The sequence below is a fragment of the Lissotriton vulgaris genome, chromosome 1_1 (genome assembly GCF_964263255.1).
Source record: "Lissotriton vulgaris chromosome 1_1, aLisVul1.2, whole genome shotgun sequence".
Lineage (NCBI taxonomy): Eukaryota > Metazoa > Chordata > Amphibia > Caudata > Salamandridae > Lissotriton > Lissotriton vulgaris.
In genome coordinates this window covers 1,083,913,597-1,084,057,775 of record NC_141685.1, presented here as the reverse complement: position 1 = coordinate 1,084,057,775, position 144,179 = coordinate 1,083,913,597, and the positions used below count along the sequence as shown (strand labels likewise).

The following is a 144,179-nucleotide window of genomic DNA, read 5'->3' as shown; positions in this document are numbered from 1 at the left end:
ACCGAAGCACCCACCACACAGCTCCACCGATGCACCCAACACACAGCTCCACCGATGCACCCACCACACAGCTCCACAGATGCACCCACCACACAGCTCCACCGATGCACCCACCACACAGCTCCACAGATGCACCCACCACACAGCTCCACAGATGCACCCACCACACAGGTCCACCGATGCACCCACCACACAGCTCCACCGATGCACCCACCACACAGCTCCACCGATGCACCCACCACACAGCTCCAACGATGCAGCCACTACACAGCTCCACCGAGGCACCCACCACACAGCTCCACCGATGCACCCACCACACAGCTCCACCGAGGCTCCCACCACACAGCTCCACCGATGCACCCACCACACAGCTCCACCGATGCACCCACCACACAGCTCCACCGATGCACCCACCACACAGCTCCACCGATGCACCCACCACACAGCTTCACCGACACAGCTCCACCGATGCACCCACCACACAGCTCCACCGATGCAACCACCACACAGCTCCACCGAGGCACCCACCACACAGCTCCACCAAGGCACCCACCACACAGCTCCACCGATGAACCCACCACACAGCTCCACCGATGCACCCACCACACAGCTCCACTGACACAGCTCCACCGATGCACCTACCACACAGCTCCACTGACACAGCTCCACCGATGCACCCACCACCCAGCTCCACCGATGCACCCACTACACAGCTCCACCGAGGCATCCACCACACAGCTCCACCGAGGCACCCACCACACAGCTCCACCGAGGCACCCACCACACAGCTCCACCGAGGCACCCACCACACAGCTCCACAGATGCACCCACCACACAGCTCCACCGATGCACCCACCACAAAGGTCCACCGATGCACCCACCACACAGCTCCGCCGATGCACCCACCACACAGCTCCACCGATGCACCCACCACACAGCTCCACCGATGCACCTACCACACAGCTCCACCGATGCACCCACCACACAGCTTCACCGACACAGCTCCACCGATGCACCCACCACACAGCTCCACCGATGCACCCACCACACAGCTCCACCGATGCACCCACCACACAGCTCCACCGAGGCACCCACCACACAGCTCCACCGATGCACCCACCACACAGCTCCACCGAGGCACCCACCACACAGCTCCACCGATGCACCCACCACACAGCTTCACCGACACAGCTCCACCGATGCACCCACCACACAGCTCCACAGATGCACCCACCATACAGCTCCACAGATGCACCCACCACACAGCTCCACCGATGCACCCACCACACAGCTCCAACGATGCAGCAACCACACAGCTCCAGCACACAGCTCCACCGAGGCACCCACCACACAGCTCCACCGAGGCACCCACCACACAGCTCCACCGATGCACCCACCACACAGCTCCACCGATGCAGCCACCACACAGCTTCACCGACACACCCACCACACAGCTCCACCGATGCAACCACCACACAGCTCCACCGAGGCACCCACCACACAGCTCCACAGATGCACCCACCACACAGCTCCACAGATGCTCCCACCACACAGCTCCACAGATGCTCCCACCACACAGCTCCACAGATGCACCCACCACACAGCTCCACCGATGCACCCACCACACAGCTCCAACGATGCAGCCACCACACAGCTCCACCGAGGCACCCACCACACAGCTCCACCGATGCACCCACCACACAGCTCCACCGAGGCACCCACCACACAGCTCCACCGATGCACCCACCACACAGCTCCACCGATGGACCCACCACACAGCTCCACCGATGCACCCACCACACAGCTCCACCGATGCACCCACCACACAGCTTCACCGACACAGCTCCACCGATGCACCCACCACACAGCTCCACCGATGCAACCACCACACAGCTCCACCGAGGCACCCACCACACAGCTCCACCAAGGCACCCACCACACAGCTCCACCGATGCACCCACCACACTGCTCCACCGATGCACCCACCACACAGCTCCACCGATGCACCCACCACACAGCTCCACCGATGCACCCACCACACAGCTCCACCGATGCACCCACCACACAGCTCCACCGAGGCACCTGTTGGACAGGCCACATGACGGGCCGCTCTCCCCCGGCTCGACCAAGCCCGAGCCAGTCATACAAGCACCACACACCACCATTGCACGTCCTACGTCCCCTCAGGGACACCTGCCCTCGAGCATGATAACCTCGTGGGTCCGATCCACGGCCGACCCACGCGCCCAGCCCGGGCCGCCATCTTGGACACTTCGCCACGAGGCCGCCTGGCCCCCGATCGACCTCAACCCTGGGCCTAGCCCGGCCTCAGACATTCCGGCACCACCCTCCACCCAGGAGGCGAGCGAGCTACTTGGCCAGTCAATGGGAGAAAGAGGTGTCGATGGTTCTCCCCCGGCCAGTGCCGCTCGCCCATCGCCTCCCTGGGCGCTGGCTCCACCCCCCTGCTGGGTGTCTGGACTCCCTCATCCCGGACCTCCCGACCTCCAAGTGCGAGGGTCCGGACATCAAAGCACGCCAGCCCTATAACTGGGGCAGCTCCAGAACAGGAAGGCAGTTGTATCTTGGAGTCGAGAGACGAAAGAAGAACTCATCCTGGACGAACTACTGGCGCTGCCGTAGCTCTGTCCTGTGCACCATCATCCTGCCTGTTGGCGCTGCCACAGCCGTCGTAACCTTCATCCTTCACCGTCGTCCGGATCTGCTGGCGAGGCCGCGGGCCGTTGTAACTGTCATCTGCATCGGGACCTGCTTGGCTTCTCCACGGCCCGTCGACCATCCTTCATCCATATCGGGACCTGCTTGGCTTCTCCACGGCCCGCCGACCACCCTTCATCCATCTCGGGACCTGCTTGGCTCCTCCACGGCCCGATCAGCAACCACGCCGAGCTCGAGGATTGAGAGCTATTGAACTCATTGGTAACTAAGACTGTCCCGCTACCCTTTTCCTCAACTAGAGATCAGAACCGAGGGGACCCCTGAGTCCAGACCTCCTTGTATTATATCAACGTAACCTAAGAAGTGCATATAAAGTCTCGTTAACCTTCAATCTTGTGTGGTGTCCGTCTGTGGGGGGGAAGTTACTTATCTGTACAGTCGTTGGAGACGGCTCTCCCTGGAGACCTCTCCCCGTAATCTCGGCCGACCCTCCCGGTCCGTCTAACATTGGTGGCCAGCGGCGCGATCCGAATCACCGCATAACGTACAGAGAGTAGCTCACCCCACAACGAACAACAATGTCGACTAAAGAGAGCGGATCAACTGAGAAGTTCCAAATGGAAAAGCTAGAGGAATACAGCCATCGTGAACTAAAACAGTTCTGCATCGAACTAGGTATCGCTACCACCGGACTAAGTACCAAGGACGATTTTAAGCATGCCCTAGAATCTTGGGCAGAGACCGGGGATGTCGAAGCCCCGGAGCAAAGCACCGCGAAAAAGACCAACACGGCCCCTGAAGAGCAAAGAACGGGTCTCTCGCAAGACGAGATCCAAGAAAGAGAAAAAGCCCGACTACACGAACTTGAAATGGCCCGACTCAAGATGGACATAGAACTCAAATTGGCCGAGCAAAAAATAAACTTAGAGCACCTTCGCCTCCGAGAAGAAAGAGAGGAGAAACAGAGGCAAAGGGAGCTCGAGGAAAAAAGACTAACGTACGAGCACGAGCGGAACCTAGCCGAGATCAACCTGCGCAAACAGAATAAAGAATTAGGGGTGCCCGACAGACCGTCCACCCCCGGGACCACGGACAAAAAAGTGCACATCCCCAAGGATGTGGTCCGAGAATATTTTCGAGAAGACGACATCCAGCAATGGTTTAAGGCATATGAAATCGCGATGACTGCGCACCGGATCGATAGAGCCGACTGGGGAGCCGGCCTATGGGGCAAATTCCTCAATGAGGGCCGCGATACTCTGTTACAGCTCCCAGACCACCAGATGACCTCCTACGACCATATGAAAGCGGCCCTCCTCACTCGCTATGGCCTCACGCCCGAGATGTACCGTCAGAGGTTCCGAGACTGCACACGCATTCCAGGTACAACTTGGGTGGACTATGTAACGTACTTCAGCCGAGCCTTCGAAGGCTGGATCAGAGGGAACAACGTCACGACCTACGAGCAGTTGTTCAATCTGATGGTATGGGAGCATCTGTCCAACAACTGCTTCATTGAACTACGCCAACACCTCCTCGACAGCAAGTTAACCGATCCCCGGCAGCTCGCAGCCGAAGCTGACCGGTGGGAGATCACCCGAGTGGGCCGGAATGGGTCCTACGAGCAGAACAGGAACAACAATGGTCACCACCGATCCAGAGGAGGAGGAGGGGGCCAAGGACGAGGAAGAGACAACACTCCGGCCGCCCCCACTACCAGCACCACCCCCCCGGCCAACCGGGGCAGCACCCCGGCGCGACCGGGATACAGAGCCAATGTTACATGTCACCGATGCCAACGAGTAGGCCACTATGCAAATGACCCAAGCTGCCCGCAGTATCCGAGCCCAAGACCCCGCCAGGTGGCCGCCGCGGCACTAGGGGAAGAACAGATCTCCGAGGAACCAGAAACAGACGAGCAAGAGTATCAAGGGTGGGAGCCAGCCGCCATGACTCTCGCGTGCTTAGGGGGAAGAGACATGGTCCCGCGGGTCCCCCTACCCGCTAACACCCAGAAGTACAGCCAATGGGTGAGCATCAATGGACAACGGGCCGAAGCCCTTCGAGACACCGGGGCCAGTGTGACAGCCGTCCGCTGTCATCTGGTGACCCCAGAACAATATCTACCGAACATTCTCTGCCCTGTACGATCAGCCGACAACTCGGAGAGTCTGTGTCGGATGGCCTGCGTCCCCTTTGAGTGGGGAGGGGTCTCCGGCATGTTGAAAGTAACGGTCCGAGACGACGCCCCCGTGGACTGCCTCCTCGGAAATGACCTGGAAAGCTCCCCGTGGGCAGCCGTGGAGCGAAAAGAACACTTAGGGATGTTGGGCGTCCCAGACTGGGCGTGCGTCACCACCCGGTCTATGGCCGCCCGTGCCAACCATCACCCGGAAGAACCAGAATGGCCGGCGCCTCCGCCTCCGGTCGCCCCCGCCGAGACCCCCGACCAGGGCATCCCCCTCGAACCTGCTCAACCTTCCGACCTTGCTAATCTCGACCAGTGGGCTCAAGAAGGGGGGCCCACACAAGAACAATTTCGTCAGGAGCAGAAGACCTGTCCCTCCCTTGAGGGACTCCGACAACAAGCGCTCGCCCAAAGCGCAGGGGATACCTCCGGAACTCATTGGGTCTACTGGGACAATGACCTACTGTACAGCGAGCAACGAATCGCCGAGCTGGGGGCCAACCGAGTACTAGTGGTGCCACTCCGCTTTAGAGACTTCCTGCTAAATCTGGCCCACGATGTCCCCCTGGCAGGGCACCTGGGACAAGATAAAACCTACAGCCGCCTAGTGACCCACTTCTTCTGGCCAAAAATGAGAAACGATGTGCACCAGCATTGCCGATCTTGCCCCACGTGCCAAGCCAGTGGGAAGAGCGGCCGCAAATTAAAGGCCCCCCTGCAACCCTTTCCCGTAGTCACGACCCCATTTGAGAGGGTCGGAATAGACATTGTGGGACCCCTAGACCCACGTACAAGACAAGGCCATCGCTTCATCCTAGTACTAGTGGACCACGCCACCCGCTACCCTGAGGCTATTCCTCTCCGGACCGTCACAGCCCCAGTGGTCGGCAGGGCCCTGATGGGGATCTTCTCCCGTGTGGGGTTCCCCCGAGAAGTCGTCAGTGACAGAGGCACGAACTTTATTTCCAAATACATGAAGTCCCTCTGGCAACAGTGTGGGGTCACCTACCGCTTCACGACCCCCTATCACCCCCAAGGAAACGGACTTGTTGAGCGGTTCAATCGCACTCTAAAAGGGATGATCGGGGGATTGGAAGAACCCCTCCGTCGCCAGTGGGACGTGCTGCTGCCGTGCCTCCTCTTCGCCTACCGGGAGGTCCCACAGAAGTCCCTAGGCTTCAGCCCATTCGAGCTGCTCTATGGGCACCCAGTACGGGGGCCACTCAGCCTGATCAAAGAAGGCTGGGAGTTGCCTCCGGCCAAGAGTCCTCCAGATGTCTTCCGGTACCTCCTCACCCTCCGCAACCAGTCCCAGCGGTTCAGAGACCTAGCGAAAGCCAACCTAGAGGCCAGTCAAGAGGACATGAAGAGATGGTATGACCAGAACGCCTCATCTATTGAATTCGAGCCGGGGCAACAGGTCTGGGTAATGTCCCCCACAGAACCGTGCGCTCTCCAAGACAAATGGACGGGACCCTTTAAAGTAATCGAGCGCAAGGGACCCGCCACCTATCTGATCGATATGGAGTCCGCCCGGAATCCGCTCCGAGTCCTCCACACCAACAGACTGAAACCCCACTTTGCACGAACAGAACTCAGCCTCTTGATGGCCACAGACAACGGGGTTGAGGACGACTCCGAGCCTCTCCCTGACCTCTTGCGGACCCAGGAGCAAGACGGCTCCGTGGAGGGGGTCCGACTCTCGGAGACCCTCTCCCAGGAACAACGCCAAGAGTGCCAAGCCCTCCTATCACGGTTTGCCAGCCTGTTCTCCCTCACCCCAGGTGTCACTTCCTGGTGTGTGCACGATGTGGACACCGGAGACAGCCCTCCTATCCGCCACCGGGCCTACCGCGTACCTGATCGGGTACGGGCCTGCATCCAGGCGGAAGTAACTAAGATGCTCACGCTCGGGGTCATCGAGCCCTCCGACAGTCCATGGGCCAGCCCGGTCGTACTGGTCCCCAAAGCAGCCGCCCCCGGAACCACACCCGAACTCCGGTTCTGTGTCGACTACCGGGGCCTGAATGAAGTCACCAGAACGGACGCACACCCCATCCCCCGGGCAGATGAACTGGTCGACCGAATGGGCGCTGCCCGCTACCTCAGCATCTTCGATCTAACGGCAGGATATTGGCAGATCGGCCTCACACCCCGAGCACAAGAACGTTCTGCCTTCTCCACCCCCGATGGCCACTATCACTTCACGGTCATGCCCTTCGGCATGAAAAATGCCCCAGCGACGTTCCAACGGCTCGTCAATCAGGTCCTGGCGGGGCTCGAAGAGTTCAGCGCCGCCTACCTGGACGACATCGCTGTGTACAGCCACCACTGGACCGAGCACCTCCACCACCTCCAAGCAGTGTTGCAAGCCCTTCAGCGAGCTGGCCTCACGATCAAGGCCAGCAAATGTCAAATTGGACAAGGGTCAGTGACCTACCTCGGACACCAAGTGGGAAGCGGTCTAGTGGCCCCTCTTCAACTGAAAATTGCCGCCATACAGAACTGGCAACCCCCTAACACTCAAACTGAGGTGCGAGCCTTCCTGGGCCTCACGGGCTACTACCGAAGGTTCGTGAAAGACTATGGTACCATCGTGGGGCCTCTCACCGAACTCACGTCGAAAAATCAGCCCAAGAAGGTGAACTGGACCCCAGAGTGTCAAGCGGCCTTCGAACAGCTAAAGGCCGCCATGTGTTCCGCTCCTGTACTCCAGGCCCCAGACTACAGCCGGGAGTTCGTCGTCCAGACGGATGCCTCCGACCAGGGCATTGGGGCGGTCCTGTCCCAGGTGAACACCGAAGGCCTTGATCAACCGGTGGCCTTCATCAGCCGGAGACTCCTACCACGGGAGCAACGCTGGAGCACCATAGAGAGGGAAGCCTTCGCTGTGGTATGGGCCCTCAAGAAGCTCCGACCCTACCTTTTTGGCACCCACTTCCGGGTGCAGACTGACCACCGACCCCTGCAGTGGTTGATGCATATGCGGGGGGAAAACCCAAAACTGCTACGCTGGTCCATCTCCTTGCAAGGTATGGACTTTACCGTTGAACACCGGCCTGGGTCTGACCACGCCAACGCGGATGGCCTGTCCCGGTTTTTCCGCCTCGACGAAGAGAGTCCCCAAGAGGATGGGTAACTCTCCCCGCCTTCAGCTGGGGGGGACGCATGTTGGACAGGCCACATGACGGGCCGCTCTCCCCCGGCTCGACCAAGCCCGAGCCAGTCATACAAGCACCACACACCACCATTGCACGTCCTACGTCCCCTCAGGGACACCTGCCCTCGAGCATGATAACCTCGTGGGTCCGATCCACGGCCGACCCACGCGCCCAGCCCGGGCCGCCATCTTGGACACTTCGCCACGAGGCCGCCTGGCCCCCGATCGACCTCAACCCTGGGCCTAGCCCGGCCTCAGACATTCCGGCACCACCCTCCACCCAGGAGGCGAGCGAGCTACTTGGCCAGTCAATGGGAGAAAGAGGTGTCGATGGTTCTCCCCCGGCCAGTGCCGCTCGCCCATCGCCTCCCTGGGCGCTGGCTCCACCCCCCTGCTGGGTGTCTGGACTCCCTCATCCCGGACCTCCCGACCTCCAAGTGCGAGGGTCCGGACATCAAAGCACGCCAGCCCTATAACTGGGGCAGCTCCAGAACAGGAAGGCAGTTGTATCTTGGAGTCGAGAGACGAAAGAAGAACTCATCCTGGACGAACTACTGGCGCTGCCGTAGCTCTGTCCTGTGCACCATCATCCTGCCTGTTGGCGCTGCCACAGCCGTCGTAACCTTCATCCTTCACCGTCGTCCGGATCTGCTGGCGAGGCCGCGGGCCGTTGTAACTGTCATCTGCATCGGGACCTGCTTGGCTTCTCCACGGCCCGTCGACCATCCTTCATCCATATCGGGACCTGCTTGGCTTCTCCACGGCCCGCCGACCACCCTTCATCCATCTCGGGACCTGCTTGGCTCCTCCACGGCCCGATCAGCAACCACGCCGAGCTCGAGGATTGAGAGCTATTGAACTCATTGGTAACTAAGACTGTCCCGCTACCCTTTTCCTCAACTAGAGATCAGAACCGAGGGGACCCCTGAGTCCAGACCTCCTTGTATTATATCAACGTAACCTAAGAAGTGCATATAAAGTCTCGTTAACCTTCAATCTTGTGTGGTGTCCGTCTGTGGGGGGGAAGTTACTTATCTGTACAGTCGTTGGAGACGGCTCTCCCTGGAGACCTCTCCCCGTAATCTCGGCCGACCCTCCCGGTCCGTCTAACAGCACCCACCCCACAGCTCCACCGAGGCACCCACCACACAGCTCCACCGAGGCACCCACCACACAGCTCCACCGAGGCACCCACCACACAGCTCCACCGATGCACCCACCACACAGCTCCACCGAGGCACCCACCACACAGCTCCACAGATGCACCCACCACACAGCTCCACAGATGCACCCACCACACAGCTCCACAGATGCTCCCACCACACAGCTCCACAGATGCACCCACCACACAGTTCCACCGATGCACCCACCACACAGCTCCAACGATGCAGCCACCACACAGCTCCACCGAGGCACCCACCACACAGCTCCACCGAGGCACCCACCACACAGCTCCACCGAGGCACCCACCACACAGCTCCACCGATGCACCCACCACACAGCTCCACCGATGCAGCCACCACACAGCTTCACCGACACACCCACCACACAGCTCCACCGATGCACCCACCACACAGCTCCACCGAGGCACCCACCACACAGCTCCACCGATGCACCCACCACACAGCTCCACCGATGCACCCACCACACAGCTCCACCGATTCACCCACCACACAGCTTCACCGACACAGCTCCACGGATGCACCCACCACACAGCTCCACCGATGCACCCACCACACAGCTCCACCGATGCACCCACCACACAGCTCCACCGATGCACCCACCACACAGCTCCACCGAGGCACCCACCACACAGCTCCACCAAGGCACCCACCACACAGCTCCACCGATGCACCCACCACACAGCTCCACCGATGCACCCACCACACAGCTCCACTGACACAGCTCCACCGATGCACCCACCACACAGTTCCACTGACACAGCTCCACCGATGCACCCACCACCCAGCTCCACCGATGCACCCACTACACAGCTCCACCGAGGCACCCACCACACAGCTCCACCGAGGCACCCACCACACAGCTCCAACGATGCAGCCACCACACAGCTCCACCGAGGCACCCACCACACAGCTCCACCGATGCACCCACCACACAGCTCCACCGAGGCACCCACCACACAGCTCCACCGATGCACCCACCACACAGCTCCACCGATGGACCCACCACACAGCTCCACCGATGCACCCACCACACAGCTCCACCGATGCACCCACCACACAGCTTCACCGACACAGCTCCACCGATGCACCCACCACACAGCTCCACCGATGCAACCACCACACAGCTCCACCGAGGCACCCACCACACAGCTCCACCAAGGCACCCACCACACAGCTCCACCGATGCACCCACCACACTGCTCCACCGATGCACCCACCACACAGCTCCACCGATGCACCCACCACACAGCTCCACCGATGCACCCACCACACAGCTCCACCGATGCACCCACCACACAGCTCCACCGAGGCACCCACCCCACAGCTCCACCGAGGCACCCACCACACAGCTCCACCGAGGCACCCACCACACAGCTCCACCGGGGCACCCACCACACAGCTCCACCGATGCACCCACCACACAGCTCCACCGAGGCACCCACCACACAGCTCCACAGATGCACCCACCACACAGCTCCACAGATGCACCCACCACACAGCTCCACAGATGCTCCCACCACACAGCTCCACAGATGCACCCACCACACAGTTCCACCGATGCACCCACCACACAGCTCCAACGATGCAGCCACCACACAGCTCCACCGAGGCACCCACCACACAGCTCCACCGAGGCACCCACCACACAGCTCCACCGAGGCACCCACCACACAGCTCCACCGATGCACCCACCACACAGCTCCACCGATGCAGCCACCACACAGCTTCACCGACACACCCACCACACAGCTCCACCGATGCACCCACCACACAGCTCCACCGAGGCACCCACCACACAGCTCCACCGATGCACCCACCACACAGCTCCACCGATGCACCCACCACACAGCTCCACCGATTCACCCACCACACAGCTTCACCGACACAGCTCCACGGATGCACCCACCACACAGCTCCACCGATGCACCCACCACACAGCTCCACCGATGCACCCACCACACAGCTCCACCGATGCACCCACCACACAGCTCCACCGAGGCACCCACCACACAGCTCCACCAAGGCACCCACCACACAGCTCCACCGATGCACCCACCACACAGCTCCACCGATGCACCCACCACACAGCTCCACTGACACAGCTCCACCGATGCACCCACCACACAGTTCCACTGACACAGCTCCACCGATGCACCCACCACCCAGCTCCACCGATGCACCCACTACACAGCTCCACCGAGGCACCCACCACACAGCTCCACCGAGGCACCCACCACACAGCTCCACCGAGGCACCCACCACACAGCTCCACCGAGGCACCCACCACACAGCTCCACAGATGCACCCACCACACAGCTCCACAGATGCACCCACCACACAGCTCCACAGATGCACCCACCACACAGCTCCACCGAGGCACCCATCACACAGCTCCACCGAGGCACCCACCACACAGCTCCACAGATGCTCCCACCACACAGCTCCACCGAGGCACCCACCACACAGCTCCACCGAGGCACCCACCACACAGCTCCAACGATGCAGCCACCACACAGCTCCACCGAGGCACCCACCACACAGCTCCACCGATGCACCCACCACACAGCTCCACCGAGGCACCCACCACACAGCTCCACCGATGCACCCACCACACAGCTCCACCGATGGACCCACCACACAGCTCCACCGATGCACCCACCACACAGCTCCACCGATGCACCCACCACACAGCTTCACCGACACAGCTCCACCGATGCACCCACCACACAGCTCCACCGATGCAACCACCACACAGCTCCACCGAGGCACCCACCACACAGCTCCACCAAGGCACCCACCACACAGCTCCACCGATGCACCCACCACACTGCTCCACCGATGCACCCACCACACAGCTCCACCGATGCACCCACCACACAGCTCCACCGATGCACCCACCACACAGCTCCACCGATGCACCCACCACACAGCTCCACCGAGGCACCCACCCCACAGCTCCACCGAGGCACCCACCACACAGCTCCACCGAGGCACCCACCACACAGCTCCACCGATGCACCCACCACACAGCTCCACCGAGGCACCCACCACACAGCTCCACAGATGCACCCACCACACAGCTCCACAGATGCACCCACCACACAGCTCCACAGATGCTCCCACCACACAGCTCCACAGATGCACCCACCACACAGTTCCACCGATGCACCCACCACACAGCTCCAACGATGCAGCCACCACACAGCTCCACCGAGGCACCCACCACACAGCTCCACCGAGGCACCCACCACACAGCTCCACCGAGGCACCCACCACACAGCTCCACCGATGCACCCACCACACAGCTCCACCGATGCAGCCACCACACAGCTTCACCGACACACCCACCACACAGCTCCACCGACGCACCCACCACACAGCTCCACCGAGGCACCCACCACACAGCTCCACCGATGCACCCACCACACAGCTCCACCGATGCACCCACCACACAGCTCCACCGATTCACCCACCACACAGCTTCACCGACACAGCTCCACGGATGCACCCACCACACAGCTCCACCGATGCACCCACCACACAGCTCCACCGATGCACCCACCACACAGCTCCACCGATGCACCCACCACACAGCTCCACCGAGGCACCCACCACACAGCTCCACCAAGGCACCCACCACACAGCTCCACCGATGCACCCACCACACAGCTCCACCGATGCACCCACCACACAGCTCCACTGACACAGCTCCACCGATGCACCCACCACACAGTTCCACTGACACAGCTCCACCGATGCACCCACCACCCAGCTCCACCGATGCACCCACTACACAGCTCCACCGAGGCACCCACCACACAGCTCCACCGAGGCACCCACCACACAGCTCCACCGATGCACCCACCACACAGCTCCACCGAGGCACCCACCACACAGCTCCACAGATGCACCCACCACACAGCTCCACAGATGCACCCACCACACAGCTCCACCGAGGCACCCATCACACAGCTCCACCGAGGCACCCACCACACAGCTCCACCGAGGCACCCACCACACAGCTCCACCGAGGCACCCACCACACAGCTCCACAGATGCACCCACCACACAGCTCCACAGATGCACCCACCACACAGCTCCACAGATGCACCCACCACACAGCTCCACCGATGCACCCACCACACAGCTCCGACGATGCAGCGACCACACAGCTCCAGCACACAGCTCCACCGAGGCACCCACCACACAGCTCCACTGAGGCACCCACCACACAGCTCCACCGATGCACCCATCACACAGCTCCACCGATGCAGCCACCACACAGCTTCACCGATGCACCCACCACACAGCTCCACCGATGCACCCACCACACAGCTCCACCGAGGCACCCACCACACAGCTCCACCGATGCACCCACCACACAGCTCCACCGATGCACCCACCACACAGCTCCACCGATGCACCCACCACACAGCTCTACCGATGCACCCACCACACAGCTCCACCGATGCACCCACCACACAGCTCCACCGATGCACCCACTACACAGCTCCACCGATGCACCCACCACACAGCTCCACCGAGGCACCCACCACACAGCCCTACCGAGGCACCCACCACACAGCTCCACCGAAGCACCCACCACACAGCTCCACCGATGCACCCACCACACAGCTCCACCGATGCACCCACCACACAGCTCCACAGATGCACCCACCACACAGCTCCACCGATGCACCCACCACACAGCTCCACAGATGCACCCACCACACAGCTCCACAGATGCACCCACCACACAGGTCCACCGATGCACCCACCACACAGCTCCACCGATGCACCCACCACACAGCTCCACCGATGCACCCACCACACAGCTCCAACGATGCAGCCACTACACAGCTTCACCGAGGCACCCACCACACAGCTCCACCGATGCACCCACCACACAGCTCCCCCGAGGCACCCACCACACAGCTCCACCGATGCACCCACCACACAGCTCCACCGATGCACCCACCACACAGCTCCACCGATGCACCCACCACACAGCTCCACCGATGCACCCACCACACAGCTTCACCGACACAGCTCCACCGATGCACCCACCACACAGCTCCACCGATGCAACCACCACACAGCTCCACCGAGGCACCCACCACACAGCTCCACCAAGGCACCCACCACACAGCTCCACCGATGAACCCACCACACAGCTCCACCGATGAACCCACCACACAGCTCCACCGATGCACCCACCACACAGCTCCACTGACACAGCTCCACCGATGCACCCACCACACAGCTCCACAGATGCACCCACCACACAGCTCCACAGATGCACCCACCACACAGCTCCACAGATGCACCCACCACACAGCTCCACCGATGCACCCACCACACAGCTCCGACGATGCAGCGACCACACAGCTCCAGCACACAGCTCCACCGAGGCACCCACCACACAGCTCCACTGAGGCACCCACCACACAGCTCCACCGATGCACCCATCACACAGCTCCACCGATGCAGCCACCACACAGCTTCACCGATGCACCCACCACACAGCTCCACCGATGCACCCACCACACAGCTCCACCGAGGCACCCACCACACAGCTCCACCGATGCACCCACCACACAGCTCCACCGATGCACCCACCACACAGCTCCACCGATGCACCCACCACACAGCTCCACCGATGCACCCACCACACAGCTCCACCGATGCACCCACTACACAGCTCCACCGATGCACCCACCACACAGCTCCACCGAGGCACCCACCACACAGCCCTACCGAGGCACCCACCACACAGCTCCACCGAAGCACCCACCACAAAGCTCCACCGATGCACCCACCACACAGCTCCACCGATGCACCCACCACACAGCTCCACAGATGCACCCACCACACAGCTCCACCGATGCACCCACCACACAGCTCCACAGATGCACCCACCACACAGCTCCACAGATGCACCCACCACACAGGTCCACCGATGCACCCACCACACAGCTCCACCGATGCACCCACCACACAGCTCCACCGATGCACCCACCACACAGCTCCAACGATGCAGCCACTACACAGCTTCACCGAGGCACCCACCACGTAGCTCCACCGATGCACCCACCACACAGCTCCACCGAGGCACCCACCACACAGCTCCACCGATGCACCCACCACACAGCTCCACCGATGCACCCACCACACAGCTCCACCGATGCACCCACCACACAGCTCCACCGATGCACCCACCACACAGCTTCACCGACACAGCTCCACCGATGCACCCACCACACAGCTCCACCGATGCAACCACCACACAGCTCCACCGAGGCACCCACCACACAGCTCCACCAAGGCACCCACCACACAGCTCCACCGATGAACCCACCACACAGCTCCACCGATGCACCCACCACACAGCTCCACTGACACAGCTCCACCGATGCACCTACCACACAGCTCCACTGACACAGCTCCACCGATGCACCCACCACCCAGCTCCACCGATGCACCCACTACACAGCTCCACCGAGGTATCCACCACAAAGCTCCACCGAGGCACCCACCACACAGCTCCACCGAGGCACCCACCACACAGCTCCACCGAGGCACCCACCACACAGCTCCACAGATGCACCCACCACACAGCTCCACCGATGCACCCACCACAAAGGTCCACCGATGCACCCACCACACAGCTCCGCCGATGCACCCACCACACAGCTCCACCGATGCACCCACCACACAGCTCCACCGATGCACCTACCACACAGCTCCACCGATGCACCCACCACAACGCTTCACCGACACAGCTCCACCGATGCACCCACCACACAGCTCCACCGATGCACCCACCACACAGCTCCACCGATGCACCCACCACACAGCTCCACCGAGGCACCCACCACACAGCTCCACCGATGCACCCACCACACAGCTCCACCGAGGCACCCACCACACAGCTCCACAGAGGCACCCACCACACAGCTCCACCGATGCACCCACCACACAGCTCCACCGATGCACCCACCACACAGCTCCACCGATGCACCCACCACACAGCTCCACCGATGCACCCACCACACAGCTCCACAGATGCACCCACCACACAGCTCCACCGATGCACCCACCACACAGCTCCACAGATGCACCCACCACACAGCTCCACAGATGCACCCACCACACAGGTCCACCGATGCACCCACCACACAGCTCCACCGATGCACCCACCACACAGCTCCACCGATGCACCCACCACACAGCTCCAACGATGCAGCCACTACACAGCTCCACCGAGGCACCCACCACACAGCTCCACCGATGCACCCACCACACAGCTCCACCGAGGCACCCACCACACAGCTCCACCGATGCACCCACCACACAGCTCCACCGATGCACCCACCACACAGCTCCACCGATGCACCCACCACACAGCTCCACCGATGCACCCACCACACAGCTTCCCCGACACAGCTCCACCGATGCACCCACCACACAGCTCCACCGATGCAACCACCACACAGCTCCACCGAGGCACCCACCACACAGCTCCACCAAGGCACCCACCACACAGCTCCACCGATGAACCCACCACACAGCTCCACCGATGCACCCACCACACAGCTCCACTGACACAGCTCCACCGATGCACCTACCACACAGCTCCACTGACACAGCTCCACCGATGCACCCACCACCCAGCTCCACCGATGCACCCACTACACAGCTCCACCGAGGCATCCACCACACAGCTCCACCGAGGCACCCACCACACAGCTCCACCGAGGCACCCACCACACAGCTCCACCGAGGCACCCACCACACAGCTCCACAGATGCACCCACCACACAGGTCCACCGATGCACCCACCACAAAGGTCCACCGATGCACCCACCACACAGCTCCGCCGATGCACCCACCACACAGCTCCACCGATGCACCCACCACACAGCTCCACCGATGCACCTACCACACAGCTCCACCGATGCACCCACCACACAGCTTCACCGACACAGCTCCACCGATGCACCCACCACACAGCTCCACCGATGCACCCACCACACAGCTCCACCGATGCACCCACCACACAGCTCCACCGAGGCACCCACCACACAGCTCCACCGATGCACCCACCACACAGCTCCACCGAGGCACCCACCACACATCTCCACCGAGGCACCCACCACACAGCTCCACCGATGCACCCACCACACAGCTCCACCGATGCACCCACCACAAAGGTCCACCGATGCACCTACCACACAGCTCCACCGATGCACCCACCACACAGCTTCACCGACACAGCCACCCACCACACAGCTCCACCGATGCACCTACCACACAGCTCCACCGATGCACCCACCACACAGCTTCACCGACACAGCTCCACCGATGCACCCACCACACAGCTCCACCGATGCACCCACCACACAGCTCCACCGATGCACCCACCACACAGCTCCACCGAGGCACCCACCACACAGCTCCACCGATGCACCCACCACACAGCTCCACCGATGCACCCACCACACAGCTCCACCGATGCACCTACCACACAGCTCCACCGATGCACCCACCACACAGCTTCACCGACACAGCTCCACCGATGCACCCACCACACAGCTCCACCGATGCACCCACCACACAGCTCCACCGATGCACCCACCACACAGCTCCACCGAGGCACCCACCACACAGCTCCACCGATGCACCCACCACACAGCTCCACCGATGCACCCACCACACAGCTCCACTGACACAGCTCCACTGATGCACCCACCATACAGCTCCACTGACACAGCTCCACCGATGCACCCACCACCCAGCTCAACCGATGCACCCACTACACAGCTCCACCGAGGCACCCACCACACAGCTCCACCGAGGCACCCACCACACAGCTCAACCGAGGCACCCACCACACAGCTCCACCGAGGCATCCACCACACAGCTCCACAGATGCACCCACCACACAGCTCCACCGATGCACCCACCACACAGCTCCACCGATGCACCCACCACACAGCTCCACCGAGGCACCCACCACACAGCTCCACCGAGGCACCCACCACACAGCTCCACCGAGGCACCCACCACACAGCTCCACAGATGCACCCACCACACAGCTCCACCGATGCACCCACCACAAAGCTCCACCGATGCACCCACCACACAGCTCCGCCGATGCACCCACCACACAGCTCCACCGATGCACCCACCACACAGCTCCACCGATGCACCTACCACACAGCTCCACCGAGGCACCCACCACACAGCTTCACCGACACAGCTCCACCGATGCACCCACCACACAGCTCCACCGATGCACCCACCACACAGCTCCACCGACACAGCTCCACGGATGCACCCACCACACAGCTCCACCGATGCACCCACCACACAGCTCCACCGATGCACCCACCACACAGCTCCACCGAGGCACCCACCACACAGCTCCACCGAGGCACCCACCACACAGCCCCACCGATGCACCCACCACACAGCTCCACCGATGCACCCACCACACAGCTCCACTGACAGCTCCACCGATGCACCCACCACACAGGTCCACTGACACAGCTCCACCGATGCACCCACCACCCAGCTCCACCGATGCACCCACTACACAGCTCCACCGAGGCACCCACCACACAGCTCCACCGAGGCACCCACCACACAGCTCACCCGATTCACCCACCACACAGCTTCACCGACACAGCTCCACGGATGCACCCACCACACAGCTCCACCGATGCACCCACCACACAGCTCCACCGATGCACCCACCACACAGCTCCACCGAGGCACCCACCACACAGCTCCACCGATGCACCCACCACACAGCTCCACCGATGCACCCACCACACAGCTCCACTGACACAGCTCCACCGATGCACCCACCACACAGTTCCACTGACACAGCTCCACCGATGCACCCACCACCCAGCTCCACCGATGCACCCACTACACAGCTCCACCGAGGCACCCACCACACAGCTCCACCGAGGCACCCACCACACAGCTCCACCGATGCACCCACCACACAGCTCCACCGAGGCACCCACCACACAGCTCCACAGATGCACCCACCACACAGCTCCACAGATGCACCCACCACACAGCTCCACAGATGCACCCACCACACAGCTCCACCGAGGCACCCACCACACAGCTCCACCGAGGCACCCATCACACAGCTCCACCGAGGCACCCACCACACAGCTCCACCGAGGCACCCACCACACAGCTCCACCGAGGCACCCACCACACAGCTCCACAGATGCACCCACCACACAGCTCCACAGATGCACCCACCACACAGCTCCACAGATGCACCCACCACACAGCTCCACCGATGCACCCACCACACAGCTCCGACGATGCAGCGACCACACAGCTCCAGCACACAGCTCCACCGAGGCACCCACCACACAGCTCCACTGAGGCACCCACCACACAGCTCCACCGATGCACCCATCACCAGCTCCACCGATGCAGCCACCACACAGCTTCACCGATGCACCCACCACACAGCTCCACCGATGCACCCACCACACAGCTCCACCGAGGCACCCACCACACAGCTCCACCGATGCACCCACCACACAGCTCCACCGATGCACCCACCACACAGCTCCACCGATGCACCCACCACACAGCTCCACCGATGCACCCACCACACAGCTCCACCGATGCACCCACCACACATCTCCACCGATGCACCCACTACACAGCTCCACCGATGCACCCACCACACAGCTCCACCGAGGCACCCACCACACAGCCCTACCGAGGCACCCACCACACAGCTCCACCGAAGCACCCACCACACAGCTCCACCGATGCACCCACCACACAGCTCCACCGATGCACCCACCACACAGCTCCACAGATGCACCCACCACACAGCTCCACCGATGCACCCACCACACAGCTCCACAGATGCACCCACCACACAGCTCCACAGATGCACCCACTACACAGCTCCACCGAGGCACCCACCACACAGCTCCACCGATGCACCCACCACACAGCTCCACCGAGGCACCCACCACACAGCTCCACCGATGCACCCACCACACAGCTCCACCGATGCACCCACCACACAGCTCCACCGATGCACCCACCACACAGCTCCACCGATGCACCCACCACACAGCTTCACCGACACAGCTCCACCGATGCACCCACCACACAGCTCCACCGATGCAACCACCACACAGCTCCACCGAGGCACCCACCACACAGCTCCACCAAGGCACCCACCACACAGCTCCACCGATGAACCCACCACACAGCTCCACCGATGCACCCACCACACAGCTCCACTGACACAGCTCCACCGATGCACCTACCACACAGCTCCACTGACACAGCTCCACCGATGCACCCACCACCCAGCTCCACCGATGCACCCACTACACAGCTCCACCGAGGCATCCACCACACAGCTCCACCGAGGCACCCACCACACAGCTCCACCGAGGCACCCACCACACAGCTCCACCGAGGCACCCACCACACAGCTCCACCGAGGCACCCACCACACAGCTCCACCGATGCACCCACCACAAAGGTCCACCGATGCACCCACCACACAGCTCCGCCGATGCACCCACCACACAGCTCCACCGATGCACCCACCACACAGCTCCACCGATGCACCTACCACACAGCTCCACCGATGCACCCACCACACAGCTTTACCGACACAGCTCCACCGATGCACCCACCACACAGCTCCACCGATGCACCCACCACACAGCTCCACCGATGCACCCACCACACAGCTCCACCGAGGCACCCACCACACAGCTCCACCGATGCACCCACCACACAGCTCCACCGAGGCACCCACCACACATCTCCACCGAGGCACCCACCACACAGCTCCACCGATGCACCCAGCACACAGCTCCACCGATGCACCCACCACACAGCTCCACCGATGCACCTACCACACAGCTCCACCGATGCACCCACCACACAGCTTCACCGACACAGCCACCCACCACACAGCTCCACCGATGCACCTACCACACAGCTCCACCGATGCACCCACCACACAGCTTCACCGACACAGCTCCACCGATGCACCCACCACACAGCTCCACCGATGCACCCACCACACAGCTCCACCGATGCACCCACCACACAGCTCCACCGAGGCACCCACCACACAGCTCCACCGATGCACCCACCACACAGCTCCACCGATGCACCCATCACACAGCTCCACCAATGCACCTACCACACAGCTCCACCGATGCACCCACCACACAGCTTCACCGACACAGCTCCACCGATGCACCCACCACACAGCTCCACCGATGCACCCACCACACAGCTCCACCGATGCACCCACCACACAGCTCCACCGAGGCACCCACCACACAGCTCCACCGATGCACCCACCACACAGCTCCACCGATGCACCCACCACACAGCTCCACTGACACAGCTCCACTGATGCACCCACCATACAGCTCCACTGACACAGCTCCACCGATGCACCCACCACCCAGCTCAACCGATGCACCCACTACACAGCTCCACCGAGGCACCCACCACACAGCTCCACCGAGGCACCCACCACACAGCTCAACCGAGGCACCCACCACACAGCTCCACCGAGGCATCCACCACACAGCTCCACAGATGCACCCACCACACAGCTCCACCGATGCACCCACCACACAGCTCCACCGATGCACCCACCACACAGCTCCACCGAGGCACCCACCACACAGCTCCACCGAGGCACCCACCACACAGCTCCACCGAGGCACCCACCACACAGCTCCACAGATGCACCCACCACACAGCTCCACCGATGCACCCACCACAAAGCTCCACCGATGCACCCACCACACAGCTCCGCCGATGCACCCACCACACAGCTCCACCGATGCACCCACCACACAGCTCCACCGATGCACCTACCACACAGCTCCACCGAGGCACCCACCACACAGCTTCACCGACACAGCTCCACCGATGCACCCACCACACAGCTCCACCGATGCACCCACCACACAGCTCCACCGACACAGCTCCACGGATGCACCCACCACACAGCTCCACCGATGCACCCACCACACAGCTCCACCGATGCACCCACCACACAGCTCCACCGAGGCACCCACCACACAGCTCCACCGAGGCACCCACCACACAGCTCCACCGATGCACCCACCACACAGCTCCACTGACAGCTCCACCGATGCACCCACCACAGAGGTCCACTGACACAGCTCCACCGATGCACCCACCACCCAGCTCCACCGATGCACCCACTACACAGCTCCACCGAGGCACCCATCACACAGCTCCACCGAGGCACCCACCACACAGCTCACCCGATTCACCCACCACACAGCTTCACCGACACAGCTCCACGGATGCACCCACCACACAGCTCCACCGATGCACCCACCACACAGCTCCACCGATGCACCCACCACACAGCTCCACCGATGCACCCACCACACAGTTCCACCGAGGCACCCACCACACAGCTCCACCAAGGCACCCACCACACAGCTCCACCGATGCACCCACCACACAGCTCCACCGATGCACCCACCACACAGCTCCACTGACACAGCTCCACCGATGCACCCACCACACAGTTCCACTGACACAGCTCCACCGATGCACCCACCACCCAGCTCCACCGATGCACCCACTACACAGCTCCACCGAGGCACCCACCACACAGCTCCACCGAGGCACCCACCACACAGCTCCACCGATGCACCCACCACACAGCTCCACCGAGGCACCCACCACACAGCTCCACAGATGCACCCACCACACAGCTCCACAGATGCACCCACCACACAGCTCCACAGATGCACCCACCACACAGCTCCACCGAGGCACCCATCACACAGCTCCACCGAGGCACCCACCACACAGCTCCACCGAGGCACCCACCACACAGCTCCACCGAGGCACCCACCACACAGCTCCACAGATGCACCCACCACACAGCTCCACAGATGCACCCACCACACAGCTCCACAGATGCACCCACCACACAGCTCCACCGATGCACCCACCACACAGCTCCGACGATGCAGCGACCACACAGCTCCAGCACACAGCTCCACCGAGGCACCCACCACACAGCTCCACTGAGGCACCCACCACACAGCTCCACCGATGCACCCATCACACAGCTCCACCGATGCAGCCACCACACAGCTTCACCGATGCACCCACCACACAGCTCCACCGATGCACCCACCACACAGCTCCACCGAGGCACCCACCACACAGCTCCACCGATGCACCCACCACACAGCTCCACCGATGCACCCACCACACAGCTCCACCGATGCACCCACCACACAGCTCCACCGATGCACCCACCACACAGCTCCACCGATGCACCCACCACACAGCTCCACCGATGCACCCACCACACAGCTCCACCGATGCACCCACCACACAGCTCCACCGAGGCACCCACCACACAGCCCTACCGAGGCACCCACCACACAGCTCCACCGAAGCACCCACCACACAGCTCCACCGATGCACCCACCACACAGCTCCACCGATGCACCCACCACACAGCTCCACAGATGCACCCACCACACAGCTCCACCGATGCACCCACCACACAGCTCCACAGATGCACCCACCACACAGCTCCACAGATGCACCCACCACACAGGTCCACCGATGCACCCACCACACAGCTCCACCGATGCACCCACCACACAGCTCCACCGATGCACCCACCACACAGCTCCAACGATGCAGCCACTACACAGCTCCACCGAGGCACCCACCACACAGCTCCACCGATGCACCCACCACACAGCTCCACCGAGGCACCCACCACACAGCTCCACCGATGCACCCACCACACAACTCCACCGATGCACCCACCACACAGCTCCACCGATGCACCCACCACACAGCTCCACCGATGCACCCACCACACAGCTTCACCGACACAGCTCCACCGATGCACCCACCACACAGCTCCACCGATGCAACCACCACACAGCTCCACCGAGGCACCCACCACACAGCTCCACCAAGGCACCCACCACACAGCTCCACCGATGAACCCACCACACAGCTCCACCGATGCACCCACCACACAGCTCCACTGACACAGCTCCACCGATGCACCTACCACACAGCTCCACTGACACAGCTCCACCGATGCACCCACCACCCAGCTCCACCGATGCACCCACTACACAGCTCCACCGAGGCATCCACCACACAGCTCCACCGAGGCACCCACCACACAGCTCCACCGAGGCACCCACCACACAGCTCCACCGAGGCACCCACCACACAGCTCCACAGATGCACCCACCACACAGCTCCACCGATGCACCCACCACAAAGGTCCACCGATGCACCCACCACACAGCTCCGCCGATGCACCCACCACACAGCTCCACCGATGCACCCACCACACAGCTCCACCGATGCACCTACCACACAGCTCCACCGATGCACCCACCACACAGCTTCACCGACACAGCTCCACCGATGCACCCACCACACAGCTCCACCGATGCACCCACCACACAGCTCCACCGATGCACCCACCACACAGCTCCACCGAGGCACCCACCACACAGCTCCACCGATGCACCCACCACACAGCTCCACCGAGGCACCCACCACACAGCTCCACCGAGGCACCCACCACACAGCTCCACCGATGCACCCACCACACAGCTCCACCGATGCACCCACCACACAGCTCCACCGATGCACCCACCACACAGCTCCACAGATGCACCCACCACACAGCTCCACCGATGCACCCACCACACAGCTCCACAGATGCACCCACCACACAGCTCCACAGATGCACCCACCACACAGGTCCACCGATGCACCCACCATACAGCTCCACCGATGCACCCACCACACAGCTCCACCGATGCACCCACCACACAGCTCCAACGATGCAGCCACTACACAGCTCCACCGAGGCACCCACCACACAGCTCCACCGATGCACCCACCACACAGCTCCACCGAGGCACCCACCACACATCTCCACCGATGCACCCACCACACAGCTCCACCGATGCACCCACCACACAGCTCCACCGATGCACCCACCACACAGCTTCCCCGACACAGCTCCACCGATGCACCCACCACACAGCTCCACCGATGCAACCACCACACAGCTCCACCGAGGCACCCACCACACAGCTCCACCAAGGCACCCACCACACAGCTCCACCGATGAACCCACCACACAGCTCCACCGATGCACCCACCACACAGCTCCACTGACACAGCTCCACCGATGCACCTACCACACAGCTCCACTGACACAGCTCCACCGATGCACCCACCACCCAGCTCCACCGATGCACCCACTACACAGCTCCACCGAGGCATCCACCACACAGCTCCACCGAGGCACCCACCACACAGCTCCACCGAGGCACCCACCACACAGCTCCACCGAGGCACCCACCACACAGCTCCACAGATGCACCCACCACACAGCTCCACCGATGCACCCACCACAAAGGTCCACCGATGCACCCACCACACAGCTCCGCCGATGCACCCACCACACAGCTCCACCGATGCACCCACCACACAGCTCCACCGATGCACCTACCACACAGCTCCACCGATGCACCCACCACACAGCTTCACCGACACAGCTCCACCGATGCACCCACAACACAGCTCCACCGATGCACCCACCACACAGCTCCACCGATGCACCCACCACACAGCTCCACCGAGGCACCCACCACACAGCTCCACCGATGCACCCACCACACAGCTCCACCGAGGCACCCACCACACATCTCCACCGAGGCACCCACCACACAGCTCCACCGATGCACCCACCACACAGCTCCACCGATGCACCCACCACACAGCTCCACCGATGCACCTACCACACAGCTCCACCGATGCACCCACCACACAGCTTCACCGCCACAGCCACCCACCACACAGCTCCACCGATGCACCTACCACACAGCTCCACCGATGCACCCACCACACAGCTTCACCGACACAGCTCCACCGATGCACCCACCACACAGCTCCACCGATGCACCCACCACACAGCTCCACCGATGCACCCACCACACAGCTCCACCGAGGCACCCACCACACAGCTCCACCGATGCACCCACCACACAGCTCCACCGATGCACCCACCACACAGCTCCACCGATGCACCTACCACACAGCTACACCGATGCACCCACCACACAGCTTCACCGACACAGCTCCACCGATGCACCCACCACACAGCTCCACCGATGCACCCACCACACAGCTCCACCGAGGCACCCACCACACAGCTCCACCGATGCACCCACCACACAGCTCCACCGATGCACCCACCACACAGCTCCACTGACACAGCTCCACTGATGCACCCACCATACAGCTCCACTGACACAGCTCCACCGATGCACCCACCACCCAGCTCAACCGATGCACCCACTACACAGCTCCACCGAGGCACCCACCACACAGCTCCACCGAGGCACCCACCACACAGCTCAACCGAGGCACCCACCACACAGCTCCACCGAGGCATCCACCACACAGCTCCACAGATGCACCCACCACACAGCTCCACCGATGCACCCACCACACAGCTCCACCGATGCACCCACCACACAGCTCCACCGAGGCACCCACCACACAGCTCCACCGAGGCACCCACCACACAGCTCCACCGAGGCACCCACCACACAGCTCCACAGATGCACCCACCACACAGCTCCACCGATGCACCCACCACAAAGCTCCACCGATGCACCCACCACACAGCTCCGCCGATGCACCCACCACACAGCTCCACCGATGCACCCACCACACAGCTCCACCGATGCACCTACCACACAGCTCCACCGAGGCACCCACCACACAGCTTCACCGACACAGCTCCACCGATGCACCCACCACACAGCTCCACCGATGCACCCACCACACAGCTCCACCGACACAGCTCCACGGATGCACCCACCACACAGCTCCACCGATGCACCCACCACACAGCTCCACCGATGCACCCACCACACAGCTCCACCGAGGCACCCACCACACAGCTCCACCGAGGCACCCACCACACAGCTCCACCGATGCACCCACCACACAGCTCCACCGATGCACCCACCACACAGCTCCACTGACAGCTCCACCGATGCACCCACCACACAGGTCCACTGACACAGCTCCACCGATGCACCCACCACCCAGCTCCACCGATGCACCCACTACACAGCTCCACCGAGGCACCCACCACACAGCTCCACCGAGGCACCCACCACACAGCTCACCCGAGGCGCCCACCACACAGCTCCACCGAGGCATCCACCACACAGCTCCACAGATGCACCACCCACCACACAGCTCCACCGATGCACCCACCACACAGCTCCACCGATGCACCCACCACACAGCTCCACCGATGCACCCACCACACAGCTCCGCCGAGGCACCCACCACACAGCTCCACCGATGCACCCACCACACAGCTCCACCGATGCTCCAACTAAGCTCCACTGATGCACACACCACTCAGCGCCACCACAGCATCACTCAGCGCCACCACAGCATCACTCAGCGCCACCACAGCATCACTCAGCGCCACCACAGCATCACTCAGCGCAACCACAGCATCACTCAGCGCAACCACAGCATCACTCAGCGTAACCACAGCATCACTCAGCGCAACCACAGCATCTCTCAGCACAACCACAGCATCACTCAGCGTAACCACAGCATCACTAGTTCAAATATGTTCTTTCAATGTTTCAAGCTGTTTTCAAGCTTTCACGCTTTATTACAAATCACAAATAGATGTTAATATTTCACTTCTGTTCCTGGATTTTCGTCACAATAAAAAACACTGAACATAATCTTCAGAAAAGTTATTTACAAAAGTTTAAGCTATTGCCATTACAAATTAAATAAATATTTAAGTATTAATTATTTTAAAAAATTAAAGCCATTGTTATTTGTAATATCAATACATCTAAGTCACATAAATACAAAACATGTTGCATTACAAGTGCTATAGGTGTCAAATTTGCGAAAGTTATAACTATTGGCATTGTAAATGACAAAGCTATTAATTTAGCCATTTCAAAAAATAACACATAAATAAAAAAAAATCATTTATAAGACCAATAGCTCAAACTTTCCTAATGCGAGCCCTATTGCATTTTCAATGCTTGTTTAACAAAGGCCACCATTTATTTGTAGATAACTTCTATACTGGTGTTCGGTTGTTCAGGGAATTGGCCAAAGTGGACACTGTTGCTTGTGGCACAATCCGCTCTAACCGTAAAGGTTTCCCAACTTGTTTGTCAAAAGCTTGTGCAGGGACAGTGCAGTGTGTTGCGTTGCAAGGAGCTTCTAGCTGTGAAGTTTTCAGACAAGGTAGATGTCTACATGCTGACTACCATCCATGATGAAAGCACTGCACCTGTGACTATTTGGGGTCAGGTTGCTGAAGCGCGCAAACCAGTGTCCATTTTGGACTATATTAGGCACATGGGTGATGTTGACAGAGTAGAGCAGAGGTTGGAACCTTACACTGCTCTTCGTAAGGCTTACATTTGGTACAAGAAGTTGGCTATCCATTTTTTCCACTTGGCAACCTTTAATGCTTTTGTTGTGTTCCAAGATTATTGTCCTGAGTCAAAGATGACTTTTGCTAAGTTTCAGGAGTCAGTAATAGGCAGCCTTGTTTTAGTGGAACAGGCTAGTATTCCTAGAGTTGGAGTGGTGGAGGATGTTGCTAGATTGAAAATCGTCACTTTCCTGATCACATTCCTCCCAAACCCTCAAAAGACTTTCCCAGTAAGAGATGTAGAGTCTGTTGGCGAAGAGGTATGCAGAAGGAGGGTTCGTATGTACTGCTCCGAGTGTCCTTCTAACCCTGGGCTGTGTGTGCCTGCTTGTTTTAGACTGTACCACACGCAAAATAATTTTTGGGAGCATCCATGAGTGGTAAAGTGAACTGCCTGGCCTCTATTGTTTAATTTTTTTTTGTTCAGTTTCAAGGTTGGCATTTGTGTAGTGTATTTAGTTTCTCTAAGAAAAACAACAATTCCCTTTTCTTAAATGTTATAGGGGTATAAGCCCCTCTCAAAGCTTTTTACCACCCATATCAAGGATGAACCGTATGTTGTAAACAGAATTGCATCAAGATCGACAAATTTACAAATCCAACCGTTTTGTGTGGAAAATTATAATTTAGAAAAAAACAACAAAAGGTTTTTCCTTATCTATGTCCCCTCAGACCTAGACGGTATAGCAGAGTATATTCATAATTTTACACACCACTACACTAATGGCAATATGCATATGCATGTACACAGGAGAGTTTTGTTTAAAACAATTTCTTTATTTGATCAAAGTACTGACCATATGGATTTTAAAAACAAAGTCTATCACATTTATGCAAACATCATAATTACAATTTTAAAAGATACAAAAACCATGAAAAAGTGTCGACGCGGCGTTTCGGTGATGTGGTTTTTCACCTTCTTCAGGACAAAGATTAAAATCACTACTTGGTAGTTCAGTAAATCGCTTTTGTCAATGGGCGATATCCGTAATTCTTAGATATAAATTCTGGTTTCTTATTGTTATATCTTTCAAGCAGGGTAGCGTTTATGTTTATTGTACCCCTTCAGCAAATCATGTTCTGGATCTCTTGTTAGTGATCCTGGAATGGACGATCGTTATAATTTCCTGCCCAGCCGTGTTGTTATAAAATACTCGTGTAAGTTTTTGGGTCTCTTTTCCTTATGCTCGCGCTGTTCATTTGAAAGGCGGCTTTTTCCAGCGCGGAAGGACGGTCGTTGCAGGTGCCCACCCGAGACGCAAGGAAAATCGCCACAAAACTCAAGAGCGTTCCAATATTAAAGAAAAAGCCGCCTTTCAAATGAACAGCGCGAGCATAAGGAAAAGAGACCCAAAAACTTACACGAGTATTTTATAACAACACGGCTGGGCAGGAAATTATAACGATCGTCCATTCCAGGATCACTAACAAGAGATCCAGAACATGATTTGCTGAAGGGGTACAATAAACATAAACGCTACCCTGCTTGAAAGATATAACAATAAGAAACCAGAATTTATATCTAAGAATTACGGATATCGCCCATTGACAAAAGCGATTTACTGAACTACCAAGTAGTGATTTTAATCTTTGTCCTGAAGAAGGTGAAAAACCACATCACCGAAACGCCGCGTCGACACTTTTTCATGGTTTTTGTATCTTTTAAAATTGTAATTATGATGTTTGCATAAATGTGATAGACTTTGTTTTTAAAATCCATATGGTCAGTACTTTGATCAAATAAAGAAATTGTTTTTAACAAAACTCTCCTGTGTACATGCATATGCATATTGCCATTAGTGTAGTGGTGTGTAAAATTATGAATATACTCTGCTATACCGTCTAGGTCTGAGGGGACATAAATAAGGAAAAACCTTTTGTTGTTTTTTTCTAAATTATAATTTTCCACACAAAACGGTTGGATTTGTAAATTTGTCGATCTTGATGCAATTCTGTTTACAACATACGGTTCATCCTTGATATGGGTGGTAAAAAGCTTTGAGAGGGGCTTATACCCCTATAACATTTAAGAAAAGGGAATTGTTGTTTTTCTTAGAGTGCCTAATAACCCTATCCCTTTTCTCTGAAAGGGTTTCTCCTTTATATTTTTACAAGTGTATTTAGTTTCAGCATTTGAGTTAGTAGATTTTTATCTATTTGCAATTTTTTTGTGTTTTCTTATTTATATAAAAAAATCCTAAATGTTATGGCGGTGTGCGTGGAGTGGCGCTTGTCTGGCGTGTGCGTGGTCCGGCACTCAGCTGGCGTTGTGTGAGTAGTGACTTGCTGCTGGTCACCACACACTGCTAGCTGAGCGCCAGTCCATGCTTGGGCCTCCCACACAAGTGAGAGACCATTTTCTTCGGGAGACCTGGGGGAAAGCTGGGTGGTAGGAAATTTGTTTGAGCCCGGTGATGCCACACTTTCCCACACAAAAAATGTGTGAGAAAAGTGGAGCGGGGTCTTGATGCTCTTGACGTCGATCGCTCACGCCGTGAGGGGCTCGACTGTGAACCTCGACGTCGAGTCGGTGACTTCGACGACGATCTTCCTCGACGTCGATCAGATGGAGAGCCTCCATGATATTGTGTCGACGACGACCCTCGACATCGTGTTGACGATGACCTTCTTCGACGTCGTGTCGACGGCGACCTTTCCTGGCGTCGCCTCGACGTCGACCTCCTTGACGTTGAATGGTGGGATCTTGAAGACCCTCGTGACGGCGGCCCGCCAGCCGGCGTTGACCTGGAAGCTGTCTTAGCTCTCGACGCTGACCCCCTCGGGGGCGGCGGAGAGTGTCTCGACGTCGACGGAAGCCTCGACGTCGACGGAGACTTAGAGATGGTAGCAGACACAGACTTCAAGCCCAAAGTGTGGCGTCTCGACGCCGACTTACTTAACTGCGGCGGAGATCTTCGACGTCGCAATGGTGATCTGGGCCTCTTCGACAGCGACCTCGACATCGACGGAGATCTTCGACCTTCCTTCCTCTTCCTGAGGGCAGGAGAAGCAGAACGACGCCGTTTTTGGCCATGCTTGCTTGCAGAAGAAGCCCTGGGGACTGCAAGAGCACCCACCTGGTGACTTTTGTCTTTCTCCAGCATGGTATGAAGTTGAATTCTCTCCCTGTCACGAAGAGTCCGTCTAGAGAATTTTTGACAGTGGTGGCACTGGTCAGGGTTCTGTGCAGATGGAAGGCACACAATACACACTGCGTGTGGGTCAGCCAGAGCCATCTTCTTGTCACAAGAAGGACATTTACGGAACAAAGCAGGCATTCTAACAGGAAATTCTTGTGGGTTACCACAAAAAAACAATTTAGAAGCCTTAATAAGCCAGAAGATGTCGAATTGTCTGAGAAAAATCTCTCAAAATCACAATTTCAGTTAAAAACTGAAGAGCTCAAGCTCCAGGATCCTCACAGAAGGAGCCGGAAAAAAGAACTGACCCAACTGCCACCTGTGGTGCACCATGGGAGCAGGGGGTCGCCTTCAGGTCTTAAAGGCACGGTACCCCTACTTTAATGCCTTAAAGGCAAGGTGTCAGTTTTCTTTTTTGCTTTATACTCTACTGCAGCCTACTGGAAAATGCCTGCAATTACAGGTTTTTCCCATGGCAATAAAGCACTGTTGTATGCAAATGTTTACTGCTCTCTCTTTCTTCCTTAGGGGTTGGGAGAGTACTACTGTGTGAATGCTAATTTTATGTAATTTTGCGGCAATTTTGCCAGTTGGGAAATGTTTTAGGCTGCAAATATATGTTTTCACATAAATATATACATATATATTTATATGTATTTTCTATATGCTCCGGGATCCCGCACATAGGCGGGGATTATTCATAGATTATGACTTTGATGAGTAGACCCCTGGATGAGAACTAGGATTACAGGTAAGTAACTAATCCTTTTCCACTGCAAAATTGAGGTGTGACCATGTTGCATGTCGCAGGCACTAGGCCGACCCACACAACTGAGGTACAATTTTTCTCGTAAGACTTTGGGGAACTCTGGATGGGTGGAAAGTTGTGGATCCCCACAGATTCCAGAACTTTCCACCACAGAAATGTGGGGAAAATGTGTTTTCTTGGACAATTCTTTAGGTTTGCAAGGGATTCTGGGTAACAGAACCTGGAGGGAGGTAGTCAAGTCACCCCATCCTGGATTCCCCTGGGTGTCTTGTTTTCAAAAATATATAGGTTTGCTAGTTTTCCCTAGATGCCGGGCAGAACTAGGCTTCAATAACTACAGCTAGGCACTTTGCAAAAAAAGGGTAATTTTTCACTGCGAAATTGAGGCGTGATCACGTTGCGTTTTGCGCCGTTTCCTGCTGTGGGCATTAGGCCGACCCACACAAATTAGGTATCGTTTTTCTCGTAAGGCTTTGAGGAACGCGGAGTGGGTAGAATGTTGTGGATCCACGCAGATTCCAGAACTTTCCACCACAGACATATGGGGAAAATGTGGCTTTTTTGACAATTCTTTAGGTTTGCAAGGGATTCTGGGTAACAAAACCTGGTGAGAGGCAGTCAAGTCACCCCATCCTTTATTCCCCTGGGTGTCTAGTGTTCAAAAATGCATAGGTTTGCTAGGTTTCCCTGGGTGCCGGAGAGCTAGGGTTTAAAAACGACAGCCACACACTTCGCTAAAAAAGAGTACATTTTCATTGTGAAAATGTGGTGTGTTCACGTTGGGTTTTGAGCCCTTTCCGGTCGTGGGCACTATGCCTACCCACACAAGTGAGGTACCATTTTTATCGGGAGACTTAGAGTAATTCAGATTTGTAAAGCAACTGTTATTACCTATTGATTTTTGATGCATTTCTGCCTTCCAAATGAAAAACATTGTGTAAAAAATAAGTCATTTTGAAAAATGATCAATAATTCTCATGCTACTATCAGTATTCCCAATTTTGAAAATGTGCGAATATGTACTGTTTCTAAACTCTATAATTTGTTCCCATTTCAGAAATAAATGTGTCTTTCATACCGATTTTTCCATGTATACATTTTCACACAGTAATTGCTTTATACCCGGTACATAATACAAAGCCATTGCAAATTGCTACTCAGTTTTTGACTCTGGGTTTGTCTGGTTCTTGGTGAACCTACAAGTCCTATATATCCCCACAACCAGGAAGGTCCTGCGGATGTAACAGTATATTGCTTTCAAAGAGCTGTCATAATTGCAAGAAGTTACAGGTGAAAACGTTGACACAAACAGCTAATTTTCAATTTTCCAATATTTAACTGTTAGTTTCTATAAAGAAACCTTGATTGATCTCCACAAATGACCCCTTGCTGAATTCAGAATGTTGTCTATGTTTCTAAAATATAAAGCTTTCCACGATCGATTATTGCTTTCACACTCATTTTTACCATTAACTGGAAGGAGGTTGAAAGCACAAAAAAAAGAATCGCTAAAATAGGCTATGATCCAGAAAAATGCCAAAACTGTGTACAAAATGTTGGTTTTCTGACAAAAGTCTGTCATTCCCTAAAAGCTGGGAAAATGGTGATTTCAGCCCCACAAACCCTTTTTGATAACATACGCTGGGAAAAACCCAGACGCTTTTATTTGTAGTCCGTCTTTATGAAAAAAAAACATTTTGCTGTATTTTGGCTAATTTCTGGGACCCCTCCAAGGGAATCCACAAACCATGGCTACATTTAGAATCCCCATGATGTTGGAAGAAAAGGACGCAAAATTTGCATGGATACCTTATGTGGTCAAAACGTTACAGGGGCCTAAGCGCGCACCACCCCAAATAGCCAAAAAAAGGCTTAGGGGTGGGGGGGTGGAAGGCCTAGCAGGGAAGGGGTTAATAAAGGTAACCAAGATTGAAATTTGGTGCTACTGACAAATAACTTTTTCTTCTCCATCATAGGCTCTTTAATAATATTCATAAATATTAGAAATTCTCGATGCATATGAATGATCCCAGGGGTTCCGCCCCATGCAGATATTCAACTGATTATATATTCAGAGAGATCTAATATAACAGATAAGAAGCCTTTCTTTACATAGTGTGATGGGTTTCCTTTCCATGTGCTGTGTTGCAGCTTCTACCTTGTTGTTGGGCCACTGTCCATATTAGAAACATATGAATTCTATTTCAGGACAGGAGCCGAGGATTATGCTTAATTCTCTCTTCTCTTTAATCAGTAACACATAACAGCAGCCCCTTAAAGCCATAAACTACTTTTCCCAGAAAACCTAGGGGAACAAAACTACACAAGAAGATCCATAGTCCTTACACAGTGTTCTTGATCATGCCACGAAGTCCTCTGTCACAGTCTGCTCCTCCCCTTTCTTCGCTGCTCAACAGCCAGTTAAGTGGCTCTTCCTTCCTCCTTGGTTATACAGTCCAATTACTGTGGTTTTGCTATGCGATCTCGAAAGTTTATGGTGCTTTGTCTCATGTAGCACAGATCCACGCATTGTTCCTTTCTTTTCAGATCCCTACTGTGCTTGATTTTGTTGGTGGCAGGACTGCTAGTAAACTCCTGATGTGACTTCGTCCCTCAACACAGCCACTGTGTGGCCCACTCATAGAGAATGGTGCAGGGGGGCGCCGAGGCATTTTGGCCCATGGTGCGCGTCTCCCACATCAGGATTTCAAACGCGCACCACAAAGGCCTGACATTGTTTGCAGTTGACGCTCAGCATGAGGGTTGAGTCAGTATCGTTTCGGAGTAGCACTGCAGGGCCAGTAGTGGTGAGGGCACTCCCGTGCCCTCACAAATATGGCAAAAAACGTTTTGAATTTCTGCCTGGACAATCAGGTATCGGTAATGGCCGAGTATATTCTGGGTCAGGAGAATCAGGTGGCCTACTGGCGCACTCGGCACCTGCGGAACTCCAGCATTTGTGAGCTGGACCCTCAAATATTTCTGCAGTTGTTCAACAGGTGGAGTCGGTTCTTACTGGATCTGTTTGTGTGCTGCCTCAACTACCAACTGAATGTTTCTTCAGCTGGGGGTCAGACCCCCTGGCAAAGGCCGCGTTTCTTCAGAATTGAAGTCAGGAGGAGAGTTATGGCCCCCCCTCCCTTCTCGATGATCACCAGGGGAGCTGCTCAGGTCCGCAGGCAAAAGGCGGACTTAGTCCTGGTAATGTCTGTCTGGAGGTCTCAAGTATGGTTTCCAGTTCTTCTGGAACTTTCTTGGGCTTCTCCAATCCGACTCCCCCACTTTCCTCACATTCTGAGGAATCCGGACAACAAATCACAATCGGCTAGTGTCAGATGGTTCATTACATCTCATGGCATGGCAGATTACAGGCAAAGATGGACGCTCCCAGGCCTTTCGAGCCACACTGAATTCCTCTTAGCCAGAGCATGAGCAGACAGCATAACAAAGCGTTACAGTTCATCCTGGTCGAGATGGGTATGTTGGTGTCTGCAAAGAGAAGTGGATCCTGTGGGATCCAAGGTATCCAAATCCTCAATTTCCATTCAAGCTTCACGGAAGAAGGGCTGGCATACCGGTCAATCCATGCCATTAGTTCTGACATGTCTGTGGGCCATGCCCCTATTTTAAGGAAAGCCTGTCGACAAACACCAGTATATCTACAGGTTGCTAAGGAGAATTTGGTTATCCCTCCCCCTGAATCCCGATGTGAAGCACTCTGGCATGTTAGTTTGGTTTTGAACCTCTTTTTGTCATGGCAACCGAGCAAATCCTTGTCTCGGAAGGAGATTTCTGCTAAATTAGCAATGTTGCTGTGCCTTGTATCGTGCTGAAGGGTCTCTTATGTGCGGGCTTTGAACATAAAGGCCAGGGTTTTTTCCCCCGGAGGGTGACTTTTACCCTGAGTAGGCTCTCCAAATCAAACACTTGCACAATTTCTTATCCTGCTTTCACGGACTCTCCCAAATTATGTGGTCAAATGCCTTAAAGTATACGAGGAGATAACTGAGGAGGTCCACCTTCTGGGCAAAAGACAGGTCCTTATTGCTCTCAGGAAACCGTATGGGGCAGTTACCTCTCCCACAGTAGCCTGCTGGGTTAGATGGGTGGTGAAGGAGGTGGGTATCGATACAAAGGTTTTTGGAGCAAATTCGGCTAGAGGGACAATGACCTCGAAAGCTTATAGCCTGGGGGCACATCTGGAGAACCTTATGCGTGCAGTAGATTGGTCGCTGGACTCGACATAAGAGGTTTTACTTCACCTGTGGTGAACGTGGATCAAGTGGTGGTAAGTAAGCTTTGAAATAGCATAATCCTTGCCTCCGGTCCTGATATAGAAAGAAAATTTGCCTAGCTTAAGTGAAGGTAAGTTTCAATTCTATTAAGGACATGGAGGCGAGGATTATTCCACCCAGCACTCTAATCAGACGCAGACCCACCCGTACTGGTGTGAGTAGTCGGTTTTACGTTTCACATGCATGGTTATGATATGCTGTTATTTGATCTTGTCTTATCTGCTTAAACAATTAGTCTATTCTGATTGTCTAATTAGGTCTGTTATCCAGAGGTAGGGTAGGTTTGTTATTGATGTGATGTGTCTTTACATGATATGATGGGTCGAAACAAGACTCATGAAGAAACCTGTGGGCATGATTCACCCGAAGTAAGAGAAGACAGTGACAGAGGACTTTGTGGAGCCTGATCAAGAACACTGTGAAAGGACTATGGATTTTCTTATTTAGTGTTTTTCCCTTAAGTGTACTGGGAAATGTAGTTTTTGGCTTTAATGGGCTGCTGTTGTGTTACCGATTAAGGCGAAGAGAGAATTAAGCATAATCCTCGCCTCCGTATCCTTAATAGAATTGAAACTTACCTTCACTTAAGCTAGGCAAATTTACATTCTGTTTCAGTCTGAAGGGGTATAAAGATTATATAAAGATCCATTCAGCTGGCAAGACATTTCTTAGCCCATGAAAGTGAGATCTTTACTCTTTATTTATCTCAACCCACTCTGGAAATGGGTAAATAGTGGTAGACAAAAGAATACAACAGGTTTATATAGGTACATTTAGCTTTTATTTTTATCCCTGTACATGTAACACACAGTGGGGTCATGAGTCATGCGAACAAGCACATAAAATGGGCACCTGTGGCAGAGACAAGATAGAGCGAAGCAGAATACAGAGTCAAATGTACATAGGCTGTACTCCCTGAGTGAGGTGCTTGCTCTGTGTGAGGAGGCAGGGAGGGGACACCCCAGCTCTCTGACGAAATACTGAGCTTATGAGATGCAAGAGATTTCACTTAAGCTACCTGTGAAACGGACTGTTGATATCTCAAAGTGCCACATTCCAAAAGCCGAGGATAGAAGGCAGCGCTACTCAAAAGACTCCATTTTCTGATTGGATTGGGTACGAGTACCTTGTTACTGCACCCTGGTTTACACAAACTAGTCATCAATACACAATGCGCTATCCCTGCCCTCCGATCAGCAGCCATACTGACATTCTACAGACTGTAAACAAAAGCAGAGAAAATAGTTCTTTATTCTTGCTCTATATTTAGCTGTAATTAAATTATTCAGACTCCATAACCTGAAACAGGTTATGCATAAACAGCATAGGGCCCGTACGTAAACTGCATAGGGCCCTTACTAAGTGACTGTGCAAAAACTGCATAAAACCATTGCCATTTCTCAACTGGATGAGCAGTACCTGTGTCAAGTGGCTGCATATGAAATGCACAGGTTATTGTTATGGTTAGGTAACTTCCAATTTTAGAGCCCTGAAGAAGTCTCTGTCCAACAAGAGAATGGCACCCATGCTAGACAACTGTTAAAGATTAGACTGCCATTTAAGGACACAGATGGTGATCAACTTTTGTTCTATGGAAGTAAATTCTCCATATAACTATACCTACCCATAATAAAGAAACATTATTAAAGGCAAATACATTAATCAACACTGTGGGGTTGTTTGGATTTCTGTCCACCATGTACCTCAGTGGGTGCGAGGAAATGTATAGAACAGGCCAATTGACGCTCTCTCCTGGGTTAAGCTGTCCCTTGATATCCCAGTCTTAACGGTTGGAGCATAAACTGACATAATGACTGGCTATTTTCAATATACAATCTTCACTTGGTACAGAGGCCCAACACCAGACTGAAGCTTTCACTAAAGACCTGAGACTTGCTAGAGGCCCTGAACTTTGACAATCATCTTCACATACAGCGGAACCACAATGATATTTTCAATTAAACTTCTTGGGCAAATATCGACCATGACCTCCAGGGCTACTGCCCAAATTGAATAGCCACACAAAGGCCTCCTGTGACAACTACTTCTGGTATGCCTTTGCTGGAATATTGAAGCTTCTCAAAGTGTCACCTCAAGCTCCAAATGCATAGGCTGCATTTTTTTTAAGGTATTGCCTTTAGAGGTCTAATGTCTAAAGATATATTGTGTACTATACCAATACTAACAGTTGGCTTTGAGCCAACCCATCGCTTATCATGTGTGGCCTTTCTGTTCAATCTCATTTGCTTGCTTTTTAATCAATACCTTTCTTACTGTTTGTGATTGTCCATCCGCTCAAGTATAGCTTTTTTACCATCCTTTTGATAGACCAACTTTGTATCCCCCCCTTGAATATTAGCAAGGTATTTCTGTACCAGCTAACTTTGTGTGCAGTTCTTCCTGCTGCAACTACTCTGTGAAGTTTTCTGTTCCTAATGACTTGTAAATTGTTTTCCGTAGGATCTCCCAAGCTCAGTGCCCTAAAACTAATGTGTTTAAAAAAAGTTTAAAAAACTAGCACACTTTAAATCTTTTTGGATTTGCATTTGCGCCAGTACACGGCGGGTCATGCTGGGTATCTAGTTCCTCAACAGTATCAGCAACAAAAAAAAAAACGCATTATCAAAGCCACAAGGCTGCACTTCTGGCCTTGCCAATGCGTTTTTTTGTTGTTTTGTTTTATATAGCACAAACTCAACCCAAAGGTATCAGAGAGCTTTAAATGAGCTCCAGTTGTGTTACAGACGGACACATTAATTTTTTTAGGCACAGGGAGATTATGATTTGCCCAGAATCACAGGATGTTGAACGCCCCTGCTGTGACTCGAACCCGGTTCCCGAGCTTAGAGATCAACTGCTCTAGCTGTTAGGCCACATTCTCGCCCCAGATGATAATAGTCTATAACTCACTTAATGTACAGACTCCTCCGGAAAGCAAGACCAGTCCAAAAGCTGGGCAGGCAAGCACTGTGCATCGGTAGTTCGAATTCGAATTGAATAAAAATACATTTATTTTGTTAAAGGAACAGAAATTAAAGAGCAGTAATCTGACACTAAAAAAACAATAAAATAATTGTCCAGACTTGACCGAACACTGCTAGAGATAAGTCTATGAATGGAAAAAAGTCAAAGAACAGGCAGTCTAAATAATCATGTTGAACTAGAAAAAGGCACTCCTACTTTAAAACGATTAGAACACAATGAAAAAAGGCAGAACCCACTTTGTGTGCCAGAAAATATCCAAACGGGGTGGGATATGGTGTAATTGACAAAATATTTAAGTTACTGGAGGTCACGTCTTTGGGTGCAGAGGAAACCAAAGGAGAAAAATCCGTTCACTTCTCATGAACAATATTGCGTTCTGGAGCACACATTTTCAAGGACAGGGGTGAGGAAACAGTTGAGGTATGCAGGAACGGGGGGGCGGGGGGGTCTGGCAGGATTACCATGCGCAGTCAGATCACTGTATAATAAGTCAAAAATAATAATGTTGAAAATGGATGAGGCTGGCTTTCAGCATTATAGTTCGAGGATTACTGAAATGAGAGTCACATCAGTGACAAGTTTGTGAAACTGCACCAAGGAACATTCCTTACACGGTCAATGCTCACTCATGGCTGCTAATGTTTTGTGCTGGCGTCCTGATTAAATGAGTTCTAAATCAGCAGCCTTCGATTTTGTGGACTACACCATCACCTTTGACCTCAATGCTCTTAGAGATGATAGACAGCAACCACCCCAACTTTGCTCATGGCGAGCCATGCTGTTATCTCTTGTGTAGAAGCCCAGAGGACACCTTCTTGTTAAAATTTTGTAAACAAAAAACAAACACTGCCCAAGTCTTCTTCCATTAGTTGGACTCTACGTCCACAAGTACATCAACAAGACATGGACATCATGGATGTAACAGATTTTCTTCAGCATCTAAGTTCATGCATCCTGTACTTGAGGTCCGCAAGTAGGTATACAAAAGCAGACTAAAGCTTAACTTCAACTAAATGCTTTCTGGCTTCAAACCACTGTCCACTGGGGTGCCAAAATGACAAACAACAACACTTGTTTGAGAGAATCAATAATTGTTTTGTTCATAGTAGGTTTTATCTTCTCAGAAAGAGACTTTTAATGCAGTCCTTTCTCATCTGCCCACAATAAACGGTGACTTTACTGCTTGGACTAGACAAGATCATCATCCTTTAACTTGACGTGCTTGTTTACCTTCTACAGTGCCTGCAGCATGGGCCGGTTGAAACCACCACCCTGAATACGATTTATGTAGCTTAAGATTAAACACTGTGGCAGAGGTTTTCCAGCCTTCCACGGGAATATCCTACATATTTAATTCAAAACAATATATATATATATATTCCCACGTTGTGCCCTGAAATTGAAGATGCACGCATTGTGGATAGTTCAGCAGAACTTTTAATGTCCAAAATCGGCATTACCTTTCCAGATAAATAAACCACCTGACGCGTTTCAGAGCAACATGCTCCTTTCTCAAAGGCTTTGCTGGCAGTTCACAAATAATTACACCTCCTCTCCTCTCACCTGCATGCTTTTATAATGATTGCCCTCCAGTGGGCCTCTCAGTGAGTGACGAAGAAATGTTCGTGCATGCTGGGAGTTGAAGTAAGTGCAATTCCGATTCTCTCCCTTCAGTGGGTTCCGTGAATAATGCCACCAATAAAACATTTTGTTTGACCCTCCAGAGGGCCCCAGAAAGCAAATCCGGTTTATATTTTCAGAAAGAAGTCAAATCCACTGTGCTGTGTAATTGCTCAAAATGGTTCGAAGCAACAGCCCCAGATTCATTTTGCCTGGTGGTGTAGTCTTCCACTGCCGTGTGTTTATGTTCCCATGTTGTGCCCTGAAATTGAAGACGCACGCACTGTGGATAGTTCAGCAGAACTTTTAATTTCCAAAATCGGCATTTCCTTTCTAGATAAATAAACCACCTGACGTGTTTCAGAGCAACATGCTCCTTTCTCAAAGGCTTTGCTGGCAGTTCACGAATAATGACACCTCTTTTCTCACCTGCATGCTTTTATGATTGCCCTCCAGTTGGCCTCTCAGTGAGTGACAAAGAAATGTTGATGCATGCTGGGAGTTGAAGTAAGTGCAATTCCGATTCTCTCCCTTCAGTGGGTTCCGTGAATAATGCCACCAATAAAACATTTTGTTTGACCCTCCAGAGGGCCCCAGAAAGCAAATCCGGTTTATATTTTCAGAAAGAAGTCAAATCCACTGTGCTGTGTAATTGCTCAAAATGGTTCGAAGCAACAGCCCCAGATTCATTTTGCCTGGTGGTGTAGTCTTCCACTGCCGTGTGTTTATGTTCCCATGTTGTGCCCTGAAATTGAAGACGCACGCACTGTGGATAGTTCAGCAGAACTTTTAATTTCCAAAATCGGCATTTCCTTTCTAGATAAATAAACCACCTGACGTGTTTCAGAGCAACATGCTCCTTTCTCAAAGGCTTTGCTGGCAGTTCACGAATAATGACACCTCTTTTCTCACCTGCATGCTTTTATGATTGCCCTCCAGTTGGCCTCTCAGTGAGTGACAAAGAAATGTTGGTGCATGCTGGGAGTTGAAGTAAGTGCAATTCCGATTCTCTCCCTTCAGTGGGTTCCGTGAATAATGCCAGCAATAAAAATAGTTGGGGGTCTGCTGTGCCTGGAATTATGCTGGGTGGTGATAGCGGCATGATGGAAGCTCGATTGAATTCGGATGAAACTCCGAGGCCCACTGGAGGGTTTTAAAACATTGTGAAATGAACTGCAGAGGTGACAGTTTCCACTAGAGGAATTTCCGGTACAAGTTGTACTACTAGCCCCATAATGCTTTATTTTGGACAAATACTCACCTGAGAGGGAATACATCTTTAATTGAACGGCATATAATGGGGGGTAGTATCACTGAGACTGCACAGCACAGCCTTTGAGGAAGAGATGTGACGTCCCGAAACACGTCAGGCAGATTTTACTTGGAGTGCCATGCCGAGTTCTTGCAATTTGCAATAAATGGTTTTGTAACCATCCACCAGGAAGTGCGTCTTCAATTCCAGGGCAAAGGTAGTGAAGATAAAATATATATGTATATATTTATATATAATTTATTTATTTATTAAAACGAGAGGGATTGACTTTTAGGGCAAAAATGGTGTAACTAGGCTCTTCTATCAGTAGATCCCTTGTTGTTGCTTGCTCAGTTGGTCCCTGGATAACAGCACCACAAAATCCACCTAAACAATTGTGAATTTTTAAACAAAAACCAAACAACAAGCACCATTGAGTGTGATGAAGGGATAAGAGAACGATGCCTTGGAGCAGAGTACAGGTTGTTTCTTCTTAATAAACCATATGGCATTCGTTAGGCAGTGTGGAGAAAGCAAAGGAAGGCATGGGGGACAGCAAGGTCTGGCTAGACAATAGGCCAAATACCTATCCTGTATGCAGGAAGATAAAGTGGCGTGGTAAGAAACAAAACACAACAGTAAAATATTTTTTGGGTTTCTTTGGTAGGGAAAGGCTAGCATGCCTAAATGGGACTGTACCAGGGAAACACTGCGTGGATGTGCTGTTGCAATAACACTCCAGTAGTCCTCTAGTTCTTCTATTCTGTATTTCTCTCTAGTCCTACAGGAGTAATGAATGGTAAGAAAGTCTAAGTAGAGAAAACAACTGGCATCAAGATAGACCACAAACACACAGCTATATAAGCTCAGAGAAGCCTCAAGGTTGAGTAAAGAAATGTGTTGATGACTGGAAAGAAATAGGTTTACCTTTAACCCATAACATACAAATGAATCAAACAGACATGGGATTAAGTGGCTAAACTAGAGGGCCCTACTCCACAGCTGGAAGACTGGCAGACAACAAAACCCACTGTTCGTCTGAAAACAAATACTCAAAGAAGAGTCACTCCATGTAGGTTCAAAAGTTCATTTTCAGCAGAATAATCAAGGCTCTGCCATAGATAGGGTAAAAATTCATGTAGACTGTCCAACTGATATACGGATTCTCCCACCACATTCTTTGGAGAAGCAAATATCTGGCCTTTCAACAAACAAGATACTCTGTATGTTCTAAAGACAGCAGAAGGGCCACATCTCATGCAACCACACACTTCAGGCAACTGCTAATCATGGGTCAGTTCTTAGCAACACCTCTGGTTCGGATAGGGCGCAGTAGAGGGTATAGCCCAGCTCATCCACCTCTGCAGCAGACAACTCTGAGAGCAGGTTTATTTGTGGCTCCAGCACAGAGGACAACACACCTCGCTCCAAGCAATCAACCATATGTCGCAGCACCTGCAGGAAGCGGTCTGCCAAGGCTTCCTGGGCCCAGCTAGGCTCTGGTTCACCTGGTTGCAAGATCACATTGATAAGCTGCGAAGCAGTTAGCCTAGAGAGTATTGGGTGGTGTTTGCAAGCAGCTTTGAGGATCTTGAGACAAATACATCGGCAGCCTGCATCCTGCTGATCCAAGGCCCGCAGTCGTGCTGTCTCTGCTGATCGCAAGCTTAGCCGCCACATGGAGTCATATTGTGGGAAGCGATGGGGCTGAGCCACCAGCAGTCGATCCCCTAGGGCCACGCAGGGCAAGAAATCAATGATGAGGCAGCGGTTTTCTTCATATTGCACCTCTAAGGACAGGGTCTCTGAAGGCACAACAGGCCGTATGACATAGTCCAAGACACTGCCAATAGCTGGCCAGTTAATAGACCCTGCCACCAGCTTCTCAAAGTTTTCCACCACCACCTTCGGTGATAAGTAGCCACCAATCACACAGCGATCCCAGTAGCTGCTCCCTCGAGGGAAATACTCGAGATTCTCCCGCCGAACCAAGCAGAAGCCTGGCAAATTCAAGATCGTCTCCTCACCGAGAACACAGGACCATAAGTTTCGCTCCACCACCAAGGGAACCATGAGCTGAATGTGGTCAGCAGTCACCACCTACAGAAGAGGGAAAAGAGGGTTACTGGGAGTACTGGCAATATAGTGTTCACGATTTATTATACAATATGAAAGACAAAGCAGTGATCACTCCAGGCACAAACTGTCAGAACACATCTGCAAATCTTGACCAATAACTTTGCTGCCTAACACCATTTCTGTGACCTAAGGAGTTGCTCTGCCAGGGCCTTAACTTGTAGGATCTGTGCAGTCTGCACTGACCAAGACCTGCCCCGTAAAGTCCTTTTAAACTGAGGGAGTATCTCTGCTGATGCTGGACACTCTTAATACCTCAGTAATCCAAGGGACAGCTTCAAGCCCTTCACAAGTATGCTATATGTCCATTAAGGGATAGGTTTTGTATACAAGGCCGGATGTCTAGAAGCCAAGGGATCATTGTGCTCACTGAAGCCTGTGAGGTGTGTAATCTGAGGGACGGGTTCTGCTGCCTGAGGATCTGGACTGTTACTGGGGGAATAGTCTTTCTCGCCAGGGCCTACACCTGTGAGATTGGTAGAACTGGACTGATAGCTCTGCTGTTTGAAGGCCGAGTTTATAATATCTGTGTCACCTGAGCAATAGCTCAAAGGCTTCAGCTGTGATGACTAGTGGCTCAGCCCTAAAGATTTTTTATCTGAGAAATCGATCTCATATTAGTGCCTGGCAACCTGTGGAAGTACAGGAAAAATTATGTTGCCCGAGCCATTTGACAGCTCTGAAGCCAGATGGATTGCACCACCATAGGCAACTGAGCCTTTAAGAGATTTGTAGAATCAATGTGGTGTCTGAAGCCCGAGCCTTTAAGAACTGGATTACTTGAGAAATATCTGTGCAGTCTGAATCATTCTCATACAAGACATATTTGATGGCTTCTAATCCATATCTGCACGAGTTCTGTAACCCCTAAAATGGTTCTATGGTCTGCAGCACAAGCCTACAGATACTGTTTAAATTGAAGGACGGAGCTGCTGTAGGTCGGTTTGGCTAATGAAACCTGTGTAATTAGTCAGATAAAGAAAGCCACTGGCATATCTTAAGACCCAGCAGCCTCACTGAAGTCCCACAATTGTTTACTCACAAAACTGGCCTGAACTTAAGACACTTTTAATGCAAACTCTATGACACTAAAATACCAAATTGCTGGGAAATACTACAGAGTGCGGTTGCAGTTCCTATGACATCACATTAAATACTAAAGATTGCAGACACAATGACCATATCCCTGACTTAGTATTCGAATTGTGAATCAACTTTAGGGATACACTGTACTTGGTGATCTTATGGCCTCATCTACCTTGGAAAAAGCAATACAAAAATAAAAATACAAATAGGGTAACACTGAAGCAGAATACAATGTAAAGTAGCTAATGCTCTCGTCACACATTACATCAACTAGGCCACAACGAGACCGACATTAAATGGCGAATAGCGGAAACCATGACAACACCCTTACGTGGAATAGACCTATGTGCCATCCTCAATCGTCATGAGTGAAACATGGATAAAGTGATGCAGTTCCACCGCCAATGGGCTCAACAGTCTAGAGGAGTGGAACAAAGTCATTAACATACATCGTAATTGTTTTCCTTAAAATAGGGAATTTTCAACCACTTCACAATGTGTCAACAGATACTGCATTTCCATAAATAATGAGTTTAATGCTTGGTATCAAATTAACTCTTTCTGACGTCTGCCATTATACAAAGGTGACCTAAACATTTTGTGGACATTATCACCAACTCTAGCAATTGATTTTAAATATGCATACTAACTGTTATACAGCAGAACTAATGTTTGCTTGATACATAAACTTGTTGTTACATGCATCTATTAAAGATTTACAAGTATAGTATGCCTTTCTAGAAACATACCATGTCAAACCATATAGTACAGGTTTAAAGGTCTGTCTGAGTCTACAAAAGAAACAATTTTTTCAAGAATGTTCTCCTTTTAGGGACAAATAATTTTCTATTTCCAACTTTGGTACCCCAGTGTTGAAAGTTTTTTTTCTTAATTATCCATTTTTTATTGCTAGGAGAGCACATGCATATACACATTCTCATGCCACATACACAAGTTGGCAGCCTTCATTTTATTTAACTCTCCATCTCTTCTACTTCACCATAGTGAGTTTGTGCTGCCCTGCCTCTTGATTGTCAAGCCCACCCCCCAAACAGTCACTAGTCCTTACGCACTGAATTTTGTGAAAAGTTAAATAGTATTTTTTATTGAATTCCTGCTATAGAGGATATCACTTAGAATCTTCCTGCACTATTTAACACCCATAATGGTGTTTTTGACCAAATACATGTACATCCTTGATGTATAAATTAATTTTGGGAAAGCAATTACCACTCCTAGGTACTCTCTGAACTGAAAGTTATCAAATCTCTACCGATAAGCTTAACAATTACATAGGTAACCTTGTGCCAGTGTAGAACTGCTTCTTTCCACCTCCAGAAGTGATGCACTCGTGCTCAACTGAGGGTAGTTAATAATTCCATACTTTTCAACAGAATTGTTCTTAGACCTTTTTGGCCACTAGTTGAAAAAGTATATCTTTTTTTTGTTGAATTTCTTTATTGGGTTAACAGTTTGCAAAACATTACAGTCATCAAACCCCCCCTCCCGCCAGTCTGACTTTGGTCACATTTCTAGTATGGACAATTACGTGACTATTCCCTCTCCGGTGTATACACAGCCATTTAGCCAACAACCCATAGCTGGGCAGGCGGCAATCTTAAAATATACATTAATGTGGGCACCAACTAATTAAACCACTCTCCTTGCTCAGTAAGTGGGCTTGTCAAATGGTGCAGAAGTGATTTCAGCCCTTGGCGCCTCAGTGGTGCTTCCATCCACCCTGAAGCCATCTAGTGCTCCTGTACCTCCTCAGTGGTGAAAGGGTCTCCTTTGTTGGTCAGGTATGTCTGGTATAGCCCCAGAAGTTCTTTGGTCTACTAGTGGGGGGGCAGTAGCTCACTGTAGTTCTCAGACTGTGTGCAGCAATACAACATATCCTGCGCCCAGCATTCAGTTGTGGGGATGGGGCCTCTCATCCAACAGCATGCCACAACCCTCCGGGCCATGAGCAGTCCCATGTCCACCAACCGCCGCGCTGCCCTGGGAAGTTTTTTCGTGTACCCCAGAAGAGCCAGCATGGGATCAGGCGTGAGGTCAATTTCTGCTATATAGCTAATGTCAGCGAAGACCTTGTCCCAGAAATCCCATACGCCAGGGCATTGCTATGCAAGGTGTAGGAAGACTGCATCGGGGGCATGACATCTCTAACAGTTCGCAGTATCTCAAAGGCCATACCTGCATAGTCTAGCCGGTGTGTAGTACACCCTGTTAAGAAACTTGAAGTGTACCAGCCTGTGTCTGCCTTTGAGGGAAAGCTTCCTGGAGTTAATACAGCAGTATCGCCACATGTCGTCGATAACAATCTGCAGGTCAGTCTGCCACGCCAGCCGCGCTTTTGTGTACGTGTGCTCTCTGTGCGCTTGGGACAATTTATATAGATAATAGAGTTCCAGGTCCGGGGCTCCAAGCCCACCCATGGTGTAGGGCAGCGTGAGTAGTGTCCATTTGGCCTGAGGCTGTCCTCCCGCCCAGGCTAGTTTAACCAGGAGTTGCTGTAGTCGCTGGAAAAAGGATTTGGGGAGGACTATCGGGATAGTCACAAATAAGAATAGTAATCTAGGCAGCACGACCATTTTCATTATGGATATCCGTCCCAGAAGGGAGAGTGGGAGCCTGCACCAGGCCTCAACGTCATCCTCCAGTCTGCTAAAGGCTGTGCCGTAGTTTGCTCTAAATAGGACCTCTGCGTCAGTGTGTAGGTGCACCCCCAGGTACCTGACCGTGTCAGTAGTCCACTGCAATGGGTACTCAATTTTGATGTTCTGTGTGATAGGGGTTAGGGGACCCGATAGGGCACCGAAGCGGACCACCTCTCTAAGCACCGAAGTGAGATTGTTATCCGGGTCGCGGACATATAGCAGGGTGTCATCTGCATACATTGATACCACAATCTTGTACATGGGGAAGCCTATGCCTTCATTACCATGGTATTCTCGAAGGGCACAGGCTTGTGGTTCTGCTACCAGGGCATACAGAAGGGTCGAGAGTGGGCACCCTTGGCTGGTGCCCCTGCTGATGGGAAAGGAGTCAGTGACCAGGTTGCCCATCCGGAGCCTAGCCCACGGTTGGTTATATAGTGCTCCTACCATCTGGAGGAATGGCTGTCCTAGGCCCATTCGTTGCAGCACTAAGCGCATAAAAGGCCATTCTACCGAATCGAAGGCCTGTTCCATGTCGAGGAACACTGCTAGTGCCTACCTGTCCTGCCGCACATGTTGTATCGTGCCCAGTACCGTCCGGATGTTGTATACCAAGATCCTGCTGGGGATAAAGCCGGCCTGTTCAGGCGCCACCAGTTGTGGCGCAAGGAGTGCCAGGCGGTTAGCCAACACTTTAGTGTCGACGTTTAGCTTAGAGAGGGGCCTGGACGAGCTACACTCGTTGCGGGGCTTGCCTGGTTTCAGTATCGTGACCAGTAGCGCCTCCCTCATGGATTGTGGCATACTGCCCTCCAAGCAAATGTCGTCAAAGAGAGCAGATAGGTGCGGAAGCAGTTGGTCCTTGAAAGTTTTGGAGAACCCCGCTGTGAGGCCGTCTGCGCCCGGTGCGCTGCCAGATCTCATACTGGACAGAGCATCTAATATTTCGTATTTTTCTATGGGGAGCATCAGGAATTCGCTATGTGTATTCGTCAATGTGGGTATGTCAATGTGATTAAGATAGTCTGTAATATCGTCCTCAAGGTCTCCACTTTTGGACGTGTATAGCTCAGCATAGTAGGCCTTGAAGACATCTGCTATGTCGGCTTCTTCTGTAAGCACCTCCCATCTGCAGACTTTACCTCAGAGATGTGTTGTCGCCCCCTCTTCCCACCCAAAATCCTGGCCAGTACTGCACTGGGTCTTTCCCCTTCTCCATATGTCCTAGCTGTTGCGTATTTCCCCATACGTTTTACTTCCCTGTCTGCTTCGTCATGATATTCAGCGAGTAGTGTCTTAATCTCCTCGCCTATCGTGCTGTTTGCTTGCCTACTCTGTCTCCCCTCTAGGTCAGCCAGTCTCTGTCTGATGGATTTGAGTACTCCAGAGTGTTTAGACATTGCTACACCCCTTATATATATTTTAAATGCTTCCCAGACCACTTGAAAACTGTCAACGGAGCCCACGTTGATCTCAAAGTATACGTCAATGGCTTCTAGGAGTTCTCCTCTGAACACAGGCTCCAGAAGGGAATAAGGTGGGAATCTCCACATGACTAGGGCGAAATGGTCTTTCCTGGGATGTGCATCTCCAAGAGCACCGGCAAGTGGTCAGACAAGGTTCTAGGTAATACCTTGCAGTCCCTAATCTGTCCTAGTCTGAAAGTGGGTGCCAGCCAGTAATCTATCCGTGTGTGTTTGTCGTGGTAAGCGGAGTAGTGTGTGAATCCCCCCTGCTCCGGATTTCCCGAATCTCCATATATCTTCCAGACCCAGACTTGTTATTACACTCCTCAGCTCCAAGGCAGCTGCCGAGGGTCTGCGAGGAGGGCCATCCGACCTGTCCAACGCAGGATCCAAAGTCAGGTTGAGGTCTCCACCCCATAGGCGGCGGTCAACGTCATATTGCTTGGCCATGGCTGCCAGGGCCGGAAAGAATTTGGGAGAGTCATAGTTGCGGCCATATGTATTAATAATCAAAACTCCAAACCAGGTCCGTTACACTTGGATATGATAAATCTGCCCTCAGTGTCTACTCTTAGAATTTGTGAAGTGAGTTTCGATTTTGGGTTCACCCAGGTTAGCACGCCCCTGGCGAGTGGCGTGAAACCTGCCGCTGCTATATTACCCTCTAGTCCCCTGCTGCGGAGCATATTACTGGTCATTGGGAGATGGGTCTCCTGAAGTACGGCTATATCTATGTGTTGTCGCTGCAAATAGCTGATGACCTTCCTGACTTTCCGGTGGTCGTTCAGGCCACGTACGTTCCTTGTGAGGGCCCTGAGCTTGGGAGCATGCGCAATGTTGTCCTCGGTAGTCGTGTCAGCCATTAAGAGAAATCTCGTGAGCCCTAAGAGTGAATGCCATGTTTGCGTCCAAGACCTGTATAATGTCGAAAGCCAGATACAACACCCCCCCATCGTCTACTGAACATTCCCTCCCCAAAAACCCCTCAACCCCCCTTCCACAGCAGACCAACCCCAACAAGGCCTTGCATGTACGAACCCCTACCTCCCCCCTCCAAACTTTATTCCAAAACGTTGAATCCCCCATCGGGCATTCAGGGTGCTGGTAGCGCGGGGGCCGAGGTTGCCAGGCAATCAACAAGTAAACTGGTTACAGTGCTAGCTTATACCCCACCCCAATTCCTGCTGCCCCATATCGTTACTTCGGCTAATAGGAACATTTTAGCGTTAATTATCAGAAGTTCTGTACTGGCCAGGAGTATATATCATAAGCAGCTTCTCCCGCCTATCCTTCGACTCCAATCACAGTTTCGGCCAGCATTCTATTAACAATCCCACTGGGTTAGCATAGTACATGACACATGCATCAGAGTTATCTCACCCACAGACAGTTCCATCTGGTCATCAGTCCTCCGTCGGAAAAGCTCTGCCAGTCCCCAACCCGGGAGCAAAGTGGGTGCTGACCTCAATTTCAGTCCAGGACGTGGCACAGTCTGCGTGGCCGATGTACACCTGCGCGCACTTGAACACAACTTGCCGGCTGTAGGGCCATTTCAATCTTGCTCTTCCAGTTGGCTCCGATTTTCTTCTCCTTCCGTCTGGCTGTTGGTGTCCCTGCGGTGTTATCTGGACCATCCCTTCAGAGCCTGCTGCAGCACTTTAGGGTCCATGAAAATATGGGAATGCCCCTGCCGATTGACTTAATTTTGCGGGGTAAAACATGGCATAATCTAGTCCAAGTTCCCAGAGCTGACTCTTAAATGGGGCAAAATGCCTGCGCGCCTCCTGTACTTTCGCCATAAAATCCGGATATAGGGAGATTTTAGAGCCCTCGAACTGCAACTTCTTCTTGTCCCTAGCCAGTCGGGGGGCCACATCCCTGTCTCTATAATTTAGGAGCTTGGCGATGATGGGTCGTGGCGGGGCTCCCGGGCGAGGGCCGAGCGAGCGGTGTGCGCGCTCCACTATTAACATTTGTGAAAAGACGTTTTCTCCCAGCAACGTGACAAGGAGTTTCACGACAAACTTTTCCATGGTGCCAGTTTGTGTCGTCTCCGGAACCCCCGTGATGCGTATGTTGGAGCGTCGCAAGCGGGCCCCCAAATCTTCAGTCTTCTTGTGGAGCGTTTGCATAAGTTTCCCTATTTTCTTGTGATCGACATCCAGTTCAGTTTGAGCCTCCTCGACCTCTGTGAGGCGTCATTCAGACATGTCCAAGTGCTCCTCGTGCTTGTCTACGCGCTCCGCCATGCGATCCATTCGATAAGTGAGGGCGTCTATTTTAGTGCCAATCGAGGCCATGCTGTCTTGTAGGCCTTTCTCCATCGCAAGGAGCATGGTTTTGATGTCAGAGAAGTCAGCATTCCCCGCGCCACTCGCCGAGTTGGCATGGTCCGCCTCCTGAGTTTCAGGGAGTTTGTTTCGACGGTTCTCGAAAGGGAGTTTACTCTGAGTCTTGTCCCCCTTCCCCATGATGGTGTCTAGTCGTGTAGTCCTCCCGGGATGGTCGGATGGTCGCCGTTAAATTTGGCGCCTATCAGGTTTGGCTTTCCATGGGGGACACCGCTATATAATCCACCAGATAGCATGTTGCAAGCTCGTTGCCAGTTAACTCCTAGGCCCGCCAGGTAGATGAAGCTTCCTCGCACAATGGCTGGTAGCAGGGCCCGCCCCGGGAGTCAGGGCCACAATGGCTTCTCTGTCGTCTCAGCACTCCGGTGGCGTACTCCCTAACCAGGCCGTCCCAAGGATCAACCCAGCAAGATCAGCCCCTAGGGCTCTCCGGTGAATAGCTGGGGGCTGATTGTCTACTTGAATGAGCGTTGTGCGCCAGTTCGGACTCTCAGTTTTGCTCTGGCCCGTCAAGTGCGCCAAGTGGGGGCACCAGGTCTCCGCAACTCGCTGTGCGTAGTGAAGATAGTGGCTAACTGCCCAGGAATAGAGTCAAGGTGGGCCAGTCTCTATTGCGGCGCAGGTATCAGCTTCATTTTACTGCATGCCCCCCTTTTCTGAGTCTTTCTGGCTAGACAGCGCCGCGTATGGCCGAGCACCAAGTGTCCGTACGGCCTCCCCCCTACTACCGAGTAGGTGGCTGCGTGTAGAGGCCTCCGTGGGCCTTCCGCTCTCCAGGTGCGATGTTATATAGGGGGAGGGGTGTTCCAGGTGGCATATGCTTCCCCCCCGCAGTTTCTGACTCACACACTTCCGAGCGCCAGGGACGCGACGCTTACCGGGCCCAGTCGGCTCTCCAGCCCGCACGCAGTAGCACGTCACACGGCGCCGGGTTCACACGAGGTCGCGGTCTCGCTCGCGGCCAGGTTCGTCTTTGCCGCCGGCTAGCGTAGCTGATCTTTAGTGCTCCGAGCCGGCTCCTCCTCCACACCGGAGCGTAGTAGGTACCTGCTAGTGCTCTTTGTGCTATTTAGATTACAGCCGATGTAGGATCTTGATGAATAATGTTAGGCAGCGGCGCGGAGCTCAGGGATCACGCGTCCGCCATCGTTGCCGGCAAGCTCCGCCCCCCAGTTGAAAAAGTATTTACAGCATGTGTGGCTGTAGATACACATGCTTTGCATACTCCTGCCACCTAGCCTTGAGCTTGAACTTTACAAGTTGTTTTTCTTCGATGAAGCTTCAATTCACAGCTTTGGTGCGACTCCACCCTTTGTCCACATGCACAGGGGCAGTGACTCCACCATAGATTGTTTTTTCCTCCATCAGACAAGGATACGTTTCTTGGAGCTAATTTAGGTCCAGCTACAACTCTTCAACTCTGGCAATAGGAAACAATCACTGTGCCTGTTCCTCAAAACGGTGTACCATTACTTCTAGTGCAATCAATCAACTCTATGACAGTCACACATTGCTAGGTCTTTAATGACCCTAGCTCTTTTCGGCTATGGAGGTTTTCTTCTTGGAGAAAGTCAGGAGATGGGGAACAAAAAAAAAACACCTTTCTATTTCTGTCCACAGTGTAATTGTGTTATCCCTGAGCCAACCACCACAAGATTAGTAACCTGTCTCTTCCCAGATCACGAGAAGTTGACATGTAACTTCTGCCTCACCTGTTGAGATATTGGAGAGAAAGAGGTGCTGGGCACACTTGCAAATGCAGTACCGGTTGTTATCGGACATCTTCAGCGAGATTGAAATTGAAGAGGAGGCAGCGGCCCAATCTGGAAGCCTGGCAGCCCAACCCACGCCCAGCCAGAGACGTTCTCTTCTGACCACCTCTGAGTGAGAAAAGTAAACTCCTGGCATCAAAGTGACTATGCAGCAAGATGACCTCGAGGGCTGCAAGTACCACCTTGAGGCATGGCCTTACACCGAGGCTGACCACCTTTACTGTGCAAGTTAGGCATCGTGCCTACAGTGGGCCAAGAAAAAGGCTTCAACCTGTGGCCTACACCCACCCTCAGGCGCCAGTCAACATTTAGACAAGGCTTCAGAGCTGAGCCACAATCCTGCACAAGGAGGTACAGTTACATCCACCCTCAAAGCACTCTTGCTCAAAAGGCACAGACCTCCACCTTCAGAGTCCAAATCAGCACTGGGAACACCTCTGAATCAGAACACCTTCCACTCTGATCTCAACTGAACCCATCCAACACATTGGCTTAGATTCCAACAAAGACTAACTTTTGCGATGCAGCTGGGTTCCAAGGTACCCTGATACCCAGTGCTCAAAAAGCGCAAGGACTAGACAACCAATCCCCCTTCACAATCTTTCACACCCAAGCATACACCACCTGCCTCACCGCTGTGTCACACTCCCTAGCACGGTCAGTCTCACCACCTCCACCTCATTCCCCAGAAGGGTAATAACATTTTCTTTCGGGCCCAGGCAGTCTGTACAGGGAGGGAGACTGATAGGACTGGCCTTGTGCTTATTGGGGTGGAGAGGTGGGGACCTATGCTCAAGTCCACTCCAGAGAATTAAAAAAAATCCTATTATGACAAACATCGCCACGCCATAAGTAGAAAACTAGTACTAGGCTTCTCTTAATGACCCTGTCTACATTAGAGGTCAGGACACACTCCCAGATTACACAGTGGAACACACCGCAAAAAGGGGACCTCAGCTGGGGCGAGGAAGTAGAAGTCAGCGCAACCACCCAAAGGTACATTGCTAATTCAGTGGGGTTGCCGTCGAGGAATGAAAGGTTTCACTGAGAGGAGATGGAGAAACATCTACAACACCTCCAGGATAAGACCGAGGTTATGACCGATGGAAAACTCTCTCCAGAATGGTCGACTAACTGGTGGCCGGAAAAGCTCGGCCACCCACCTGTCCCAGTGGAAAAAGCCAGAAACCTGGGAGTCATTTTTGACAGCAAGATGGTCTTCGACCTGCATACAAACAAGGTTGTGTCGTCTTCATTCTTTATCCTGAAAAAGATAAAGAAGCTGCTGCCTTATCTCCCTCCCTCAGCTGGGAAGACTTTGGTTTCTACCTTAGTCTTCTCCAAAATGGATTACGGAAACGCTCTCCTTCTCCACACCCAGAAGCGAGTCATAACAAAGCTGCAATCCATTCAGAATGCGGCAGCCAGGATTCTCCTGAGCATTCCTTGCCGCAATTCTACCACTCTTGGCATTCGTCAACTCCACTGGCTGAGAGTTGAGAGCCGCATCAAATTCAAGGCCCTCTGTATTGCATATAAGGCAGTACACAACATAGGACCCAGGTTCCTGACGGAAGCCTTTCAGCCATATATTCCTAGACGGCAATTAAGATCGGCCAATACCAACCTCCTCACTGTGCCACGTACAAGAACCGCCACCTGGGGAGATAGACGTTTCTTGGTGGCCACCCCAAAACTCTGGAATCTTTTGCCACAGTCCATCAAATCTGCCCCTAACCTGATGAGCTTCCGCAGGCTCCTAAAAACGTGGTTATTTAACCAGTAAAAGGATCACTGACCCCAGTAGCTCCACAGCGCCGAGACACCCCAGGGTATTTGTTGCGCTATAAAAATTACGAAAATAAATAAATAAATAAATAAACTGGTTGCAAAGGGGAAAATTATCTCCAGTGCAAACATCAACTGTGTCCTGAATGCCGAAGACACTGCCTCAGGCAGCATAAATACTAGTATCCTGCTTCACAGACACACATGCCTTCATATCTTAGGCTTTAAACCCAAGGGCCAGCTACACCTCCTCAGCATCTAATTTGAAGGAGAACAATTTTTGGACCATAAGTGGATGGGCTGTCAGAGAAAATGTAAAAAGTGCCAGATTGCAAAGTCCATAGTTGTCCTCCTATCTATCACTTTAAGGCGCACTTCTCATAGGCAACAATCAGGGGATGGGGCAAGGCCACACAAGTTAGTCAACCCCAAATTTACCAGCGACGGAGGAGGGAATTTTATCTCTCTGAGGCAACTAGTGGTAGCTAGTATAAAGGGGCCACTGCTTAGATATCTACACCACTCCACCCAACATACCACCACACCAGTGGACGTTCAGTTATTATCATACTCTCTTTCAAGATCACGTACTAGTGATCCTTCAAAAGGGACCATCCAGCCAGTGGCACTACACTAACAGGGAACGGGTGTTTACTCAATGTACTTCCTTATCCCAAAGAAGGATGGTACCTTTTGTGGATTTAAGGCCACCCAATTGGTATATCCTGCTGGACAATTTCCACACAATAACCTTGACACTTGTTGCTCCGACAGAGGGATTATGGCATGTGCTGCTCAAGCGGGGCGGGGGCTTCATACCTCAAGGATATATACTTACACACTGATGCACTCCCCCATCTCCAGAGCCTGTGGTAAGTGGAGGCCACTACCAAATCAAAGTGCTACCCTTCAGAGTCACCATGGTTCCAAGGGTCTTTATCAACTATCTAGCAGTGGTGGCTGCTCATCTTTGCAGTGTGGGCATACACGCCTCTCACATCTTGACGACAGACTAAATGCCCAGCAATTTTTTCGACACACCAGGAAAAGCAAAAAGCTAAATTCTCTAAGCTTTACCTCCAGGTACCCACAGTAAGTAAGTAAGTATATATATATATATATTGCATTCTTGGTGAATCAGTCAAAAACCTATGCCTACGCTTTTCTGCCTTTTACACTTATCCAATACGTAGTGAAAGCAGCAGGTCTCCATGAACCTCGTCCTTGAGACACCAACATTGGCCAGACTTCCCTGGTACTCGGTTTCTGGAAATGTCCATCAGCCCACAGAAGAAGCTTCCCATCATGCCATACATTCTCACAACACAGACTACTATGACCCAAATAGCTCAAGTAAGCAATATCCCACCTGAGCTCTTATAAGTTCGGGGACCCTTGTCTCCCAGGTGTGTATGGCGATCCTGCGAGAGACTCCTAGAACTACTGCTTGCACATTCTATGCTGCCAAGTTGGAAGGATTTGTCCACTCCTGCATCTCCAAGCAGTTATATACTTTTAAATTTGAGGTGCAGGACAACATTCCCTATGTTTTACATTTTAGGAAGATAGGTCTAGCATATACAGCTACACACCTCTATTTAGCAGACATAGCAGCATACATGTGTTTATGCAGTCTCAAAATGGCAATACCCCTTAGACCACCACCAGCACATGTCTGGAACCTTAATGTGGTTCTCACAAGGATTAGGAGTCCACCTTTTGAGCCACTCTACTCGTACAGTTTACAGTTCCTTTTCTGGAAGGTGGCCTTTATAATAGCTATAATATTCACTCAGGCGAGTCAGTGAGTCAGCCTGAGTCTTACTGTTCAAGAACCATTCATTTAATACACAAGGACATTAGTTCTAAAACCAATCTCAAGTTCTTACCTAAGGTAGTCTCATCTTTCTACATTAGACTATTGAGCAGCTTCTGTAGTGCAAAAAGTGTTACGCATTTTAAATGTTAAAAGGGCACATGAACTTTACAGATATAAGCCTTTTGTGTAAGACTAGCTACCTTATTGTTGCTTTTAATTAACAATACAGGGGTCACACAATTTCTAAAGCAGGCACCCCAAGGTGTAATGTCAAATGCATCAAAAACTTGCTATGCTAAGACTAAAAATATACTCCCAGCACCTCTTAGAGCATACACTACCCTTAAAAAGGAGACCCATGGCTTTCGTAGGTAACCTCCTGTTAACTGATCTCTACAAAGCAGCTACTACTTGGTCAATACCACACATGTTCAGAAAGGACTACTGTGTGATATACTAGCTAATCAAGCAGCTATGGTTGGCTAGACTTTATCAAGGACTTTTTTTTAACATCTGTATCACATGCCCGCTAGCTGACGGGAGAAAACTCAAAGCATGTGTATTTACTGCCACTCATGCTACGAACGGAAAATATTACACGAGATAGCAGGAGTATGTAAAGAATATAATCTACAGCAGTACACACGAAAAACAAATATGTACATGGTAACATTTTCCTTTTTTCAGTCCTGACCAGAGGTGTATACTTCATTCGTTTCTACCTAGGCCTCCATATTTTCTTTCTTTTACAGTTCCAGTGTCAATTGCGTAGATTATATAGTCCTGATAATTTTGCTAACATTAATCACCGGGGTGAAAAGTCAACAGTTATTGCCAGACTGCTGCTGTTTAATTAAAAAGAAATATAATTTTCTGATTAACAAAGACCTGGAAAAGCTGGACCTAAAAAATCTTAGTTAGGTGTTGAAATGAGAACTAATTTTTAAACTTTTTTTTAAAAAACGCACAAATTCACCACTGACAGTTTACTGCACTCGCTATAAATTGTGCCTCTGCCATGCACTGCTTATGACCTCACATTACATCACTCATGACATCACTTATGACACTATGGTTCAATAATGCATCGAGTGTACATGTCTGGGTGCAATGCATGGAAACAGCGTAAGTCCTGGAGGCAAGTGTGGTTCTACATGTTGAAGGCAGTATAGCGCACAGTTTACAAATCATTAACGTTGGGGGACAAACTATTACTCAATGTTAAACCGGGTAAAGGCTGAGCACATCTGACATGGATTGCAGAAGTATGTTTTTAAGTAGGTTGTGGCTTAAAGCCAATGTTTGTTTAAAAAACAGTCTGTGGGAAAGGCCCGAGCTTCTATTGACAGATTATCCACCAGTAGTTTTAAAAGTAGGCAAATTCTATGTAGCAAGGACATTTGTAAATTGTGGATATTTTCAGAACTTCGCTGAAGATTGATCCATGGCAGATTGTTGTACAGAATGTAGATGTGTCTCCCTTACAGATGGTTTATCATACACCGGCATTGTAAACATGGCTCTAACACTGTACACCATTGTGCTCCTCAGGAATATATGCAGTGAATTTTACCAAACTACAGAGGATTGTCCAAAGGGCCATTTCAGTGGCAAATACACACCTGTCAACTGCTTCACTTACAATTGCAGGACATGTGAAGTCTGTAAGAGGGTAATGAGGGAGAGGTGTGGCGCAGCAGCCAGAGCAGATGACTCCAGAGCACGGGCCCACACTTCCATCCTCGGCGCCAGCTCTGCATCATGTGACTCTGGGCAATAGCTTACTTAATCTCCCCAATGGCCCCCAGCGCCTTGAAACCTTTAGGGGTGATATGTTCGCGCTTCACAAATATGGATTATTATTTTATATGTTAAGTTGAATGGAGTACAAACTCTTTTTGGAGAAGGTCAAGGGTTAAATAGTGGAGATCCCATTAAAATGTTTGTTAGATAGGTGATTGGCAGATGGTTAAGCCCATTATCAAATAACTGGTAAAGAGAAAATTGGCCACAGGTGTAGCGTACTCAAGTTCTTCGAGTCAATAAATCCTATTGGAAGCCATCACAATGACTGAATAAGGTATTCAGTGATGTGATCAACGCCATTTCAGATGTGATCACGGATGGTGGCTCAGTGGATTAATACATCCACTGCAGGGGTCTTTGTTCGACCTATTGATCACGGGTTAAAATCCCGGCAGGCCCTCTCAGCCTTTCATCCTTTCGGAGATCGATAAAATGAGTACCATTGAGTTGGGTAACAATAAACATCTGTTATTCAGCGACAAGATGCCCCTTTGGGGGTGAAAGTACGCTTTACAAATACACATGTTATGTCATTTAACATGTAATGAGTGAGGCAATGTGAGACTGTAAGCTGTGCATGGCAGGGGCGCAAGTCATAGTTAGCTCCATATACTAAAACTGATGCTTTCAGTGTTTTCTTAATCTTTAAATGCTTCATTTTATCTCACCCATTTATGTCACTTTAATCTTGGGTATTTTCAGTGAGTTTTTTTTTTTTATAAAGCAAGCCCAGATTTTAGAACAGAGGTCTTCAAACTTTAGTCAGCCGAGCCCCGCCCATCTAAACCTTTTTACACGTCGAGCCCCCCCCACCGCCACTACCACCTGACAAAAAAGATCTGGAAGCTGGCACTCTGCATCATTGATGGCCATTCCCTCCTGCGGAGCCCAGGTTGTATCGGCCAAATAATATTAAATAAAGTAGGAGCGTTTAGTAAACTGAAGTTTTTGTAGTGCATGTGCTTATTCTAAAGTTCAAATGAAAAGTCTCTAAGAAAAAATGAGCACAAAAAATCACACTGGTGATTTATTTTTCACATAAAACACAAAATGTAGGATAGATTAGCAAAAACACTCATACAACACAGGTGTGGGAGTGCATGTTATTCTCCACAGAGACAATGTGTGGATGGATTCTTGCTTCTGCCATCCTTAGGTTGTGCTCCACTTCCAGTCTTGTGCAGTGCCTGGAAACAGGGAGTGCTCACAATATTTTGCAATATATTTGTTGTAGTTTTATATAGGGCGAACATGACCTAAAGGTATTGAAGCACTTTACAGGAGCATCTTTAACATTACACAAGCACACATTCATTTTTTGTAAGCACAGGGAGATTCAGTGATTTGCCCAGAATCACAGGATGTTGAGCAGACATCAAGAATTGAACCTGGGTTCCAAGCTCTACAGTCATCAGCTCCGGCTGTTGTGCCACATCCTTGCCCCTAAACAAGATATCAGAAAAAGAAGTTCCACAAATCATGCTTTCTGACACAATTGAAAAATCCATGATTATGTGGAGTATGGTGGCCAGGTGTTGCCATGTCAGCAGGAGGCCAGCCGCAGTTTTCCAAGAAGGCCTAGGGGACATTTACATCATACACATTTGATAAGTGATTAAAGAGGATATATACATCTGTATTCTCTAGCAGCATCAAGAGTCAATTTGTTAGCATAGTTGGCTTATAAAGAAGATCGCCTTCCAAAGCTTCAGAAATAACTGCACAAGAGAACATTTAAATTTGGTCTACGAAAGAAGCGAGGACAGATGGTAAACACACATCACAATATTTTTTATATTTGACTTGTGGACTCAGCTCTAGGGATTGGAACATGTTAAACAAGCACCCGAGACTTTAATCAAGGTCAAATTCATTTTTTATATGTCACTGGTAATTAAGTGATTTTACCCAGGATCACACGATGTTGAGCCGAACCCACGACTCGAACTGGGTCCCCCCAGAACCAAAGGCAGCACCTATCGCATTAATGCCAAATCCACTCCTCCTTGGAATATCCAACGTTCGTACTAGTATTGGGACGAAGGGGAAAGGAGCGAGGCTTTAAAAAAATAATACAAAAGGCTCTTCACTCTTACCTGCCAGAGAATGGAATCTTTAGGAAGGATGTAACCGCTGTAAACTCCTTGCAGTGAAAACGTGAAAAGAAAAAACGTGGGAAGCAACATGTGGCGCAACTAGACAGAACTTGGGTGGGGGTTGACCAAGATTCCCAGGCAGGGCTGGCCCTAACACTGATCGCACACGTGAGAGGGACAGGTGAGTGAAGTGTCGCATGAGCAGGGTGAGTAGTGTGCTTGTGTGACTGCAGGGTGAGGTACAGGGTGAACTCGTGTGACTGCAGGGTAAGGTACAGGGGAAACAGCGCAAGAGTATTTTGAGTGCAGAGTGATCACTGTGAGTGCAGAGTGTGCGGTGTGCTCATGTGACCGCAGGGTAAGTGGAGGGAGAACGGTGTAAGTTCATGGTGAGTGGCATAAGTGCAGTGTGGTCACTGTGAGTACAGGATGAGAGGGTGGGTTGAGTGCATAGTGATCAGTGCGAGTACATTGTGATCCCTGTGAGTGCAGGGTGAGTGTGAAAGTGAAAGACGAGAATGAGGAGTGAGTTGTCTGAATGCAGGGTGCATTCCCAGACACAGTTGAAGTTACTCAGCATGTTATTGAGGTTTGGCATAGGGTTTCAGGTATAAGTTAAACTATTGCTTTTATGGCATTATTCAAGGTCCAGGGATCGAGGGTGGAGGAAATAAATATTGTGCTCATCCTGCAATAAACTTCCAGTCTTGCGATTAGGGTTGCCAGCTCAATATATTGATGTCCCAGAAGGTACAAAAGTAAGTAGTCCCCTAAAGCCTATTTTCAGCACTGATCTGTGCACACTTGGAACAGCAAAAATACATAGAAAGCATTTTTAATTGTGTTCTAAGGCTGCCTGAATGATCTATGACTTATAATTAAAGGGAAAAAAGATTGAAACGTCACATCAGAAAGGAATACATACTATTTTATTTATAACCCTATTTAGTGTCAAGACAAGGCCTTTGCAGGCTCTTGAAACAGCACATGGCTGGCATTTTTATTTTGGTAACCCTACTTTATATTCCTTTTCATGAAATGCATTCTCACATTAAGGCAGTAAAATGTAAGGAATAGGCAGAGCGGGGGCACAGGGGGTACTAGAACAAGAAAACAAGCTGTCTCTTTAATAAGTTTATAAAGGTATGTAAATATGCACATGGGGCAGATTTACAAGCCCCTTGCGCCACTTTTGTGTCACTTTTTCCATGTTAAAAGTGACGCAAAAGTGGAGCATGTAATTTCCTTATCTCAGATGGTGTGTCTCTGACATCCCAATATGCCTATCGTGGGTGAAGGGGTTACATTAATTTCTAATATGGCGTTTGTCCTGCTGAAGATATCAGACCAGTATTTCATTATGCGTGGGCAATAACAAGCCATATGCAGAAATGTCGCAGTGTCAGCCTTGCATCTCCAACATTTGTCATCGGGTCGTAGCCCCATGCGATGCAGCTGGATCAGTGTCCTGTAAAAATCTATGTAAAATTTAAATGAATTAATCTCAGTTTGTAATTGGGGGATAATAATTGCACCTGTTCACAACAGAATGCCCATTATTCCTCTGTGAGCAGAGGGTGTAGCTCCATGTTCCAGTCGATCATCACCTTTGGATTCATTATTGGTGCTGAGAACTGCGTAATGTTATATAGTCTAGTGATTAGTTTGCATGGGGATGGGTTCGTTATGGAGTGTTCGAAGGCCTGTAGTGTGGGTGGAGGGCCAGGGAAGGTGTCATGTAATGGTCGGCATGCGGCTCCGATGCGATAGTATGTTAACAATTCGGAAAATTCCTAGTCATTCCTTCAGGTGAAGCTATAAAATTGTCTTCCGGGTACTGGTCTGCAAATGTAACAATGCTCATCTGTCTCAACAGCTCCACCACCCCTTTGTCATCCAGCATGGGTATCTGCGGAATACATGCTAATGGCATCGAGGAGGCGTATAGGGTCTTCAGTTTCCCCATTTTGGTCAACCCCTTCCAAGCCCAGTGTACTGTTTCATTAGTGTTTATTCCCACTATGGGACACTTATGAGGCTGGTATAGAGCCGCAGAGAGAGGGGATGGTGACGCTTGAACCCACGTCACCGCCACGTGAGGTTGAAACTGTGTAGGGTGCAGTCAGTAATGAGCAAATTGAGCTCGAGTGCAATAAGCGTATAGAGTGATATCAGGAGCACCCAGACCCTCCCTGGACTTGCAGGAGCGTCAGTAGTTCCCAAGCCACACAAGGCTGTCTCCCCGCCCTCACCGAGATCATGAGCGATAGCATTGGTTTGAAAAACACTCGTGTGAGGGGCAAAGGTATATTGATAAACATATATAAAAAGGTTGGTAATACTATAATTTTAGCTATGGCAATTCTGCCTGCAAGATAAAGAGGGAGTTTAGCCCACAGTCCTATTTTCTCTTCCAACCACTCCACCACTTTTCCATAATTCATCCTCCAAATCTCCTGTATGTTACTGCTTAGCCAGATCCCCAGGTAGCATACCGGCACATCTGCCCATTTGAGGGGGAACTCTATAGCGAATGTTAACGTGTGCTCAGTGTGGGGGGGGGGGGGGAGGGGGGGGTGTCGGGTGTTATCTCTGACTTAGTCCAGTTGATATGTACTCCAGACAGCCCCCCAAACATTTGTATCTAGCGTAATATTGGGTGTAAAGAGTAGAGGCGAGAGGGGGCAGTCCTGTCGCGTGCCTCTCCTGATCCAAAAAGGGGAAGAAGTTTGTCAATTTAACTGGATCCTGGCTGTTGGTTCTGCGTACAAAACTTGGATTTGTTCAATAAAAGTCTGACTTAGTCCCAGTCTGGCTAATATTAGTAAATAAATATGACCACTCTAAAGAGTCAAAAGCCTTGGTTGCATCTAGGAACACCGCACCTGCTTGTGTTTGTGGGTTCAAATAATATAATACAGCACAGAATGTTCTTCGATTGTGTGCAGTAGATATAACAGGGATACATCCCGACTGATTCAGGTGTGCAATTAACAGGAGCAGAAGCTGTAGTCGATTAGCTAATAATTAGACATCGATTTTTGGGTCTAAATTTATTAGCGATAGGGGCCTGTAAGAGTCTCTCTCATTAGAGGGCTTGTTTAGTTTTAATAAGGATGGTATAGTTGCCTCCCGCATAGTTGGAGGTAGTGACCCGGTCTAGAGCCCTCTTGTAGACCGTTAATAGGTGGGGGGGGGGGGGGCAATATATCAGCGCAACATTTATAGAAGGCTGCGGGGGGGGGGGAGGGGGGTCGGGTGTTATCTCTGACTTAGTCCAGTTGATATGTACTCCAGACAGCCCCCCAAACATTTGTATCTAGCGTAATATTGGGTGTAAATTGCTTACTGGTTTCTTTTATACAATATGTAATCTGCATAAAGCGAGATGATCAGTCCTCTTGTGGAAAATCCTACATGATGTTTTCTGATTCTAACTGCTAGTGGCTTCATTGCAATAGCAAAGAGTAGACGCGAGAGGGGGCAGTCCTGTCGCGTGCCTCTCCTGATCCGAAAAGGGGAAGAAGTTTGTCAATTTAACTGGATCCTGGCTGTTGGTTCTGCGTACAAAACTTGGATTTGTTTAATAAAAGTCTGACTTAGTCCCAGTCTGGCTAATATTAGTAAATAAATATGACCACTCTAAAGAGTCAAAAGCCTTGGTTGCATCTAGGAACACCGCACCTGCTTGTGTTTGTGGGTTCAAATAATATAATACAGCACAGAATGTTCTTCGATTGTGTGCAGTAGATATAACAGGGATACATCCCGACTGATCCAGGTGTGCAATTAACAGGAGCAGAAGCTGTAGTCGATTAGCTAATAATTAGACATCGATTTTTGGGTCTAAATTTATTAGCGATAGGGGCCTGTAAGAGTCTCTCTCATTAGAGGGCTTGTTTAGTTTTAATAAGGATGGTATAGTTGCCTCCCGCATAGTTGGAGGTAGTGACCCGGTCTAGAGCCCTCTTGTAGACCGTTAATAGGTGGGGGGGGGGGCAATATATCAGCGCAACATTTATAGAAGGCTGCTGACGGGCCATCCGTACTAGGTGCTTTATCAGCCGGCAGACTGTTTATTACCTGAACAATGTCAGCCAACGTAAAGGGTAGGTTTAAAAATTCTCTGTGGGCTTTGCGCAGCCATAGTAATTCAATAGAGTCAAGGCTGGCCTGTAGGTCCTCTCGCGCCGAGAGTGAGAGGAGGATTATAGAATTGAATAAAACTGGAGGAATGAGTCCTTTATATTTTGCGGGTTGTGTCCATCATCTAGGAGTTCAGTGACGTATGTGGTACTATGGGCCGTGCGAAGTGTATTCGCCAACATCCTTCCTGGCCCGTCTCCCTCCCCATATCTCCTAGCCTGCGCGTATTTGCCAAGAAATTTCACTTCCCCCAGTGCCTCTTCTTCATACTCAACTACCTTTTCCATCATCGTTGCAAGCAGGGTCTCTCTTTCTGAGGCATACTACTGATGTTCGAGGTCTCCTATTTCGGTTTCGAGCTTGGCTAGGGATTGTTGTATGGATTTTAGAACTCCCGCCTGCCTGGCTATACATTTCCCTCTGATAACTACTTTGAACGCCTCCCAGAGTGATGCATATGAGGATACCAAGCCCAGATTTATTTCAAAGTATTCCTCAATGTCCTTCCTAATCTCTTCCCTGAAAACTGCATCCAACAAAGCGTTTAGGACAAGATTCCAACTAAATATCAGTTTTTGCTCACCCTGGACCTCTATTTGTACGTAGCAAGGTGCATGACCAGATAGCGTTCGTGGGCGAGGTTGCAAGTTCCTCCGAGACTAGCCAGTAATATAACCTGGACCAGGCACTGTGCTGCGTTGTGATGCACGTTCCTTCAAGAGTCTCGGCTATCTAGCCAGCCAAATGTCTATCAGTTTCCCCTCTGCAATTATACTGTTCAGGGAAGCTCCAGATTTAGGGTGCAGTCTCCGAGAGGCTTCCAATCTGTCCATGTCATTGTTACGGATGACATTGAAGTCCCCTCCCCATATTACTGTGTCTACTCCCAAAGTAATGATATTAGCCTAGATATTTTGAAAAAAGTTGGGGCAATCTACATTGGGTCCATATATTGCAGCCATTGCTATGCACAGTTGGCCCAACACGCCCAACAGGATGACGTATCTACCTTCTGAATCTGTGTGAGAGTGATATGGTCAATTTCAAACCACTGCGAATCAGGATAGAAACCCACAAGCATTGTTGGAGAAGATACAGGAATATATGTTACCCCATCTTTTGTGTTGCAATTTAAGTGTGGAAGAACTGTGCATGTGCGCTCCCTGTACCAAACATGGTGGACAGGTCAGCTCCAAAAAGTTCTTGTAACAGCTCTTCCACATATGTCTCCATTTTTAGGTCTCGCCTGGGAGTGGCAGGGCAGAGCCCTGCCCTGCCTCTGTGAGAGATCTTGTAAATACAAGATTTGTATTGGGTAGCTGACTTCCCAATGGAAAGGAGTGTTTTGGGTGCCATCCTGTCCGTTTTTTGGACAGCCCCTCCAGACACCATGGCCTGGTTTGCGGCTGTCGTGAAGACTTCTCTTATCGGCTTGTTTATTTTAACAAGCAGATAAGAAAATTCTTCAGTACAGCCCTGAAGTAGGCACGGAGCTGAGAGGCGCACAGGGTCACATGAAGGACAGTTGATCCCGGCACACTGTGTGTTTTCCTACCGAGGCACATTTAACAAACCCCGCACATCCTCAGTAGCCAGCTTGTTAAGTTACAGCCAGGACGGTTATTTTTAAAAACTAGGTGTTTTACAAAATCGTTCTAGAATTGGAAAATGATCCTGCTCTTGCATCTTAAAAAGGCATAATGCACAAAGAATTTCAAAAGACATGTAAAACCAGCCTCCTTTATCGAGCCCCCTGAAGCTTTTCTTCAAGCCGTTAGCTCTGGGAATTGTGTGCGTGTGTGTGTGTGCGTGAATGCGTTCTACAGCAGCCAGTGTTTTTGACCTCTGTAAGACGCAGGTTGGGAAAAGAAAGACAGCTGCATGCGCCATCTCGCTCTTTGTAGCTCCCGCTCATGAGTTGGATTTTCCAGCATTTGACCCCTGCTCTGCACGGGCTGCTGTCCAGAAAGGTCCCGCCTCAATGTGGAGTGTTGCGCCTACCACCCGCTGTAAACTGCCCAGGAAGAGAAGAGGCTGGTCCCAAAATTGCATCCTACCAAAGGGTGCTTGGGCTGAATGGAACTGCCCAGCACACCGAGTAAACATACACCAGAGAGAACCCCGTCCCCTCAAGTGCCAGTACTGTAAGCTTTTCATTACATGCTCAAGGAAACTTATCTCACTCTTACTGGGGCAGGCTCTGCTATGAAACCGGCTGTGCACGGGCACAGCATGGAAGACATGCCTATTGTCCCTTGTGACTTTCCCACACGGCTCACTGAGGACGTCTCTTGGGCTTTTCTCTGCAGAGTTCATCACAAGATCTGACAGTGTGGGGCCAAGAGGAAACGATTCCATATCTAATCCTGCCTCAATTAGCTGGCCTCCTTGAAGGATTGTCGCGGCAGTCGATTGTCCCCTGGAGGGTCAGCCTTGCTGATGTTACAGGGAGTATTGTGTGTACCTTTTATTACTGGTATACCTTTTAACATTGTAGCTTGTTTAGTCAATTAGCAGTTTGAGGAAGGCAAGCTCATGTTCAGCTATAAGGTTGCACCCTACAGAAGCCGCTCTCTGCAATATCCGCGCGCTCACGCCCCCCTGCTCTCTTGCGCCACGCAGACCACCATACCACAAGTTGCCTTCTCTCCCCTTCTTACAGCATCGTGCACCACACAACCCAGTGTTTCCCCACATTGCCGAACTGGTACCTCTAACCCCGCCCGTGTGCAAATCACTCTTGCCCTTCATCTGTGGCCGTCACGCCCCACAGTGCCCCGCCCCGCAACTCTATCCCCCACCCCCATGCCTAGGAACGCCCAGTGCACTCCAACCTACTCGACCCTCTTCACTCTTATCTGCAGAAAACCTCATCCTGGTCAGCTTGGCACCCGCCCGAACATTGCAACCACATTGCAACCAGACCCTTTGCTGCTTTTACCTAAGCCACCAAAACAGCAGCCTCCATGCCCCTCCCTTCTCGCTGCACCACCACTCAAGCGCCCAGTCTACCTCTACCCGCCTCCAACATTAACGCGTCCTTTAAACCCCCCCCCCCCCCCCCCGGTTCCGTCCCCCCATTCCTCTTTCTAAGTACTCCGAGACTAATCATCAGGCAGGATCACAAAATGTTGAACCACGCCGAGATCAAAACTTCACCGACCCAAATTTATACCCGGATGTCCCCCCACTCCAGCTCTTCGTGGGCACCCAACCTCTTGCATGCAACCATCCATAGCACCTTAATCTCGGCTGTGCCATCCCCAGGTGTCTTCGCACACCCCCCATCCCCCCGCCTTGCCAACGCCAAACAAACCACACAGCAACCCGCCTGCACCTATCCTCTGGAACCAACATCACCATGCCCACACCAATCCCCTCGTATGCTCAACCAAGCTCCAAGCTGTGGCAAGCCCCACAACTCGTCCCCCACCCCATAACGAGGTCTTCCCCACACAGATATCCTGTAATCCTGTCCGCCCTCCAAGAAATAAACTCAATAAGCTATTGGTATTATAAATGACAACGTGCTTTTTTTCTTTCTAAAACATAAGTAAAAGGCATTGTCATTTACAATGCGAGAGTTTAAGCTATTGGCATTGTAAATGACAATGCCATTTATTTATCGGTTTTCAAAACCCACACATAGCTAAAAAGTGTGTCATTTACAATGCCAAAAGCTCAAACTTTTGCATATGCGAGACCTATTGCATTGCAAATGCTGGTTATTGCAGTGGTCTTAGGTATGCTCGTGATACGGAGGTTATTGCGGCGTGACCGGGCTTCAAGGTCATCATTTTTTGCTCTGATGATAGTTAGTACTTTGTCCATTTGTAGTTCTCCGACGTGCGTTCTCAAGCTGGTCTAGTCTCATGGACGTCGACTTTCCTTTTTTACCAGGTCTAGCTGGGAGGTAAGTTTGTCTAACTTATTGTCTATCGTTTTGAGACTTGATTTTATCTCTAGCAGTAGGGCCCTTAGATCTTCATTCTGACCTTCTGCCTCTTCACTACATGCCTGCTCCATCTCTGGGTCATTCACGGCGTCCTTTACCCTGGTGGCGCGTTTGCTGTCAAACGTTAATCTGGGTTGTTTGGTATTGTGTTTTCCCATGTTGATTAGTATGATCTGCCCGGCTTAGTTGAGGCACCTTAAGATCTTGATCCCCTCACTGTATTTCTGCTGATGGGAGGGTGTTGATCTTCCAAATTGATGGAGTGCAATACTGATAGCCGTTTTTTGTGGCCCCTTGGATGGTTATTTCTTTTGCATGATGATCAAGGACTGTCTCTGGCTGCGAATTATGGACCCTCGATACCCTGCAGCTCGATAGCCAAGCTTCACTTGTGAGGGGCTTTCTATTTCCCCTCTGTCGTCTAAATGACCACAAGTTTACCTCTGGGAGGGCTTGTTTCGCGCCTGTGTACCGCAGTTAGGCTTCCCAGTTTCAAATTGATGCTTTTGGGGCCCTATTGACGCAGCACGCCCCACATGCCCTCAGTCAGGCCAGTTTCCGTGCCAGGGTGGTCTACTGCATGTCTACTGTTGCCGCCGGGAAAGGGGGGGGGCTCTAGATCATGGCAAGGGCTTCAGAGCGGGTCACGTTTCATCTTCGCTTCAGCACTTTATTTTGGCTTGCCTCACCGCTTTCCAGGGGTCCCTCCGTGTTTCTGCTTAGCCACCACTGACCCGTCTTTCCTTTATCAGCACTGGGCGGAGGGCTTATTGCAGTGGTCGATAAGGCGAGCAGCAGCGGTGTAGGTCTCCTTATCCTCGGGGGCAGTGCAGGAGGTTTCTCCACATGCCAAGCCAGGCGTGTGGATAGGCTGCAGTCCGCGGGGCTCTCGTGCCACAGGTCGGGCCCCCAGCGCCCACACAGTGCTCCCTCTCAGCCACCGCGTTAACCCTTGAGTCTAATGCGCTGGGTTGCAGGTGAATTAATGCATTCCATGGGGTGTGCGGCAGCAGCGTAGGTCCCGAAATCCACTGGGGGGGTGGGGCAGCGCAGGATGTGCCACCACGTACCTTGGCGTGAAGATGCATTGAAGGCCACGGGACTCACACCACAGGTCGGGCTCAGAGTGCTCCTCTCTTAGCAAACGCCGCTCAGTCTACCCTTAACTCCACTGCTCTGGGCCGCAGGACGCGGCAGACAAGGTGAGCTGGGCAAGCGCAGGCCCCAAGGTCTTCTGAGTGGGGCAGCGCTGAATGTGTCCACATACCACGGCGGGCAGACGTAGGCCTCAGGGTCTCACTCGCCACAGGCCGGGGCCCAGGCCGCGTGCCTGCCCACAGGCCCTAAACAGGAATCGCTTATGGTTGGCACGTGCGGTTATCACCGCGGGGGTATGAATGCACTCTTCTGCCCCCACAATCGGCAAGGTGTTCTTTGCCCTAGCACCGCCATGGGGCCACAGCATGGGTCCCCAGTGGCTCACCAGGCTCCACACAGCACCATACGTTGCCACTGTGTCACTAGGCCTCGCTATGTCCGCTGGCAGACATGGTGCAATGCGATATCACAGATGCCCCATTTTGGTTACATCTGGGTCCCCCCATCCGTCCCCAAACTTGTGCTGCCGTTTTATGTTGCAGATAGCTTCTCCAAGCACAGGATTATGATTGGATAGTGGCATGGCCGGTAGAGCCCTCTCACAGGGCGGCCATCTTACAGCTCGGCCACGCCTCTGAGTTACTTTAACCACAAAAATGCCCAAGGGTCAGGGTGTTCCCACCCGGGCCCCCTTAAGCCCTTTTTTAAAAAACGTTTTTTGGATACAGGAAAGAGTCCAGAAGTCCTGTAATGGCAGCAGCATGATTTTCTTCATAATTGCGCCAACCCACTCAGATCGCCAAGTACCATGGCCGACAGGAGAAAGAGCACCCGTAGCTAATTAGGAGGCCCCATTTTTATTTATTTATGGTACTGCAGGGCTCTCACTGGTCCCCGCAGATATAATTAATCGCCAATTGCTTAAAAATGAATTTACACCAAAAAACAAAAATCGGGCTTAGCGAGTATAATTCAAACTTTGAGCAAAAGTTGGTGTAATTTTGTTCATACTTTTTCTGTATTGGAGAGCAAGTTTCCTATGGGAACTAAAATGGATAAATCAATGTTTTGAGACCCCACCCCTTTTTCTTGGCGCCCCGCCTGACACATTAGCTCAGCTTAGACGCAGCCATATGCACATCAGCCTTGACCCTGCTCCAGTAGGAAGAGTGCAACCAGAGCCGCAAAGCCAGATCATCTCTTAACCAGAACCCAAGCAACCCAAGACCAGTTTTGGCCTAGTTGGACCTCTTCGGTTAGGTGCAGCTTGGATCCCAGTATCACTGTGAGCATGGGACCCACATCTGGGGACATGATTGGCCACTTAGGGCTTTACATCACACAGAAAAGATGATGGGAGAAATGCTTGCAAATAGCAGTTCAGGCTGAACTGTTACTGTTGGACCAGGATCAAAGCTGATTTGTACATGGCTGGGTCTAATCTGAGATGGCAAAATGGTAAGAAAAACGATGGACTGCGATGTGGCCCAGAGTAATTACCCGTGGCTAAGACTAATTTAACCATTCCATCCACGTTTTTTGTATTCCTTGTAACTATTACCAATTCAATTTTAGTTTTCTTCTTGAAGAACAAGGAATATGAGTAGTCACTCGCTGAGTAAAGCCAAATATTTAAGATCCTTCAAGAATAGCTTGTACTAGTTTGTATTTTTAATGACACCTTACAGAGCCACTGTCCTTGACATGAAACATCCAAACAGAGAAATGGCTTTACAGTTGGCAGTGATGTGGTCTCACCTGTAGGTCGTCGTACAGGCTGCCGCTTAGGTACATGTCCCGCAGCGGCATATCAGGAAGCTTGGCATGGATGAAAGTGCGCAGCTCGGCACAGATGTCCACAGCAGCTTGCTTGGCAAGGGCCTGCTCACCCGCTGGGATGGCCACATGCTGGCGGTAGTAGGCAAAGAGCTTCTCCTGCATGGACAGACGCAGACGAGCCTTTTTCATATCTACTTGGACTTTTCTGCCCGAGGGTGTGGTTCGGAGAGTTTCTGTTGGAAGAGAAAAGACAGTGAGAAAAGGAGGGACACATGAGGAACAGAAAAGAGCATTAAGGAATGGGAGAATGGATGATTAAGAGACAGGAAAGGAAACAAGGGAAAGGAAATGAAGCAAGAAGGGAGTGAGAATGGAAAAAGGGGGGCGGGGAAACAGGAAAAGATGAGTGAACGATGAACAAAGCATCACAGAAAAGGAAAAAAGGTTTCCTGATGAAATGACGTGGGAAAAAAAAAGTTTAAAAAAAAAGGTGAGTCAAGAGAAATAAAGTGAAACAAAAGATTACATGGTAGGGGACAAAGGGCGCTGTATTGGTATTTATGCAGCACTTTCTTACCCAATTTAAAGCCAAAGCATTTTGAAAAGCCGAGCAGTAACTACTCTATTTCAATCATTTACATAGCCATTGGATCCAAAAAAGAGATGGTGAAGCATCATAGTGCCTGGTTGAAAGTGTTGGCTGTAGTTCAGACCTTTCAGGGTCATTAAAGGGTAAGGTGCCTGAGGGTTGGAGATGTCATGTAATCAAGCTTTGCTTACCTAAGCACAGGGAGCGTGCCTTGGTCATCACATTGCTATGAAGCGAAAGGAGAACACAAGGTCTTCAGAAGCTTGCAAACCTAAGCAGAGAATTAGCGTCCACTTGTTTTTCCTTTTTGGGGGGGGGGGGGGGGGGGGGGGGGAGTAAGGTGGGTTGATCAATAGTAGAGTTATTCTGTATCAGCCAGTCCTCTTTTGGAAGTAGCACTTGAGTTTTAACTACAAGAAGATTGGATCCATTATGGGCATCAATCAGCTTGTGAAGCAAAAAGCTTTGTACAAGATTCTTCTAGCCATAGACTTGTGGTCCATATTCACAGCAAAATCCATTACTTATGTAGAGGTGTCTGGAGATTGTCCGCTTTCCTAAAGGTGGACCAAGGTGAGGTCTAATTTATTCCAAGCTCTTCGAATGGAAACCTAGTTTCTGGGAAGTTGAGCTTCAGGATATTATGCAACATTAAAAAACAAGCATGTGCAATGCAATAGGTCTCGCATTATGAAAGTTTGAGCTATTGGTCTTGTAAATGACAATTTTTTTATTTATGTGTTGGTTTTGAAAATAGCTAAATTAATAGCTTTGTCATTTACAATGCCAATAGTTATAACTTTCGCAAATTTGACACCTATAGCATTTGTAATGCAACATGTTTTGTATTTACGTGAGTTAGATGTATTGATATTACAAATAACAATGGCTTTTAATTTTTTTAAATAATTAATACTTAAATAAAAGTGATTGTAATTTATAATGGCAATAGCTTACACTTTTGTAAATAACTTTTGTGAAGAATATGTTCAGTGTATTTTATTGTGATGAAAATCCAAGAACAGAAGTGAAATATTAACATCTTTTTGTGACATTTGTAATAAAGCTTGAAACATTGAGAGAACATATTTGAACCAGTTGTCATTGAATGGTTTCACAGATTGATGCTGTGATGGTGCGGAGTGATAATGTGGTGGGCTGACGTAAGGACGATCGCTGTGCTACAGAATGCCATTGATGGATTACTCTGTCTGCAGCAACAGGGCCACAATTGATGGTTGTAGGGACAAATCGGAGCCCCAAGCTGGTACCGCCCAAAGGTGCCAGCTAGTTTTATTCTAGCACCTGGCACCCTTTAGAACAATTCATTTATTAAAGTATTATTATTCTTAATCATCAGAATGACAACCACAAGCGCAGTGAAAAGACTTGCCGCATGTGCTGTTAAGGATGTAACAAAGACCCTGCAGCCGCTATGGACAGGGTGGTCACCCTTCAGCACCCTATGCCCTTCTTAGCCGAAAGTCTCTGCGGATCTGAAAAATGCACGAATTTCAACAGCCTCTTAATCCATTTCAAATGATAGTTTTTCAGTTTTAAATGTTATCAGTGGTTATGCTGTATCAGATGATACCAAGTAGCTGACTAGGGCACCATCAGCAGGGGGCGCCAGTCTGGCCCCTATAAGCAGTAATTGTTAACAACGGTTTCATAAGGGAAAGCCTAGTGAGGGTTGACCTAGGGTGACATAAATCCTAGCACCAGTAGTTTTAGCATGTAAACTTGAAGGCTTCAAAGATTTCTGGAAGTGGACACAGGTAAATTTTGAAATGCAAAGGGCGATCATAGTCCGGCGGGGGAGACACACACACACACAACCTGGTCTTGTAGAGTTTATCTATTCTGCGTACCATTTCTTTAGTGCAGAAATGTCTTATGGAGAGTACAATGCATATGCAAAGTTTTGGTTAATCAGTTTAGGGGTTGTTGCCACTTCTTCTCAATTGGAATTGAGAATTTAAGCTTTTGCAATGAAATGAGCAGTTAACAGATTGCAAAGCACCGGAGAGTGGCTTACGGAACGTGAGAGGATTTTTAATAGACCATTAATATGATCTGGATCATCCAAAAAGTAGCCGGACCTCTTGGCTTTCTTGATCACCTCTATATTCTTTCTGCAATTGATTCTAATGCTTATGTGACAAATTCATTTCCACTTTCTCTCAAAGTTTCGAGTTGTGTTTTTTTATGGGGGGGGGGGGGGATAATTTTATATCTAAGTTGAGCCAGCCTTCTAATTGTGCTGTCAATATTGGTAGGCTTGGAGGCGGAACCATTGTGTTGAGCATCGCAGAGTCGACTAGCAGACAGCAGTACAAAATGCATCCAAGTTTTTTCCATGGTTTAGTCCATGTAGTTGCATAAGCGGGTGGTGGGAAGGTCGTGAGATGAGAATGTTGAATGAGGGTGAAGGGAGATGGGGTAAGAGAAGGAAGGGCTGACACTAAATGAGAGAGAAAGACTGAGCCTGACCCCCCCCCAACTATTGATACCTTAGTCAGTCTATCCCACCTACCTCTATCTCACCACACAAAACATCCTAACTTCTCTTTTGCATTAGATTCATCTGACCATCTTGTCAACTAAACCTGGACTTTTCTGATCTCGATCAATAATTCATCTCCAGCTATCCTCACCTCTCTCAAATGCGGATGAGTTAGTAGGCAGCGTCTGTAGGGACCGGCTAACTCCACTCTTCATATCCTTGTTTAAGGGTCGTGAGGAGGACCCAAGCCAGCTGGGCTCCTCCCAACTCCTCTTGCCTGATGAGTTTGCTCTGCTGGGGCTGGCTGGGGCACTGATTGCACGATCATACATCTGAGGAGGAAAAAGGGCATAGGCGACTGTTAGTGCAATAATTCAAAGTCATGCGTGTAGGTGCACCTACAATGTGTCTTTACTGCTTTATTTCCAATCTGTACCTAACAGATGTCCACAGCTCGATTCAGCAGCTCAATTTATCAAAAATTACATAGAACTCAGGGGGACCTACGTGTATTTCTAGACAGTTGGGGGACACCATTGCCAAACGTCAGGAAGTGATAATTATATAGCAAGTACCCCAAATTGGATGTAGTTGTTAAGACTCAGTGCACCAAAGGCTTGAACCTGAACTGAGACCAAGTATTAACAGGTGCTAAAATGACAAAACAAATAATACAATAATGATACAGACTGTGCTGCACTACACTGCAAAACATGCCTTTTTTATGCATAATTGTCCGCCCTGTTGCATAAATCCAGTGGCCCCTAGTCCTAGGGTAAAGCCTTTGCTATAGTTTGCAAGAGATGTTCAAGTCATGCGGCCTTTCACCAAACCCTTGTTAGCTATGACAAACTGTTGGTTATACTTTACTAATAACCCATACAGATACATGAACAGTTTAGTGTTCGCGATTTTTGTCTAGGGTGTCTGTTCCTTGGCTAGACAGCTTTTGGTTAATTCAACTAACCAGCTCTCCTCTCCAGAAGGCCTATGTTCCCACTAAGACAGCAGCTGAGAGCCCATGGATGAAGAGATATGCTCTAGATTTTTTAACCAGTTCAAACCAGTACTCTCCTAGGAAAAACACCCTTTACATAAACCTCAACAGGGATGTGTACCAACCCCCTAATCAACCCCAATGTGCAGTCATAACAAGCATTTACAATGCAATGGTTTCGCCTTTGGAAAAGTTAGAGTTATTGGCATTGCTCATGACATTTCTTTTTTTTTTACTTATAAATAAATGGCATTGTTATTTATATTGCCAACAGCTCTCACGGCCCACACAGCTCTCTCAGCCCACACAGCCCACAGCCGACACAGCCCACACAGCTCTCAGCCCAACACAGCCCACACAGCTCTCAGCCCAACACAGCCCACACAGCTCTCAGCCCAACACAGCCCACACAGCTCTCCCTTTAAAAAAATCGATGCTCTGCATACATGTTAAACAATCGTCTTACTCCACCACCATTAAGAACAGGTAGCCCTTTCTCACCGTATCATATATCCATTACTGGATTTTTTTGATAAAGGTCGCATGATCATATCTATGGTCAGATATACTTTTATGTAAAGATATATAAAGAGAAAAGAGTTGTAATGTCGGTGCCCAAGCAACTGATAGCCTGCAGTCTGAATCAAGGGCCTTTGAAATTAAAACACTTATGAAAGTAAGTCCAATATTGCTCTGAGCAAAGTCAAAACTCACTTTGTGTATTTTGTAAAGAATGAGTAACAATGGGTCTTGCAGACAACTGAGCATTTGTGTGGCATGTCTAGAGTTGTTATTGCAAATAAGTGTTGCAAGTAGCAATTGATGTGCTTGCTCCTCTCTGGGTGATACCTAAGACAAGTCCCCGGTCAGTAAGCACCAACAGTAACTGACACACAATTGCAAAGGCATCCCTTGTTCAGCCACCCAAACTTGTGAAAATGATTGAATGGCCCACAGGATAGTGTAATCAACAGTAGAAGATGGGTTTTCCATCAGTAGCAAGCTTTGAAAAATCATAAAAACCTTACCAGACCTGCAGGTCTGATTACATGAATAATCTATTCAACCTAACTGTAATGCTCTTGGTCCATAAACTGGTCTCAAATTGTGTGATCTTGGGCAAATATCTTATTTTTACTGAGCCGCCTTGTTCTTCATAGCACATGAGAACACCTTCAAATATGTGCTTTCAATTCAATTCAATTCAATTCAAAAAAATCTTTATTTCGGTAAAAGTTTACCATAAAAGACAATTATATAAAAACAATGTGCTTTCAGAATTTCTCTTATTAGAGGCACTCTTTTTTCTTTGATTTAATAGACTACAATTATGTTCCATGTAAAATTTGTACCTAGCCCACCTACAGGGTACACATGACCCCCGACTCGCCTCTTACTTCACTAATTGAAATGTCATCAGGTCGGTGGCAGGAATGATTTTTCAATTTCTGTTTAAAAACTTCTCACTTTAAATAAATATATTACTAAAACACACAGTTTCCCACTGACATGCAGTCTTACAACGTGCTTTCCGAATAGCAGCGCTTCTGCTCCACATACCAGTCATGTGCGCAACTCACACATAGAGTCTTCATCTAGGCGACCAAGGCGGTTAGTGTTTGGGAGCGCACAGGCAGTTGGACTGTCCAAACTGGTTGGAGACAACTATTCAAACATGTTGTAATGGTCCTAGCGGGGCACCATCCGCTTGGCCATGCAGCTCTAGATTTGATGGAATGTTTGTGTGTTAAACAGCCGAGGTTGCAACCTCTATACAGTAAAATTCGAAACATCAAAAGCGAGCATACAAATACATTGCGACCAGCATTTAACAACAATGAGCTGGTAGTATCGAAGAGTTTTTCGCTTTTCTTGACAATGCGAATTTTTGAAGCGTGGTTGTAAAGTTTAAAAGTACAAACACGTGTATGTAAACGTGAATGTTTATCTTATTTTTAAACATTCCGAGATCCCACTTCTCCTGGTCCAACCCCGCTCTTTCGACCTCAATAAATGTGTATTAACTAAATCTGCGCTAATGCCCTGGGCTGCCCGTATTTCAGCTCTCCCAGTCCGCTGTAATTCCCTGTCTGATAGCCTGAAAGGCCCGCGCCGATTCCAATACACAAACCGCCCAGGGGCTATTACGGGTCCCCGGACTTTTTCCTGTTTGCATGACAAAGACGGAACGGCAAATCCTGCAATTGGGATAGATAATCGCCCCCGTGTCAAATGCTCGCAATCCACATCCTTTCTCTCTCTTCGGAGGGCTCGCTGTCTGTTTGCTCATTCATTTTACTTTACTGGCTCGGGCCTCCAAATCCGTGTTCTCAGTGGGGAAAGAGAAGCCGAATTTCTGTTTGAAAGGACACCATGCGGGGTCTTAAAATAAGTCATGTGTATCCCCCATGCCCCCCTCCTCCGACAGACAGAAACGTAGATTTTAGCCTTTGAAACATACAGGGGAGGCAAACAAGGCAGGTAAACAAAGCAGGGAAGTGAGCCTTCGGCGTCCACCGCCGTCTGGAGGGTCAAAAGGAGGGCTGGTGTGTGTGTGTCTGGGGCACGACACCGGAGCCTGTGAGGAGCACATGTGCACCTCTGTGAAGGAGACACAAAAGGCAATCAGCATACGAAAGAGCGTCTCACGGAGGCCCGTCTGTGCTGATCCAGTAACAGGGACATTGCTATATTGTTCTGAAGGGAAATCTGGATGGACATTTCCGTGCCCACTCGCCCTGTGTAGCTGTAGCCATAATATAAGAATTTCAACAAGTTAGATTTTATATTTACAGCAGTATCTGCTAATTAACCCACAGATTCTAATGAAGGCCTCTGCAGATATAAAAAACAATATCTATACTAATACTTCACGTACCTTCCCTCATCCCCCGGGTCTGCAGGCTCAGGCTCCCGCCCGCCCTCGGCAAGGCGCACCGCAAGACTCGCAAAAGCATCGCAGCCGCCATGCTACTGCTGCTGACATTGACCCGTCTGACAACCGTGCTTCCGCTTCCGCTTCCGGGTAAGTGAGCCGGGAGAGTCACGACACAAACGCTGGGCAAGTCGGGCTTCCCTCCTCCGCTCTGGGGGGGGGGCGGACGGGAGAGGACGAGGGGGGCGGGAAAGGTCACGGACGTCGGAAGGGGGGCGGGAGAGGACGAGGGAGGCGGGAGATTATTATAAGGAGACCCGAGCAGCAAGGGAGGTGCCGGCAATGCCGGAACAGACTCGGGGGCGTTCCCGGCGTCGCGTGACGTCGGCAAAAGCCAAAGAATGTCGGGAACGCCCCCGTGTCTGGTCCGGCATTGACGGACAGGCCCCTCGTCCAATGGCAAGGCTCCGTTTACGGAGCCAGCCAATCAATGACGAGGGCCGAACAAAAGCCACACTACAGTTCTCAACAGGATTTCGCCTGCGCCGAAAAGATGCGCAGAGCGCATCTTTGGCGAGGCGAAACCTAAAAAGGAAGGTGTAGCATAGTCCTAAAAAGGCCACCCAATTGTGCAATATTTCTTTTAGCAAGCATGAACCCTATGGTAGCCCACTGAGTCTGATGAGTGTTCAGGTCAGTGGGTGTCACTTTAAATTTTAGTAAACAACACACGCACATCCACGTAGTCGCGGGAGCAGGACATAGAGTAGCAACCAGCCCGAAGGGATAGAGCGACGAACGCCGAGGTAGCGAGGAAAGAACACATTTATCACACACCGGGTAAGAACGAAGCTTTGAACATCGTGTACTTGTACACGTTCGATTAATACAAAACGAGTGATTTACCGAAGTTTTTCTGTCCCCCTTACAGTTTGAAAGAATTATTAAAGGTTAGTGTAATACGCGCATTCTTTAAGTCAACAGGGCTATAAGGTATTTACATACGTGTGGTTTACAAACAAAGGTTCTTTTGCGTTTTTCACATTTTTTAATAGGCATACACTGTTAAAAGAGCACGACACAATGGGTACCAGCAAGTACATATATACATGTTTAATTTAACCTTAGTATGCATGCATGTGGTAAAAGACCAAGTACTCAACATGATGTATTATATTTTCAGACAAAGTTATCCCCTGATGCAGAGCAGATGCTTGAAATGCATTGGGACTTAGCATAAAAATATGAAATCAAATGTATAAAATATGGAATATGAAATATATTGATTGAAAAACTCGCTACAAAGCAAACGTTTGGAAATGATAACATTTACAAACAGAGGTTTGAAACAAAGGAGTAATAATTGAATGAAAGAAAAAAAGGAGTATACAGAGAAGCACATAATGTAAGTAGGGGATATACATACCAATACTTTGCCGTTATGGATTCAATAGCAATCTGACTTTTCTGCAGTGTCTCCCTCGTCGGTACAGGTCCCATCAATACCACCCTCCCACCCTCATTCTTCATCTGTGCTATCGTCCTCAGAGTCTAGCAATGGGTCACAGATGTCCCCTCGGTAGGTATTCCAGGCTGCCCATATATTAGTCCATTTTCGGGGGCTCTTTCGATTAGCATACACTGTCCGTTCCGTGACCATAGTCAGATCAATATCTCTGCACCAAGTCGCTAATAACGGTGTTTCCACTGCCCCCCATTTCTGCGCAATATTACGTTTCGCTATCATAAGTCCCAATGTGACCCAAGTTTGGCCATGGCGGGTGAGGTCGTTGGGCTCCCATATGTTGAGTAGGCATCTACGCGGGTTAGGGAGAAGTGACACCCCCATCGCTTGCGATATTGTACGTAACACCTTTCACCAGTAGTCCATTATTGCTGCACACTCCCACATTGTGTGTATGAACGACCCCTCCTCTCCACACCCTTTAAGTCAGTATGGATGTTGCGCCCTTTGTATTTTATGTAACATGGTCCTAGTGTAATACACTCGGTGTAAGATCTTAAGTTGTACTAACCGAAGCCTTGCAGAGATTCCCACCTCCTTAGGTGATGCCAGGGCCTCTTGCCACTCTGAGTCATCTATATCGCCCACCTCCATCACCCATTTGTCCCGCAGTGCTACCGTCGGGTCTGGCAGGTTGTTGATTAGCTTTCTGTATGTGAAGGACGTGGCTCGTTTTTGCATGTGGTCAGTGAGCAGTCTGTCTTTTAATGGGGCTGAGTCTGGGACCTCTGTATCTTGCGGTATTACCGCTAGCAGTGCATGCCTTATTTGGGTGTACCTATAAGTCTCGGTCGGGCCCAAGTCATATTGTCGCTGAAGTTGGGTAAGTGTTATCACCGTCCCCCCGTCCCATAGGTCGCCTACCGTGGAGATGCCTATGTTGTCCCACTGGTCAAATCCCTTGCTATTTCTCAATTGTCCCAGTTTTTTGGTATCCCAGAGTGGAGTAAGTTTGGTGATAACCCCTCTCCATCCTAACCTAGCCTGTGCTGCATGGCATATTGTGACCGTGTGTTTCGTAGGGCCCTCCAGTTTCCGTGCCAGTCCTTTGTTTTATAAGACCGCAAGCATATTATTCGTGCCCAGTTGGTTTCTATCTGCCCTAAAACACTGCTATTCATTTTTGACAAACTTCAGTACTTAAGATTTTTTTTAAATCACCATCACCTTTTTTTTTCCAGGAGAAACAAGATGTTACAATGCCTATCTGCGAGGGTTGCTTTTCTAGTACTCCGGGGAAAAAAATGATTGTACAAACTACCTCCACTATGGAAAAGAGGTATTTACATAAAGTACTCCCATGTGCATAAAATGGTCTTAATTGTAGTACTTCACATTAGAGTGCAGGCACAGCAGTACTCCAACTCAGAGGCCAACTATGAATCAGGGTTCTCACACTGACGGGAGAAAGCTCTCATGCGGGCCAAACTGCAAAACATTTGCTCCACAGTAGGAGCGCCTTTGAGCATCTCAAAGAGGTGGCTGAGACCACTTTCGGCTAATCACCGGTGCAGGAAACTGCCCCCTTTTTACATGGTCACCCCCAGTTTGTGCCTGGTATCTGGTGCAATTTTGACAGAGGTGCACTGTCTTCCTGTTATCCAGGTCCCCAGAGCCAGATCTTTCCCTAAAACTGTACTATTGTTCCCACAATCGACAATACCTTTAGCACCCCTTTTAAGTCCCTAGTAAATTGTACTCCTGGTGCCTAGGGCAAAGATGCTAAAGAGGGTCCCTAAGGTTTGCAGCATGTATTGTGCCACCCTTGGGGACCCCTCCACATCAACATGCAAACTGCCATTGGAGGCTCCGTGCTAAGGTGTAGAGAAAAGGGAAGGCGCAACATGGCATACCTCCTTTGTGCCATGCCTGCAGACACTGTATGCAGTATAGGTAAACCCCTCCCCTCCCACAGCAGGCCTTATAGCCATATGGCAGGGTGCACTATACTACATGTATGGACATATCTGCATGAGCAGATATGGCCCCGTGGTATCAAAGTAAATTCTTAAATATTACAAGTGGATGGGGAAGCAATTTTGAGCACATGTGCTGGACACTGGTATTTATGAGTTCCTCAGCTACATGATGGCTTTATTGAAACTCATTGTAATAAACCCACACAGATTCCAGTCATGGATTTATTAATGCATGCACCCAGAGGGCACCTTAGAGGTGCCCCCTGAAAACATACCAACTACTGGTGTGCTGGCTGACAGGTTAAGTCCAGCCTGCCACCACAGATAGGTTCCGGACCCCCTACAGGTGAGAATCTGCGCTCCGAGGGCCGAAACAATGCATGCTCCAGTCAGGGGTGTTGTCACCTCCTCCAAGCAGGATGATATGCGACCCAAGGCTTCCTCAGACAGGGGAAATGCCACCACCTTCTCAGGCCCTTTTGGCATCAGGACAGGTGAGAAAATAAGCTAGTCAGGAGGTGTGCCCCCCTCTCTGGCTAGTCACCCCCTAAGGTGTGCGACCTGATGTAGGCAATACTTTTCGAATCCCACCATCTTAATTTAAGCAGAATTCGACTCTCTGGGTCAGGGTTATGCACACTTCCCACAGGAAGTGGTCATATGGAGGATGTGACACCCAAAAGCTAAGCATCCCACTGGCTACTACCGGTCACTCCTCATAACTGAGTATTTAGAAGGCACCACCGACACCAGGAACTTAGATTCGATGGCTAAAGAAGAACAAAGAAGAGCTGCAAGAAAAGTAAGAACTGGAGACTGCTGTGGACTTTTGTCGGCAAACCCTGCCTGCCTCCACCAGTCTCGACAATCGTGACCAGCGACTTGTCCTGCAGCTGACCCGCTTCTAAGAACCCGGGGAGATTTGCAGCCCTTTGCAAATTGCCAGTAATCTCCTTTGGAGTAGAAGGGCTACTCACCTGCAGACTGAAAGCACTAATTCCAAAACACAAATTCTGGTTTACCAAGCTGCCACTCTCCAGCCAGCCTGACGCAGAAGCCTTCCATGAAGAGGATCCTGTGCTCCTGAAGGTCATATCTGTCCTAGGTCACCAGGACCAACCGGAGCCGGAGAGGACTAATACCGAGGGTACTGAACCCCTTGCAGCAAACAGAGCCCATTAAAGAGTTTACATTGTACAAGAGGGAAATATGTTGGAGGGTAGCTGGTTAAGATAAAGAAAGAATCTCCAAACTTTCTATTACTTACCAGTTTATTTTTCCTTTCTGATATTAGCGGCACTGGAGTTCCAGAGCCTGATTCTGCAGACTAACATAACCAGGCATGGGAGAATGAAGGCAGTGGGGACTGCTAGCCATTAGCTCACAAAAACTCCCTTTGTCCACTTTCCATGGTGGAGGGCACGTCAATGGAAAGGGGAGGAGAGCCTCCTGGAAGGTCTAAATTGAGGCTCAATGATAGGGATAGGTTTTTAAACCAGAGGCGTCAATATATGTGCTTCACATATTGAAATAGGATTTTTAAATGCTCTGCAGTAAAGTTCTAATAATATTTGCTTTCCGCAGTTACAATCTCATATTATACATATTAGCTCAATATTACAGATTCAGAAAAAGGTTGGTACTAGGACATCACATACATCAAAGCAAGAGAACACCAGTATCCCACGCAATACATAACAAACAAAAGAAGAATTTTGCAAGCCATATTCAAGTTCTGTAACTTTATAAAGGAAGTTGGTGTTCAGTCATGCTCCTCTATTGTGTCCTCAAATTCTCTGACTTGCATTATCCTTCTAACATACAATAAAGGGTGCTTTGTACCGCATTTTATATTGTACTTCTTTATATATTCCTTAGCAGTGTTACTTAAATAGCTCCAATGAAGCCAAGCATTTGAGTCATCCTCAGTATTGTCAGGTTCCACAATCCTACTACATTATTTAGAGAAGGAGACTAGGCCTTCATTATGAGGTATCTGCATATTCTGATGTAAGTGTATATCGAACTGAGATACAAAGTTGGGTGCTACCCGAACAAAGCAGCCATTTGCCAGCATTTTTTTGCACAAGGTAAACTAGGAGCAAATGATGCAGACAAATAATCCTCACACTGGAACAGGTAAAAACATGTAGTGTGTTACCCCACTATTCTCATGTCCAAAAATCAGAATCACGAGTAAATTGCACACCCACTTAATACCATAGCTTGGAGTATTAGCATAAGCCCTGTATGCAAATTCCACCTGAAACTGCACAATCCATAAAGAGGCACTAAGTGTTTAAAGATTTCTCTTGACAGTATTCCAGAAAGCTAAAATGCATTTGAAGCATGTGAATATGGACAGTATGCCCTGGTTGGGGCACTACTGCGATGAACAAGTAACTTTTCAGTTGATTGTTACAAACTATAAACCGCCAGTTTAAATGCAGAACATATTTGGTCGTCTATTCCTAAATAAACCCAACGACCTAGGTAGAAAAATGTTACTTACCCAGTAAGTATCTGTTCGTGGAATGTAGTGCTGTCGTTTCACATGATAAGTACAATCCTGTTATCTAGTGTTGGGCTTGGAAGTGTGCAAGTTGATTTCTTCGAAGAAAGTCTTTCGAGTGACATGGTAGAGTGACTCCTCCTCTTGCTGATAATGGACATGGTCATCAACTCCATTGTTACATTGTTTTCCCAGAAGTCAGGTGAAGGATGGGGTATAAAGTATATGTTAGTATAGTGTGATGTCCAAGCTAATGAGATTTGTGAAAACCCATAAATGTAACTGTAACAAACAGATGTCCGGGAGGAGGGTGGGCGCAAGTAAACCTACAGCACTACATGTCATGAACTGATGCTTACTGGGTTAAGTAACATTTTCAGTTTGTGGCATGTGTGGCTGTAGATACAAATGCTTCGAAGAGACTGTAAAGCAGTCCTCCTCCATAAGTGGTGGTTAACCTGTAAGGGTTACCGTTGTTTGGCATAATGTACGTAGAACTGCTTGGCCAACATTGGCTTGTTGACAGGCTAGCACATCTACACAGTAATGTTCTGTAAACATATGTGGTGTAGACCATGTAGCTGCTTTACATATGTTGGATATAGGTATATTTCTCACAAGTCATTGAATTTTTTATTTTTAATAAACGAGGGGCGTGAACCCTAGGAGGGATAGGTAAAGTTCTTTTAGCTTTAGTATAACATGTCTGGATGCATTTGGCGATCTAATGTGCTATGCCCGATTTAGAACTGGCACTTCCTTAGTGTGGCTTTGAAAAGGAAACAGAGTTGTTTTGCTTTCCTAAATGACTTTGTTCCGTCAATATAACATATGAGGGCTTCTTTTACATCAAAAGCAGGTAAAGACCTTTCTGCTACCGAGTCTGGTTGAAGAAAAAATACTGGTAGTTCAACAGAATAAAGTGGAATTGAGACGCCACAGTTGGAAGGAATTTTACCTAGAACCACCCTCTCTCTATGTAGTTGGACGAAAGTTTCTCCTAAAGTTAATGCTTCATGGTCACATATAAGTGAAATGATAGCAACCAGGTATGTTACTTTCCAGGATAGAAACTAGAGGGGGCAGGAGTGGACGGGTTCGAATTGAGGGCCCATTAATCTTGTTAATACAATACTGAAAAATGGAGGGCCCATTAATCTTGTTAATACAATATTTGGGTTCCAAGTGAGAGCTTGTGGCACTCTAGGAAGAAGGACTCTTAAGGCCTTCCACGAAGGCCTTGATGACAGAACTTCTGAATGGAAGTGTGTTGTCAGTTTTGTAAATGCACGGTTACTGCCGCTAGGTGTGGTGTTATAAATGTGAAAGCTAGGCCAGAAGTATATAAATGAAATAAGTAACAGAATCTCTTGAACCTTAGCTGCTAATAAACCAGTGTGTTTAGAATGACTGGAGTGGAGAAACCTTTTCCACGTAGCAGCATAACAGGCATGAGAAGTGGGCCTCTGTACTTCTTTGAGAAGGTCCATACATGGTTGTGGTAATTTAAAAAAGCCAAATTCTATGACTACAGGGGCCAAATTGCAAGATTGAGGGATCTTGGTCTGGGTGTCGGACTTCTTCCTGGCTGTGCGTGAGAAAATCCTGTCTATTCGGCAGGATCAAAAGAGGAACTACTGAGAGTTCTAGAAGTGTGGTGAACCATGGATGTTGTGCCCATGTAGCAGCCATTAGGATGAGGGTGAGCAATGCCTGCTGTAGTTTGCAAACTACAAACGAAATCAGTGGCGGAGGCGGAAAAGCATAAGCAAATATCCCAGACTAAGTATCCATAGTGAAAGTCCAATTGGTCGCACACTGCTTGTCCTATCAGCGTGTTGCCCCAAAGCAATGTGGTCCATGTAGTTAGCATCAGCGGGTACGCTTCTGCCAGGGTCTTGAGCAAAAAAATCAAGTCGCGTTGGCCATCCCTGGACACGTGTTTCGAGGTTGTTGCCTCTCGTCAGCAGGGAGTAGGTATATATGTAGGGGTGCTGCATAGGCTGCCAGAAAATATCATCAGGTTCGGTACCACTCGTGGCACGCAGGTGCGTAACCCGGCTCGTCAGCCCCACCAGCTCGAGAGAGCTTGAATATAAATGAAAGTCCAATTGGTCGCACACTGCTTGTCCTATCAGCGTGTTGCCCCAAAGCAATGTGGTCCATGTAGTTAGCATCAGCGGGTACGCTTCTGCCAGGGTCTTGAGCAAAAAAATCAAGTCGCGTTGGCCATCCCTGGACACGTGTTTCGAGGTTGTTGCCTCTCGTCAGCAGGGAGTAGGTATATATGTAGGGGTGCTGCATAGGCTGCCAGAAAATATCATCAGGTTCGGTACCACTCGTGGCACGCAGGTGCGTAACCCGGCTCGTCAGCCCCACCAGCTCGAGAGAGCTTGAATATAAATGAAAGTCCAATTGGTCGCACACTGCTTGTCCTATCAGCGTGTTGCCCCAAAGCAATGTGGTCCATGTAGTTAGCATCAGCGGGTACGCTTCTGCCAGGGTCTTGAGCAAAAAAATCAAGTCGCGTTGGCCATCCCTGGACACGTGTTTCGAGGTTGTTGCCTCTCGTCAGCAGGGAGTAGGTATATATGTAGGGGTGCTGCATAGGCTGCCAGAAAATATCATCAGGTTCGGTACCACTCGTGGCACGCAGGTGCGTAACCCGGCTCGTCAGCCCCACCAGCTCGAGAGAGCTTGAATATAAATGAAAGTCCAATTGGTCGCACACTGCTTGTCCTATCAGCGTGTTGCCCCAAAGCAATGTGGTCCATGTAGTTAGCATCAGCGGGTACGCTTCTGCCAGGGTCTTGAGCAAAAAAATCAAGTCGCGTTGGCCATCCCTGGACACGTGTTTCGAGGTTGTTGCCTCTCGTCAGCAGGGAGTAGGTATATATGTAGGGGTGCTGCATAGGCTGCCAGAAAATATCATCAGGTTCGGTACCACTCGTGGCACGCAGGTGCGTAACCCGGCTCGTCAGCCCCACCAGCTCGAGAGAGCTTGAATATAAATGAAAGTCCAATTGGTCGCACACTGCTTGTCCTATCAGCGTGTTGCCCCAAAGCAATGTGGTCCATGTAGTTAGCATCAGCGGGTACGCTTCTGCCAGGGTCTTGAGCAAAAAAATCAAGTCGCGTTGGCCATCCCTGGACACGTGTTTCGAGGTTGTTGCCTCTCGTCAGCAGGGAGTAGGTATATATGTAGGGGTGCTGCATAGGCTGCCAGAAAATATCATCAGGTTCGGTACCACTCGTGGCACGCAGGTGCGTAACCCGGCTCGTCAGCCCCACCAGCTCGAGAGAGCTTGAATATAAATGAAAGTCCAATTGGTCGCACACTGCTTGTCCTATCAGCGTGTTGCCCCAAAGCAATGTGGTCCATGTAGTTAGCATCAGCGGGTACGCTTCTGCCAGGGTCTTGAGCAAAAAAATCAAGTCGCGTTGGCCATCCCTGGACACGTGTTTCGAGGTTGTTGCCTCTCGTCAGCAGGGAGTAGGTATATATGTAGGGGTGCTGCATAGGCTGCCAGAAAATATCATCAGGTTCGGTACCACTCGTGGCACGCAGGTGCGTAACCCGGCTCGTCAGCCCCACCAGCTCGAGAGAGCTTGAATATAAATGAAAGTCCAATTGGTCGCACACTGCTTGTCCTATCAGCGTGTTGCCCCAAAGCAATGTGGTCCATGTAGTTAGCATCAGCGGGTACGCTTCTGCCAGGGTCTTGAGCAAAAAAATCAAGTCGCGTTGGCCATCCCTGGACACGTGTTTCGAGGTTGTTGCCTCTCGTCAGCAGGGAGTAGGTATATATGTAGGGGTGCTGCATAGGCTGCCAGAAAATATCATCAGGTTCGGTACCACTCGTGGCACGCAGGTGCGTAACCCGGCTCGTCAGCCCCACCAGCTCGAGAGAGCTTGAATATAAATGAAAGTCCAATTGGTCGCACACTGCTTGTCCTATCAGCGTGTTGCCCCAAAGCAATGTGGTCCATGTAGTTAGCATCAGCGGGTACGCTTCTGCCAGGGTCTTGAGCAAAAAAATCAAGTCGCGTTGGCCATCCCTGGACACGTGTTTCGAGGTTGTTGCCTCTCGTCAGCAGGGAGTAGGTATATATGTAGGGGTGCTGCATAGGCTGCCAGAAAATATCATCAGGTTCGGTACCACTCGTGGCACGCAGGTGCGTAACCCGGCTCGTCAGCCCCACCAGCTCGAGAGAGCTTGAATATAAATGAAAGTCCAATTGGTCGCACACTGCTTGTCCTATCAGCGTGTTGCCCCAAAGCAATGTGGTCCATGTAGTTAGCATCAGCGGGTACGCTTCTGCCAGGGTCTTGAGCAAAAAAATCAAGTCGCGTTGGCCATCCCTGGACACGTGTTTCGAGGTTGTTGCCTCTCGTCAGCAGGGAGTAGGTATATATGTAGGGGTGCTGCATAGGCTGCCAGAAAATATCATCAGGTTCGGTACCACTCGTGGCACGCAGGTGCGTAACCCGGCTCGTCAGCCCCACCAGCTCGAGAGAGCTTGAATATAAATGAAAGTCCAATTGGTCGCACACTGCTTGTCCTATCAGCGTGTTGCCCCAAAGCAATGTGGTCCATGTAGTTAGCATCAGCGGGTACGCTTCTGCCAGGGTCTTGAGCAAAAAAATCAAGTCGCGTTGGCCATCCCTGGACACGTGTTTCGAGGTTGTTGCCTCTCGTCAGCAGGGAGTAGGTATATATGTAGGGGTGCTGCATAGGCTGCCAGAAAATATCATCAGGTTCGGTACCACTCGTGGCACGCAGGTGCGTAACCCGGCTCGTCAGCCCCACCAGCTCGAGAGAGCTTGAATATAAATGAAAGTCCAATTGGTCGCACACTGCTTGTCCTATCAGCGTGTTGCCCCAAAGCAATGTGGTCCATGTAGTTAGCATCAGCGGGTACGCTTCTGCCAGGGTCTTGAGCAAAAAAATCAAGTCGCGTTGGCCATCCCTGGACACGTGTTTCGAGGTTGTTGCCTCTCGTCAGCAGGGAGTAGGTATATATGTAGGGGTGCTGCATAGGCTGCCAGAAAATATCATCAGGTTCGGTACCACTCGTGGCACGCAGGTGCGTAACCCGGCTCGTCAGCCCCACCAGCTCGAGAGAGCTTGAATATAAATGAAAGTCCAATTGGTCGCACACTGCTTGTCCTATCAGCGTGTTGCCCCAAAGCAATGTGGTCCATGTAGTTAGCATCAGCGGGTACGCTTCTGCCAGGGTCTTGAGCAAAAAAATCAAGTCGCGTTGGCCATCCCTGGACACGTGTTTCGAGGTTGTTGCCTCTCGTCAGCAGGGAGTAGGTATATATGTAGGGGTGCTGCATAGGCTGCCAGAAAATATCATCAGGTTCGGTACCACTCGTGGCACGCAGGTGCGTAACCCGGCTCGTCAGCCCCACCAGCTCGAGAGAGCTTGAATATAAATGAAAGTCCAATTGGTCGCACACTGCTTGTCCTATCAGCGTGTTGCCCCAAAGCAATGTGGTCCATGTAGTTAGCATCAGCGGGTACGCTTCTGCCAGGGTCTTGAGCAAAAAAATCAAGTCGCGTTGGCCATCCCTGGACACGTGTTTCGAGGTTGTTGCCTCTCGTCAGCAGGGAGTAGGTATATATGTAGGGGTGCTGCATAGGCTGCCAGAAAATATCATCAGGTTCGGTACCACTCGTGGCACGCAGGTGCGTAACCCGGCTCGTCAGCCCCACCAGCTCGAGAGAGCTTGAATATAAATGAAAGTCCAATTGGTCGCACACTGCTTGTCCTATCAGCGTGTTGCCCCAAAGCAATGTGGTCCATGTAGTTAGCATCAGCGGGTACGCTTCTGCCAGGGTCTTGAGCAAAAAAATCAAGTCGCGTTGGCCATCCCTGGACACGTGTTTCGAGGTTGTTGCCTCTCGTCAGCAGGGAGTAGGTATATATGTAGGGGTGCTGCATAGGCTGCCAGAAAATATCATCAGGTTCGGTACCACTCGTGGCACGCAGGTGCGTAACCCGGCTCGTCAGCCCCACCAGCTCGAGAGAGCTTGAATATAAATGAAAGTCCAATTGGTCGCACACTGCTTGTCCTATCAGCGTGTTGCCCCAAAGCAATGTGGTCCATGTAGTTAGCATCAGCGGGTACGCTTCTGCCAGGGTCTTGAGCAAAAAAATCAAGTCGCGTTGGCCATCCCTGGACACGTGTTTCGAGGTTGTTGCCTCTCGTCAGCAGGGAGTAGGTATATATGTAGGGGTGCTGCATAGGCTGCCAGAAAATATCATCAGGTTCGGTACCACTCGTGGCACGCAGGTGCGTAACCCGGCTCGTCAGCCCCACCAGCTCGAGAGAGCTTGAATATAAATGAAAGTCCAATTGGTCGCACACTGCTTGTCCTATCAGCGTGTTGCCCCAAAGCAATGTGGTCCATGTAGTTAGCATCAGCGGGTACGCTTCTGCCAGGGTCTTGAGCAAAAAAATCAAGTCGCGTTGGCCATCCCTGGACACGTGTTTCGAGGTTGTTGCCTCTCGTCAGCAGGGAGTAGGTATATATGTAGGGGTGCTGCATAGGCTGCCAGAAAATATCATCAGGTTCGGTACCACTCGTGGCACGCAGGTGCGTAACCCGGCTCGTCAGCCCCACCAGCTCGAGAGAGCTTGAATATAAATGAAAGTCCAATTGGTCGCACACTGCTTGTCCTATCAGCGTGTTGCCCCAAAGCAATGTGGTCCATGTAGTTAGCATCAGCGGGTACGCTTCTGCCAGGGTCTTGAGCAAAAAAATCAAGTCGCGTTGGCCATCCCTGGACACGTGTTTCGAGGTTGTTGCCTCTCGTCAGCAGGGAGTAGGTATATATGTAGGGGTGCTGCATAGGCTGCCAGAAAATATCATCAGGTTCGGTACCACTCGTGGCACGCAGGTGCGTAACCCGGCTCGTCAGCCCCACCAGCTCGAGAGAGCTTGAATATAAATGAAAGTCCAATTGGTCGCACACTGCTTGTCCTATCAGCGTGTTGCCCCAAAGCAATGTGGTCCATGTAGTTAGCATCAGCGGGTACGCTTCTGCCAGGGTCTTGAGCAAAAAAATCAAGTCGCGTTGGCCATCCCTGGACACGTGTTTCGAGGTTGTTGCCTCTCGTCAGCAGGGAGTAGGTATATATGTAGGGGTGCTGCATAGGCTGCCAGAAAATATCATCAGGTTCGGTACCACTCGTGGCACGCAGGTGCGTAACCCGGCTCGTCAGCCCCACCAGCTCGAGAGAGCTTGAATATAAATGAAAGTCCAATTGGTCGCACACTGCTTGTCCTATCAGCGTGTTGCCCCAAAGCAATGTGGTCCATGTAGTTAGCATCAGCGGGTACGCTTCTGCCAGGGTCTTGAGCAAAAAAATCAAGTCGCGTTGGCCATCCCTGGACACGTGTTTCGAGGTTGTTGCCTCTCGTCAGCAGGGAGTAGGTATATATGTAGGGGTGCTGCATAGGCTGCCAGAAAATATCATCAGGTTCGGTACCACTCGTGGCACGCAGGTGCGTAACCCGGCTCGTCAGCCCCACCAGCTCGAGAGAGCTTGAATATAAATGAAAGTCCAATTGGTCGCACACTGCTTGTCCTATCAGCGTGTTGCCCCAAAGCAATGTGGTCCATGTAGTTAGCATCAGCGGGTACGCTTCTGCCAGGGTCTTGAGCAAAAAAATCAAGTCGCGTTGGCCATCCCTGGACACGTGTTTCGAGGTTGTTGCCTCTCGTCAGCAGGGAGTAGGTATATATGTAGGGGTGCTGCATAGGCTGCCAGAAAATATCATCAGGTTCGGTACCACTCGTGGCACGCAGGTGCGTAACCCGGCTCGTCAGCCCCACCAGCTCGAGAGAGCTTGAATATAAATGAAAGTCCAATTGGTCGCACACTGCTTGTCCTATCAGCGTGTTGCCCCAAAGCAATGTGGTCCATGTAGTTAGCATCAGCGGGTACGCTTCTGCCAGGGTCTTGAGCAAAAAAATCAAGTCGCGTTGGCCATCCCTGGACACGTGTTTCGAGGTTGTTGCCTCTCGTCAGCAGGGAGTAGGTATATATGTAGGGGTGCTGCATAGGCTGCCAGAAAATATCATCAGGTTCGGTACCACTCGTGGCACGCAGGTGCGTAACCCGGCTCGTCAGCCCCACCAGCTCGAGAGAGCTTGAATATAAATGAAAGTCCAATTGGTCGCACACTGCTTGTCCTATCAGCGTGTTGCCCCAAAGCAATGTGGTCCATGTAGTTAGCATCAGCGGGTACGCTTCTGCCAGGGTCTTGAGCAAAAAAATCAAGTCGCGTTGGCCATCCCTGGACACGTGTTTCGAGGTTGTTGCCTCTCGTCAGCAGGGAGTAGGTATATATGTAGGGGTGCTGCATAGGCTGCCAGAAAATATCATCAGGTTCGGTACCACTCGTGGCACGCAGGTGCGTAACCCGGCTCGTCAGCCCCACCAGCTCGAGAGAGCTTGAATATAAATGAAAGTCCAATTGGTCGCACACTGCTTGTCCTATCAGCGTGTTGCCCCAAAGCAATGTGGTCCATGTAGTTAGCATCAGCGGGTACGCTTCTGCCAGGGTCTTGAGCAAAAAAATCAAGTCGCGTTGGCCATCCCTGGACACGTGTTTCGAGGTTGTTGCCTCTCGTCAGCAGGGAGTAGGTATATATGTAGGGGTGCTGCATAGGCTGCCAGAAAATATCATCAGGTTCGGTACCACTCGTGGCACGCAGGTGCGTAACCCGGCTCGTCAGCCCCACCAGCTCGAGAGAGCTTGAATATAAATGAAAGTCCAATTGGTCGCACACTGCTTGTCCTATCAGCGTGTTGCCCCAAAGCAATGTGGTCCATGTAGTTAGCATCAGCGGGTACGCTTCTGCCAGGGATGGCCAACGCGACTTGATTTTTTTGCTCAAGACCCTGGCAGAAGCGTACCCGCTGATGCTAACTACATGGACCACATTGCTTTGGGGCAACACGCTGATAGGACAAGCAGTGTGCGACCAATTGGACTTTCATTTATATTCAAGCTCTCTCGAGCTGGTGGGGCTGACGAGCCGGGTTACGCACCTGCGTGCCACGAGTGGTACCGAACCTGATGATATTTTCTGGCAGCCTATGCAGCACCCCTACATATATACCTACTCCCTGCTGACGAGAGGCAACAACCTCGAAACACGTGTCCAGGGATGGCCAACGCGACTTGATTTTTTTGCTCAAGACCCTGGCAGAAGCGTACCCGCTGATGCTAACTACATGGACCACATTGCTTTGGGGCAACACGCTGATAGGACAAGCAGTGTGCGACCAATTGGACTTTCATTTATATTCAAGCTCTCTCGAGCTGGTGGGGCTGACGAGCCGGGTTACGCACCTGCGTGCCACGAGTGGTACCGAACCTGATGATATTTTCTGGCAGCCTATGCAGCACCCCTACATATATACCTACTCCCTGCTGACGAGAGGCAACAACCTCGAAACACGTGTCCAGGGATGGCCAACGCGACTTGATTTTTTTGCTCAAGACCCTGGCAGAAGCGTACCCGCTGATGCTAACTACATGGACCACATTGCTTTGGGGCAACACGCTGATAGGACAAGCAGTGTGCGACCAATTGGACTTTCATTTATATTCAAGCTCTCTCGAGCTGGTGGGGCTGACGAGCCGGGTTACGCACCTGCGTGCCACGAGTGGTACCGAACCTGATGATATTTTCTGGCAGCCTATGCAGCACCCCTACATATATACCTACTCCCTGCTGACGAGAGGCAACAACCTCGAAACACGTGTCCAGGGATGGCCAACGCGACTTGATTTTTTTGCTCAAGACCCTGGCAGAAGCGTACCCGCTGATGCTAACTACATGGACCACATTGCTTTGGGGCAACACGCTGATAGGACAAGCAGTGTGCGACCAATTGGACTTTCATTTATATTCAAGCTCTCTCGAGCTGGTGGGGCTGACGAGCCGGGTTACGCACCTGCGTGCCACGAGTGGTACCGAACCTGATGATATTTTCTGGCAGCCTATGCAGCACCCCTACATATATACCTACTCCCTGCTGACGAGAGGCAACAACCTCGAAACACGTGTCCAGGGATGGCCAACGCGACTTGATTTTTTTGCTCAAGACCCTGGCAGAAGCGTACCCGCTGATGCTAACTACATGGACCACATTGCTTTGGGGCAACACGCTGATAGGACAAGCAGTGTGCGACCAATTGGACTTTCATTTATATTCAAGCTCTCTCGAGCTGGTGGGGCTGACGAGCCGGGTTACGCACCTGCGTGCCACGAGTGGTACCGAACCTGATGATATTTTCTGGCAGCCTATGCAGCACCCCTACATATATACCTACTCCCTGCTGACGAGAGGCAACAACCTCGAAACACGTGTCCAGGGATGGCCAACGCGACTTGATTTTTTTGCTCAAGACCCTGGCAGAAGCGTACCCGCTGATGCTAACTACATGGACCACATTGCTTTGGGGCAACACGCTGATAGGACAAGCAGTGTGCGACCAATTGGACTTTCATTTATATTCAAGCTCTCTCGAGCTGGTGGGGCTGACGAGCCGGGTTACGCACCTGCGTGCCACGAGTGGTACCGAACCTGATGATATTTTCTGGCAGCCTATGCAGCACCCCTACATATATACCTACTCCCTGCTGACGAGAGGCAACAACCTCGAAACACGTGTCCAGGGATGGCCAACGCGACTTGATTTTTTTGCTCAAGACCCTGGCAGAAGCGTACCCGCTGATGCTAACTACATGGACCACATTGCTTTGGGGCAACACGCTGATAGGACAAGCAGTGTGCGACCAATTGGACTTTCATTTATATTCAAGCTCTCTCGAGCTGGTGGGGCTGACGAGCCGGGTTACGCACCTGCGTGCCACGAGTGGTACCGAACCTGATGATATTTTCTGGCAGCCTATGCAGCACCCCTACATATATACCTACTCCCTGCTGACGAGAGGCAACAACCTCGAAACACGTGTCCAGGGATGGCCAACGCGACTTGATTTTTTTGCTCAAGACCCTGGCAGAAGCGTACCCGCTGATGCTAACTACATGGACCACATTGCTTTGGGGCAACACGCTGATAGGACAAGCAGTGTGCGACCAATTGGACTTTCATTTATATTCAAGCTCTCTCGAGCTGGTGGGGCTGACGAGCCGGGTTACGCACCTGCGTGCCACGAGTGGTACCGAACCTGATGATATTTTCTGGCAGCCTATGCAGCACCCCTACATATATACCTACTCCCTGCTGACGAGAGGCAACAACCTCGAAACACGTGTCCAGGGATGGCCAACGCGACTTGATTTTTTTGCTCAAGACCCTGGCAGAAGCGTACCCGCTGATGCTAACTACATGGACCACATTGCTTTGGGGCAACACGCTGATAGGACAAGCAGTGTGCGACCAATTGGACTTTCATTTATATTCAAGCTCTCTCGAGCTGGTGGGGCTGACGAGCCGGGTTACGCACCTGCGTGCCACGAGTGGTACCGAACCTGATGATATTTTCTGGCAGCCTATGCAGCACCCCTACATATATACCTACTCCCTGCTGACGAGAGGCAACAACCTCGAAACACGTGTCCAGGGATGGCCAACGCGACTTGATTTTTTTGCTCAAGACCCTGGCAGAAGCGTACCCGCTGATGCTAACTACATGGACCACATTGCTTTGGGGCAACACGCTGATAGGACAAGCAGTGTGCGACCAATTGGACTTTCATTTATATTCAAGCTCTCTCGAGCTGGTGGGGCTGACGAGCCGGGTTACGCACCTGCGTGCCACGAGTGGTACCGAACCTGATGATATTTTCTGGCAGCCTATGCAGCACCCCTACATATATACCTACTCCCTGCTGACGAGAGGCAACAACCTCGAAACACGTGTCCAGGGATGGCCAACGCGACTTGATTTTTTTGCTCAAGACCCTGGCAGAAGCGTACCCGCTGATGCTAACTACATGGACCACATTGCTTTGGGGCAACACGCTGATAGGACAAGCAGTGTGCGACCAATTGGACTTTCATTTATATTCAAGCTCTCTCGAGCTGGTGGGGCTGACGAGCCGGGTTACGCACCTGCGTGCCACGAGTGGTACCGAACCTGATGATATTTTCTGGCAGCCTATGCAGCACCCCTACATATATACCTACTCCCTGCTGACGAGAGGCAACAACCTCGAAACACGTGTCCAGGGATGGCCAACGCGACTTGATTTTTTTGCTCAAGACCCTGGCAGAAGCGTACCCGCTGATGCTAACTACATGGACCACATTGCTTTGGGGCAACACGCTGATAGGACAAGCAGTGTGCGACCAATTGGACTTTCATTTATATTCAAGCTCTCTCGAGCTGGTGGGGCTGACGAGCCGGGTTACGCACCTGCGTGCCACGAGTGGTACCGAACCTGATGATATTTTCTGGCAGCCTATGCAGCACCCCTACATATATACCTACTCCCTGCTGACGAGAGGCAACAACCTCGAAACACGTGTCCAGGGATGGCCAACGCGACTTGATTTTTTTGCTCAAGACCCTGGCAGAAGCGTACCCGCTGATGCTAACTACATGGACCACATTGCTTTGGGGCAACACGCTGATAGGACAAGCAGTGTGCGACCAATTGGACTTTCATTTATATTCAAGCTCTCTCGAGCTGGTGGGGCTGACGAGCCGGGTTACGCACCTGCGTGCCACGAGTGGTACCGAACCTGATGATATTTTCTGGCAGCCTATGCAGCACCCCTACATATATACCTACTCCCTGCTGACGAGAGGCAACAACCTCGAAACACGTGTCCAGGGATGGCCAACGCGACTTGATTTTTTTGCTCAAGACCCTGGCAGAAGCGTACCCGCTGATGCTAACTACATGGACCACATTGCTTTGGGGCAACACGCTGATAGGACAAGCAGTGTGCGACCAATTGGACTTTCATTTATATTCAAGCTCTCTCGAGCTGGTGGGGCTGACGAGCCGGGTTACGCACCTGCGTGCCACGAGTGGTACCGAACCTGATGATATTTTCTGGCAGCCTATGCAGCACCCCTACATATATACCTACTCCCTGCTGACGAGAGGCAACAACCTCGAAACACGTGTCCAGGGATGGCCAACGCGACTTGATTTTTTTGCTCAAGACCCTGGCAGAAGCGTACCCGCTGATGCTAACTACATGGACCACATTGCTTTGGGGCAACACGCTGATAGGACAAGCAGTGTGCGACCAATTGGACTTTCATTTATATTCAAGCTCTCTCGAGCTGGTGGGGCTGACGAGCCGGGTTACGCACCTGCGTGCCACGAGTGGTACCGAACCTGATGATATTTTCTGGCAGCCTATGCAGCACCCCTACATATATACCTACTCCCTGCTGACGAGAGGCAACAACCTCGAAACACGTGTCCAGGGATGGCCAACGCGACTTGATTTTTTTGCTCAAGACCCTGGCAGAAGCGTACCCGCTGATGCTAACTACATGGACCACATTGCTTTGGGGCAACACGCTGATAGGACAAGCAGTGTGCGACCAATTGGACTTTTAAGTATCCATAGTGCCCTGCCCCTGGACTGTTGGTGTGGGAACCGGGAGGCAAAGTTTGGGCATTTTCTGCTGTGGCGAACAGGTCGATTTGTGGTTGACCCAAACGATGGAGGTATTGAAGAAGGACTTGTGGGATGAGTTCCCACTCGTGGATTTGTTTGCTGTTGTTGTCTACCCCAGGGAGGTACTCTACTAAAAATTGAATGTTGCACCAGAGGGCCCACCTCAAAATGGTTTGTGCTAGATGAGATAGTTGAGGTGACCTGGTGCCCCCCTGCTTTTGGAGATAATACATGGCAGTCATGTCTATTTTGATCAGGACTACCTTTCCAATCAGGTTAGTAAGGAAGGTTTTCAGCGCCAGATGAACAGCTAGCAACTTCAGATGATTGATATGGAGAGGTCTCCAGCTGGGTGTCCAACGTCCATGGACAGTTAAATCTTGTGAATGCGCTCCCTATCCTGTGAGGGAGGCGTCCATTGTTATGATGGTTTGAAGAACTGGGCCAAGGAAAGGTCATCCTTTTAAGAGATGGTTGGTGCTCCAACACTGTGGAGAGTGGCAAGCTTGACGGGCAACCAACTCTAGATCTTCTAGTTGACCCTCTGCTTGAATCTATTGATGCACTAAGCACTCCTGCAACAGGCACATGTTCAGTCCGCCATGAGGTACTGTGGCTACGCATGAAGCCATTTTACCTAGGAGACGCATGATGTCCTGACAGTGACCTGCTGATAAGGCTGCAACAGGGGTATGAGCACCTGGAAGGACTGAATCCTGGTGGTGTTGGGGTAAGCTATCTCCGCTGTGAGAGGAGGATGGTTCCCAAGTAGGGCTTCATTTGAAGGGGTTGGAGATGGAATTTGAGTGCATTAATGATAAAACCTAGTTGATAAAGTAGGTTTATGGTGGCTTAAACGTGCTGGAAGTATTTTTGACGAGTTGCACTTTTGATGAGCCAGTCATCTAGATATGGAAATACATGATGTTTTGCCTGTGCAATTGAGCAACTACTACTGCAAGACATTTGGTGAAGACTGAGGTAGTTGTGACCCCGAAGGGAAGCACTTCATTTGGAATGGCAGTCCGCGTATTATAAACCTGAGGTATTGGCGATGCGCCAGGTAAATAGGAATGTGGAAATAAGCATCCTTCAGGTTGAGCGTGGCCAGGAAGTTGCCCTGTTGCAGGAATGACATCTTAAAGAGACCGTGTGAAAGTACTCTGAGAGAACGTAGGAGAGGTTGGAGGTCCAAGAATGGTCTCAGGGACCCATCCTTTTTAGTAAGGAGGAAGTAGAGTGATTAGATTCCTGTGCCTTGCTGATGTATTTTTTGTGGAGTGCCTAACCTTCTTCCTTGAGCGACTGTTGAGGTTGTGATGAAAGTTTGTGTTTGCAAGGTGAAATGTTTGGGGTTGTGGAAGTAAGCGCCAGACAAGCATTTTGGATGATGTTCAACACCCACTAGTCAGAGGTGATGTTCCGCCATGCGGGAAAGCACAGTTATAATTGACCCCTGACAGGTGTTGTGTGATATGGGGGATGGTTGGCAAATCAGGCTTTGAAGGCAGCGGCGGGTTTGGTCAAGCCGCCCATGCCTCTACCTTTGAAATTATTGCCCATATAGGATCCTCGGTAGTCGGCAAGCTGGTTTGTGCCTTCGGGAAGCTGGTTAGAAGTGGAGGTCTCAGGGGAGGTGGTTATGGATCCTCTAAGATAAGAAGGACGACAAAAGGAACCATGTTGCGATTGTGTCTGGAACACCCCCATGGCCGTTCCCTTATCTTTCTTTATCTTTTCGGAGAGGGTGTCGACCTGGGGACCAAATAGTATATTTTACTGCACTTCAGGTTTAAAACCCGATACCTTAAGCCAGGCGTATCTCCGAAGGAGGCCACTAAAATGTATGCCTCTAGCTGTGGTGTCAGCAGCATCCAGGGTGCACCGAATTGCTTATCTAAAGTTTGTTTGCCTTCTGAGGCGATCTGGTATGCTCGCTTCTTGTGATCTTCTGAGAGATGTTGAAGGAGCTCCTCCATCTCATCCCAGTTGGCCCTGTCGTTTCAGGAAAGGAGTACAATGGAGTTAGCGATTCTCCAGTTGCTGGCGGACTGGGCAGCTACCCTCTAATCAGTGGTATCAATCTTTTTGCTCCCTTTACTCAGTGGGGTTTTCTCACCCGATGTTGGAGAGTTGGCCATTTTGCGTGCCATGGCAACTACTAATGAGTCAGGCTGGAATGGTCCCTTTATGTATATGGGGAGGGGGGAAAATCGCTGAGTGAGGCTTTATATTTTTGGTCAACCCTAGATGTGATGACCCGAGACCTAACAGGGTCATTGAATATATCTGGCATGTGGCATAGCATGCATTTGAGCATCTGCAAGTATTGTGTTGAGCGTTGGCTGGAGGATAGAGTTTCAAATAAGAAATCCTCCTCTAAAGACTCAGTGTGAAATTACACTATGTGGAAGGCAGCAGCTCCTCCTATTACGTTGTGGTAGGTAATAGCGTCGTCAGGGGGAGAGGCCTTAGCAGGACAGAGATCCAGGTGGGTCAGCATCATAAGAGTCCCACAGGTCATCCTGTGGTGGTATGAAAAACCCCTGTCATCTTCCCCCCGCCTGTGAAAGAGTGTATAAAACCCTCTGGAGAGTATGATGTGGGTTCTATAGTTGAAGACCGTGGTGACTGTGTGTGGGGCGCAGCAGGTATTAGCGGTGGGCTAACATGCACTGGACTTGTGGCCTTGTCCGCCTTCTTTTTCTGCTTTGGTGGTATTGGAACTTCCAAAGCTTCTTCAAATTATAGTTGTCTCTTGGCTGGTTGTGACCTAGTTTGGGGAGGTTTCATAATGATATGACCAGGGTCCGGGTGCATTAAATGTGTTTCTGACTGGAGTCTATCTCCTCTTGCAGCCGTTGTAGCACTGGCTCCACAGTCTGAGTATGCTTGCCGAAGGCGTTGGATCTCTGCTCCGACGCCAAAGTTTTCAGTGTCTGCTTTTTCAGTGCGTAGGGCTTCAGCCCCAAAGCTGAAATTTGCGGCGGAGCCGTGTTTTGACGCAGAGTGGCTCGGATCCAAAAACTGGCTAGACTCTGATGAAGGAGTCAGGAGCGTTCAGCCTATGGTGCTTATTCTGCACTGAGCCGGTGTGTCCGATGCAACCAGTCGATGCCGACCATTGCCTGAAGGAAGTGGTGCTCCAACAACCCTTTGTGGTGGATTGATGTGATCGGGGATGCAGCACAGTACTCACAACTTTACCCGGTGGGAGATCCTGCAGCTTCAGTTCCAATATGGAGCTGTCCTCGTGGGAGAAGGTGCCCATATCAGAAGCAAGAGTTATGGTCTATCCTCAACCATACGGCGAGACATCTCTAGGTCTAGAGCAGGCCGATCACGGAGTGTCTTTTTCGACCGAAATGACTTGCAGACCTCACAGGTACCCTCCTTGTGATCAGGGGGGAGTCACAAGTAACACGTATGGTGGAGATCAGCGAGTATAAACTTAGGGTGGCGAGGGCAGAACAGAAAGGCATCTGTTCCATCACAGAGTGGACATGGCGTGGAGGGACATTGAAGTTCTGTAGTGCGCCCCAAGGGCAAAAGTCCCAGGGCCGCAGCTGTCCGAATTAGTCGTTGATGAACAAACGGGCAGGGGGGGGGGGGGGGGGGGGGGGGGATGGTGTGGGGGTTGGAGCCTGAAGAGAGCCAGGATTGAAAACAATACAGACAGTATAGTATGGAAAAGAAGAAAGACAACCCCGTTCAACAAGAGCACACGTCCGAACCAGACGGTGAAAGAAAACAATCTAACAAGGTCGATGGCCATACGCATTACGAGCAAGAGGAAGAGTCACTCTGCCTCGTGAATCAAAAGACTTTTTCAGAAGAAAAACTACTTGCACACTTCTGAGACACACACTAGATGGCAGGATTATGCTGAGCAACTGTATCTACATCCACACATGCCTTGAACAATCTGATTTAGACATTTTCATAGGAGAAACTTAGAGAAACAACGTGTGCACATATGCCGCCTGTCAATGTACCTGCGATGTTGAAACCTTGCGAGGGCATGAATGACCATATGTGCTTCAATAAGACACAGCTGACATTCTTCCATTCACAAAAGAACTGTGCTGCTCACTCACCCGTTTAACCGCCAGGGTGGCGATGCCCAGCATGGCAGCACCACCAACCCCAAGGACCACTCGGGCATTGGAGAGGACAAAGTCGATGGCTGTTCCCAGTCCATTTTCATCCTTTTTATTCTTCTGCTCTCCAGCACTAGCCATCTTTTCTACTGCCTGATCCTAGAAGACAAACAGCACAAATTCTTCCAAGCCATGCAATGGAAAAGTAGACACAGACTTGGCACAGTGTTGGAAAGGATCATACAGCTTTCACAACTAACAGTAAAGCATACAAGAAGGGTGAATACAAGATAAAGAAGGTAAAGTCAATATGTGGAAAAATTATTTTTTAAAATAGCATCATATAATATTTGGTGTTAGACTGAAAAGTAGTCTTACCCCCTTAGCAAACAATATACTTTTAGCTGACCTTTGTCATCATGTGCACGCTGGCAGAACACCAAGTCGTTGCAGTGCCCAAGTAATCCCGTACCTCTGTGGGCAGATTATCCCTACGTCCCTTGCCCTCATCCCAGCTATTACAAAGAGAAACGTATCCAGCTCTTGCAGAAGAAAGAAACAGGGAGTGACATATACCTCCACCCGCCCCAAGGGTGTCATAAAGATCATCTGTGCGATAGAACTGTCCTTTCTGCTTGTCCTGTTTAGGTCTAGGGCAAAATCAGGAAGTATGGGTCCCTGCTGGTCTTAGACCTGCTACGGCCACTCCAGGGATGTGACTGGCACAGAAAGGTAACAGCCTGTGAAACACGACGAGGCTTACCCCCCAAGAGGAGAAAAATCGCCCATGGCAGCAAGCCGAGGCGGTCTTTCAGAGGAGAGAATACCAACTATGGAAGATCAAACAAGTAGGTTTCCCTTATTTTCCACAGTTGCTAACGTGAGGAGCATGACAAAGGTGTGGGTAGTGCATGGTGTACTTGAGCCGCATGCTTGCTTTAAGTGTTCCTTCTCTTCGGCATGCACGGTCCGAAACTCACTGGTGTGAACTTGCAAGCTCTCTGTCTCTACTTAAACAAGAAAGTAAGCAAGGAGGTTGTTTTGGTGCTGAGATTGCTGGACATGTGTTCGGGATCTTCCTTAGTTTTCCTATGGGCAAGCACAGCAGTAAGTGGCTTAATTTAGAGTTGGCCTTCCCTTCTTCATAATCTTTACCTTCTCCCAATAGGAAACGGCAAAGAAGTAAGAAATCCAAGGAGTACTTGGAGGAGAAAATGAGAAGAATTGTCCTTGAAAATATGGCTCAGTGCATTCTTCCAATTGTTACGCCTCAGACACCATGTTCTTCTTCTTCTGGCTCTGAAAAGGAGGAAGAACATTTAGACTTATTACCTTAAGATTAAAGGATAGTAATACATAGAACAAAAGTTTTTTCCTGCAAATCTGTCTTCATTCAAGTATATAGGGTGCCAGTCAAAGAATCTCACAGCACTTCTACAGAACATGTGTTAAGGCAATTTCGACATGGTTCTGTCCATTCATCAACAGGTCATCTTAAGGGAATGGGAGGACCCGGATAAGATGAACTTGACTAGATTTGTGTTAAGATTACATCTCTTAGAAGAAGGGGATAAAAGATTTTGGGAAACTGTTCCAGTAGACTCCTTTGTGCCTAGTTGTGTCAAGTTTGGTCGAAAAAAAGCACTTTAAACGCCCAAAAGGTGGACCCTTAACAAAAAAGATCCTGTGAGAGGAATCTTATCTTATCCAGGTCCTCCCACTCCCTTAAGATGACCTATTGATGAATGGATAGAACCATGTCGAAATTGCCTTAACATATGTTCTGTAGAAATGCTGTGAGATTCTTTGACTGGCACCCTATATACTTGAATGAAGACAGATTTGCAGGAAAAAAACTTTTGATCTATGTATTTACCATCCTTTAATATTAAGGCAATAGGTCTAAATGTTCTTCCTCCTTTTCAGAGCCAGAAGAACATGGTGTCTGAGGCGTAACAAGGATTCAGAATGCTGGAACTGGAAATCTTTCCTTTGGTCACATCTTGATGGTTGCGGTTTCAAGTTAAATGAACAGGATTATGCACAGATTAAAAGGTGGTGCATTTGTTGAATATGTAATATTGATTTTTTTTCCCATTTAGATGATAGGGTTGGCTTTAGTACATCTCTTTTTGGAATGCCTAGGACAAGGCACGTAGAGATAATGCACGGTTACTTTCCAGTAAACATCATTACCGTGCATGTTCTCAACAACTCACCCAAGAATGTAAGAACCATCACTGTAGAGAAGACTGTGCCACACTTGCAATAAACTACAGAGTATGCTTACACTGTTAAGGTGCCTGGTCTAGAAGCAGGCACTTTTACTACAAATCTTGTGTGCGACCTAGCACGTGTTTACTGGCTCACCTGAGACTTCGAAGTGGCAAGGGGAATAGTAGATATAACCAAATACGTTTTCAAAAGTCAGGGGTGGATGAGGGACCCTGGGTCACAGCGCAGGCCCGCTCACACCAGCCCTCCCAGTCGGGTGCGCAGGAAGAACTGCCCCTTCTCCAGTTGCCGTGCCTTTTCGTCAGGCTGTGTTATGCCTTGGTTACGGCGGAATTCTCGGCGGACAGACGCAAAGTAGAAGTCACGATCTGTGTACTGCAGCTGGCGTCCAGCTCGCAGCAGGGCCCGGTACAGGGTGAGCACCGCTGTACGGGACCACGCCGCCATTGCCCACCCGAAGAGGCTGTGGGAGAAAAAAGAAGACAATGACAACATACATTTTAACCGCCTGAGAAACACCAATTCTACACCTAGCGCCCTGCAATTATGCCATAATCTAATTGCAATGAACAATGCCTAATAAAGGTACAACAAAATGTTCCAGCTGCAAATCATGTGATATGATTATTGAAGGTGAAACGTTCACACATAATGGTCAGACGATAAAAGCAACAGAAATGCCCCGGTTACTTACCGGTAATCTTCATTACTCCGAGTCCATGTCTTCCTCGCCACAGTATTCACATATGAGCCTCAGGCTCCACACAGAACTCCAAGTTTAAAAACATCGCTCTAGTCTCCCCTCCCTCCTCCAAGATGGCCCCCAGTGGCTTCAGCCAATCCCATAAAGGGATACAAAGAAACCAACCCGACCTGAAAAACCAAGCCGTAGACATGAAGCCACCACCAGGGCCGGGAGGGAAGGGAAACTATACTGTGGCGAGGAAGACATGGACTCAGAGTAATGAAGATTACCGGTAAGTAACCGGGGCATTACCTCCTCGTCCGTCTTCCTCGCCACAGTATTCACATATGAGCCGATACCAGAGCAATCAGCTTCATGTAAGGAAAACAGACCACACCATCAGTGCAGCGAAAAACATATTTTAATATACAGAGGCATAGCAACCAAAAGGATAACCTCTCAAGGTACCCCCGCAGACAATACAGAAGAGGCAAACGACACAGAACCCCCCACCCCCAATCTGGAGGCGGTAACGGGACATGAAGGTATGTGGTGAAGACCACGTAGCAGACCTGCAAACATCCTCCATGGACACCCCTTTGAAAGAAGCCCAGGACACCGCAACAGACCTGGTGGAACGACCCTGAACAGGAAGGGAGGGGACCTCAGAAACCGAAGCATATGCCAACATAATGGCCTCCTTAATCCAACGACTGATCATGGAGAGGGAGGGTTTCAGTCCCTGACGCGACAAACCAAAATTGACAAACAAGTTGTCCACCTTACAAAAGGAAGACGTGCGTGACAAATAAATCAATAAGGCACGACGAACATCCAAGAGGTGCAAAAGGGATTCCTCATCCGAGGAAGGATCAGGACAAAGAACTGGAAGAACCACCTCAGCAGACCGGTGAAAATAAGAATCCACCTTAGGAACAAAGGTAGGATGAGGGCGCAAGACCACACGGTCCGACAAAACCAACAAAAATGGGGCAGAACGAAGGAAAGCACCCAACTCACCCAAACGCCTAGCAGAAGCAATTGCCACAAGAAGCACCACCTTGAGTGTCAAAAACTTCAAGGCCACCGACTCCAAAGGTTCGAAAGGAGCCAACTGCAAGGAACGCAAAACCAAAGGAAGGTCCCAAGGAGGAGGACACATGATCGGACGGGGCGTTGGAAAGAAAGAGACTTAAAAAGTCTAGCAACCAATGGAGAAATAGAAACCAAAGGGAGGACATGAAATGCCCGAATGGCGGCCCATTGAGCCGAAGAGTCGAAATGGCCAAGCCCAACACAAATCCATCATTCAGAAAATCCAGAATGCGAGCCGGATCCAAAAAATCCAATGACAGCTCACGACCAACACACCAAGAAGCAAAATTATCCCAGTGCTTGGTGTAGGACTTAAGCGTAGAAGGCCGCCGGGACTGTTGAATGACGCCAGCCACAGTCACAGAACAACCCTCACGTATCAGAGAATCCCTCTTAAGAGCCAGGCCTGCAGACCCAGGGAACGGAACACAGGCAGGGGAAGAAGAGGACCCAACAGAGGATAAGGTACGAACGGCAAGGCCCACCCCGGAGACACAGCCAATTCCAACAGTAGGGGATACCAATCAATCAATCAATCAATCAATCAGAGCATTTATATAGCGCACTACTCACCCAGAGGGTCTCAAGGTGCTTAGGGGAGGGGGGTCCGCTACTGCTCCAACAGCCAGGTCTTGAGTTGCTTCCTGAAGGCGAGGTGGTCCTGGGTCAGGCGGAGGTGGGTCGGGAGGGAGTTCCATGTCTTGGCGGCGAGGTAGGAGAAGGACCGTCCCCCTGTGGTGGCTCTTCGGATGCGGGGGACGGCGGCGAGGGTGTGGCCGGTCGATCGAAGCTGGCGGTTGGGAGCGTAGAATTTGAGGCGGCTGTTGAGGTATCCTGGGCCTTGGTTGTGTAGGGCTTTGTGTGCGTGGGTGAGGAGTCGGAAGGTGATTCTCTTGTTGACCGGGAGCCAGTGTAGGTCTCAGGTGTCCGGAGATGTGGCTGCGACGGAGGATGTCCAGGATGAGTCGTGCTGAGGCGTTCTGGATCCGCTGGAGTCTCTTCTGGAGTTTGGCGGTGGGTCCGGCGTAGAGGGAGTTGCCATAGTCCAGACGGCTGGTGACGAGGGCCTGGGTGACCGTCTTCCTGTTCTCGGTGGGGATCCACCGGAAGATCGTACGTAGCATGCGCAGGATGTTGAAGCACGACGAGGAGACGGCGTTGACTTGTCTGGTCATGGAGAGGGAGGAGTCCAGGATGAAGCCCAGGTTGCGTGCGTGGTCTGTAGGTTTGGGTGCGCTGCCTAGGGCGGGGGGCCACCAGGAGTCGTCCCAGGCGGAGGGCGAGGATCCCAGGATGAGGACTTCCGTCTTGTCCGAGTTCAGTTTCAGGCGGCTGTTCTTCATCCATTCTGCTACCTCTTTCATCCCTTCGTGTAGGTTGGCTCTGGCGGTGGTGGGGTCGTTGGTGAGGGAGAGGATCAGCTGGGTGTCGTCGGCGTAGGAGATGATGTTGAGGTTGTGCTGGCGTGCGATGTCTGCGAGGGGGCTCATGTAGACGTTGAAGAGGGTTGGACTGAGCGAGGAGCCTTGAGGGACGCCGCAGATGACTTTGGTTGCTTCAGATCTGAACGGAGGGAGGCGGACTCTCTGTGTCCTTCCGGCGAGGAAGGAGATGATCCACTCCAGTGCCTTCTCCTGGACTCCGACGTTGCTGAGGCCCTGTACTAGGGTACGGTGGCAGACAGTGTCGAAGGCCGCGGAGAGGTCTAGGAGGATGAGGGCCGCTGTATCTCCGTTGTCGAGCAGAGCTCGGATGTCATCGGTGGCTGCGATCAGGGCGGTTTCGGTGCTGTGGTTGGCCCGGAAGCCAGACTGCGAGGGGTCGAGGGCGCCGTTCGTCTCAAGGAAGGCGGCCAGCTGCTTGTTGACGGTCTTCTCGATGACTTTTGCAGGAAACGGGAGCAGCGAGATGGGGCGGTAGTTCTTGAGGTCGGTGGGGTCGGCTGATGGCTTCTTGAGTAGGGCGCTGAGTTCGGCGTGCTTCCAGCTCTCCGGGAAGGTAGCGGTGTCGAAGGAGGTGTTGATGATGTCCCGCAGGTGGGGTGCGATGACAGCGTTGGCCTTGTTAAAGACGTGGTGAGGGCAGGGGTCGGTCGGAGTTCCGGAGTGGATGGAGTTCATCCTACGGATGGTGTCTTCGGTGCTGATCGGAGTCCAGGCGTGGAGGGTGGTGGGCGGAGGTTTGGTCGTGGCGTGCGTTGGTTGAGTGCTGAAGCTGTTGTGTATGTCCACGATCTTGTTGTAGAAGTAGGAGGCGAGGGAGTTGCAGAGGTCTTGCGAAGGGGTGATGTCGTTGTTTACGGCGTTGGGGTTGGAGAGCTCTTTGACGATGCTGAAGAGTTCCTTGCTGTTGTGTGCGTTGTTGTCCAGTCGTTCCTTGAATGCGGTTTTCTTGGTGGCGTGGATGAGTTGGTGGTGCTTGCGGGTGGCGAGCTTGAGGGCAGCCATGTTGTCCGGAGTTGGGTCTCTGCGCCAGGTTCTCTCTAGGGCTCGGCAGTTCTTCTTGGAGCTCTTGAGTTTGTCGGTGAACCATGGGGCTTTCTTGCTGCTGGGTCTGCTGGGCGGGGTCCTCAGGGGGGCGAGGTCGTCTGTGCAGTCGCTGATCCACTTGGTGAGGTTGGTGGCCGCCTGGCTTGGGTTCGTTGTGCTGATGGGAAGGTTCCTGCTCAGGGAGGTCGCGAGCTGGTTGGCTGTGATCTTGTTCCAGCTTCTGCCTGCAACCTGTTGTTGGTGGTGGTGGTGGATCGTGGTCCTTCCAAAGCTGAAATGGACGCAGCTGTGGTCCGTCCAGTGGAGTCCGGTGGCGTGGCTGAAGGCGATGTCCTTGCTGGATGAGAAGACGTGGTCGAGTGTGTGTCCGGCGTAGTGGGTGGGGGTGGTGACCAGCTGCTTGAGTCCCAGGTTTGCGAGGTTGTCCAGCAGGGTGGTGGTGTTGCGGTCGTTGTTGTTCTCCAGGTGGAAGTTGAAGTCCCCGAGGAGGATGTAGTCAGTGGAGCAGAGGGCGTGCGGGCTGATGAAGTTGGCGATGTCTTCGCTGAATTGTGTGCGTGGTCCCGGGGGTCTGTAGATGAGGGTGCCTCTGAGGGTGGTCTTGGGGTTGATGTGGACCTGGAAGTGCAGGTGCTCGGCGGGTGCAAGGGTGTCTTCGGTGTTGGTCGTGATGCGGATGGTGTTCCTGTGGATGATGGCGATGCCTCCTCCGGTGTGGTTGATGCGGTCCCTTCGGATGATCTTGTAGCCATCTGGGATGGTGATGGCGATGTCGGGCGCTGAAGAGGCGTTCATCCAGGTTTCCGTGAAGAAGGCGACGTCTGGGGCTGTGGTGTCAAGCAGGTTCCAGATCTCGATGGCGTGCCTGTGGACGGAGCGGGTGTTGAGCAAGATGCATTTCAGGTGGCTGCCGCTGTTGATCGTCTTGGTTTTGGTCGGTGCTGGTGTAGTGCAGGTCCGGATGCACGGGAACTTGCAGGAGTTGCAGCAGAAGGGTCCGTGGGTGCGTCTCGGGGTGGCTTGGTAGCAGCCCGGGAATCGGCCGGCGTTGAGCGCGATGAGGGTGGCGGCGTCGTACGTCCGGCAGGTGGGCTGGGGTCTGCGGGGGCCAGGGGTCCTGGCGCTGGGCGCGGTCCAGGCGCGGATGGGCACAGACGGGCTTACCTTTGGCGCGCCTTCGGCGCACAATCGGCGCGCCCGTTGCGCGGCAACGCTGCGCGTTCGCACGGTCGCCATATATGGCGAAGTGCAGGGAGGGTGGAGCAGCCGGGTGGCGGGAGCGGGGAGGAAGGGGGCGTGTCCACACTCCCGGCGGCGGGAAGCGGGAGGCGGGGAGCGGGGCGGGTGGGCGCAGGGGACAGCAGCGAAGGGGGGGACGAATAGAGTACAATACTAAGAATAACAAGCAGGACAAAATAATGCAGATACAAGAAAACAGGGCCACGCTTCCAACAAGGAGCAACCAGAAGCACAAAGGACCCCTCCCTCTTGATCTTCTGCAATACAGCAGGAATCAGGGGAACAGGGGGAAACGCAAATAACAGACCCTTCGGCCAAAGGAACGAAAGTGCGTCCACTCTCCAGGCATCCCGGCAAGGCATAATCGTGCAAAAGCATCGGATCTGGGCGTTGTCCTGGGAGGCAAACAGGTCCACAATCGGACAGCCAAACATCACCTGTAACCTCCAGAACATCCATCGTGTGAGGGATAAGGACCCCATGGAAGGAAAAACCCGGCTCAGACAATCCGCCACAGTGTTCTCCGTGCCAGGCAAGTAAATTGGCATATAGGGACTCCAGATGCACCTCCGCCCAACAACAAATTTGACGGCTGAGGCAACTGAGGGAGCGAACCTTGCACCCCCCTTGATGGTTCACATAAGACATTACAACCGGATTGTCCGTTCGGATCTGCACGTGGTGACCCCAAACAAGATCCGAGAAATCCAACAGACCCAGAAGGACGGCTTTCAACTCCTTGTAGTTGGAGGAAGATGACAATACCGACTGAGGCCAAACCCCCTGAGTCGTTGAATCCCCCAGAGTAGCACCCCACCCCAGCAGGCTGGCACGGTAGTGACCACTCGGGTGGGAATAATCAGAAAGGGGCGGCCCCTGGACAGATGGCCGTCGTCCAACCACCAACTCAGGACCACCCGAACATCCGCCAACATAGGAACCAGAACACCCATATCGAGGGAACAGGGGTCCCAATGCGACAAAATGTGGGACACCACCGGGTACATGTGGAGGCGAGCCCACGGCACCGTCAATAACGACGCCGACATTAGACCCTCAACCCTCAACCACAGGCTCACTGGATGAGAATGCCCCACTAACAGGGCACGAACAGCAGACATCAGGGACAGAATTCTGGGAGGGGGCAGGAACACCATCCCCAACTGAGTCTTGAACAGAGCCCCAATGAAAGTCAATTCCTGCGCAGGAACCAGAGAGTATTTTGGCACATTCACGAGGAACCCATGATGCTCCAGGACATGGCACACCCTCTGGACATGTAACTCCGCCTTTGGAAGAGAAGAAGCAGAAATTAAAATGTCGTCCAGATATGGAAAAACACTAATGCCCTCCCCATGTAAATGTCCAATAAGAGGAGCCAGAATCTTAGTAAAGATCCTGGGAGCAGAGCAGAGCCCAAAAGGTAATACCTGGAACTGGTAATGATGACCCTGAACGCAAAACCGGAGAAACCTCTGAAAGTCCGGATGAATAGCAACATGCAGGTAAGCATCCCTCAAATCTATTGATGCAAGGAAATCGTCCTGAGACACTAGAAGAAGGATCAATTGAAGTGAAACCATTTTGAACCGTTGGTGAGGGATGAAAGTGTTGACCCACTTCAGGTCCATCACAGGACGAAGAACCCCGGTTCGCTTGGACACCAGGAAAAGTATTGAATACACCCCCTTCCCCAACTGATCGCTGGGCACAGGAATAACTGCCTTTTTGACCACCAGGGAAGCAATGCCTTCCAAAAGCGCCAACTTTTTCACAGGATCTCTGGGACAAGGAGTGGCCCTGAAACAGTCTGGGGGTGTCTGGGCAAATCCAATGCGCAAACCTTCCGAAATCACCCGGAGCACCCATTGGTCTGACACAGTCTCGCGCCAAGAATCCATGAAGTAAGTGAGGCGACCCCCAACCGGACCGACACCAGGAGCGATCCAGTCAGGACTTGGAAGCGGGAGTGGAGGCGGAAGAAGCACCGGAGAACCGGGATTTATCAAAGGAAGGAGCACCCCGGCCACGCCCCCTTCCACAAAAGGGCTGACCAGCACGACCCCTCCTAGAAGGACCAAAAGCCCTCTGAGAACCAAAGGAACGGAAGCGCCCAGGCCGCTCAGGAGCAAGGAGCTTACGGTCCTCCGCCGTCTTCTTCACCATCTCATCCAAAGGTGAACCAAAAAGCTTAACTCTAGAAAAGGGGATTTTCAATCAGGAGACTTTTCTGCGCAGCATCAGCCTTCCAGGAGCGAAGCCACAACTGACGCCTGGCAGCCACAGAGGACCCAGCCGCAGAAGCAGCCGCCCCTAACGAATCAAAAGACACATCCGAAAGTAGGCGAACCTGCTGCTCCATCATCGCCAGGGTAGAAGAGACATCCTCACCCTGGTCCAACAATTCCGACAGAGACTGAAAATCTTTAAGCAAGGACTGGATCGTGTAAGATGAATAGGCAGCCGCCCGAACGGAAAAGTTGGCAGCCGCAAAAGTGCGCTTCACAGCCCCATCAACCTTCCGATCAACAGGGTCAGCAGGAGAAGAATCCTCAGAGACCACAGACCCATGGGACGACATACTGGCCATCAACGAATCCACCTTGACAGATGAAGGAAACTTGACTGAAAAATCCTGCAGAGGATACCATTTATTCAGGAAACGAGGAAATGAACCTTTGTCCACATCTTTCCATTCAGTCTCCAACACCTTCAACACAGAAAAATGAAGGGGCAATGAATCAGGCTCAGGACGCTGATACTGCGAAAATAACTCATCCTCCACAGGAACCACAGATTCAGGGAAAACCAAGTTCCTGCGTATGTGACAAAGGACCTCCTTAAGGTCGGCCCCCTGTACAAAACGACTTTTGACATTAACCTCCTCCTCAGCGTCAGAATCAACAGCAGGAGCGTCATCAACACGCGCTCTCTTGTCAGGAGGAACAGGAGCTCTGTCATGCAATGCAGCAGCAACAGCAGAATCGATCATCTTCTGCAACAAAACCATCGAAGGAACAGACATCCCTGAACCAGAGGCCTCCAAAGAGTCAGGAACAGACACATTGGAAGAACCGCCTTCCATCGCACTAGCCACGAGTAATAACCAACAGCAAGAGACAGAAACACCAGAATCCCTTAAATAGGCAGCAGGTTGTCAAGCAACCATAGACACACCCAATGACACGCCCCCTAAGAAGTATAAAAGGCAGGAAGAAACGCGAGCCATCTCTAAAGAGGCCCTCGACGAAGGAAAACACCGAGGAAGAACCCCCCAACCAACCCTGCTAAGAACCCAGGCAAGAGGTAACAATGGCAAGGAAACAAACACCCGACCGCGCAGAGCCGTAGCAACCGGACTCGCGGTCGGGAAGGGGTGTGTCACCGGCAACATGCATTCCACCGCGCACTGCAAGACGCGTGAAAGAAAAAGACGCTGTACCGGCAAAACACGCCGTCGGGCAGCAAGCGCCGGCAAAAAGTCAAACATCCGACCGCGCGGAGACCCATAAGCAGGATGCGCGGACGGAAAGGGGGAACACGTACCATAATAATCCTCCCGCTAAGCAGGAAAACATAGGCGCGGCCCCTCGAAGCCGGAACACAAATCGAACCCGCACAAACGAGCACCAAAGTCCGCTCAGCAGGACACGTGCCGGGCAAAAGAAAGGGGGAACAAAAACAATGAAATATACAAACTAACTTCCCCCCAACCAAATACCAAGGCCAAAAGGGGCTGCTAAAGCAAGACCCCAGCCACACTCACCTGACCAGCAGGGAAGACAGCACTCGGAGAAGTTCAGAAAAAAAGTGGTCGGGTTGGTTTCTCTGTGTCCCTTTATGGGATTGGCTGAAGCCACTGGGGGCCACATGGAGGAGGGAGGGGAGACTAGAGCAATGTTTTTAAACTTGGAGTTCTTTGTGGAGCCGGGGGCTCATATGTGAATACTGTGGCGAAGAAGACGGACGAGGAGGTAATGTGGAACTGCTAAACAAAGAACACCATTTATTTTATTTTATGCCCTTGCTCCCTAGGATATGTAGGGGAAACCTCAAGAATGATCCAAACCCGGATCACTGATAATCGCTCAGCAATCCGTACCAAGAAAAACCAGGCCCCTATGGTGAAACACTTATTAGAACAAAATCACAAACCCGATGAACTACGTTGGAGAATTCTAGAGAGAATTAGAACCCCTGAAAATAAAGGAGGCCTAAAAATAGGCAAGAAACGCAAAGTTTTTTTGGATTTTCTATTTTGACACCTTCACCAAAAGGTCTCAACAACGAAATACCTTGGGAGAACGCTATCACCTGAATGTATCTTATTTTTGTTTTAATCACAATTCTATGTCAGACTTACTGTAGGATTATTTAACATTGATAGATTTTTTTCATGATCTGTAGACTTTGATATGATTCTTTATAGACCTAATAGATCCTCACGCTGAGTCTTATAATGCTACGATGTTTTCGCACACGTAGCATCATAGCTGTACAAGGTGTTTCATGTATATTTTTAAAGATTGTGGTAGTTTCAAAGTTGACTAATAGAATTTTTTCCATCCCTCAGCATTTTAATGTGGTAAACACATGAATGTTGAGACTTGGTCGCTATCGTTCATTATTGAAATAAAAACTAGAGAGCCAACCTATAATATGACAATTAACACAGTAATCGCAGGGTATTCAACACCCTAACTGTAGGCTTAGATTTAACCTTCATCCTAGTTTTGCCCAATAATAATAGGCTCGCAATAGTATCATTTTTTCAGATTGTCGATTTCAATAAAGTTTAGTTTAAAGTGAATCTCTTTTTGCGGTAATCTGTCTTCACTGTTAAGCATTAGATCCATAGCAGACATGCTGCATAGACCCAGGATAGAGACGTCATCGCGTTTTTCGACGTCATGATCAATGCGCGATCACGAGGCGGTCCCATGACTACTTTATTTTATTTTTATTTTATTTTATTTTAGCTGTTTTATAGCGCGCTCAGTTACTACCAGAGTGTCCTGGCGCGTGAAGAGAAAAACAAGCAGGTGACCAAAAGAAAGAAGGTTGAAGTTCATGTTTCTTTTTTTTTATTTCCAGTGTTTTATATAAGCTAATAAGCAGTTCTGAAAAGATATGTTTTAAGTGCCTTCTTAAATGATACAAAATTTTCAATTAATCTCAGGGAGTGGGGGAGAGTGTTCCAAGTCCTAGCCGCGGTGACAGCAAGCGACTGGCCTCCCAAACGTACTCGCTGAAATCGGGGCACCCTTAAAAAGTTACAGTCAGCTGAGCGTAATGCCCGAGTAGGGACATAACGGTTAAATCTTTTCCTCAGATAGGAAGGGCCAAGATCATGAACTGCTTTAAAAGCTATGGTAAGAATTTTAAAAGTTATCCTCTGTGCTACTGGCAGCCAGTGTAGTTCCTTCATGTGAATCCGAACACTTTCTCTACACGGCACATTGCACAGCAAGCGAGCAGTCGCATTCTGGATAATCTGAAGCCTTGCAATTAAAAAAGCCGGAGCTCCACACAGCAGAGAGTTGGCATAATCGAGCCGAGATAGAATAAGGGCCCTCGCAACTGACTCTCTTGCTGAAGATGGTAGATAAGGAAAGATCTTTCTCATGGCTTTTAAGGATCCGAAGCACACCCCAGCAAGTCTCTTTATGTGTGCTTCAAATCGCAGGTCTTCTCCAAACCAGACTCCCAAGTTCTTAGCGGGAATATTAACGGAGTTTGGCTGGGGAAAATCGGAAGGCCACAGAGTTTCTCTGAAATTGGATGGAAACTGACCATACAGCAAGATTTCAGTTTTATCTTCGTTGCACTTCAGCTGTGCTGCTGCCAACCAGTTAAACACAGCAGAAAGACACGAACGAACGACCTCAGTATTAGTATTCGCATCCAGCCACGTAAACAAAAGTTGTGTGTCATCCGCATACGCTATTATTTTTGCTCCCATTTGTTCAGCTAACACAATAAGAGGGGTGAGATATACATTAAAAAGGAGGGGGCTCAACATAGAGCCCTGGGGTACTCCTGTAGTGAGGGGTTTGGTCGAGGATGAATAGGGTGGGATCATAAATTGGGTGGGATCATCACTGCCTCATAAATTTAAACCCGGCGTTTTCCGTACATGCGCTTTTATTTATACAGGCTACATTGAGGAGGCCCCTTGTGCCCCTACATCGCAGTCATCATAAAGGAGCATATCAGGTACTTTTCTGCTCTGGCCACAATTCATATATTCTATCTTTAGAGCAACTTACGATAAATTAAATACCATCTTTGCGGTCATTTACTTTTAGATTGACTGCCCTCCGATGCACCATCTCTGTAGGAAACGCTACGGCAGAATATCGTCTGTTGTTGTCAATTGCCTAATTTATATCAGGTAACTCATTTTTCGATTTATTGGGTAGCGTGCCCCTACTGCGCATTTGTTATTATGCAATACCCGACACCTTTACTTATATTTCATTCTTGTTTTTGTCCGTTTTGTATTCCCTCTACCAGCTGCTCCGCTCTCGTTTTTAGAACTACAGAATAGATATAGAAGTTCCGTCCATCTAGAAGGGTCTTCAATCTATTTCCATTTACGATCGCTTAATGGATTCTAGTTAAGAGGTAATAGCTCTAGAGTTTGCTGTGGGTCCTTCATGATTTTCTTCAATAGATCCTTATAAAACATATACGTTTCTTTATCCATAGGTTCCTTTTGGGATATCGCCATGATACCGCTATCTGTTTTTAATTTTCGTGGTTTTCAACCAGAGCATTCTACATATTTGTGTCGCCTTATCCGTATATCTATGTAAGTGTTCACTGACTTTATTGAATTAAAATCATTAGAATGTTCATGTCTTATCATAAATACAATCGATCCTAATCATATGTAAATTGATATATTATTACAGAACCTTTGCAAGGAGTATATGGACTAATCCTAAAGTCTGTTCTTTATCTTAAACAAGCGACCTACACACTACTGCGATTTAACTTCATACATGAAGTAAGTGTGGTGTCCTATTTATGATCTTTGAACACTAATTACTAGATGGGTTTCTCTTTTCTATTGCTTGGTTATATCATGGCTTTTCCTTCTTTATTTTTCTTTCATTATGATTTGACATGAGCAGTCAGATGTTTGCTGTTATTTACATGTAAAAGCTTTAGGTCATTTGTGACTTCATATTATTTCGATTCAGGGAATTTTGTATGTACTGGAAATCATGTTTTTAAACTTATTTGTAACATTGTATTGCTGACTGTTTTTGGATAATTCAAATGCTGATATTTACTTGTATTTTGGATGAAATTACTTATGCTAATGTTAGAATATGACACAACAAATGACGCTAAGCAATCACAAGATTCTGAATGGTTTTTATTATGTTTCTTAGGTAAAATCAGTGGCTTTTTCCTGAAGAAGGCGTTCTAACCATGCCGAAACGCACGTCGATAGATATAAGTGATAAAGATCGTCACCCTTATACATTTTTGTATATTGTATTGAATTATAATGAAATGGGTAAATTAATTTGTGGAATGTATAATTAATGTTGTTTTTAATTTCATGCTCTTTTTTAAATAATTAAATATTTTTTTTTTACAGGATTCTCTTGTCTACTTTTCCCTGTATTATGTTTTTGCATTTGGATTGATTTGCTATAATTGCCTAGGAAGTTTTTCTCTCAAATTATGCCATTATCTGCCATCCCGTTTCAGTGAGTTTATATTTGTGACGTGACGGCCAGTCCAGTTTCTGGAGTAATAAAGCAACCGGACTGCTCCCACTCACTACACTTTCCTCTTCTGTCACTCTACCAACCTTGTACCTCACTCACTACTTTACACCCGGCGCTCACGCCAAAGTTCTAAAACTGCGCTGTCTTCCTTTCCACCTAGTCCCCAATCCCATTTCTAGTTTATCATACACTATTTTATATAATTGTTTATATATCCTGGGACATTTCACCGCGGGTCTTTTTTAGGTCTCGCCTGTCGATGCGCATGCGCATCGAGCAAGGCGAGACTATAGCGAGTTATCCACACTTTATCCACACTGCAAGGAATCGTGGCGATTCCTTGCAGTGCCCGTGACTTTTAAGGTCAATGCGCATGCGCATTAAGCTTATGCGCATGCGCATTGACCTTAAAAGTCACGGGCGCGTGCATGTCCCCTCTCCGCCCCCTCCCCCGTTCCGCCCCCTCCCCTGTTCCGCCCCTTCCCCTTCCCGCCGCTCGCCATATGTTCGCTCGTTCCCTCCCACTGGCAGCCTGCGGCCACTTCCCCTTCCCGCCGGGCGCCCCCTCCCCCGTTCCGCCCCCTCCCCTGTTCCGCCCCTTCCCCTTCCCGCCGCTCGCCATATGTTCGCTCGTTCCCTCCCACTGGCAGCCTGCGGCCACTGCTGAGAAGCTTGTTGTTTCTTTTCTTGGTCATCACTGGCAGCTTGAGTGCATTATGATTTGCACGATTTCAAGGCAGGGCTGCCATTTGAAACGTAAGTGCCCTGTATTTTAAATTGATTTCGCTGAGGTTTAAACCCTCTTTTCGGACTACTCAGTCCCGTGCCTCCCCTACTCTCCTCCCCCCTCCTCCTCTCCTCCCCTGCCTGCCTGCCGCATTTCTCCTCCCCCCTACCCTCTCTTCCCTCCAGCTTGTTGTTTGTATAATTTAACCCGCTCCGCCCCCTCCCCTTCGTGTCGCATTTCTCCTCCCCCCTCCCCTCCGTCCGTCCGTCTTGTTTTCCTTAATTTCCACTAGCTTAAGATAGGTAGTGTGAATGAAAACAAATTGGGATGCTAGCTTTTCGGGTCTTGGCAGAAGCAGAGTGACATTGCGTCTCTTAAAGGTCTACCATAGTTCGCTATCTACATTTCGAATGAAGGATGTTCAGTTGTAAAACACGTGGCATTTTATGGTGATTTGAAGCAGAGTCCACGGACTCACCACAGCCAGCCGGGTTGCTTTGTTTGTTCCCTGCGCAGAGGAGGCGCCCTTGGTTTCAGTTTTCTGGCTGTGGTTGCATCATAGCAGGGGTCAGCCCTTAACGCTGGTAAAGCTAGAATGTGCGCAGATGTTACGGCGTTCGTTTTCAGAATTACTCTTTCTTTGATTTTCTGATGGGCCAGTACTTTGAACATAATCCTTATTTGAGCCCTTGCATTAGTGATTCCATGTCATATTAACTTCGAGCTGTCCGATGCTGGCCTCCCAGGAGCAGGATGAACACAGCACTTTTCCCCTGTAATTTGATAGGCTGGCGACAGGCGTTGCTGCGCACTGTGTTTATCCAGCATCATCGACTTCAGTTACCGAAGCAGGCTGTGGCATCTCCCTTGCCGAAGGGCCTCGATATCCATAGGCTCGACAATGCAGCTTGTTTTAGAGGCTGTTCTCACTCCGATGCCTCGTGTAGTTGTTTTCATGATATTATTAAATTGGTCATGCCTTTGAGTAGTGCGGGGTAAATATCCTCATAGATGGCCTTTCTCGCAAATTACTCTATAATGCTGCATTATTTTTTAATACACTGCCTTTTCATTAGCCTTCCACCAACAAAACATAATTTAAAAGGTAATGTTTTGCCGCATTCTACCCGATTATGTATTGTCCTTTTTATTGTTTAGCTTAGTTTCTAGTGATTTTGCACTGTCGGATGTACATATAGTTTCATTTGTTGAAACCCTCACCATAGCTCGATTTCATAGGCCTGAATATATACGTATATTACAGATTGCACATGGACTTAGCAAGAGCGCATGTTACTACTTGGCTGCGTTTAAGGTGTTATTGAGGTCAGTGTACTTTAAACATTTGAACAGTTTCTTTAGTATTATGTCACGCATTCTTAAGCAAGTAAAGAGGTGCCTCAACTTCTGTTCCAGTGATAGTCAATGTCTTTCTGTAACAGTCTCAGCGAATGATTCTGTATTTTAATGTCCATCCTAGCATTTTAGCAGACAAAGGACATCTAATACTTTGTACTGAATTTTAAAGTCGCCAAGCTGTAATCTAAGCCACTCGTAACCCATGGTGGATATTGAATTGTAAATCCTCATTGTTGACCGACGAGAATGTACTTAATATTTGGACTTAAGATTCACGCTCTTCCAGTCAACATTCAACTGCTTTTTTGCAAAACAACCCATTGCCTCCTACCTCCAGACCAAGATCTCACTCACCCTCACCCTCACTCACCCTCACCATCACTCACCCTCACCATCACTCACCCTCACTCATCCTCACCCTCACTCATCCTCACCCTCACTCACCCTCACTCATCCTCACTCACCCTCACCCACACTCACCCTCACCCTCAACCCCTCACCCTCACTCACCCTCACTCACTCACTCACCCTCACTCACCCTCACTCACCCTCACTCACCCTCAACCCTTCACCTTCACTCACTCACCCTCACCCTCAACCCCTCACCCTCACTCACCCTCACTCACCCTCAACCCCTCACCCTCACTCACCCTCAACCCCTCACCCTCAACCCCTCACCCTCACTCACCCTCAACCCCTCATCCTCAACCCCTCACCCTCACTCATCCTCAATCACTCACCCTCAACCCCTCACCCTCACTCACCCTCAATCCCTCACCCTCACTCACCCTCAACCCCTCACTCACCCTCAACCCCTCAGCATCACCCTCACTCACCCTCAACCCCTCACCCTCACTCACCCTCACTCACCCTCGAACTCTCACCCTCACTCATCCTCACACTTACTCACAATAACTCAGCCTCACCCTCACTCACCCTCGACACATCACCCTCACTCACCCTCACCCTCACTCACCCTCACCCTCACTCACCCTCACTCACCCTCACCCACCCTCACCCTCACTCACCCTCACCCTCACTCACCCTCACTCACCCTCACTCACCCTCAACGCCTCGCCTTCAACTCCTCACCTTCAACACCTCACCCTCAACACCTCACTCACACTCACTATCAATCATCCGCACTCACCTTCAACGCCTCCCCTTCAAATGCACACCCTCACTCATCCTCACTCATCCTCAACACCTCACCCTCACCCTCATCCACCCTCAACACCTCACCCTAACTCACAATAACACTCTCACCCTCACTCACTCTCACTAACACTCACCCTCAACACCTCACTCACCCTCAACACCTCACTCACCCTCAACACCTCACTCACCCTCAACTCCTCACTCACCCCCACCCTCACTCACCCTCAACACCTCACCCTCACACAGTGCAATAGGTCTCGCAGGATTTTTACTTAAAGATTTTACATTTGCTTATTGCTTTTTTGATTTGTAAATCTTTTGCATTGCCTACAAAAAATAAAATGCAAAAGATTTAAAACAAAAAAGATATAAACAATTCTAAAAGCACTAACTCTAATGCTGCGAGACCTATTGCATTTCTAATGCTTGTTTGTTGTTACAGATTTATGTAGCGCGACCTCGACCAGAAGGTATTGGAGCGCTTTACATGAGCACCAGTCACGTTACACAAGGACACATTCATTTTTTGGAAGGCATGGGAAGATTAAGTGATTTGCCCAGAATCACAGGATGTGGAGTCGACGCCGAGGCTCTAACTTTGGTTTCCCTGCTCCAAAGTCGGCAGTCTAGCAGTGAAACCACATCCTCTCCCCCCACTGACCTGTGCTAACGCATGTTTTGCGCCACTGTCTAGCTCACTGCGCTTTCACCGTGTACAATTTCCTCTGCTGTACTATCTTACCTACGTTTGTGCCGTTCTTCGTTTCTCACTGAAAGAAAGGTGGAGAATGGCTCGGGCCACCTGGATTTGCTTGGAGGGGAGGGGGCGGGTCGCAACCCGGAAGTGTTTATTTTCCCGGTGTTCCCTCATTTCCGATGCCACCGGAAGTGGCTCTGGAACACCGGTCATTTCCGTGTTTGCGCCGCACCGCCGGGTTTCACTTCGAGCGGCGGGTCGCTACATATGCAAACGGTTAAAAAACAGTAGCATGAGACTTGGGGACACGGGGTCCCCTGCTTTGCCCCTTATCAAAGGAGAAAAGGGACGTAAACAACCAAAAACGCTCGCAAATGCGAGGCGGTCTACAACGGATGGTGTTCCGCAGCAAAGGCACTTGTTATTTTGGACCAACTGTGCCGTTATCTGGCAACAATTTATCGGGGCTTTGCACAGGTTTAGAAAACTGTCCTAGTTTGAATGCCAAAAGAACATTTATTCCTTAAACAGCAAAAAAACAAACAAGAAATGGTGTGAAGTAACATACATGCCAACAGACCCGATTCCGGCTGGAGACACCCGTTTTAAGAATGCAAAAGTTGCTTTATTTGAGCTGTCTCCCGCCTGAAAGTGCCTCTGCTTCAGTGGCAGTGAATGGAGAACATTAATTCCCTCGATTTTTTTTTTTTAAATCGCCACCTTCCTGTTTACAAATGTTGGCATGTATGACATTAATGACGTGAATGAACGCTATTTGTTCACAGAAAGCCCGCTGCAACTGTCCCACGGACCGTCGTAGAATGTTGAATACATCACGAGCACTCCGACGCCTTGTATGGGGTAGTAAGCGCTATATATATGTAAATACATTGACAGCGCATGGCTCTTGCGCACACGCACAGGGAAAGCAGGGGCGTAACGAAACTTGAGGGGGCCCCCCTGCAAAACACAGCGAGGGGGCCCCCCCGCGGCGCGGACCACCATGCCTCCCCGGCGGCGCGGACCACCATGTACCACTTTGCCCTACCACCCAGAAATCTAGCATATTTTGCTTTGAAACCTCCAACATTTAAATGAAATGCCTCTATATTGTCTTTCTGTAAGTTCTAGTGAGAAAGTGGGAAACATCACCGTTCTTTAGCCCACTCTACCACCCCAGTTCAGACATGGCCATATGCAAATCAGTCTGACCCTGTGCCTCATGGGAACATGGGAACAGTCAAGCCCGAACTGCCAAGCCATGTCGTAACATCTAACATTTGGGCCTAATTGCGACAGAGCAACCTGTCCGACAACCGACAAGCTCTAAATCAGGCCCTAAGCTTTCATAAGACCTGGAAGCCGCACAAAATGCAGGTGTGTAACTTGTTTATTCTGGCAATAAGTCATAGTGGTCATTTTGTGGTAGAGTGTCTGGCATAGCAATGCCTTCCTGGCCTAGGCTCGCTACCATCTCATTCTCTACAGTCTGCCTGCAGACAGACTTTGGCTTACGTGTGAAACAATTTGTATGGCACTAAAGGGTTGTTGACATCGATATTACATGCCGAATATCTATGCAGACCCAGGATTGTAAGATCACAGTCCGTTACCCTTGTTTGTGTAATAGCACAATTCCAGGACAACAGTACTCTCATGAGGACTCCAAAGGCTACTGTGGGGAATCCTACTTTCAGACAAACAATTAGGAACGAGATAGAATACAATTTTAGGAAAATGATGAGTTGACCTGTGAGGTGCTACGGACAAGTCACCGAATCATACATTAATCATACATGCTGCTACCCAAGTTTATGAATATCGAAAGCTAGTGTGCCAGTCCGTCATGTTTTATGAAGTCAAAGTGCTGTTATTTACAATTCAACGCTGTTTTGGCCTCACTTTAAAACAAAAGGGATTTTTTTTTAAATCGTCTTATCCATTCTCATCAAAGTTGCCGTTTTGACACAAGGACATTTCTCTATTTTAAACATTTTTCTAGCTTAGCGTGTACCATAAACTTTTATCAAAACTTTCAAAGCGTCATTCCCAAGATTTCCCCAGTTCATTATTGCTGCTTCAGTTGCATGCATGTGTTGGTGCCCCTCCTCGCGAGCAGCAGCGCACCTGTAAGGACCTTAACATTCTTATGAAGAGGTTCTGCGCTGGTAAATGCAAAGACACCGTTGAAACAAACATGCACTCACCAGCATGTAGAGCACAGCGCAGTGACTCTGTGACAAATGAGATAGGGAAGAAAGCAAGCACTGGCAAATGCCATGGAGTTAGACTTGTGTTTGCTGAAAGGTTTTAACAAGCTTCACTGGCCTACAGCAGGGTTACAGCATGGGCGGCAACAGCTTAAGCTTCCCTAACACGAGGAGCAAGAACAAGCTAGCAGACAAATTTGTAAAATATGAAGTCCAGGTGCTCAAATGTTTGTCAGAGGCCACACCCACTTCCCCCAGCTCCACCCACTTCCTATATTTGCTCCACTCACATCCTCATCTGGCACTGCTAAAAGCCAGATGTAGTACCACCATGCAATTCTTAGGGATGTCAAGGCTGGAGTGTGAAACAATATCTTTAATGCTCCCACCCTGCTCACTGCCCAATTTGTGTATTATGTGTGTAATCCCTGGTTCTCGCGGGTGTGGAAAAAAACCTCTTTTGTTCTGAGTTTGCACTGGTGACCCTAGAACCAGCAGCACATTGGCTCAGCAGCTCAGCCTTCAAGGCACCTACTCTGAGTCAGAACTTAGTTCGAACAGAGCTTCAAATGCACCTACGCCTGGGTTTCATGCAGAAAAAGGGTCACCACATTACAACATTGGAGAAGATTGTACCTCAACAATACAGATTCTAACATACCATAAAATGTGCATTTGTAGCACACACGCTCGCCCTAGAGAAAGCCTCTTGGCGCTACTGGCAGGCATTGGATGTTTATTGATAACCAACTCAATGATACTGATTAATTTTTTTGATCTTTTTTCAGTTGTCATAGGGAGAAGTGAAGTTGTTCAGGGGCATTAGAGCGATTTACGCAAGTACCAGATTACATTCCACAAGGTCTGTTTTTTTTAGGCAGGGAAGATTAAGTGATTTGTCCAAAATCACAAAAGGAGCCAACGCCGGACTCAAACCCGGTTCCCCAGTTCCAATCTAGGCAGCTCAGGCCCTTTGGCCCCCATCTCCTCAGAAAGATGAAAGTCTGAGAGGACATGGAGAGAACATGAGTTTCAACACAGGCCCCTGCAATGGATGTGCAAGTCCAGGGGGAGGGACTAAGTCCAGCTATAACTCAACTGACTCTGAGAGAGCCTCCTTTATCTTCAACATTCTTAGAGCCCTGAAGTACCCAGAAAGGAGACATGCAGGGTGCTGTAAAACTCCCACACAGATAAAAAAAATAATAACTCACCCCCAAACTACCCCGTCCTAACTGTTCAGCTGCTGATCGCAGTGGTCCAGGCCCCCTCACAGCACGGATTACCTTTGACTTGAGATAACCCAGTTTAACCAGCTGTGCTTCTTCCCCAAACAACCATTTCCGCAGCAACTTCCAGCTGGGCCATTATAGGGCTGGTGTGCTCTTATCCCAAAACACATTTAGCCCATATTTTTAAGAATGTTTTAAACATTCTGGCATCTTGTTTTTCCTCTGTAATTACTTTCCCCTTTTATCAGTTTGCTGCTGGACAAGCCCAACTCCGCGCCAAAAAGCCCTGACTGGACTTGCTGCTCCAGGTACAGGGAGAGCTTTTGGCCCAGCACCTGCAATGCAGGTTCATTACGCCTAACAAAACCACAAAAACCATAAATGATTAGACATAATATTGCAAGGCATGATCTGACATGAGGATGACGCACCTCAGAGATTGTCAGTAGGTTTACAAATCAAGATAACTTGTGCCGATTTCGCTTGACTCAGGACTCGTTCTAACAATATAATAAAACATAAATAACAAGGCATGGTTTATATTTTCAGATGACAGCATAATTGTGTTAAAACTATTACTTGAAAGTAGAAGCAGAAGACATTTGAAGCCACCGAGTAGCAACCAGAAAATGACGTCCTCAAATAAAGTGAGGTACAACTACAGTTCCAGTAATGCTATGTAGGCACCGTGGCATGCACCCATTTCATGCCACTGCCAGTTGTTGTCAATCTGATTCCTTAAAGTGCTCATGGTGTCACATCTGAGCGCTTCGGCCATCAGCTTTGCTTACAAGTCTTGAGCTGCCACGTTTCTTGGGCCTTCGAGAATGAGGGTCAAAGGCCGATCTCCTCTCCTAAGGATGTCTCGCTCTGGCTGGCAGCAGGATTTAGCTAAATTAAAAAACGTCCTGCCTGGTATCAGTCACGCTAGCTAAAGTGCACAGGCAATGAGGCGCAGCGTGGACCACACTAAGCCGGCCCCACACAACTCTCTCTGCCTGCGGTGGGCCGGACACCCACCGCACCAAAAAAAATAAAGTTTAATGTGATTTAAATCATTTCACAATATTCCAACAAAATTTAGCCTGCCAGTAGGCCCATCACCATCATCCTGCACCTCGGAGTGACGGTTACAGTCTAGTCCTGCTGCATGACACGCTACTTCAAGACAAGTACTGGTGCCGTCGTAGACCCCCCCCCCCCCCCCCCACACACACACCAGGTACGACGCAGATGGGGCAGTCAATCAAAATAGCTAGTAGTAATGGATTATGGTACATGCCCAGTCCTGGTACTTGCCGCCCTGAGGCCTCAGTGCCCCCCCACCCCCCCACCCCCCTCGGTGACAAATGTAATGTCGGATGTCGCAGCGGCGATGCAAGCTTCTCAGACTCTCACTCTCCTACCCCAAACCCGAACTGTTATGAATATCCTTCTGGCTTCCTCACGACACACGTGCAGCAGAGCAGCAGGTCATGTCTCCCAAAATTGTTATTGCCCTTCCCACTACCTGTATGTTTGTTGACTGTGGGACAAGGGCAAAATACTTCGTTATACATGTTTGGAACTTGAAGAAGAGTGGACTGTGGACCCCTGGAGTGGAGGCAGGCCCCGCCGGTGACGGACTTACTTCAGAGTTCGGTCGACAGTCACAGTCCTGAGCGTGGGCGGGCCTGGCTTTGTCTACTTCGAATCGAAGTTCATTCGTTGTTCTCTTCTGTACTCTGTCTTCTTGACTATGGCTATGCGGGCGGGGATTGCACGCCCCTGATGCCACACCTTACTGCTTATTAGGCACCAAGCGATTGCGCATGTGTTGGCTGCCTGGCATTGGTCTCCACTCACCAGCAGCCAGCCCTGCCCCCGCCGCGGCACGTGCATACGCGGCCCAGAACGGAAAGTGAAAGTCTCTCTCTCGACTCCGGATCTGAAGTGAGAGTGTGTGCGCGCTGCGGAGTGTCCGCCATTTCAAAGATTCGAGTGGCTCAGGCTCAGCTCAGCCTCAGTGTAATAACTGCTCAGTGCTCACACCAGTAAAGTGCCTCACTCACACCCCCCACCATTTCGGACTTGCTCTCGGGGTCCCGGCCGGGGGCCCCTGCTGCTGCACGGCCATTTCAAAGACTCCCAGGGGCCCCGGCCGTGGCCCCCAGCACCATTTTCAAAGACTCCCAGGGGCCCCGGCCGGGGCCCCACACCATTTCAAATACTCGCAGGGGCCCCGGCCGGGGCCCGTGCTGCGCACCATTTTAGAGCCTACTTAGATGTTTTGTATTACGTAAGGAGGGGCCCGGACGGGGCCCCCACGGAGCTCGGGCCCTACGGCCCCCCCCGCAATGCGGGGGCTGCGTGGGCTTGTGTTACACCCCTGAGGGAAAGGGCAGGAAAATGAATACGGTAAACTTATATATAAATGCAGGTACTACATCTTTTGAAATAAATGAATGCACCACCTAGAAATTAAATCTTGAAGGAGATACAGCATTCTTATTGAAACGCTGGAATTAGCGGAAACCAATATATTACAAGGAACACATTCACTCCGATCTAGTATCAGAAAGACTTCTATTGGCATTAGAACTCGGGTAGATATTAGAGGCATTACTTGTATGAGGACAATCATACATGAGAGGATGATGTGTCATCAGAGGAGCACAATGATTATTCGCATCCTAGGAATTTCAACACGATAACTGGAGTTATTCCACCACTATCTATTTTCCACAAGAGTATCTGTACCCCCGTGTTTGACCACCTTAACTGAATCACTGAATTTACTGAAATTGTTTATCTTTCAATAATATTTATTTCTAACGAGGTCACCAAATTGGATTGATTAGTCTTTAACTCTTTATTCATGTTGTCATAAATGTGATTCATATTGTACTGCTTTTCCGCCGCCCTCTGTGAAATTAGACCTTATTCTTGTCTTGGGTGTTGTCCATTTTCTTCCACACCTTGGAACAATAGGGTAATAACTGGGTAATGGCAAGACTGCCATGAAGCAACCTAAAAATAGTCTTGCCAGTCGTTGCCCGTCCAAGTAAGCGCAGGGGGTGGGGTGGAAGTGACATGACGGAATATGAAAATTAAAATAAATAAAACTACTTACCTTGTGCTCGATAAGCGCTAAGTAAGTGGATTTATTTATTTTATTTTCCATATTCCGTCGTTTGTCACTTATATCCCCCTGCCCATACCCCTCCGCGCTTACCTGCACAGGCTGCCACTGGGTCTTGCCAGTCGTGTTGTGGGGAGTTGTGCCATAAAGCCATAATCTGGATGGTAGGGCTGATCTAAGATTGACAACACATTTGAGATCCATATGCATGGTCTCTTTTAATGAGACAATTGTTTCTTTCTATCTGTCAATTACTTTGTGCATGATATAGAGACAGTTTAATATGTTCAATTCCATTAATCTTGAGGACATTTAAAATTTCTTGGGAGGTAAATTGTACCCCATTTTCAGTGATTAAATGGCAGGGAAACACCTCGCAACAAAAAAAATGTCTTACGGAAGTTTAGAACTTCATTAGTGTTTAGTTGGATGTTATGTTATGTTATGTTAATATCATTTATTTTGCGCACAGATGCTCCAGCTAAGGAGCGTCCTGGCGCAAGGAAAAGGTGAACATAACACAACGCAAAAGGAAACAGAAAAGTGAGTGAAAGATGAATTAAAACAGGTGAGTTTTCACGGCCCTACGAAATGCTAATAGATCCTCTAACAGGCGGATTTCTAAAGGGAGGGAATTCCAGAGAGCCGCAGCTCTCACACGAAAAGAGCGACCGCCCATCCGGCTAAGCCTGAACCGCGGGACAACCGCAAGGGATTGCCCAAGAGATCTAAGAGAGCGAGTCGGGACATAGGCGGATAAGAAATTATTGAGAATCTCAGGTGCCGACCCTTTTAAAATTTTGAAAGCAAGGCTAAGGGCCTTAAAATGGATTCGACTTTTGATTGGTAACCAATGTAGGGACCGCAGAGTATTGGAAGTGGGACAGGACTTTGGCAGACCCACCACTGCTCTCGCAGCCGCGTTCTGTAGGCGCTGCAGGCGAACGATCTCAGATTGGTTAACTCCCAGCAGGAGCGAGCTGGCATAGTCCAGCCGGGAGATAATCGTCGCTTGGATGACCAACTGTCTTGTCGGAGCATCAAAAAATTTGAGCACCGGCCTTAGCCCACGCAGGACACCAAAACAGCATGCCGCCACTCTCTTAGTGTGGGTAGTGAAGCAGAGGGTGTGATCTAACCACACTCCCAGGTTTCTAAGTTCCATCACTGGTGTAGGGGCCGGCCCTAGCTCGAGAGGCGACCAGTTGTCCCCCCAGCGATCCGCTCCCCTCCCGACGATCATCACCTCAGTTTTTTTCGCGTTCAGCTGGAGACAGTTGTTATTCATCCAGCTGGCCACCTCTCTCAGCCCATTTCGGAACCTGGGGGCATCCTGTTCGACATCCCCGCTGATCGTGACCGCTAGCTGCGTGTCGTCGGCATAAGAGACCATGGTTAGGCCCCACTGCCTGGCGACATCAGCCAGCGGCCACACGTACAAGTTGAAAAGTGTGGGACTCAGCGAGGAGCCCTGAGGGACCCCCAGGTCCAGCTAATGGTATTTGGACTGAAAAGGAGGGGTGGCAACGCAGAAGGAGCGATCGCTAAGAAAGGAACCGAACCACTGCAGAGCAGAGCCATAGATGCCAATGTCCTCCAGGCGGTGCAGAAGGATGCGATGGGACACCGTGTCAAAGGCAGCGCTAAGGTCTAATAAGATGAGCGCTGCCGTTTGACCTGCATCCAACACAATCCGCAGATGTTCTACCATTGCCAGAAGGGCGGTCTCCGTCCTGTGACCAGCACGGAACCCATTCTGCGTGGGATCGAGGACATTGGCCCGGGCCATATGCTCGGAGAGAGCCAGGTTGACGTGAGCCTCCATGACTTTGGCCGGCCAGGGAAGCAATGAAATGGGGCGGTAGTTTTCCGGTTTTAAAGGATCCAATGATGTTTTTTTCAGGATCGGAGAAACCACCGCCTGCTTCCACTTGGCAGGAACTGTACCTGAAGTCAAGGACAGGTTAATCAGCAAACACACTACAGTGCGCCCCTGAAAAGAAGGATCTCTAAAGAGGGCAGGTCTGAGCGGGTCCGCAGGAGAACCGGACTTGACTCGTTGTGCCCACTTGACAAACCCATCCCAGGAGAGAGTAGGGAGAGAGTGTAATGCCGGGCAACTGCGAGGGCCGTTCAGAGGAATGGAGGGCAACGTCGTACTGGGGAACGACTGATAGATGGTCTTGACTTTCTCCAAGAAGAAAGTGGCCAAGGTCTCACAATGGGAGGTAGAACCGTCCACTTGCGGATCCGCTCTCTTAGCCAACAGATTTTTAAGGGCTTTGAAGATGGCCTTAGATGGATTGAGGCTGTTACGGAATTCCGTCGCGTAGAACGCCACACGGGCTCTACAAATAGCTCGATGGTAGAGCTTGACGGAAGCCAAATACGCGTTTTTTTTACGACATCATACGCCACTCCCTTTCTGCCCGTCTACAAGAACCCTTCAGAGCGCGGAGGGCACTGTCATACCAAGGACTCGACTGCCTGGAGCTGGATTTACTTGAGATGATAGGCACCAATACGTCAAGCGCCTTGGATCACATTGATCACAATTAAACCACTGCCCATCTGCTGAAATAATCTACAAGTACAACAACATAACATTTTTCAGTGGAAGGGCACTGACTGGTCCAATAAAGTCAATACCAACTTTAATCCACAGGCCTTCTGGTAGTTATACAGATGTCTTGGGACATTTTTGTAACAAGTATTTTGTCAGCAGCTCTACGCATAGCACAGTGTTTCATAAATATTTCTACATCCTTGTCCATGGATGGCCCCCTGCAGGCCATTCGTAGTTTCTTTTTTGAGCCCATCATTCTCCCATGTCCCTCATTGGACAAACTGATACGTCTACCTTTAAAAGCACTAAAATGTACCACCGCCTCATCTCGAAGGACAACTTCTTCCTCAGTGGTAAGTGCCTCCTTAATTCTCCAGAACGGTTGCAAACTTGTGCTTAGCAACGTTTCACAAGGCTATCCCTTGACAATAAAGTGTTTCACTTTTTTAAGTACCTCATCACATTCAGGCTCTTGAATCTATTATTTTTAGGTTTCGCCTAGGCAGTGCTCGCGCTGTCTCTTCAAAACATGCTGTGTTCAGGATATGGGCGTGAAGCCCCTCCCATTTTTTCGAAGCCCCTCTCATTAGGTCTCGGGACCTATAAGCTGCGAAGCAGCTTCCGGTCCGGAGAATTAATGTCAGTTAGTAGGGCAGTTTAGACCCGCCTCTCAGCTCCGTTCGCTTCCATTGGCTGGCTTCCTAAACAGAGGCCAGCCATTGGAAGAGAAGTGAGTCACTTCAAACAAGCCCCGTCTTTTTCGGATTTGGGGGCATCATTTTTGCTGTTCTTTAGCTCGTGACGTCGTCCGTCACTCAGGACAGCAAAACACGCCCCCAAAACCGAAAAATTTCAGAAGCTTTGAGGCAGCCATTGTTGCCCAGCCGGCGCCGAGTACGGTGATGCTGCCGCTTTCCACCCACACTAGAGCCGCTTCCTCTGCTCTGACGCGGACACGGGCAGTCAGGTAAGTTTTTTTTTAAATGTATTTTTTAACGCCCCGCTCCAGTCCCGCCCCCTTGCGCCAGAGTCCCGTCCCCCCTCCCCCGTCCCCCCTCCCCCACCAGTCCCGCCCCCCCCCGCGCCAGTCCCGTTCCCCCTGCGAGTTGTAAGGAGAGAGGATCCACCGGCGGAGACGTGTCCACGCAGACTGTGCAGCTTCATGTTAAAGCAACGGTAGCTTTAAAAAACGCGGCAGATGTCCCTGACTTCCTTTATCTGCGCATTAATAAATGTGCTTGTGTACCCCACCGGAGCGGGTGGCGCGGCTCTCAGACTTCTATCCCACGCTTTAATGTGTTACGAGAGCGGCTATAAAGCGACCACGGCTCATGGTGGCTCCATCCAACGACCGACCGCAGGGGACAAGATGCAGTGGGCCGCTCTCTGGCTGTGTCTCCTCCCGGGCTTCGTCCGTGGCGCGCCGCTGCTGGAACCCGGTAAGCAAAATAAAACAGAGACAGTAACACTAACCTACACGTTTTTCTACGAGTCCTGTTCATAGAACCTGTGGGGACTTGTCGGTGGGCGGGTTATATTGCTAATAATGTTAGCCCTCCTCCCCCACAACTTTCTACGACATTACCACCCCTACTTCCTCAGCTCCACTCCCGCGCCCTCACTTTTCTTTCCCACCCTTCAACTCCAGATTCAGAGGCTGAGTCTGGCGCGTCGGAATTCAAGTCGTGAAATAAATACTGAAACATGCTTTGCAGTGTGAGACCCCCTTGTGGCAAAGGAGCCCCTGAGGATGGGGGTACAGTTAGTAAAGACCCAGAAGTCGCAACCCCTCGGCAGCATTTGCACCGTGGGGGTCCAGTGGAGTTGGAAAGAAAGGGGGGTTCGGGACAGGGTTTCCCTCCGGGTGTGGGGCTGGGGGCAAGGGTGGTTCGCGGGGTATTGCCCCGAGGGAGGGCAGCTCGTGTCTGATACTGAACGAACGGTCTGAGGGCGCTGGTCTGCGGGAAGCACGTGTCTGGTGTCCTGGAGTGCAAGGGTCGGGCGCACCTTTCGGGTGTGAAGGCACCGCAGACCTTGGGTCACAGAAGACGCACGCTTGAGGGCGCACACTTCCGGGGGCAGGTCCGAGGGCTGCAGGAGTCTGAGCGCACGGATGAGGGAGCCGTGAGGCTGGCGGGGAGCGGCCGTGCTCGGGCTCCAGGGCACAAGCTATGACCCCAGGGGCAGAACTGAGGACTCACAGTGTGGGGGGTGGGGGGGGGGGGGGTAGGGCAGAGCGCATCGGGCATGTGCTGTTGGCTTCCTTGACCTCAAAGACACTTAAAATTCACTGCACAAATACACCCTCTGCCACCAAACATAACCATGACCCTCAATGGCAAAGGGCAGAATCCAGGCAGTGCCCACCAGCCCCTAGATCCAGACCCTTGGAAACCCCCCCCACCCCCCGCCCCCTCCCTCACACAGACAGATCTGGTGCCACCCGCGTTCTCTTTTCTTTCAGTGTTACCTTCAGAGTAGACCTTTACAAAATAAAACATCGAATAGTGTGCCTACGCATACTAGTGGTTGTACCAATAAGCAGGACACACAGAAGCAGGAAGCAGTGGCATATGTTTTAAACTTTGGAGCAAACTTATTTTAACCCTGGCCTCCATTTTGCGCAACCCTCAAAGCTCAACTTCGGTGTCCTGCACAGTACAAAATGCTTGGAGTACATGCGTTGTAGGCCGTGGTGGTTAACCAAAGCAGAAGGGGCGGGGTGGCGGGACGCACAAATAATCTCCCTCCACCCCTGGGTGCAAGAGGGTCACGCTGCAAAGCGCATTTTAAATACATTGGGTGCACTTTGTGAAGTGTCTTATGGGATCAGCTAGACGAAGGAATTTGAAAACCACACAGTAGCACAACATTTTTAGGAAGTCCACAACAAAACACAGGGGATGCGGCTCGTTCAAGGTGGGTCAGATTAGGGACCCCTGCTGCCGGGGGAGGTCCTGCCCCTACTGGTTCCAGCCATGTCAGGTGGCACTGCCCCCCTGGGTCCAATAAACTGAGGGGGCTCTGCCCTGCTGGTCCAGCCACTTCACGGTGAACTACCCCTTGAGAGGGCCCTCTGCCCCAGCCACGTGAGAAGACACAGCCCCGAGGAGCAGTCACAGGAGCGTCTGCTGCCCTCTGGGAACAGTCATTTGAGGGTGCTGTCCTTCTGGTCCAGGCATTTGATGGGGCGCGCTCCTCAGTGAACAGTCATTTGATGGGGCGCAGGATCTTGGGTCCTAGTCCCTCCTTTTCAAATGTTGTAACCTTCCATACAGACTGGCCCTGTTCTATGGGCTCTTTTGCCCCATGTTATTTTAACACTTTTAAGAACTATTTCTTTAGCTGTCCTCCAGCAGCGCTCAGCTGTCCTCCAGCACCGCTCGCCAGGCGCCTTTATTTATTTATTAACGGCATCAGTAGCTTAACATTTTTTTCTTTCCTTCCCTCCAAAGCAGACCCCTCCCAACTCGGTGACACGGCATGCTTGCACGTCTTTATTTAATAACAGTCCTGTGTGCTTCAGCTCGCTCGTCGCCTCCTCCCCATGCTCTTCGACTGCATATTTGATGTTGCAGGACTATTTTTGGAGGCAGTATAATAATTTAGGTATATACGGTTCGCTTTACATTATTTTAAAGCTGCATGCCTTTCAAACGACACTCGAGCAGCACTCACGCTCAGCTGTCACTCACCACTCTCATCAGCTGCTTCCTCCTTACCCCAGCTTATTTCAAGGAACATGCATTTTAACCCCTCACAGATAAACAAGGAGTGCTGTATATCCTCGTGGGGTGCCCTCACTCCACCACCAGTCAGTTGCATGTAATCATTCATTTTAATATAGCTAGGTTCCAGTTGGTTAAGGTAACCATGTTGTTTCTGCTTACATTTCACATGCTTGACTTTATCTTGTTTTTGACACCAGTCCGCGCGGCCCCGAGGGCTCCAGACATGCTGCAACGCTGGGCTCATTATCGCCCTACCCCATCCTTGCATGAATAGGTAGGCCACCCACTTTAATTTGGTTCTGTAGATTCTCTTTACATGTATCAGCATTGGATTCTTGCACTGCCGGCCCACAACAATTGGGACTTGTTCTCCCCCCTCCACTTGCGGAGAGTGGAAACTTTGAACCACACAATGGGAGCAGTGTTTTATTCCTTGCCAGAGACTAGAATAGGTTTGATTTACTTTATTTTAAGGCTGCGCTCCTTTTAACGACACTCCAGCAGCACTCGCGCTCCTTTGCCGCCCGCTCCTCTCCTTGGCTGCCACCTCCTCCCCCTCTGCTACTTATTTCAAGGGCCGACCCTTTTAATGGCACAAAGATAAACATGGAGTGCAGTATCTCCCCATGGGGTGCCCTCCCTCCACCACCAGTCTGTTGCATGTCCTCATTCATTGTAATATGGCCAGGTTGCAGTACGTTAAGATAGCTATGTTGTTCCTGCTTACTTTTCACATGCTTTACCTAATCTTGTTTTTAACAGCAGTCCGCTTGCTTTCACTTTACATGTGTCTGTGTCTGATTCTTCCACTGCCCACCTACAACAATTGGGACGTGTTCTCGCCCTGCCACACTGGTGAAGAGAGGGAAGTTTGAAGCACACAATAGGAGCAGTGTGTTATTCCTTGCCAGAGACTAAAATAGGTTTCTAAAGTTATTGTTCCTCGGTAGTTGTGAAAGCCGAGCATGCACCATCAATCGTTCACTTTAGCAGCCCAGTTCTGCACTGTTTCTCTACTTCAAACTGCATTGTGCAAATAAATCTGTATGCCGCTTGGCATTCATGTAATGACTTCTCAGCTTTGCTCTCGTTGTCTTATTATGTTAGTGTGTATTTGTTTATGTGCTTACATAGTGCCCCAGTCTCCAGATCTTCTCTTTTTTTTTACACCCAAAGACACCAATCTAAAGCTTAGCTCCTACCCATGTTTATTTTTTTCCCCAAAAGGGCAATGCTATCCACACAGTTCCATGTCACACATTTCCAATTCATACCACATAATTAAAAAACAAACCACATAATTCAACTCAACAACACAATTACACAACACACTACAAAATTCTGCATCATGGCACACACATTTACAGAACACCACATAACTAAACTCCACTACATACCACTCCACAACAAAAAATGCACTTCCACATAATTGCACTCCATAACACACAATCCCACTCCACAAAATTCAAGTACACTCAATACCATATAATTACTATACACATATAACCCCTGCACACCATGCCACATAATTCCATTTTACAAATCCACACCACACAATTCCGATCAAGCCACATAATTCTACTACACACCACATACATACACTCCATAACACTTAGGTAACAGACATTGTCATTTACAATGCCAGTAGCTCTAACAAAAGGATATGCGAGACCTATTGCATTTACAATTCTTGTTTTGGTTATTATCTCAACAGACTTAATGTTATTGGTTAACCATGCAGCTGTGATGTTATAGTTGGGTGAAATGTCATTTTAAATGTAACATTTTAAAGTTAAAAAAGCACTGAAATTCACCAGTTATGTTTTATTTGAAGTAACTATAACTCACGCCCTTGCCATGAATTGCTTATGACCTCTTATATAACTTCACTTTTGACTCATTCTATGAAATCATTGAAAACATTACTGATGATATCCTAAATTACATAATAGATGAAAACACTGTGCTTGGCGGGGGCACAAGTTATAGTACTTGACATAAATGTAACTGGTGATTTTTTTCTTTTTCGTTTAAAATGTTAAGTTCAAAACTGACATTTTCATCTAACTATAACATCTCTTTAACTTTTGTGTTTTTTTACAGAGAATATATATATATATATCTATATATATATATATATCAACACTGGTTTCCACGAACAATGAAACGGACTCAATCCAGCCGCAGCACCGCCAAGAAACAGGAGACCCAGATTTCCGTGAGTAAATGTTTTATTCTGCAACGGACAGCATAACGTTTCGGCCTACCAGAGGCCTTGGTCACATGGCGCCTTGGAGGGCGGTGGCAGAAATTTAAAGTGCAAGTGTGGTAAACATTTTCATTGGGTGTCAATTGGATGCACGGAAAACATAGTAAAAATACTACAATTTTTTCCCTTTTTCCGTTGTACTTGATGGACAAAAACAGTATTGGGATAAATCCCTATAGCGATAATGTTCCACATAAAAAAAAATCATGAATCATTATGCGTGACATTTGTAAATTGGCGCATGCCCCAACTAAATTACGTTGGTAAGAATCACATGTATTTGTGCAAAAAATAGCAGAATAAATAATTATTTGGCTATAAATATATATAAAATATATATACAAAATATACATAAAATTCATGACATGTCCTAAAAACTGGCCTAAAATCCAATTCTTTATGTATACTAAAAGAATTAATTAAAATCAGTACTGTTAAGATGTATATAGACTCTAGTTGAATATACAAATATTAAAACAATCAACCAACATCTCTTCCAGTGGCCATCACGCAATGATTAAACTATAAATATTCATTATGTTTATGTACAATTTTACAATTTTGTATCCTATATTGTACCACCCACATGAATAAATAAGTGAAAAAAATGATAAAGTGCTAATAGTGTCTTGGTAGTGTGTGCAGTAAACGGTAGGGTATACGATAAATGAAATACATCATCTTTAAAAACACCTACCAAATACCGGTTACATTTTTTTGGGGTAACTTACTTTTTATATCAGATTAAAACTATGTTGACACATAGATTTAAAAAATATTTTTTACATATATATGTGTTTTACGAATGAGATGTTATTCAGACTGGTCCCAGTCTGCCATCCTAACACACATAGTGACAAATTTTCCAGACAAACAGATGGCTTGAACTCAAGAACAACCTAAATCTTACAACAACAACTAGTTGGTATTTCATAGATTTCATTTAATTTGTTTGTAAGATGGTTTTAAAAGATAACGATTATACCACAAACCAACCAGCATTCAGATTTCTCTATGGCATGTTTAGGAAATAATGCTTGACTCAGAGACAGGTGTAAAAATCTTCCGAGGCATTAGGTCCCTGTGGTGCTTTACTATCCAACATCAAGATGTATCTTGTTTCTAAAATTCTAAGTGCAGCATCCCTATCGCCTCCTCTTCTTAAGGGGCCTACTGAGTCAATGGCATAGTACTTCAGGAGAGCACTGTTGTTGTGATGTTCCTTGAAGTGTCTAGCCACAGGATACGAAGAATCATTGGTATTAATAGCCCTCAAATGTTGGAGGACCCGTTTGTGGACTTGCAGCTTTGAGCTGCCCACATATCTTAAGCCGCACGGGCACTCCAACACGTATACTGCAAATTCACTCTTGCAGGTTAGTTTTTTGTTAATTTTACATGGGACTGCTGAGAAAGGGGTAAGATATTCCGTTCTATTTACCCCATGTGAACATGCCTTGCATGTAGAGCATTTCCTAAAACCTCTACTGCTAGCCAGCCAATCCTTAGGTGTTTCCAGTTCTGGGCTGGATTTGACCAAAGCATCCTGTAAGGAGTAGGCCCTTCTGTAAGTAATTGCTGGCTTTCTCGGCATTAGTTCACCAATCACGGGATCACATTTCACCAGATCCCAATGTTTATTCATTATCTTTCTGAGTGCCCCATGTTGGCTATTAAATGACCATATTAATCTGATAGGTTGCTGCATAGGCATAGTAGTTGGACACTGGGATTTTTTATGTAGTAATGCTATTTCACGGGGAAGGGCATTAGCTTTACGTATTGCAGCTGCCACTGTGTTCTCACTATATCCTCTAGCCAGAAACCTGAGTTTACTGGCCTCTTGTGCTGCATTGCATTGTGTCTCGGTACTGCAAACCCTTCTAATCCTTAGCATCTCACCATAAGGGATGCTCCTTATCAAATGCGGAAGATGGTGACTCTTGGCATGCAGTACCGTGTTCTCCGCAGTGGGTTTCCTAAACAACGCTGTTTCCAGGCAACCATTGGTAATCTCAATTGAGAAATCCAGAAAAGTTGCTTGGTGTGCACTGATGTTGGAAGTGAATGCCAAATTGTAGTTGTTAGTGTTTAACTGCATAATGAAATTCTCTGCCTGTGTTTGTGTACCATGCCAGATCAGAAATACATCGTCGATGTATCGATACCATCGTACGATGTGATCTCTGCAAATTGCTGAGTGTTCACCAAAGAGGACCTGTCTCTCCCAGTATCCCATATGAATACAGGCATAACTGGGAGAGACTAGTCAGAAGAAATCCCTGGGTACACACTAGTATATGGACTTACTATATCTCCATATCTATCTATCTAAACACACCAACATCAGATTTTTGGGAAATAAACAAAGAATTTTAATTTCCACACTAAAAATAGGAACGTTCACAGTCTTTTTAATAAAAACAAACAAAAGTTTATACAAAACCACAAATTAAAATTTCAAAGAACAATCTTTGAAAAGATTTAGTAAAAACAATTAATCATAGCAATTCATTACAATTCAATACAGTACATAAGATTTTTTTTTAAAAATTATTAGACGTCAAAATCATATAAGACAGTACATCACAGGCAAGAATTACATTAAATCACGATAGAAAAAACATCAACAACCCCCTGAACAGTGTGGTATTCCTGATATCATTACCACTATTGATTACTAGATCCAAAGGTCATGAGTTAATACAGAGGTGACACCAATAGTACCACTTATACGTGTGTATCAATTGTTCACTTGACCTATTTCAGATTCTACATTGAACAAAAGTGCGTTTACGCGTTTCGGTGCAGAAAGAACAAGATAATGTAGCACCTTCCTCAGGACTGCCGTTTCTTTGGGGTCACCGGCTTCACAAATTATTACTTAACACCCCTTCTGTAAATATATAGGGAGAAAACAAGGTGTCACTATTTTTTAGTAGTTAATGACCAAAGCATCCTGTAAGGAGTAGGCCCTTCTGTAAGTAATTGCTGGCTTTCTCGGCATTAGTTCACCAATCACGGGATCACATTTCACCAGATCCCAATGTTTATTCATTATCTTTCTGAGTGCCCCATGTTGGCTATTAAATGACCATATTAATCTGATAGGTTGCTGCATAGGCATAGTAGTTGGACACTGGGATTTTTTTATGTAGTAATGCTATTTCACGGGGAAGGGCATTAGCTTTACGTATTGCATCTGCCAATGTGTTCTCACTATATCCTCTAGCCAGAAACCTGAGTTTACTGGCCTCTTGTGCTGCATTGCATTGTGTCTCGGTACTGCAAACCCTTCTAATCCTTAGCATCTCACCATAAGGGATGCTCCTTATCAAATGCGGAGGATGGTGACTCTTGGCATGCAGTACCGTGTTCCCCGCAGTGGGTTTCCTAAACAACGCTGTTTCCAGGCAACCATTGGTAACCTCAATTGAGAAATCCAGAAAAGTTGCTTGGTGTGCACTGATGTTGGAAGTGAATGCCAAATTGTAGTTGTTAGTGTTTAACTGCATTATGAAATTCTCTGCCTGTGTTTGTGTACCATGCCAGATCAGAAATACATCGTCGATGTATCGATACCATCGTACGATGTGATCTCTGCAAATTGCTGAGTGTTCACCAAAGAGGACCTGTCTCTCCCAGTATCCCATATGAATACAGGCATAACTGGGAGAGAAACAGGCCCCCATGGCTACTCCCCTGACCTGTTGATAATGCTGTTTGTTAAACATAAAAAAGTTATTGTTCAGGCAGAAACTCATCATAGACAGTAACATCTTATGTTCTACATATTCAATCGGTCGTTGTCCCAAATAGTATGCAGTAGCCCTCAACCCATCCACATGCACAATACTCGTATATAGCGCTGTCACGTCAAGAGTAATTAGCAAGAATTCTGGATCCCATTTTAATTCATTGATTTTCCTCAAAAAATCGCTGGAATCCTGGATGTAAGAGGGCAGCCCACACACAAATTCCTGTAGGAATGAATCCACATAAATAGTAGTCTTTTCCAAAAGCCCCCCACATGCAGAGATGATGGGTCTGCCAGGGGGCTTATTTGGAAATATCTATACATATATATATATATATATATATATATATATATATATATATATATATATATATATTACCTACTGGCAGTCGCCAGTAGGTTATATATATATATATATATATTACCTACTGGCAGTCGCCAGTAGGTATATATAGTTAGGATTTTTTCTCAATGGGACTTTTGAAAATTCTATGTCTAATAACTTTGGCGTTTGTGGACGGAATTGGCTGAAATTTTCAGGAAAATGGCACATTTTGTTTCTGAGCAGCCCCTGAAAATTTGGGGGTGTTTCGTCAAGGGAGGGGGCCGAGAAAAAAGGGGGGTCCCAAAACGCGTTTTTCCCATTCATTTTTCCATAGGGCGGTTGGCCTCACTTTTAGCTCGAACGGCTGAATGGATTTGCACAAAACTTGGCAAAATTGTAGGGACTGTTAGCCCGATGTGCCTTTGCTAGGTCTCAATATATGTGCTCCAGTGGATTTTGAGAAATTAACGTTTTAAAAAACAGATATATCTGTGACAGCGTCCCGGGTAGCGCTCCGGTTCGCATACTTTTCGCGTAACGGAACTTTGCGAAGCGAAGCTGATTGGCTCTCCGGTGTCTGTCAACATTCTAAACAGTCCGGAACGGCCACCATCTTGTCTCTCGGTAGGATCGAGAGACAAGAGGAGGAGAAAAACGAAGGGGGAATTTAATGAAAGGGGGCAAGGTAGACCCCTCTTGACCCCCTAGGAATGATGTTGGGGTTATTAAAGGGTCCCGTGGGGCAAATAAAAAAAATTTGATTTTTCGCGGTAGAAGCGCTTCCCGGTTCACGAACCGGGTCGCGAACCGGTAGCGAAACGGGAATTCGCCATTTTGTGTTTCGTTTTAATTAAATTACAAGATGGAGGAAGAACAATGTGGGAAATGGGTATAAGGGGGTACGGGAGACGTATCCTGACCCCCTATGTTTTCTGAGGGTGGCTGAGGATGCTCATATATGTTGATACATGTCTTCCAGCGGCTGCGCGTGAGCGGATTTTTTTTTTTTTGCTGCGTGACGTCTGTTAACGTTCGATTCGAAGGAAATCAGGAAGTGTTGACCGCCATTTTGTCACTGCGAGTAAATATATTGTTAAAAATAATTGTTATAAATTATTCGGTATTGATAAACATTGTCTGCGCCATCTTGCCTTTTTTCCAATGCCACACTTTTGTCGTGCACGGCAGCCATTTTAGATGCCTTGACCAGACCCACTCTCTGCACGCCGCCGATCCTCAGCACGGCTCTCCACCCTCGCAAGCATCTCCCCCACGCACTGGTCACCCCCGCTCTCTCTCTCATGCATGGGACATAAACCTCCCCCCATCTGCGCTGCTCTTCCCTGAGAATCACACCCCGTGCCCGCCCGACACCTCCCTTTCACCCTATTCACTACCGCACCCTCTGACACTCCTCTTCCTCTGTGTCCGATTGTCCAGGCCGGTCCCAGGCTATCACCTAGCCCTGCGGATGTAGTTTATGGCCCCAACTGTAAAGAATCACCCCTCTTCAAAGGAGTTACAGTAGATCAAGGCCCCCACCCCATGAGATCCGTCACACCACACGCGTTCCTACTATCTGATAACGATCCTGTATTGTGATTGGGAAGGGGATTCTCACTGTAAGGGTGTGTGGGACCGGGCCTGAAGCGGAAGATTCCAGGGATGCCTTTTTGTACATCAAAGTCTTCACAATAATGTGTCACATTAAAAATATATAGCACTCCAACAAAGTAGTAGGATTATAACACTTTAATAACTAATAAATATATACAACGCTCCAACAAAGTAAACACGTTAAAAAAAACATTTTAAACAACTATTTACATGGCAGCCTGCTGCAACATCCATCTCAAAGCAACAATGGGCTGCTTTGGTCTGTCTTTTAGTCGGCAAAATCCGTCGGTCTGTGAGGTGGCGTCAGTAGCGGACCGTTGTGCGAATAGGCCGAAGAAAGCACAACGCGCCGAGATCAGGACGGCACCGATGTGGTGTCCAGCAAGTTGCCGCACTGGTCTGGCCATCCTACAATGCTGCGCCGAAAAACGGCGTGGG

General features: G+C 49.9%; 2 protein-coding genes and 2 long non-coding RNA genes across 6 annotated transcripts; 2 read left to right on the top strand and 2 right to left on the bottom strand.

Moving 5' to 3' along the window:
• Window positions 1-37,758: 37,758 nt before the first annotated feature.
• Window positions 37,759-103,622, bottom strand: MIEF1 (mitochondrial elongation factor 1). The gene is made up of 4 exons (XM_086963448.1): window positions 103,479-103,622; window positions 76,062-76,242; window positions 72,795-73,048; window positions 37,759-44,957 (listed from the first exon to the last, which is right to left on the bottom strand). Exons 1-4 carry the CDS (start codon window positions 103,620-103,622, stop codon window positions 44,145-44,147), a joined length of 1,392 nt encoding a protein of 463 aa, XP_086819574.1. The 3' UTR covers window positions 37,759-44,144.
• Window positions 103,623-105,950: 2,328 nt separating this feature from the next.
• Window positions 105,951-128,062, bottom strand: MIURF (mitochondrial elongation factor 1 upstream open reading frame). Of its 3 annotated transcripts, none has more exons than XM_086963455.1 (2): window positions 127,986-128,062; window positions 105,951-106,179 (listed from the first exon to the last, which is right to left on the bottom strand). In XM_086963455.1, exon 2 carries the CDS (start codon window positions 106,161-106,163, stop codon window positions 105,951-105,953), a length of 213 nt encoding a protein of 70 aa, XP_086819581.1. In that variant the 5' UTR covers window positions 106,164-106,179; window positions 127,986-128,062. The 3 variants fall into 3 exon arrangements, with proteins under 3 accessions (XP_086819581.1, XP_086819575.1, XP_086819579.1); XM_086963449.1 differs by lacking the exon at window positions 127,986-128,062 and adding an exon at window positions 122,959-123,045; XM_086963453.1 differs by lacking the exon at window positions 127,986-128,062 and adding an exon at window positions 122,963-123,044.
• LOC147748629 (uncharacterized) lies at window positions 117,356-117,849 on the top strand. Its single transcript, XR_015299721.1, has 3 exons — window positions 117,356-117,440; window positions 117,533-117,618; window positions 117,741-117,849. It is a non-coding gene; the product is annotated as an uncharacterized LOC147748629 (long non-coding RNA).
• Window positions 117,934-118,714, top strand: LOC147748628 (uncharacterized). The gene is made up of 3 exons (XR_015299720.1): window positions 117,934-118,038; window positions 118,142-118,236; window positions 118,628-118,714. It is a non-coding gene; the product is annotated as an uncharacterized LOC147748628 (long non-coding RNA).
• Window positions 128,063-144,179: the final 16,117 nt, after the last annotated feature.

Coding starts and splice junctions, on each gene's coding strand:
- MIEF1 (XM_086963448.1), bottom strand. CDS start 103,622: ATGGCTAGTGCTGGAGAGCAGAAGAATAAAAAGGATGAAAATGGACTG. Junction 76,243..103,478: donor CCACCCTGGCGGTTAAACGG/GTGAGTGAGCAG, acceptor TTTCCTCCTCAG/ATGTATGATCGTGCAATCAG. Junction 44,958..72,794: donor GCCTGTACGACGACCTACAG/GTGAGACCACAT, acceptor CCTCTTCTGTAG/GTGGTGACTGCTGACCACAT.
- MIURF (XM_086963455.1), bottom strand. CDS start 106,163: ATGGCGGCGTGGTCCCGTACAGCGGTGCTCACCCTGTACCGGGCCCTG.